Below are 144,179 nucleotides of genomic sequence, written 5' to 3' on the forward strand. Positions count from 1 at the left end.
AATACTAACATGCCAGGAATAACATCAGCAAGCAATGTTTAGAGCAAGCTAACAACATTCTACAGGAACAGATCATAGCAAACAAAGGCATGGCATGAATCTACTCAAAGCATAGAACAAAAGTCCCTTACTTACCATGAGCCAAAAAGGAACAGAAGATATGATAGTACCCATGTAAACATATCAAGTTTCATTAACAGATTCAGACTTAGCAGAAAACTGGGCATGGAATAAACAGAATTATGAAGACATCTTTGCGAGCTCGATTCACTCAAGACAAGGCATTGTATGACAAGATAAGCATAGCATCACCAAGAAGACATGTTCATGAAGCTAACTATGGAAAGAACAAGTTTATAGCATGCTTGGATCAACTACAACAACCATGCCAAAATTGATTAACATGTAAACAATCTGCCACGAACATTTTGTAGCAAAAGTAGAGCAAGATCAAGTCATGCTAGGGCAGTCCATAATTGCAAACAGGGGCATGGATCGATAAAGAATAACCATATGTCCAAATCATCCTTACCGAAGGAACTCAAATAAAGCATGTATCTCACTATAGCAACATGGTTACATGGCATCAAAATAACATCAGACAAAAGACTTGGCCAAAATCCTGAGATCCTGAAAATAGCAATAACACGAAGGCTACTTTGCATGCTTGTGCTAGTGACCACAAAGATCACAAAAATACATGGCAAGCACCCCTGTAATATGGCATGGCATAGATCAAAATACATGTAGAGCTCATGCCCATATGCAGCACACAACAAATGTGGCAAAAATGACAAATGCCCATACTCTGATAAGAATCAGCACCTAACAATTTATAGCACTCTTGCATCAGTGATTTGGGCATCAAGATGGACTCAAACAAGCATGTCACAATGGAACAAAATGAAGAGCAAATCATGATGAACATTTTGATATATGGCACGCACAAAATGGAGCATCACACAAGAAGTTATGGCACGTCGAACAGGGATCCGAAATCTAAAATCTCAGGGGCTTAGGATATTTTTGGGGTCAACCTTAGGGTTTCCAGATCTGGGGAGGCGTGGTTCCCGATGTACCCTGGACACGCGGAAGAAGGCGGCCAGAGTTGACGAGGAGCTCGCCGGAGTGATGGAGAAGGATGGGGGCCGGCCGGAGTTGCTTGGGGAAGCCGGATCTTGTCGCCGGAGTCCGGAGTGGCGCGGAGGCTGTGGTCGGGCATGCTGGCGGCGCGGGGGCGATGCGGCGGTGCGCGCCGGTGGGCGGGGACGCGGCGGCGCGAGCGCGCGGGGAGGCGCACGGTCGCGGAGCGGCGGAGGCGACGGTTCGGGCCTCGCGGGCCCGACACGGGCTCGCGGGCCGGCGGTGGCAGACGGCAGTCTGGCGACAGGTGGCGGGCGCCGATTGGACGAGCGGCGGCTGGATGCGTCCGATGCTGGCAGACGTGTCTGGCATGGAGGGAGAGGTGGAACTTGGGTTTGGACCCGGATTTTGGACGGGGAGGACATATTTATACCTAAACGGAGGTGGGGTCTCCAAATGAGGTGTAGTTTTCGACCACGCGATCGTGATCCGATGGCGGAGGACATGGGAGTGGTTTGGAAGGGTTATTGGGCCGTTTTGGAGGGATGTTGGGCTGCAACACACACAAGGCCTTTACGGTTCCCCGGTTAACTGTTGGAGTATCAAACAGACTCCAAATGGCACGAAACTTGACAGTCGGTCTACTGGTGGTGTACCAAGGCCACTTGGCAAATCTCGGTCCATTCCGAGAGCGTTTAACACCTGCACATGAAAAGAGACAAAAGGGGACACCGGTGCACGTAGGAGTGTCGGATCGCGAAATGGACAACGGGTAGAAAGCTCGGATGCATGAGACCAACACGTATGCAAATGAGATGCACATGATGACATGATATGAAATGTATGACATGAAAAAAATGAAAAATGAAGCAAAACCCAACCACAAAGGGAATCTCATAACTTAAAGCCTGAAATGGCAGGAGTCGGAGTACAAATATGGCAAGTTACATCCAGGGTGTTACAACACTCCCCCACTATGAAAGGATCTCGTCCCGAGATCTAGGACTGAAAGAACTCCGGATATTCAGAACGGAGGTCTTCCTCGCATTCCCATGTGGTTTCTCGGTCGGAATGATGTGACCACTTCACTTTCAGGAATTTGATAGACTTGTTGCGAGTCTTGCGCTCGGTTTCTTCAAGAATAGCAACGGGATGCTCATGATAAGACAGGTCTTCTTGGAGATCAATCTCTTCGAAGTTGATGGTGCGGTCAGGAGTCTTGAAGCACTTGCGAAGCTGTGACACGTGAAACATGTCGTGCACATTTGCAAAGTTGGACAGAAGCTCAAGTTGATTGGCGAGGTCGCCTCTTTTTCCAATGATCTTGAAAGGACCCACGTATCTAGGGGCAAGCTTCCCTTTGATACTGAAGCGACGATTACCTTTCATTGGAGAGACTAGGAGGTAGACATGGTCTCAGTTCTCGAAAGCCAAGTCACGATGCTTGCTATCATAGTAACTCTTCTGGCGCGATTGCGCGGCTTTGAGATTTTCACGGATGACTTGACACATTTCTTCAGCCTCTGTGATCAAGTCATTGGCAAGAAGTTGGCGTTCACCAGTCTCTGACCAATTAAGAGGAGTACGACACTTTCTCCCATAGAGAATCTCAAATGGGGCCTTGCCCCAACTCGCTTGGAAACTGTTGTTGTAGGAGAACTCGGCATATGGAAGACAATCTTCCCACTTCATACCGAAGGAAATGACACAAGCCCTGAGCATATCTTCAAGAATTTGATTGACTCACTCGACTTGGCCACTAGTTTGAGGATGGAAGGCTGTGGTGAAGCGAATGTTGGTGCCCATGGCCTTCTGAAAGGAGTCCCAGAACTTAGAAGTGAAGATGCTTCCACGATCTAAAGATTTCAATTGCGGAATGCCGGGCAAGGAGACAATCCCGGAGGTGTATAGCTCTACCAACTGAGCTACTGTGATAGATTCTTTGATTGGAAGAAAATGAGCCACTTTAGTAAGCTTGTCGATGACAACAAAGATAGCTTCATTTCCACGTTTGGACTTGGGAAATCCAGTTACGGAGTCCATCTCAATATGGTCAAACTTCCATTCTGGAATAGAAAGAGGTTGGAGGAGACCAGCTGGTCGTTGGTGTTCTGCTTTCACCCTTCTGCAGACATGACATTCATTCACGAACTGAGCAATTTCTCGCTTCATTCGAGTCCACCAATACGACTGCTTGAGGTCATGGTTCGTCTTTGTACTACCAGGATGAATGGATAGAAGGGAATTGGGCTCCTCATTCATAATGACTTTAAGTAGATCGCCCTTAGGAACCACAATTCGATCCTCGAAGAAAAGAGTATCTTTGTCATCAAGGCGATAGCACTTGTACTTGGGTTGGCTCTTGGCAATCCCATTCTTCACCTTCTTCACCATGGCATCAAGAAGTTGTGCCTCACGAATTTGATCTTCCAAAGTAGGAGAGACTTGGAGATTGGCAAGAAAGCCTTGAGGAACAACTTGGAGATTTAGTTTGCGGAAAGCTTCACAAAGGTCCGGTTGGAAGGGCTTGAGAATTAAGTTGTTGCAGTAAGCCTTCCTGCTCAACACGTCTGCAATGACATTGGCCTTGCCTGGAGTATATTCGATACTTGGATTATACTCTTGAATCATTTCGACCCAACGAGTCTGCCTGAGGTTGAGGTTGGGCTGAGTGAAGATGTACTTGAGGCTCTTATGATCAGTGGAGATGTCCACTTTCCTTCCCAACAACAGAGATGTCTCCATGTTAACAGAGCATGGACAACTGCCGCCAACTCGAGGTCGTGAGTGGGTTAGTTCTTTTCATTGGGCTTCAACTGGCGAGAGGTATAGGACACAACTTTCTTCACTTGCATTAACACAGCACCGAGACCTTGTAGGAAGGCATCATAGAAAACTTAGAATGGTTTGGATTCATCCGGAGGAGTCAAAACAGGAGCTGTGATTAACTTCTCTTTGAGGGTGTTGAAAGCAATGTCACACTCAGGCGTCCAGACAAACTTGACGTGCTTCTCTAGGAGGTTGGAAAGCGGCTTTGCAATCTTAGAGAAATTATCAACGAATCTTCGACAATAGCTTGCAAGCCCAAGGAAACTGCGGAGCTGCTTGGCATTCTGAGGCGGTTCCCAATTCACAATTGCAGACACCTTCTCAGGATTAACAGCAATGCCCTTGGCGGAGATGATATGGCCAAGGTAGAGAACCTTATCGAGCCAAAACCCACACTTTGAATACTTTGCATAGAATTGATGTTCTCTGAGTTTGTCGAGAACCAATCTCAAATGCTCGGCATGATCCTCCTTGTTCTTGGAAAGACCAAAATATCATCGAGATACACCAAGACGAAATCATTTGTGTAAGGGTTGAAGATGAAGTTCATCATGCGAGAGAACATTGGAGGAGCATTGACAAGGCCGAAAGACATGACAGTATATTCATAAGAACCATAGCTTGTTCTGAATGCTGTCTTGGGGATATCTTGTTCACGAATGCCAATCTGATGATAACCCATATGGAGGTCAAGCTTGGAGAATACTTGAGCACCTTTAAGTTTCTCGAAAAGCTCATTGATGTTAGGAAGTGGGTACTTGTTCTTTATTATTTTCTTGTTCAATGGGCGGTAGTCGACACAAAGTCGGTCCGTGCCATCCTTCTTCTAGACAAAAAGAACATCACAACCCCATGGAGATGAACTCGGTCTGATCAGACCCAGACGCTTTTGTTCATCGAGTTGTTTCTTCAACTCCATCAATTCCTTTGGTCCAAGCTTGTAAGGGCGTTTGCAAAAAGGTGCCGTGCCAGGCTCAAGATCGATGACGAATTCAACTGGCCGGTGAGGAGGCATTCCCGGAAGCTCTTTTGGAAAGACGTCTTGATATTCACAAACGACTGGAATCTGAGAGATGGCATTCAACTCGCCCTTCTCATTTAGAGAAAACAGCCGAATGGTTTCATCCCGAGCGGCATAAATGATCACTTCCACAGAAGAGTGTGTCAATTGAATTTCTCTAGCAGCACAATGAAGCATAGCCTTGTGCTTAGAAAGCCAGTCCATGCCGAGAATTAGATCAATATCCGAGTCACCAAGAACAATTGGAGAGTACAGAAATTTATAGTCTCCAAACTGGACAGAGACATTGGGAGCAATCAAACTAGAAGTCATAAGTTTTCCCGGAGAAGCAACTTGCATGACTTTGGACAAAACCTCTGTGTCAACATTGTGCTCCGATGCAAATTGGAATGACATGAAAGAATGCGACGCACCAGTATCAAAAAGAACTTTTGCAGGAATAGAGTTAACTGGAAGGTTACCCATGATCACTTTTGAACAGTCCTTTGCCTGAGCTGTGTTCATCATGTTGACCTTGACGTGCTTGGGATTATGCTTGACCACTGCATTGCTGGCAGGTCTCACAGGAGGAGCCGGAAGGTGCCTTTGATTGAATCATTTGTTTGCATAGTGCCCATTCTACTGACACTTGTTGCAAGTAACACTACAAAAAAATACACTTCCGTGATGATAGTTGTTTGTCACAGTAGGTCGCGTTTTTTGTCATGCATGTACATCCATGACAAATTTATGACAGAATCAAGATATTCATACATGTGCTGTCGTAGAAGTGTTCCATGACATTACCAAAATTATCATCACGGAACTGTCCACTTCCATGACGATAAATCGCGCGTCACAGAAGTCCTTTCGTCAAGGGTGACCGACACGTGGCATCCACCATAACGGAACGTCGTTAAGCTATCGGGTCGGGTTTTGGATCCGATAACCCGTTAACAGCCCCGACCAATGGGAAATTTCCACGTGTAAAATTCTTATTGGACGGACGAAACACGTGTCAGCTCGTCAGTGGGTCAGATAGGCGCCTATGATACGTCGACACGTCACACGACCCAACATTGGCCCATTCCTGTGAAAAGGCCGGCCCGTTTGACTTGGTCAAAAGGTGACGGGACGGCCCATGGAAATCCTGTTAACGGCATGTTCGCATATAGCCCATTTACAGCCCGCTAACCCAAGGCCCGTTACGCCCTATCCGAATTAGGCCCAGTAGCATCATCTGGGCCATCCAATATGATTCCAGCCCGTTTTCACTTCTGGCCCATGTATGGCCCATGACGTCTTTCGGCCCATATGAGGCTCTATGTAACTCTTGGCCTATTAACGACCCGTGGTGAAACTGGCCCGTAATGAACAGTGTATCACTTTACACCCATTAACGGCCCATGGTGACACTGGCCCGTAATGAACAGTCTATCACTTTATACCCATCAACAGCCCGTTATTCCGTTGGGCCGTTTCCAGCCCATGTTATCTTTCGGCCTTCTCAGAGCCCATTTATTCTTGGGCTCATTTCCCGCATTCGTTTACTTACAGCCCGTTACTGTCATTTTCTGCTTGTGGGCCAAATTCAGCCCGTGGTTACAGTCGGCCTGTTTGTGGTCCGTTAATACGTTGGGCCATTTTCATAGCGTCATCAAATACGACCTATTAACGATGGCCCGTTACGGTCGGCCCATGAACGGACGATTCCAACTCTAGCCCATTTACGGCCATAATGTGCCCTGTTATTGGCCCATGTTTGGCCAATCGATCATACGGCCCGTATAAGGCCCATTGATGATACGGCCCGTAGAAGGCCCATTGTTTCTACGACCCGTAGAAGGCCTACTGTTTCTATGGCCCGTAGAAGGCCCACTGTTTCTACGCCCCATAGGAGGCCCAGTGTCACTACAGTAAATATTAGCCCATGGTTATTGTGGCCTAGTTTTAAAAAATAGGTTATTGCAGCCACTAGTTAACCGCGGAAAAAGAACTGCAATGACTACAAGCAAACAAATAAACAAGACAACAAGGAAATAAATAAGCAAGCAACTAATGCTAGGCTCTCACGGCTATTACACATATTACATCCACTGGGCGTCAAAGTTCGCCACCAGTGCAAATATAGGGAACAAAGCAGCATATCATATACACTGGCCGTCAAAATTGTCCACCAGTGCAAATAAACGCGGCAGCAAAACAAGAGCATAACTGAAACAACTTTAGAAGTGCTCAAGAAACATTATCCTAGGTATCCACCATGCTGGCAATAAGCTTAGCAAGATGATTAGCTTTGTCCTGTTTGGCGCTAAAATCCTCCAACGCTTGTTGTTGCACCAGCAAGTATGCATCTGAATGCTCCAGGGACTTCCGCAGTCCTTCCGCTTCTTGTCGCAGCACAACTGATTGATGTCTTTCAGCTTGTAGTTGAGACTCAAGAAACCGAATTGATTCAGACAGTGAGTTTGAATAGCTTGTGCAAGCGGTAGTGGCCAGTAACTCCAACAATAAACCAAGATAGGATGTGTCACTATCCGGAACCTTATCTTCATTACTTCCTTTACCGTTGCTTAATAAGGCACTCTTCCCGAATATTCTGTCAGCATTCTAAAAGAAGAAACAAGCAGACACATAACAAGTTTAGCATGTACTAGTATATGAAACTCATTTCGGTGAACCACTTCATTAGTAAGGTGGACAGGATTAAACTACCAAGTCTTCTATTTCCAAGTACTAGTACATAATAAAGCATCAAACAAACATATATCTATGTCCTATGGTAGCAATGGAATCTTAAATTAGAACAGTTGTTCTTCAGGTTTAGGCACTTGTTCTACATGAACAGAGTACAGTAAGACGCAAGAATATAATACTTAAAAATAGAAAATAAGCTCATAGACCTTACCACATTCTTGGTTCGGGACCAGTACAGAACAAGGCGTTCCCAGTCATCGTCCAGTAAATGTGTCTCAGGAGAACGTAAGGGAATTTGATGAGTTTCTTTGCCGGTGAAGTATGTTTTCTTCAGGTAATTCTGATACTGCCACCAAGCATTCTTGAAGATAGCAGAGGTATTAGCATAGGTTACCTCATCCTGAGTTTCCAAATCGGTCCTTCTCTATAGAGAAAAATGGGAAAATTTGCTGTATTATAACCATCATGGAGGTAGGATGTATGGGACGAAGGAAAGTAATTGCCATGAATAACATTACTTACACATAACTCCTGTACAAACACCTACAACTGGCATTTTCCTTCATCTTCAGTATAATATTTCTAAGATGGTAAGATACGCACATATGATTTAACAACATCAAATGCGATAGATGCTAAACTACGACTAGCTGGTTGTGCTTCCTCCATAGGAATAAGCGTACTAACTGGTGGAGTTGGGGTTCGCCGTGATAGTACTGGCCCTTTGGGCACTGGAGCTGCCTTACTAACTGCTCATGTTTGGGAGCTCTGTGGTGGAGATGGTGCTGTGTCAACATGAACTGGGTTACTATCGGCTGGGGTTGGGGTTAGATTGGGTGAAGCTGGTTCTCTGTCCATCGTAGTAGGGGTACAAAACTGCGAGAGTTTGGGTTATGTGTGGTAGGGCTGGTTCTTGTGCATGTACAACCGGGGTGCTATCTCCACCAAGAGGAAGCACTGTTTTATTTGAAGACCGTGTTTTTAGTCCGCTAGATACTGGCATCACCCGCTCCAATTCAAATGGCTGATAAACAGGAAACATAGTTGAATGTACATACATTGTATGAGAGATAGATGCAATAGATAGTGTGGAAAAAAGAGGGCATGAAATAGTTGACATGTATATTGTTTAACTAAAACGGATAGCATGACATAATTTCACATAATGTGATGTCTATCTAAACTGGATAGCATAGCATAACATAATTCAAAGATATGATGAATAACTAAACATGATCGCATGACATAATTCACCTACATGTTATCTAAGTATCAGGATCGCATCATTTAATTCACATGTGTGATTTATATGCTAAACAGACGGCATTCGATATGATGTCTGAACTAAGAACATGGTGTTGAATATTGTGTATATGATGTCTAAACTATGCAATGCAAGACACCGTATGCATGATATGAGCAGCATAACCGTGCCAAGTTAGAGCATACACCTCAGTGGGGGAATAGGACTGGTCATCTGTCTCTGAATCCATCTCTGAGGAGCTATCGGGACCCAACAAGAGATCTGCATCGACAGGTAGCACTGTCTTCTCTGAAGGCCTTGTTTTCACTCCAGATTTTTCCATCTCCCACCCGAATGGCTGATTCACAGGAAGAGTAGTTTAATGTACAAACATTGTCGACAAATGGAAATGTAATGAAGAAAAGGATGGGCAAGATATCATTCAAATATATGATGCCTGGTTAAACAGGATGGCATTGCACATTTCACATATATTATGGCTGGCTAAAAGACACGAGACTGCATAATTCCCATATATGATATAGAAACTAAACAGGTGGCATTACAGAACATGTCTAAACTAAGCAGATGACATATATGATGTCAAAAGTAGGCACTGCAAGGCAACATATGCATGATATGACTAACATCATCATGCCAAGGTAGAGCAAGCACCTTGGGGGGTAAATAGGAGTGGTCAGCGGCGTCCGAATCCGCCTCAGAACTGATATCTTCCTCTGGATTACAGTCTGGAGAGGGATGGGGAGGGTTTGCCATTGAACCCACCATGGAGCAATGTCTGCATGACATTGTATTGTCGTGCAAAACTCTTCTCTTTTCTCTACATGTTCAGCATGACTTTGTACAATGTCTGACATGCATACGAAAAAAATATGGTGAGATTATGTAAGCAGAGCATGCAGAAATTTAGAGTGATGGTAACAACCAATGGATCGATGTTTTTCTGTTAAACCAAAATAGCCCTAATGGATTGACATGAATGTATAGTAATAAGTGATGCAACAAGTGTACAACCTCTTTGCCATAGCCGTGTCGACCTCAGCATCATTAGGTTGGTCGCTGAAGCAGTTGAGGCAGAGGTGGCTGTTGGAGGTGTGGAGGAAGACCTGAGGAATCTGTAGACGGCGTCCAGGGCACTTCTCTGTTGTGATGGATCGTTCTGTCGTTGGAGCAGCTCCGGTGAGCCGAAAGACGTCAAGGCTGAAGCGGCACAAGACAGACATCGTAAATCTCAAGTAGGATTCTAATAGCATCTCCACTAGATGATATAAAATGGATGTAAAATTAATATCACCAAAAACCACCTGACTACAACAGATGAGGTAAAAACTGTTGACTCTAAACTTAACTGTCGAAACTAAAATTTACTGTGGAATCTGGATGCTACTATCGAAACTGAACGCAATGGTAGCAGAGAGGCACTTGACATGTAGTTCAGGGAGGGCCTGCAGTTCATCTTCAACCTGCACCCCCCTGAGCCGCCAGCCACCACCGGCCGAACCACCGGCCCCAGCGCCGCCTCGCCGCCCCGGAACAACTCGCCACCGCCGCCCCGGCCAGCCCTCTAGCCCCCCGCCCCCCACCCTGAACCCTAAGATAGATAGTGGGGTACCACTCCGGCGAGCCCCCGTCCCCGCTGCGGGTGGTTCTTCCTTAACTCCGACGAGCCCCCCCCCCCAACCCCTGAAAATCGACTGACCAAAAAGTCGATTCAGTCGACTGAAGTGTGGCTTAATCGGAGCAGAGCAGTAGCACAAGCGAGGGGGAGAGCAGCAGCAGCAGCAGCTGGGCGAGCGAGCGATCGAACGAGAGCCAGAGCAGCAGCAGCAGATCCGGCTGGTATGGACGCCGCCGTCGAAGGGGCCTCGCACTGGGGGAGAGCCACCGTGGAGATGTTGCCTGCGGCGCCGGCTTCAAGATAGCCGCTCCATGGGGGTGCGGGATGGAGCACCGTCAGCGCCGGGAGGTTGAGTTAAGGAGAAGTTGCGATGCGATGAGTGTACAACCTCTTTGGTGGCGCCGAGTAGGCCTCGGCTCCGTCCGAGGAGTCGGTGAGGATGCTGCGGTTCTGGTGGAGTAGATTAAGGCAGCGCTGTGGGGATGGAGTAGCCGCGATAGACCAGGCGATCATCGGGGCAGCTCCTTGGAGGTGGAGGGTGGGGCGGCTGAACCGGCGGGGCGGCGAGATGGAGGACGGATCCTCATTCGGGGAGGTGGACGAGGGACGTCGAGCTGTTGTGGTGGATGACATTGTCGAGGAAGAGGCTCCGGCTAGGAAGCGGTGACATGGCGGACGGAGGAGGGTGGGGTTTCGCGGCTGGATCGGAGAGGTTATGGCGGCCTGGGATTTCGAATGGTGAAAAGGGGGCGATGGGAGGCGGTGAAGCATGACTTAGGAACACGCTTGTCCAAAATGTAGGGTGTGTTACAAAAGTACCCCCCACCAATTTGAACTAGCAGCCCTTTCGGCTCAGGGTTAGAATGGGCATTTCGCGTGTCGGGATTTGGCAGCTGGAGGGAGTTTTCGCGCGCGTTGTAATTTCGGGATAGCAAGGTGCGGGTTGTGAAGGCGCCAGTTTTCGGAGCACGATACCTGAATTTTCGGGATATAACAAGACGTGGGTTGAATTTTAGGGACAAGCCTAACATGTAGTAATATTGTACTTGTACGTACCAAATCAATTCGCACTTCCCTCAACCAAAAAGAAAACGAAAAAATAAAACTATTCACGCCACACAAAGAGAGAGTCTTGCCTGGTTTTACTATACAAATGTTATTCAAAGGTACTCCCTCCTTCCATCTATATAGGGCCTAATGCGTTTTTCAATGCTAACTTTGACCAAATATTAGAGCAATGATATATGACATGCAACTTACACAAAGCACACCGTTAAATTCGTCTATCAAAGGTTCTTTCAATGATATAATTTTCACATTGTGCATGTCATGTACTATTAATCTTGTCAATAGTCAAAGGCGGTCTTAAAAATCTCATTACACCCTATATAGATGGAAGGAGGGAGTATGAATCCATATTATGTCCGATTAAATTTTTTCGCTTGCTGTATAATGCATGTAACCTACTCATACCAACATTTTTGTGCATTCCACATGTCTATACTACCGCTGCAATTCGAACTAAATTTGAATTCGTTTCTCTATTTCAATAAGAATCTACAATCATGATTGTTGCCAACTTCAACCATCATAGTTTCCTTGCTATCCGCCAGATATAAATCAGACGGCCTATAATGCAGGATGGCAGGTGTCGGTGTCAAAACCGGCGGATCTCGGGTAGGGGGTCCCGAACTGTGTGTCTAAGGCGGATGGTAACAGGAGGCAGGGGACACGATGTTTTACCCAGGTTTGGGCCCTCTTGATGGAGGTAAAACCCTACGTCCTGCTTCATTTATTCTTGATGATATGAGTAGTACAAGAGTTGATCTACCACGAGATCGGAGAGGGTAAACCCTAGAAGGTAGCCTATGGTATGATTGTCTGTTGTTCTACGGACTAAAACCCTCCGGTTTATATAGACACCGGAGGGGGCTAGGGTTACACAAGGGTCGGTTACAAAGGAGGAGATATACATATCCATATTGCCTAGCTTGCCTTCCATGCCAAGTAGAGTCCCATCCGGACACGAGACGAAGTCTTCAATCTTGTATCTTCATAGTCCAACAGTCCGACCAAAGGATATAGTCTGGCTGTCCGGAGACCCCCTAATCCAGGACTCCCTCAGTAGCCCCTGAACCAAGCTTCAATGATGAAAAGTCCGGCGCGCAGTATTGTCTTCGGCATTGCAAGGCATGTTCCTCCTCCGAATACATCACGGAAGAATTTGAATACAAGGATAGTGTCTGACCCTGCAAAATAAGTTCCACATAGCACCATAGAGAGAATAATATTTCCACAAATCAAATATGCTGACTTGTTTTGGCAACATGACATCATGCCATGGCTCGGCGATTATTCGAACCGTTTTTCTTTAACTATCCCCGCACATAACGCGAGGCAGTTTCTTCACACGTCTTGTCAAAGCTGAGATCGTGTTCCCCTTATTACGGGATTCTCATCAATACGAACGTGGGTAACCCAACCGTTCCTAGGACTCCTAGATTTTAGGAAAGTCCCAAACGGCCACGGGGAGGACGCTTGATATTTACCCTCTTTATAAAGGGACAAGTCTTTTACTTTTTTCCTCCCGTGCTCAATCGAATCCTTCCCCCGCCTCGAGTTCTAACACCCAAAGCCTAGGTCAGGTGCTTCGGACCTTCAAACATGTCTGGATCCAGCCTTCAGGGCCGGTGGATGCCCTCCTCCGTCACGGAAGAGGATATCAAGAAATTGAGGGAGGCAAGGTACCTGACTGCCGAAGTCTCACATCGGCTGCCCGCCTGAGGGCAGGTCGTCCTTACTCCTGAACCCAACGAAGACGTTGTGTTCATCTCCCACTTCCTCCGAGGACTAGGCCTTGCTCTGGATCCCTTTGTAAGGGGTTTGATGTTCTACTACAGGCTTGATTTCCATGATCTACCCCCGGATTCCTTTCTCCACATATCGGCTTTTATTGTCGTATGTGAGGCCTTCCTCCGCATTACCCCTCACTTCGGCCTGTGGCACAAGACCTTTGATGTGAAGCCGAAGACAGTCGAGGGACAGTACGCAGCGTGCGGAGGCGCATTAATAAGCAAGATTGCAGGAGCTCCGTGGCCAAAAGGTTCCTTTCCAGAGGTGTCCGGATTATGGCAACGGGAGTGGTTCTACATCACCGCTCCTAAAAGTGCCAAGTGGGTAGCTTCCCCTGCCTTTTGCTCGGGCCCTCCACCAAAACTGATGTCATGGATCAGCAGGGGGCTGAGCTGGGGTCCAGCCAAGGATGTGCCCATATTGCAGAGCCGCATCCGGGATCTCTTCCAGGAGATTTTAATTTGGTTATGGTACTGCAAGTCATGCTAGTTCATCGAGTCCAGCCTTGCAAACGCCAGCCCCTTCGCTTGTGGGAATTCAACCCAGAAGGACCACGCGCTATTCAGAATTTCCTCGGCCTGACGCACGAGGAGATGTATAAATCATTCTTCGGACCTTAAATAGAGTGTCCGGATACTACCGAGGACGTGGGCCTGAGCAGCAACCGCACCGCCGACCAGGTAAGTAATCCTCTAGTCGAACACCCCGTCTTTCATTTATCATGATGTCATTCTGAGAAATCGCTCTTCGACCAGGACTAGCTAACAAAGGCGAAGATAATTCGGTGTTCGGCCCCCCTTCCTGAGGGTTTGGACAATCCGGTACTGGAAAAGATGCTCGAGCTAGCACCTTGCCCGGTGCCCTCAAAGGAAGATAAAGGGGGGAATAATGAGGACGAAAGCGGGCCCCCATCGCTACCAATTACAACGGAGGGAATGAGCGCCTCCATGAGGGAGGATAACCAAGGGGAAGATTCTGACCTTCTCTCGCTCTGGGGATGGAAGAGGACTGCCTCTGAGGATCCGGAAGCCAAGGCTTCCAAACGGGAGAAGAAGTCTCCAACAAAGGGTCCTGCCTTGGGGGGTGCTCTTGCCACACAAACTCCGCGCGGGGATCAGCCCTCTAATGAGCCGTAAGTGGTCAAAAAATACTTAATAGTAAAGATATTTTACCTTACTTCCAAGGAAAATAACCGAAGTGTTTGTCTTGAAGTTCGGATCTTAGCCCTTCTCAATTGAGCTCGTCTTCAGGGGACCTTCTTCTGGAGATGATGGAGAGAGAAACACCTCCCCCGGACTCCCCCGCTCAAGAAGCGGGCGACCTTGAAGTGTCGTCGTGGAGGGCCTCTCCGAATCCGGTGAGGCCAGAAGATAATCCTATAGTCACCCAAAGTCCCTAGCATCCGGCTCTCGAAGAGGGCGAACAAGGGAGTCCGACACCGTCTGGTACGTGGTCGGACGCACTGAGGGATCTGTTGAAGCGAGCGACCATCTCGGAAGAACACCGCACGTTAATGAGTACGGTGATGGAAAGGATTTCGTCTGCCGAAAGCGGGTTGCATGACGCCTCTATGTGTCTACTAACGGGCTTTGAGGTACGTGAGATGATATACCTTTGTAATAGTACCGCCCATTTTTAAGTGTGCCCTGTGTAGATAGTAGCCCCCGAGACTCTGGTTGTCACCGAGAACGGCGGCAAGAAGAGGATCGTAGTCCCATGTAATAACCATACTGTTTTAATGTGTAGGTAGTGGGAGCTCCGGTGGCTAGCTGGACTCATGAGTTTGCCGAACTGAAGCGCCAACTGGATGCGGCGGATGCCGACATCGAGCTTGTAAACAAGAGGCTTGACGAGGCACAGGGTAAGTGATATTTTCTGGTGAATGCCACATAGTAAGAGAAGCATGATGCCAGTATCTTTAATATTTTGTGACTGCAGATGGAGCTGCCACCATGGAAACCCTTCGGGCGGAACTTGCCCGAGCCAAAGAACAAGCAAGGAGTAGTAATGCGGCTGCTTTGAAGGCAGACGAAGAGTTGAAAGCCGAGAAGGCCGCGCATTGCGAGAGCAAAGAGAAGATGGCCAAGATGGCCGTAAAGTTAAAAGACACTGCCGACCATTGCCAGTTCCTTGAAGAATAAAACCGAGCGAAGGCAACGGACCTTGAAAAGGCCACGGTGGCGACCAAAGACACCCGCTCTGCCATGATAGCGAAGAAGGAGGAGCTGCGTGAAGCTGGTGATATTGTGGCTGGGAAGCCCTTTTTGCTGCAAAGGAAGTGCGGAGATCCGCGGTATGCCCCTCTGGATCGGCTGTGGAGTTTGGCAGACGCATATCTGGATTTGACGGCGAGTGCTGTCGATGCGGCCTAATACTTTCGAGATCAAATAGATCGTGAAGTGGACAAGCTATTCTGGTCGCAGTTTAACGTTCTAGAGCGTCCGCTTCCACTAACTGATCAACTTGCCGAATGGGCCAAACTCAATAGATTGTCCGGCCTCGCCATGAGGTCCGTCGTAGATCATCTGTGGCCAGAAAAGCCGAAGTCGAACAGCTATTTCACCTTAATGCAGCAGTTCCTTGGTGTGGTGTCACGCATCAATGTGATGAAGAGGTCGGCGTGCATAGAAGGCTTGCGGATGGCCCTTGCCCGTGTCAAAGCATACTGGGCGGAGATGGTTGCTACCACTGTTGCGGCGCATGGTTCGGCCATAGGCCGAGTTGCTGCCGAGCACTATTTTGAAGAAGTTCTTGAGGGTGCTCGTTTGATAGAGGCCTAGTGCTCGAAGAATATTATGTTTGAGTGACTTGTATTCCCATTGTAAAAACAATGTTTTATTAAATTTATCAAGGCTGTGTTTATACTTTTGCCCGAAAGTATTATGATGCCTCCTGTGCGGCCGTTTACGTATACCTGTGTATAACCTGAAAGATTGCAGTCGTCGGCTTCAGCCCCCACGCATATAATGCGGGGGTAGTCGCAGAAGACGCGTATTCACACTTAATCTAACGTCTTGGTCCTAATAAGGAGCTGATAGTGCAGCGAACTAGGCAACCGGACTATAATGCTTTAACACTTTCACTTAGCCATAGGAGTTTGACAGTGGGGCTACTATATAGCCCCTGGGGGCTCCGCACTCACCCGAATTCGGGGTGCGTACATGCCCGGCCGGGAAATGGCCCTTCGTTAAGGCGGAAGAATTCTAAGATTCCGATAGGTCATCGAGTGGTTGACCAGTCTCGCGCTATATCATGGCAGTCAGTTTTCGGCTTTCTCTACTGAGGTGCTCGTCCGGATGAACTAGGGCACAATCGCAGTAGTTCTGCTGGTGCTGCCTTAGCCGATAGAGCGGAGCATAAGGAACCAAAACACAGGAGCCGGGCAAACCCAAAATTTGACCAAAGACATGATTCAGAGCTGATGCATATAAGGCCAAACTCGCGACGCCAAACACTCCCTATGGTATTCGGTATTTATGGTGTAAACCGGGCCTAAACAGCGCCCTTTGTAAGAAGCCCCTAGTGTCCAGGTACGTGCATTGTTCTGGCGTGGCCACATGCCAAGACGTCAGCATCCTTCTCAATGTACTGAGAATCCGAGGGATGTGTATCAACAAGAGATTGTAAAAAAGGTTGACGCAGGGTCTTAATCTAAAAAGAATCCTTGGAATGGGTCCCTGCTGCACATCTACGCCTGTGTCTCCATTGTGCCGTATCCTGGACGGGTGTAGCACGATGGTCATCTGTAAAAGAGAGGAACTTTAGGTGAAAAGTTGTCGTGCAAAAAGGTAGGTTTAAAGAAACCATGTAGAGTTCAAGATAAGTAAAAATTGCCACTTGTCTGCGCGCGTTGAGCCCCTTGTATTTGTAATAGGGGTGTGGTCATCAAACCTGTATGAATTACATAGAGCTGCGCCGGAGTCGTCTAACCATGTCCGTGGTCTTGACGACCTATTGAATGCTTTAGTTGGTGAGGCCGTTTTAGTGTGCGGCTATCAAGGCAGCCGCACTCTCTTCGGCGCGCAGGGATCGCTCAATATTTCCATGTACTGTAATGATGCCATGTGGACCGGGCATCTTAAGCGTGAGGGAAGCATAATGTGGTATTGCATTAAAGTGAGCGAAAGCTTCACGTCCAAGTAGTGCTTGATAGCCACTTTGGAACGGAGCAATGTGGAAGGTTAAATATTCGCTACGGAAGTTGTCGGGGAAGCCGAATACGACTGCTAGTAGCAGGGTGCCCGTGCAATGAGCCCCTGGGCCTGGGGTTACTCCTCTAAAGGTAGTATTGTTGTGGCAAATTTTCGTTGGGTCTATCCCCATTTTGCGGATTGTGTCCTGATATATCAGGTTTAAGCAACTTCCGTCGTCCATCAGGACTCGTGTGAAGTGGTATCCGTCAATTATTGGATCTAATACCAAGGCAGCCCATCCTGTGCTCCGGATACTTGCTGAGTAATCCTGATGGTCGAAGGTGATCGGCTGAGACGGCCAGTGGCAGAACTCCGCGATGGTAGGCCCTTGGGCATGTTTATCTGGGACTGCCGCTTTGCTTCTCCCCTTTATCACGTGTAACACGTTTACTGTTTTGACTTCTGGTGGAAAGATCTTCTGTTCCCCAGTGTTTTGCTTGTGAGGCTCATCCTCGTCTTCGCTTTGTGTATCCTGCCCCTTATGTTCGGCGTTGAGCTTGCCGGACTGCTTGAAGACCCAACATTCTCTGTGGGTATGATTTGCAGGTTTATCGGGGTGCTATGGATCTGACATATTTGGTCCAGAATTTTGTTTAAGATGGACAGTTCATCTCTGGCGCCTTTAAAGGGCGGCTTTTGCTGACCTGGCTGAGAGCTTCTGAATCCGGCATTTACCATCGTGCTCTTCGGGATGTCTTCTTTATTCCGGCGCTTGTTATTTTTTCTGTGTCGTGATTTCCCATTTCCGTCTCTAACTTCGGATGTACTTGGGTCGCTGGTGCTGCATCGGGCTAGCCAGCTGTCCTCGCCCGCACAAAAGCGGGTCATGAGGCTTGTTAATGCTGCCATTGTTCTCGGCTTTTCTTGGCCGAGGTGTCTAGCAAGCCATTCGTCTCGGACGATGTGCTTAAAGGCTGCCAAGGCTTCAGCGTCTGGACAGTCGACTATTTGGTTCTTTTTAGTAAGAAACCTGTTCCAAAGCTTCCGGGCTGACTCTCCGGGCTGTTGAGTTATGTGACTCAAATTGTCCACATCCGGAGGTCGGACATAAGTCCCTTGAAAATTAGCCCGAAAAGCGTCTTCGAGCTCTTCCCAGCTTCCAATGGAGTTTTTGGGGAGGCTTTTAAGCCAGTGCCGAGCTGGCCCTTTGAGCTTGAGGGGTAAGTATTTGATGGCGTGGAGATCATCTCCTCAAGCCATATGGATATGGAGGATATAGTCCTCATTCCAGATCCCAAGGTCTGTTGTTCCGTCGTATGCCTCTATGTTTATGGGTTTAAATCCCTCTGGAAATTCATGGTCCAGCACCTCGTTGGTGAAACATAGGGGGTGTGCAGCACCCCTGTATCTAGGTGCACCGTGGTGTTCGGATGTTTGTTGTGTTGCTTCGTATGCTGGAGCGCGCTTGCGTGGTCCATAAATGGATCTGGTTGCGCCGTCCTTTTGATGCGAGCCCTCGCGTGGATCGCGTATTGGCTCATGTGCGGCGTTGTTTGCCGCTCTATGTTGGCCGTGAGGTTGTCTATACAGCCGAATGGCCATTTTAATTTTTGGTTGTGGGGGATCTAAGGCCTCCTCATCGAATTCAGGTAGCAACTTCCGCTTCGGGTAGCTCTTGGTGTGGCGATTACCGCCGTACTTCGCCGCTGTGTTGAGTACTTTATTCCCTCTGATTCTGAGTGTGTCTTGTGCGGCCTTGAGCCTTTGCTTCTGCTTTTTTAGGCTCCTTGCGGTGGCAACGAGCCTTTGATGGGCATTCGGTTGCTCCGGGTGTCTGTCCGGTGTGATGTCGTCCGGATTGTTATCTCTGACAGAGTCGGGTTGTTCTGTTTGATTCTCCGTATTGACGTGGTCCGTCGTCTGTTCACCCTCTCTAACGCTGGGTCTATATGATTGTTGTTTCTGCCGAGGCGGGATTTGGGGCGGCGCTTACGCCGCCGCTTTGACTGCTTCTCGAGGGGACAATCCTTCGTTGCGTCCTTCCGTTCCTCGTCGTCGTTTTCTTTTGGTGTGTCCACCATATATACGTCATGTGATGAAGTGGGTGACTGGTGCCCTGTGGGCGGTGGTTCCTGTTCGTCTCCTGCATCGTCGTCCATACCGTCGATGTCTTCGGAGTCGAAGTCGAGCATGTCAGTTAAATCATCGACAGTGGCTACTAAGTGGGTGGAGGGTGGGCGGCAAATTTCTTTGTCATCCGCATCCCAATCCTGCCGAACATGGTTCGGCAAGGATCCTCCTGACAAGGAGAGAGACCTTGATGAGTTCAGTATATCGCCAAAGGGCGAGTGCTGAAAAATATCCACGGAGGTAAACTTCATGATCAGTGCCCGATCGGATTCGCTAGGAACGGGCGCAGGCGGTTCGGATTCCGTGGCCGGAGAAGGATCTGGCAGTTTGACAACACGGCTCTCGTGCAGGGTAAGGTCGATGTTCGGCTCGATCACCGCTGAGGATAGGGCGTCTGTGGCGGGGTCCATCCACCCATCCATGGACGGCGCAACTGGCTCCGAATTGAGGGTCGGAGCGGCTGCTGGTGCGATCTCCTGAACACTGTCCGATGGTAGAGCTAAATCGTACTCATCGTGACCGTGTGACGCACAAGGAAGGGGCTTGAATCCGTTGAAGATCAAGTCTCCGCGGATATCGTCGTGTAGTTTAAGCTTCCAAACCTGCCCTGGTGGCCAGGGGCGTAACTTTCGATCTGCTCCAGATGGCCAAGCGAGTTGGCCCGCAGTGCGAAGCCGCCGAACACAAAGATCTATCCGGGGAGAAAAGTCTCACCCTAGACTGCATCGCTATCGATGATCGTAGGAGCCATCAAGCCTAACAGCGACGACACAGAGGAACTCTCAATGAAAGCACCAATGTCGGTGTCAAAACCGGCGGATCTCGGGTAGGGGGTCCTGAACTGTGCATCTAAGGCGGATGGTAACAGGAGGCAGGGGACACGATGTTTTACCAAGGTTCGGGCCTCTTGATGGAGGTAAAACCCTACGTCCTGCTTGATTTATTCTTGATGATATGGGTATTGCAAGAGTTGATCTACCACGAGATCGGAGAGGCTAAACCCTAGAAGCTAGCCTATGATATGATTGTCTGTTGTTCTATAGACTAAAACCCTCCGGTTTATATAGACACCGGAGGGGGCTAGGGTTACACAAGGTCGGTTACAAAGGAGGAGATATACATATCCATATTGCCTAGCTTGCCTTCCATGCCAAGTAGAGTCCCATCCGGACACGAGACGAAGTCTTCAATCTTGTATCTTCATAGTCCAACAGTCCAGCCAAAGGATATAGTCTGGCCGTCCGGAGACCCCCTAATCCAGGACTCCCTCAGCAGGCACACCATCATCAACAACTCCGTTTTTTATAAGAGTAGAGATAAAATATATTAAATGTAGTATACCATGTTCATAACCACACCATGTGTATCACCGTTATATATATATTCACACATCCGTCGGTTTGAAACACTATGATAAATTCTTCAAATATCTGAATTCGCTTTTTATAATGAAGTATATATGATCTCTATTCGTCTTTTACACCCACACAACCCTCTTATCTTTGTAGCTAGCGCTAACTTTCTCTTGTGCATGCACACGCCCGCATCCCTCTCACCCTCCCTCAGCATTCTCTAGCTCCATCGTGCAAATTCGTCTTTTCACATTAGGTCGTTCACCCACGGTGTGTGTAGGCCCCCCAGCTCCTTCTTTACAGCACACATCGATCGATATGCCTCTCTAGCCAGGTGTGCCTAGCACAAACACAAGCTTCCCCTCTTCTCTTGTCACCGTCCATGCCTCACTCCCACCACTCTTTTCATCGTTCTCGTACTCGCACACTCCTCCCCCTCGATATAGTATGCCTCTCGTACCACCTCCTACATGCATCCCTCTCTCTCTCTATCCTTCTCCTCGTGCCTCATTTGCTTCTAACACACACATGCATGTATATCGATTGATCTCCCAACATATACCTAGATCGACTTTAACTACCCCCCATCGATCGATGTACCTCACAAGTTATGTCTCTCCTTTCTCTTACAAAGGGTGATTGATCTTCCTATGTAGTTACGTCTGCTTAACACAGCCACATCGTCCCCCCTCATCATTCGTGCATGCCTCCTGACCCGTCTCTCACACGCACGAGCACAGACAACAAGCAGCCATCTCCTCTCTTATTGATATTGCGGGCGTGCCCTCCGTTTGTCTAGCAAGCCTATCCCCCCATTTGTTAGAAGCAACTGCACTACCACCCCCTCCAGCACTCTAGCTCTGTCTCTCTCCCAACCTTATTCATCTCCTGCACATATGCATGGATGCCGATCGATCTCCCTTAATACATGAGGCAGATCGATCTCCTTAATACATGAGGTAGGCCTCTCTCCTCCTCCACACATATACCAGCCATTGTACCTCTATAGTTAATTGGGCCTCCCTCTTCCCCCACCACAAACTGATAGTCGAGCGCTGCAGGTAGGTATCCATGCCACAGAGACAAACTGCACATGTCCCATCTCACGTTCCAGTAGGCCAGCCACTCTATATCTTTGACGTGGGCACACACAAATTCGATGGCACTCTTTATCGATCACGCGCGCGCACACACACACATAATCCCTCTCTTTGATTCTATGGACACATCAAGCCGATGATACCTACACTCTCTTCTCGTGGATCGCCCCCTCTATATATGTTATATCCAGGACTCTATTTCACACACATTGCATATGTTAAATTTTTTGATTGACCCCCCCACACAAAAAAACTCTCAAGAACCCACACACTATATCTCTCTAGGTTTGTATCTCTCTCACACAACCCCACGTAGGCAGTGTACGTATACAGGAAGAGAATAGGTGCACCGTGCACGTACTCACGCTTCGTGCCCAGCCACACCCGCGCGGGTACACGGTGGAGCTCATTTCTCTGCAGAAGCTGAATTTGTTTTTGAAACATCAAGTGGCCAGAGACTTGAAAACTTATTTGCTCATTAGTGACTTGTCAGGGCGGTGGATTTTAGTTTGTACGATTTTGCTGCATCCACCTAAAGTAACGAAAGTTCTTACGTAAACTTCCTAGTAATGCCCTCTTCGTAGGTGCAGCATTACTCCTAACATTTGTAATATCAGTTTGAAACTTGTAATATTGCCGTGTCCTATTCCTGCGTTTTTAAAATCCTGCGAATCAAACAGGTCCTAAGTTGGTGATGATGTTGTGCCTCCCATCTTTCACCAATAGCCGTCGGATCTAGATCTGACGCATACAAACCAAGCTTCTCCATTTTTGCAAAAAGATGCCCGCACTTGTTCCCTATTTACAAACAACTCCTTGTCTCTCACAATCAGCCTCATCTCCTCCCCACGACATCTAGGAGTAGAAGGCCGTGGAAAAATCTGGCGCGATGGCCGCTGCCGGAGCCGTCCACCCCCAATCTTGGTGTTCCGTGCAATGCACGGGCATCTACGCACGGGAAATTATGTCGAATAGGGCTAGTTGTAAGCAGGCTAGCTCTACATCCATGATGATAGTGACTGCAGACGGTGAGGCTGACTATGGTATGCTGAACACGGCGCCTATACTTAGGTGTCATCTCCGGCGCAGGGTCTTGTCACTTCACTGTGAGGAGCAGCACGTAATAATTTGACCAACGGGTAGTACAGTGCTAGTACTCCTACTACTACATTGGTAGTACTACTACTAGTACTAGTAGCACCACCGTCTGGATTTAGGAGTACTACCGCGTCCATATGGATTTTAGTATTTGACTAGCAATATCTAGTAATGCATGTCACCAAAAATGTACTACTCCCTCTATAAATAAATACATGGCGTTTTATTCCTATTGGCGAGATAACTTAATGTTTTTTTGCTACTCCTAACTAGAGTACTAACAGGATTACATGCAATGAACTAAACACTGCATGTCATGTTTGGTAGTCTCAAGTCATTGAAAGCATGCACGGCCCACATCTCTCATTGGTTGATATGTCACGAAATAAGAAACAAGGAGGGAGTTAATGCGCCGTGCCTAAGTATTTTGGGATTATTTGGTTTTCGTAAGGTGACTTACACAACATTTTTGTTTACATGCATTAACATTTTATTAGTTAAGTCAAAGGTCAAAACTTGGCACAAAATGCAAAGGGGACCAATAAACCAGTAAACATCAAACTTCTCTCGTTTGGCCCCAACTAGAGGTCCGGTGAGATGACTATACTGCACCGGCACGGAGGGGGACGCAGCTTCATTGACTTACGGCAACTGCCTTTGGGTGAATGACACGTGGCCCCAGGGGGTGGCTGGCCCACCTATCATACAGCCAAAGGCAGGTGCAGTAGAGGGCTGAGGAGTAGTACGAAATCCTACGCACCTACGCACACTAACCAAGGGCTGAGTGATCACTCGAATCGCAAGATCAGTTGACTAGAAGCTATGCTAGACCCATGGAGGCGATGAGCGCGAGCATCAGCCGGCTGTGCCAGATGGTCCACGACACCGTCCTGCAGCCCGGCACCGAGGAACATCTCCAGGTAGTATTGCTTGAGGCCGCCAGGGCGAGGGGCCGCTTGGACGACAACTTCGTCTCCTTCTTCGACGAGGTCCTCGTCGGTTTCCTCGACAAGTTCACCGTCGTCAAGAAGCTTGCGGACGACTTTGACGTAAGCCTCCAGCCGACGCGCCCAGGCTCTGCGATGCCTGCCACCCTCAATGGCCACTATGGTAACAACCTTTTCGACGCACTGGTGGCCCTGCAACTGCCCGCCGTCGCGCCGGAGAATGTCCACCTCGAGGTCGCGCTCGCCGCGCAGTGCCTGGCGCAGCAAGACACCATCGACATAATCACCCACGTCTACACACAAATCGTCCACAAGGACTACTACATGCAAGAGGAGGACGATAGGACGCTGGCCTTCTTGGAGCGCAGGGCAACCTTGGACTGCACTGTTCAGAAGCACGTTGAGCTCGCCGCCAACGCCGCTGCTCCTCACACGTCGGTTGGTGACCCGGCGCACTAGGGCGTGAGGATGTCGTTGAACGTTGATGGATCCGTATGTATTTTTATCTTTCCGTCAAATCCATGTAGTAGTATATGATACTACAGTAATTATCTTACCTTTCGCATCAACTTCATAATTTTCATATGTACCCCATGCATGAACGGCGCCAGAACCAAACTTCTCATTACTCTAGGCAAAATCGTTATTTTCTATCTATCGGTCGTGCCATGGAGCAGAACCAAATTTTACAAGTTATGAGTTCAAAAGGAAAAGGCTGCCGTGTTCGCGTCGCACCCCCACACTGTTGGTCTGGCACGCCGCTCAAGCGGGAATGTGTGCGTTGTTGCATTTTCACTTACAAGTGGGACCGCAGTTGAGCAAACCGACTATCGGCAAACTCCCACCCCGCCCACCGCGCGATGGCTGAGAAAACAGGAGGGAGAAGAGATGGCTGTAGCACGCACTCCAAGAAAATTTGTGTCGGATGGGACTCGTGTGGGTGGCGTGTGCCGTACTGTTAGACATGAATGCTAGTTATGGCCCATGCCACCCCATTATATCGAGCTTATATCGAGGTACATAGAACAAATTTCCTGCAGTCCGTGCTCAACCCTCCTCTATCTCTCTTCTCAGCCAGCCAGCGGACGCGCGAAGCCCATCGTCTGTTTGCTCACATGCGGCCCACATGTTAGTGAAAACGCAAGAGGACCCACTGAACCTGCACATCTTTCAGCTCGATGTGCTGGTGATGAAAAACAAATCCAAAAAAGATCTTCGATGGCCGCTTTTGGAGTTACTCAAGAGTAGTAAGATTCTATTTATAGTTTAACCCTAGATGCACATCTCGTGGCTTCAACTACCACTCTATTTTCTTTCATGACACGACCTGGATGCTGGATGTCCCACATGTCGGCAAAAGGAGGAAGAACCTGACCAAATCTTTGGTTCTGCTCTCGGATTAGCGTGCTAACTTAAAAAATTTATTGTGTACTCCCTCCGTTCCAAAATACTTGACTTCCATTTGCCCAAAAATGGATGTATCTATATACTAAGACATGTCTAGATACATATATATTTTGACAAATAGAAGGCATGTATTGTGCAACGGAGGGAGTAGAATGGATGCAAGTTTTTGTATTGGGAAGAAGAGTACATCCATATATTGATAGAGCGCAATTTAGTAGTTGTTCTATCACTTTTAGCTAGCACAGATGCAAGATCGAGCCTCCGCAGATAAACAATGAATGCACCGAGAAGGCACTAATCCAACTTACAGGAGTAGTAAAATGTATTCTTGTGGTTCTTGTTCTCTTTGGTCTTTCTTTTCTAGTCAAAATTATCGTTGGAGTTCGTGCAAAATGGAGGTGCATTTGGGGTCATGCGTTGGAGTTGGCCTTACAAGTGGGACTGCGGTTAAGGAAACCGACTATCGGCAAACTCCAACCTCGCCCGCCGCACGATGGCTGAAGTTAGAGAAACGACGAGGTTGAAGAGATTGCTCTAGCACGGACTCCAAGAAATAATATGGTGTCAGATGGATGTCGTGGTGGTGGCGTGTGCCGTACTCCTGGACATGAATGCTTGTTCTGGCCCATGCCACCCTACTACTCCTACTACTTACTCCTACTAGTATATAGTATACTAGTATCGAGGATTCGAGGTGCTGGTTACGTACAACGGACACATTAACATATGGCTACAGTAAAAACACCCGCCCGACGCGCGAAGCATGTGAAGCTAGTACAAATTTAGAGAAGCGACTCGAAATCCATTCATAAATTTAGTAAGTTCATCACACGCATATCATTTTATTACATACAACAGGTCATCAACCCACATCGACAACGAGGATACATTATAAATACTAAAGTTTTGACCACACAACAAATAACAAGCCATGAAATGAACTTCAACTCAACCATTCCGCGGTGTTGGAAACGCTTGCTTTGAACCACAAGTGATTCTCTGGGACGGGCCATCCGTTGTCGATCTGGAGACCAACGCAGGACTGAACATCCAGGCTGAAGCGGCCTACTATATCAGTACCAGGGTAGGGAACCACCCAAATGTCCGAGGTATAGACACAGTTGCTTCTCATAAATGTGTCAACAGTAGTTGGATCGCCTTTCACCATCATCGGATAGTTTTGTCCAAGGAAGAGCGAGTTTTCTCCAAGACTATCAATTCTGTGCCAGGGAGAAGGAGTTGGCGCTAGTACACTAGTATCCATCCCGAATACCATGCAACGGGTGTTGCAATAGGTCCGGAGAGTGCGACAATGGGAGACACCTGCTTCCTTAGCAGTATCATCATCAGTGGGTTGTATACACACAAGAAGAGGTGATCCATAGGAATTAGTTGCCAGGCGCCACAGAGTATATGGGTGCTACTCGTGATCATCACCATCGGCATCTCCCCCTTGGTTATAAAAATTTTCAAGTATAGGTGGTGGGATGTTCACAGGACCATGGAAACACAAGAAGAAGTTTAATTAGTAAAGGGAAACTTGCTAACCCGCATGCATGTGGATGAAACAATTATAATTACGATGGAAGACAAACATACCGAAACTACTAGGATGCCATGCAAAAACAGTGCCACGAGTGGTGGCAGCAAACACAAGGCCCTCGTATTGAATTGCATCACAGTACTCATCCGTGTACAGAAACTGATTTTTGAGCAATATCCATCGAGTCGAACCACGAAGGATGGCAACAAGCTTGTCGAAGATAGCAACAACTTGATAGTTGTTGTAATTCCAAGAGCGGTTGGGAAATAGACAAATTGCTATCTTCCATAGAAGATAGTCACCATTATCGTATTTGAACATGCATACATTACCGGTGTGCTCAACCACTGGGCAGTGTGCTGAGATTTTTGGAAGTGGAACCCGGTGACGAGTATACACATTCACAAGTTCCCACTCGCAGTTGGACCCAATGTAAACAACCCAATCTCCATTTGCGCCCGCCCAAGCCTTGCCCTTAAGCGATGGCATCTTAACATCATACGTATCATTATCAAGCGGCATCAACTGGCACAGGGCGAGGCCTCCGCCGTGCCGGTGCCAGTCATCAGGGTCACGGCGAAGAAGATAGGGGAGATCAAACCGCTCCTTGACTCTTGGGTTCTTCATAATTATGTTATTAGTTGAGTCGAGAATGGGCTTGAACGAACCTGCCATGCTAGCCGAGGTGATGACGTCGCACTGATCAATGACTTCCTCCACCACGTCATCTTTCAGATCGGGGCAAGAATAACGGGGTCGTTTCCGGCCTATTCCCTCCATGGAGAAGACGATCGAACAATGGCAGAAGAAAGGGTGAAGGGCTGAAGGAAAATGGAGGAGGGAGAGGAAGAGTGTGTGACAGCAGTTCCAAATCGAGAGGGAAAGGCGAAGAGTCGGTGGACAGTTGCCAGTTTGCCACAATTCACGAAGAGGCGCCCCGGCCTACACGTCCGTTCGAAAATACTCCTACTACTCGCCGTCGTCTCACTGATATGTTGGAACGGGACCACATGTCAACGAAACATGGTGTGTAATTTCTCGTGCAAAATGCGATCTGGCCGCGTTGGCCCGAGGTGCCGCATTAGTTATCGACCTTTATTTTTTTAATGGCGTGCCGATCAGTTTTGAAGCACGACTAACTGGTACTGTATGTGGATAGGATGACAGCAGGGACCCGCCAAGGTCATGGCAGTACGCAAGCAAGTGCCTCCTTATTTCAAGCCAATAAAAAAATGGCTCCTCCTAGTGGATTTCTGACATCTGGGTCCCATGCCATTGTCAACTTAGTCAATAAACGAGAGAATTGCACAACGAGCGGCTGACACCAGGGACCCAGCAGCTCGCCCAGATATTTTTGTTTTGGGTTAATTTGATAAATGCCACTCCAAATCTGGTGTATCCGAGAAATGCCACTGCAATTTCCAAACTTTGAAAAATGCCATTTCTAGTGGCATTTTTCGAAGTCTGGTGTGGCGTTTTTCAAAGTTTGCAAACTGCAGTGGCGTTTTTCAAAGTTTGCAAAAATTGCAGTGGCATTTTTCAAAGTTTGGAAATTGCAATGGCATTTTTATGAATCGCCATAATTGGAGTGGCATTTATCTAATTTGTTTTTGAGACGGAAGCAGGGTGTCAACTGGGCTGTGCGGGACACTCTGGCCTGTCTAGACAACCTTTTCTTTTATGTTTACCACAGACCAGCCCAGTAGTTTTTTTCTTTCTGAAAATGGCTAGCCCAGTCCTTTTGTGATTTGTCAAGTAAGTCGCTTTATCAGGCCTATTGGGCTGCAAATCTTTCAAGATGAGGAGAGCTTCATTGGGCTGGCCGAGAAAATGGCCTATCAGTAATGAGAAATGGGATGTATATTTTTAAAACACATCAAACCGGCAATTATTTTCAAATATCTTTTTTCATTTCGAGATTTTAAATTGCATTGATTTTTATGCGTGGACAATTTATTGGATTTTAAAATCAGTCTGAATGTGACTCGAAATTTCGGGATTAAAAACAGTTTAGACCACACCGACATATGCAAAATTTCGTATAACTTTTTAACCGTGGCCACAATATGGGTTGTAATGCTAACATAAAGAATATGGGCTCCAAAAAAACCCGTAAGAATTAGCAAATGGGCTGTAAATTATTTGAAATAATGGCAGATGGGTTGTATGCTGTTTTCCACAGATTTGAGGCTTTCCACAGATGGCTTGTATACTGTTGGATGTCCATCCAACGGCCGTCGTGCTTCTTCAATCTCTGCTCTTCCTGCTCCAGCCACTCCAAGAAGCGCCAGCGGGACTGCCTGCTCCCTCCTCCCCACGGCCGGCTGTGCTGCCGCACAGGCCTCACCGCCCCATCGTACTCCCATCGCTGGCCTAGCCATCCCTCTACTCACGCACACCCGCTATTATTCTCCGGCGACGGCAGACGAACCAGTAAACCCTCGTACAGTCATACTCCCCTCCGTGTGGGAAACAAAAAACAGCTGCCGAGTCTTCCCTGCCTCCGTGTCGTTCCCTTCCTAGGCCTCGCCGTGGTCCATCGCCCTGGTGCTCTCGACATGGCGTGGTCAACGACCGACATGCATCTGAAGTGGACTGTACGTGGAGAGGCTGATAGCTGGGTCCACGGCGGCACACAAGGAAATGCCTCCTTATTACACGCAAAATAATGATTTCCTCCACCTGACATCTGGGACCCACCGAAACGGCCTCTGTATTTCGCGAAAAAAACGTTACCGCCGCTAACAGCTCGGACCCACCAGCTATATCTTCGCACGCCAGGAAGTGCCTCCTTATTACGCACAAAAAATGAATACTCCCCCTGCTAGCTGGGACCCAGTATAGTGGGCCTACTAAGTTGACGGGGATGAAGGGCTTTGTCAACTTAGTCAATATGCATGATTCTAGCTCGACTGACCATACGATGTCCATCCAATGGCCGTAGTGCTTCTTCAACCTCTAGTCTTCTTGCTCCAGCCGCCCCAAAGCAGCTCCGGTCGTGCCGCCTGCTCCTGCCTCCCATGGTCGGCTGTGCTGCTGCGGAGGCCTCACTGCCTCCATACTACTCCCACCACTGGCCAGGCCATCCCTCCACTCCACTCACCCACACCCCCTGTTATTCTGCGGCGACGGCAGCGCAGCCGAACCAGTGAATCCTCGTACTCCTCTCCATGTGGGCATCCACTGCCGCGTCTTCCCCGGCTCCGCGTCGTCCCCTTCCTACGCCTCGCCGTCGTCCACCGCCGTGGTGATGTCGGCGCGGCATGGTCAATGTGGTCAACGACCGAATTCCATCAGAAGAATATTGTACGTGGAGAGACTGACAGCTGGGTCCACGGCAGCCGCAAGGAAGTGCCTCCTTATTACGGGGAAAATAATTATTCCTCCACCTAACAGCAGGGACCCACTGGACGCCCACCAGTATATCGCGAAAAAAATGTTTGCCCCTGACTGCTGGGACCCACCCGACGGGCCATCGGAAGTGCCTCCTTATTACGCACAAAAAAATGAAAACCCCCCTGCTAGCTGGGACCCACCTTGGTGGGAGGATGACTTGTGGGCCTACTAAGTTGACGGGGACAGAGGGCTTTGTCAACTTAGTCAATATGCACGATTCTAGCTCCAGTGACCGTATGATGTCCATCCAACGGTCATAGTGCTTCTTCAACCTCTGGTCTTCTTGCTCCAGCCGCCCAAACCAACGCCGGTCGTGCCTCTTGCTCCTGCCTCCCGTGGCCGGCTGTGATGCGGCGGAGGCCTCACCGCCCCCTACTACTCCCACCGCTGGCCAGACCATCCCTCTACTCACCTGCACCCCCTATTATTTTGCGGCGATGGCAGCCTCACACCGCAGCGAACCAGTGAACCCTCGTACTCCTCTACGCGTGGGCATCCACTGCCGCGTCTTCCCCGGCTCCGCGTCGTCCCCTTCCTAGGCCTCACCGTCGTCCACCGCCCTGGTGCTCTCGACGTGGTGTGGTCAACATGGTCAAGGAACGGCTTCCATCGGACGTGGACTGTACGTGGAGAGGCTGACAGCAGGGTCCACGGCCGCAGCAAGGAAGTGCCTCCTTATTACGTGCAAAATAATTATTCCTCCACCTGACAGCAGGGACCCACCGGACGGGCCACCGTATTTCGCGAAAAAAAAACGTTTGCCCCTGACTGCTGGGACCCACCAGCTACATCTTCGCACCCAAGAAAGTGCCTGACGGTCGGGACCACGCGTTGTCATTCTGGTCACGAACGTGTACATACATATATACTGGTGGATGTAGAGGCGCGTACGTGTCGTAGTAGAGGCGCGCACGTAGCATGTACACGTACGTACATCGGTCAGGGTGCAAGAAAGAAAATACGGCCACGTATGTGTACATACGGGCGGGGTCTCGAACGCCTACTCGCGCATACGTACGGCCAGGGCTCGTGTACATGGCTGGGTCGGAACGGAGAAACAGCATCGTCGTCGTGTTCATGGGGAGGCAACGGAATGCGTCGTGTTCATGGGGAGGCAACGGAATGCGTAGTGTTCATGGGGAGGCAACGGAACACGTGGGAGCCAACCGGCTGGGTCGGAACGGAATGTGAGGTCGTGTTCATCGGGAGGGCTTGGACGGAACAGGCGATGGAAACGAGGCCTGGCATACCGCACAACGGAGGAAACGTACCTCCTACGTTCGGAACGGGGTCCTGTTGATCGGGAGGGGTCTGGCGTACCGCAAAACGGAGGAAACGGACCTGAGACGGTCGAAACAGGGGTCCTGTTGATCAGGAGGGGTGTGGCGTACCGCAAAACGGACGAAACGGACTTGTGTTGGAGCGCTATGGTCGAAACGGAGGTGCTGTTCATCGGGAGGGGTGTGGCGTACCGCAAAATGGGACTCCACGGGATACTGTTCATCTCCACCGTCGACCCCCTCCAGCCTCCACGAGCTACTGTTCATCCACCGTCGACCTCCTCCAGCCTCCACCTGCGACTGTTCATCCACGGGCTCCTGTTCATCCAGCCTCCACCGTGTGCTACTCCACTGGCTACTGTTCAACCAGCCCTCTCCACAGGCTCCTGTTCAACCACCCCTCCACGGGCTACTGTTCATCCTACCCTCCACCGTCTACTATTCATCCTTCCCTCCACGAGGTGGTCCTGTTCATCCATCCCTCCACGGGGTCCTGTTCATCCAGCCCCAACCGGCTCGATCGATCGGGGTCCTGTTCATCCAGAGGCAACACCACGGGGTCCTGTTCATCCACCCCCACCGAGAACTGTTCATCCAACCCCCCCCCGGCAATGCTCACTGTTCATCTAGAGGCAGCATCGATCGGCTTCAGTTAGCAGCAGTAGCGAAGAAATCGCTCGATTGGGTTCAGTTAACAGCCATCGATCGATCGCTCGGGTTCAGTAACGCGTAGCCTGCAGTGCAATCGCTCGGGTTCAGTTAGAGCCCAACGCCTCACTCGGGTTCAGTTAGAGCCAACGCCACGCACACACGCACGTACGTGTACGAGAGAAGCGCGCATCGCTCGGACCCCGACCTCCCACCGTAACCGGGAACTCCCCGAAATTTTCCTCCCCCTCGCTTCTACCACGGTTTTTTCCGTCATGGACGGCCCAAAGTATGTCATGCAGTTGCGTCTCCGGCCCGCCCAGGATGAAAAGCCCATTTTCTGTCATGATTTTTTTCATAGAAGTATGAGCCCACCACATCTATGATGATACCAGGTTTTGTCACAATTATCGTCATAGAACTGTCATATGTATGACAGAAAAAATTTAGTTCGGCCCAAAATGTCATGGATGTGTCTTTTTTTGTAGTGTAACCTCTAAGAGCGGACGGTGATAAGGAGCACTTGACCTTGGAGCATGAGACGGAGCTTTATTCTTGTAGCCTGGGTTGGGTGGGTGGGAAGATCCATTGCCACCTTTACTCTTCTACTGGTAAGGCTGACGGAACGGGGGAGGAGGAGGCAACCAGAACTTCTGTTGCTTAGATGCCACTTGAGTTGAAGAAGAAGATGGAGTTGCATCCCTGACTCTCTTCTTATAAGCATCGCACTTGAGCTGAGCGGCCTCTTGCTTTAGTGCCATGTGGTAGAATTCATCATACATGGTCGGCTCAAAAAGCACGAGAGCTAATTGCAGATCTTCCCTGAGGCCACCTCTGAATTGATAAATCATGCTCTTCTCATCAGGGACATCTTTTTTGGCGAAGCGAGCGAGCCTCTGAAACAGGATGTTGTATTGGTAAAAAGACATGCTGCCTTGCTTGAGATTGCGGAACTCCTCGTGCTTACTCTCAGCAACACTTTGAGGAATGTGGTGAGCTTTGAAGTCTCAGTGGAAATCATCCCAGGTAATCACACGACCTCCTCTGGAATCTTTGTATTGTTGATACCACTCAGCAGCTTGGTCTTTGAGTTGAAACGAAGCAAACTTGACAAATTCCTCAGGCCTGACATTGCTACACCCAAAATGTTTGCAGATATCCACGAGCCAATCGTTGGCGTCTGTGGCCTCGACATAGTTACTGAAGTACTTCGGCTGGTTTGCGAGGAACAGATTGAGGGTAGCAAACTGAGCTTGATTGTTGCCTTGGCCTTGATTTCCTTGGCTGAGCTCTTGCAAGAGCTGCAAAAGCATCTGAGTGTTGGCATTGGTGGCGGCCATGATAGCTTGCCATGCCTCCGCAGGTGGAGGTGGTGGCGGAGGTTCCGTATTCTGACGCGTTGGAGGAGCCATCCTGAAGAGGTTGACATCCGTTAGCATCTTGAAAGACATATATTCAAGCTGAATCAATGGATCGAAATTGCAACATGTAGCCTTAACATTCGAAAAAGAATGAATGAATGAATTCCAAAGTAAATCATCACACTTCCATTAAGTTGAGAAGCCACTTAGATAAAGGTAGATGAATAAAATAACAAGGTACGGATATGAACAAATAATTGGTAAGGATTACCAAATCACAAACCAAATATCTGCGGGAAGAAATACTAGAGCTACATGAATTCCCACCTATGAAACTCCCGAAACTTTCTGGTTATGCAATCAGCTGTTGGGGATACAGGGGAAGCATAATATCTCAACCAAATCTAGCAAATCCTACATCTAGCTGTATCCATCCTTGAACACATAACCAAGAAACCTTCGGAAATCATTTACCTCAACCTTCGAAAAGCATCCGTTATACGAGTTATGGCAATACTCCCGAACTCCCGCCCCAGTACTGGGTGGCGTCTACATTATCTCACCAACAACTGCATAAAAAAGATTTTCGATGTCGACGAACTCAGGTAATCCAGAACAGCAACGATAAAATTGTGACAACAACACCTCGGAGCTCAACTCCCCAGGACACTGCCACAACCCCTAAATGTCAGGAGGCACTAAGAACAATATTCTCGTCACAAAACCATCGAAATTATTCCAAGATACCCGTGTGATCCTAAAAAAAATCATGAAATTTGAGAAGAGAAGAGTCAAAACTCTACGTCAGGAGGCCTCACCAGAGGGACGAAGGGACTGGGGAGTAAAAGAATCCTACTCTCCGATATATATAATCCTATAAGACTCAAAACATTTTTCTAGACTCAACAACGTCAGCGATTCGATCAAGCAGGGGGCTCCTAAGTCGGGGAAGGCTCTGATTGCCAACTTGTAACACCCACGATGCGGCTATAACTCCCACGTGTCGGAGCACGACTTAGAGGCATAACCGCATGGTAAGCATTTCGCAAGAGGGGTAATCTTTACACATCCCATGTACTGGATAAGAAAGAGATAAAGAGTCGTCTTACAATCGCCACTTCACACAATACATAAATATATCATACATCCAGAAGACAATCAAGGACCGACTACGGAACCAACATAAATAAAGACAACCCCAAATGCTAGATCTCCGATCGACCCAACTGGGATCCTCTACTGATCATCCGGAAAAGACACATAGTAATGGCCCGAATCCTCGTCGAACTCCCACTTGAGTTCGGTAGCGTCCCCTGCACTGGCATCATCAGCACCTGCATCTGTTTGGAAGTATCTGTGAGTCACGAGGACTCAGCAATATCACACCCTCTCGATCAAGACTATTTAAGCTTATGGGTAGGAAAGGTTAGTGAGGTGGAGCTGCAGCAAGCACTAGCATCTATGGTGGCTAACTTACACAAAAGAGAGCGAGAAGAGAAGAAAAGCACGGTCGAGAAGCTAATAACGATCAAGAAGTGATCCTGAGGCTACTTACGTTCAAGCATAACACGAGACCGTGTTCTCTTCCCGGACTCCGCCGCAAAGAGACCATCACGGCAACACACGCGGTTGATTCATTTTAGTTAAGTTAAGTTCAAGTTCTCAACAACCGGACATTAACAAATTCCCATCTGCCCATAACCGCGGGCGCGGCTTTCGAAAGTTCAAAACCCTGCAGGGGTGTCCCAACTTAGCCCATCACAAGCTCTCACGGTCAACGAAGGATATTCCTTCTTGCAGGAAGACCCGATCAGTCTCGGAATCCTGGTTACAAGACATTTCGACAATGGTAAAACAAGACCAGCAAAGCCGCCCGATGTGCCGACAAATCCTGATATGAGTCGCACGTATCTCGTTCTCAGGGCACACCGGATGAGACATCCTACGAGTAAAACCAAACCTCAAGTTTCCCCGAGGTGGCCCCGCAGCCTACTCGGTTCGGACCAACACTCAGAGGAGCACTGGACCGGGGGGTTTAAAATAAGATGACCCTTGAGTCTGCAGAACCCAAGGGAAAGGGTATATGGTGGTAGGTAGGAAAATGGTAAAACCAAGGTTGGGCCTTGCTGGAGGAGTTTTATTCAAAATGAACTATCAAGAGGTTCCCATAACACCCAACCGCGTCAGGAACGCAAAATCAAGGAACATAACACCGATATGACGGAAACTAGGGCGGCAAGAGTGGAACAAAACACCAGGCATAAGGCCAAGCCTTCCACCCTTTACCATGTATATAGATGCATTAAAGTAAACAAGATATAATAATGATATCCCAACAATATCCATGTTCCAACATGGAACAAACTTCATCTCCACCTGCAACTAGCAACGCTATAAGAGGGGCTGAGCAAAGCGGTAACATAGCCAAACAACGGTTTGCTAGGAAAGATGGGTTAGAGGCTTGACATGGCAATATGGGAGGCATGATATAGAAAGTGGTAGGTATCGCGGCATAGCAATAGAGCGAACAACTAGCAAGCAAAGATAGAAGTGATTTCGAGGGTATGGTCATCCTGCCTACAAAATTCTTAGAGTTGACGAAAGCTTGATCCTCATAAGCGTACTCAACAGGTTCCTCGATCATGTACTCGTCTCCTGGCTCTACCCAAAACAAGAACACAAGCAAAATGACCAACAATCAATCATGGTGCAATGCGCAAGCAACATGATGCGAAACATGCCATGATATGCGAGATGTGATATGCAATGCATATGCATGCTCCGGAAGGAAAAATAAGAACAAGGCATCAACTTGGCAAAGCAAGTGTGCCTCTGTAAAGATGACATGATTTCGGTCGAAATCAATATAAAGATCACCAGAATCGGATGCACGGTTTGCAAATGGCAAGCAAAACAAGAATGGCACAATTATGCGATTAACAGCATGATGCCATCTAGAATGCAACAAGAAACTAAGCTACTGCACTCCAACATAGCAACAAAGCACATGGCAGTGATCTACTCAAGAGGCTTGACAAAACATGAATCTAACTATGGCAAGAACAAGTTTATAGCATGCTTGGATTAACTACAACAACCATGGCAAAATTGATTAACATGTAAACAATCTGCCAGCAACATTTTGTAGCAAAAGTAGAGCAAGATTAAGTCATGCTAGGGCACTCCATAATTACAAACAGGGGCATGGATGGATAGAGCATAACCATATGTCCAAATCATCCTTACTGAAGCAACTCAAAGAAAGCATGTATCTCACTGTAGCAATATGGGTACATGTCATCAAAATAACAGAAGACAAGACTTAGCCAAAATCCAAAGATCCTGAAAATAGCAACAACACGAAGGCTACTGTCGGCGTTCTGGGAACGGGGGTCCCAGACTTGCCTGCCTGCGGCCTGCGACGTGGCTCAAAGGGGGGCCCAGCGTGGCCCATCTTCACCAACACAAACCCAAGACCCTCGCGAGGGGCCAAGCCTCGCAGGGCGGACGACGCGGAGCTTCCTCAGGCACGGCCTCGTCAGGCTGGCTCACGAGGAGGCGGAGAGATCAAGGCGGGGTACCTCACGAGGTGCCCGTGACGCAAGCCATGACGACCGAGGGTGCCAGGCGGGTGCCAGCCCGCGCAGTGTCCTCCTCTTTGGTGCAAAGGGGGCAAGCGCAGCCGCGGAGTACCGAGGCATGAGGCAAAGGTTGCCATTTTGGTGCAACGAGACCAAGACCAGGAGGACTACAAGACGGAGGTCACTGAGGAGCCCAAGACGGCGTCATCACCAGAGCTTTGCGCAGGCGAAGACTACTTTTGTCAGGGTAGCTAGTACTAGCTGTCCCCCTTCAAATTAGCCCGCCATTGTTGGCTCCCTTCCCGCTCGATATTTGGGAAGAGGACCAGGGCCCCTATAAATAGGATCAGCCACCCACTAGACAGTGGAGAGAGGACGGACGGAGAAGGAGGGAGAGAGAGAGAAAGGTGACTAAGCTCCTCCCAGCATTTCATCGCCCCAGCCAAGAAAATACCCTCGCGAGGCTGTTCTTCCTTGTATTGTTCATCATCATCAGCCCAAGAGGCAATCCACCACACCACACACTGGAGTAGGGTATTACACCACAATGGTGGCCCGAACAAGTATAAAGACTGCGTCTCTTGTGTTGTTCTTGCCATAGTTTAGATCCTAGCAAGGCGGAGGGGTGCAGGTAGGTAGGAGGCGAAATCTCCGTGCACACCCCAGTGTTCGAGCCTCAAGGGTCTGCCGGAACCCGAAATCCGACATTTGGCACGCCAGGTAGGGGTGCGCCGGGATTCATCTTCCACCACCCCGTTCTCCTCCGACCATCACGCCCATGTGTGACGCTCATCGGGCCCGCGCCGAGCGCCAGGCCGCACTCGCTTCCCGCGCCGCCCAGACGGCCCCTGTCGTTGGCGTCCTCGCCGTTCCCCGTCACCTACCGTCAACGCCGCCACCGGCCCGGTAGGGGACGAGCAGCAAGCATCGTCCCGGCATCTGTCCATGCGGCAAGACGGCCGCACCGCAACTCCCTCGCTCACCCAAGCTGGTTCTTCGTCCCGCGCGCTTCGCATGCCCATGGAGCCCCGCAACGTCATCGCGGCCCTCTTGGGAGGCTCGCAGGCGCCACCTACAAGTCACCACGTCAAGCCGTTCATCCGCCGGGTCAGCGCCGCTTCCACGCGGCAGGGGGCTCCCCTGGACCGGGCGGCACCCGAGACCGGCCTGACCTTCAGCTCGGAGGACCACCCCTCCAACTCGGCCTGCTCGGGTGCGCTCCCCATGCTGTGCAACCCCACCATCTGCCAGGTGGCCGTCACCAGGACCCTCATTGATGGCGGCGCGGGCCTCAGCGTGCTCTCGGTCGAGGCCTTCGACCTCCTCTGCATACCCCTGGAACGGCTGCAACCCAGCCGGCCCTTCTCAGGCGTTGGGGGCGAGTCGTCCAGCTCCTTAGGACAGATCCAGCTCCAAGTAACCTTCGGCACCAATGACAACTTCCGCACGGAGCTAGTCGACTTCGACATCGCCCCCATCGGCCTCCCCTACAACGCCATCCTCGGCTACCCAGCGCTGGCCCAGTTCATGGTCGCGACGCACCCGGCGTACAACCTCATGAAGATGCCCGGGAGCAGCGGTGTCCTCACTGTGCACGGGGACACCGGGGACGCGCTGCGGGTGCTCGAGCTCGCCTTCAAGACGGCAGCGTCGGCACAGCCCGCCGACTTGGAGACCCCCGGGCCCAAGGGGGCTGCACCCGCCAAGAAGAAACAGTTGTTTACCCAAGACAATGTAGAAACCAAGCAGATACCCGTCGATGAGGACGGGTCCACCAACGCCACTTTCACCATAGGCGCCCACCTCGAACCCGAGCAGGAGAAGGCCCTGGTCGGGTTCCTGCGCGCAAACAAGAAGGTATTCACTTGGGAGCCTGACCAGTTGGCAGGGATCCCTAGGGGTGTAATCGAGCATCACCTCAACGTGTGCCCCAACGTGCGCCCTGTGAAGTAGAAGGCCAGGCGGCAGTCCATAGAAAAGCAGGCCTTCATCATCCAAGAGACCCACAAATTAGAAGCCGCTGGGGTCATTCGCGAGGTCCGATACCCGGATTGGCTGGCCAACCCTGTCGTTGTACCAAAGAAGGGAGGGAAGGAGCGCATGTGTGTCGACTTCACCAACCTCAACAAAGCATGCCCGCAAGATCCGTTCCCGCTCCCCCGCATCGACCAAATCGTCGATTCCACTGCAGAATGCGACCTGTTATGCTTCTTGGATGCATTCTCTGTGTATCACCAGATCAAGATGGCGGTAGAAGACATCGAGAAGACAGCCTTCCTAACCCCGTGTGGGGTGTACTACTACACATGCATGCCATTCGGGCTGCGTAATGCAGGGGCGACCTTCCAGCGGCTGATGCACATCACCTTGGGCCTGCAGCTCGGGAAGAATGTTGAGGCTTACGTCGATGACATTGTGGTAAAATCTCGGGAGGCCAGGACCTTGATACAAGACTTGGAGGAAACCTTCGCTAGCCTCAACGCAGTGAACCTATGGCGCAACCCAGAGAAGTGTGTGTTCGGAGTCCCCTCGGGCAAGCTCTTGGGTTTCCTCGTGTCCCACCGAGGCATCGAGGCTAACCCGGAGAAGGTCAAGGCGGTGGAAGACATGAACCCGCCAAAGACCCTCAGAGAAATGCAGAGGCTCACGGGGCGCGTGACTGCACTAGGGCGCTTCATCTCCAAGTTGGGGGAACGAGCACTGCCTTTCTTCCAGCTAATGAAGAAAAAGGGGCCCTTCGAGTGGACTGAAGAGGCCGACAAGGAGTTCCAGGATCTCAAGAGATACCTGACTAGCCCACCGGTCATGGTGGCTCCACGCCCTCAAGAGCCCCTGGCGCTTTACCTCGCCGCCACTCCCTACTCCGCCAGCGCAGCCTTGGTGGCAGTCAGAGAGGAGCGCCGAATCAAAACCGCGGTAGCAGCCCGGGACAAGGCAGAACAGGGACAAGGAAGGCCCACAGAAACTGCCACCGCGGCTGAGGAGGATCAACCGCCGCAGGGGGCGCACCGGAGGCGGAAGGGGCCCCTCTCCCTGATGGCCAGTCTCAGGAGGCCTCATTGCCTCAAGAGGCGCCATGGTCTCCGAAGGGAACCACCAGCACTGACGCACTCCACCTCGTTGAGCACCCAGTGTACTTCATCAGCACGGTGTTGCGGGATGCAAGGGCACGGTACCCCATGCCTCAGAAACTCCTCTTCACGCTACTGGTGGCCTCGCGCAAGCTGCAGCACTATTTTCAGGGTCACCCCATCAAGGTCGTCTCATCATACCCCCTGGAGAGAGTGCTCAGGAGCCCTAATTCAGCTGGAAGGGTCGCTGAGTGGAACATAGAACTGCAAGCGTTTTAGCTCGAATCAGCACGACTAGGGTCATCAAGGGAGCAGCGTTGGCGGATTTTGTGGCAGAATGGACGGAGGCGCCAGGCCTCAAGGCCGACGAGGATCGGTCCCTGTCCCCGGGAAGTGAGGCGCCAGAGGGCTGGGTCATGTACTTCGATGGGGCGTTCTCCAGGCATGGCGCTGGGGCTGGGGCGGTGCTTATATCGCCCACTAAGGACAAGCTCTACTATGTCGTGCAGCTCTGCTTCCAGCAAGGTGAAAAGGTCTCCAACAACATAGCGGAGTATGAAGGTTTAATAGCGGGCTTGAAGGCCGCGGCTGCCCTGGGGGTGAAATGCCTCACCATCAAGGGCGACTCGCAGCTCCTTGTCAATTTCTCCAACAAGGTGTACGAGCCGAAGCATGAGCACATGGAAGCCTACCTAGCGGAGGTCCGCAGGATGGAGAAGCAGTTCTGGGGGTTGGAGTTGCAGCATGTGCCCTGTGGCACCAACCAGGAGGCCGACGACATCGCCAAATGGGCGTCCAGGCAGTTACCTCAAGAGCCTATCGTTTTCGAGGAGCGGCTCTTCAAGCCCTCAGCCCTGCCGTCATTATCGAACACAGCTCAGCCCCGGGAGGAGCTCCCCCAGCCACCTGCCTCAGGGGCTCCGGCCTATGGCCCGGCCTCAGGAGCACGCCTGCTCCTGACGATGGAACCTCAGGAGGGATGTTGGATCACGGAGCTCCGGAGTTACCTAACGCAAGGGGCCCTGCCGGAGAAGGAGGAGGAAGCGGAGCGAGTGCCACGCCAGGCCTCGGCATACTGCATCAAGGATGGAGAGCTCTACCGGAAGCGGCCAAACGATGTATCCCTGCGCTGCATCTCCAGGGAGCAAGGGAAGGAACTGCTGGAAGATATACACGGCAGAGACTGTGGACATCATTCATCATCACGGACCCTTGTCGGCAAGGCGTTCCGCAGTGGGTTTTATTGGCCCACCGCGCTCAACGACGCCGTCGAACTAGTGAAAGCTTGTGAGGCCTGCCAGTTCCACGCCAAGCAGATACATCAGCCAGCAGGAGGCTTGCAGACTATCCCCCTTTCATGGCCATTCGCAGTCTGGGGGCTGGACATCTTGGGCCCGTTTCCTCGGGCGCCCGGGGACTACCGCTACCTCTACGTCACCGTGGACAAGTTCACCAAGTGGGCAGAAGTAGAGGCGGTCCGCACCATTACCGCGGGTTCCGCGGTCAAGTTCATCAAGGGCATCGTGAGCCGGTTCGGGGTGCCAAATCGCATCATCACGGACAACGGTTCGCAGTTCACCAGTAACCTCTTCAAAACATACTGTGCTAACCTTGGAACACAGATATGCTACGCTTTGGTGGTGCACCCCCGAAGCAACGGCCAGGCCGAGCGAGCCAACGCGGAGGTCCTGAGGGGCCTCAAGACCAGGACGTTCAAGAAGAAGTTGGAGGCCTGCGGCAGAGGTTGGTACGACGAGCTTCAGTCTGTGTTGTGGTCCATCCGCACCACCGCGACCAAGCCGACTGGAGAGACCCCGTTCTTCATGGTCTACGTAGCTGAAGCGGTCCTCCCTCACGAGGTTAGATGTCGCTCCGCATGGGTCCTGGCGTTAGACGAGGCGCAGCAGGACGCCATGCGGGGGATGGACCTCATGCTGGGGGAGGAACATCGCCGAGAAGCCGCGCTACGAGCGGCGAGGTACCAACAAGCACTGCGGCGATATCACTGCCGCAACATCCGCCCCAGAACTCTCGAGGTAGGAGACCTCGTGCTCAGGCGGGTTCTCTCCAGGGAGGGGCTGCACAAGCTCTCTCCCATGTGGGAGGGCCCGTTCAAAGTTGTTCATGTTTCCAGTCCCGGCTCCGCGCGCTTGGAGACTTAGGAGGGGGTGCCGGTCCAGAACGCATGGAACATCCAGCACCTCCGGAGGTTCTACCCCTAAAAAGGCCCAGAGCCTGTGAAGAAGGCGAATGCCTGTGAAGCTATCGCGTTTTGGAAAAGGCCCGGAGCCTGTGAAGAAGGCGAATGCCTGTGAAGATATCGCGTTTTGGAAAAGGCCCGGAGCCTATGAAGAAGGCGAATCCCTATGAAGCTATCGCATTTTGGAAAACGCCTGGAGCCTCTGAAGAAGGCGAATGCCTGTGAAGCTATCGCGTTTTGGAAAAGGCCCGGAGCCTGTGAAGAAGGCGAATGCCTGTGAAGCTATCGTGTTTTGGAAAACGCCCGGAGCCTGTGAAGAAGGCCAACGCCTGTGAAGCTCGCCGCCCGTGACACTCTCACGTAATAATGAGTTGGGGCTGTACACGCCCCGGAGTCTCAGGAGCGCCAGCCTCAGGCCCTGGGGCTCCCTCCCACGCCCAGTGGCAGCACTTAGCTCTGCGCTGGTGAGAAGACGTCGAAGACTAGATTAGGTGCCAGACGCGGCTTTTCATTCGCTTTCCATAGTTGGCTTGTTCCTTCTCATTCGAAGTTTTATTGAAGTTGTTGCCGTCTTTGGCTTGTGGTTCTTCGACTTTTCGCTCTCCTACCTCGATTTCTCTTGTGCAAGGCCTCGTGAGGGGGGCAGCCGAGCGCCCTCGCGAGTGTTCCTATCCTAGTCATTCAAAGGGTTCGCGACCTGGGCCCATCACAGGAGCACCCCTCCAGTCCGTGCCCCGCGGGCACCGCGACGTAAACAAAGGGCCTGGGTCGGTTTCCCCCCATGGCCGGGGCCGGGAATTATCCACGCGCGGGCGCGCAGCCGGAAGGTACAATAACGAAAGCAAAACGATGATTAACAGCAATAACCCAAACACGCCCCCGCGTTGCTCCACGCTACCGTCTTTGTTATGCAGGAAAAAGGGAAAGAAAGGACAAATCTGGCGCAGCTCGCCTCACACCGGCCCGCAGGGAAGGCCCGAGCTGCCTCCGGAGCTCAGGCGGACTCCCTCTCACGCTTCACCAGGGCGCGACGGCGGGTGGACACGTTACCACCTCCCAAGCAGATATGACGGCATGGGGGCTGACGGCGGCCACCGCTAGAAGAGTCGCCGCCTGAAGAAGAACCGGAGAAGCTTGAGGAACCCTGGGCGCCGCCAGCCACGCGAGCGCTGCCCTCTCTGTCATCGCTGGAGCTGGGTTCCCAGCCGCGGTCGTCACCCTCGGGGCAACACCCTGTGCGGCGACCGTCTTCCCCAAACACGCTCACGTAGAGGGTGGCATCACCGTCGAACTTGAAGTGTATGGTGCATCGACGGCTCAGGCCACGCGCGCGGGCAAACGTCTGCCAACAGCGGGCCAGAGACAGGCTCCCGGCCACGGAGACCTCTAGTGAGACCCATGAGGCCCGGCTACAGCAGCCGTCGGCCTGGAGCCAGAGGCCGCCCGGGGCGCCGGCAGGGAGCTCGCCAAGGAGGAAGCGAGGAAGTGGAAGCCGGGTGCTAGTCGGCTCCGCCGACCACACGACGAACTCTGACAGCACTTCAGCAGCGCGAAAGCGTGGCCTAGGGGGACGCGCAGCCAGAGCGCGCCCCCCGGCCACAGCAATCTGCCCGTCGCCGTGCTGAAGGTCGCCTCCACGGCAGCCGGGAGCCACCGTGGTGGCCACAGGATGTTTGCAAGGGCGCCCTCAGCCGCGCTTGGGCGGGGGAGAGGCGGGCTCAACCTGGCGAGCCTTCCCCTTCTCTGCGGCCGAGAACCTCCTAGACGGGGCCATGAAGAAAATGGAGAAGCAAGGGGGGATGAGCTAGAAGGGCGCGCGCCGGTCCATATTTATAGCTGGCGATGGCCAACCAACGGCCCCCACGATTGCACGTAATTATGACCCGCTTTGCATGCAAGGACTTGTCCAATCCGTGCAGTTGCCGAGGCGCCATGGGGAAGTGGAGACGCCCACGTCCCATCGACCGCCACGCGGCGCCCACGACCGCAGGCTGTTAGGGCCCGCGGCGCTTCGCTCTTGCCCTTCCGCCTCCCTGCACGGCCAAGTCCGGGCGCGCCTTGGGCCCGGGGGCTACTGTCGGCGTTGTGGGAACGGGGGTCCCCAGACTTGCCTGCCTGCGGCGTGGCTCAAAGGGGGGCCCAGCACGGCCCATCTTCACCGACACAAACCCAAGACCCTCGCGAGGGGCCAAGCCTCGCGGGGCGGACAACGCGGAGCTTCCTCAGGCACGGCCTCGTCAGGCTGGCTCACGAGGAGGCGGAGAGATCAAGGCGGGGTACCTCACGAGGTGCCCGTGACGCAAGCCATGACGACCGAGGGCGCCAGGCGGGTGCCAGCCCGCGAAGTGTCCTCCTTTCCTCTTTGGTGCAAAGGGGGCAAGCGCAGCCACGGAGTACCGAGGCATGAGGCAAAGGTTGCCATTTCGGTGCAACGAGACCAAGACCAGGAGGACTACGAGACGGAGGTCACCGAGAAGCCCAAGACGGCGTCATCACCAGAGCTTTGCGCAGGCGAAGACTACTTTTGTCAGGGTAGCTAGTACTAGCTGTCCCCCTTCAAATTAGCCCGCCACTGTTGGCTCCCTTCCCGCTTGATATTTGGGAAGAGGACCAGGGCCCCTATAACTAGGATCAGCCATCCACTAGACAGTGGAGAGAGGACAGACGAAGAAGGAGGGAGAGAGAGAAAGGTGACTGAGCTCCTCCCAGCAGTTCATCGCCCCAGCCAAGAACAGACCCTCGCGAGGCTGTTCTTCCTTGTATTGTTCACCATCATCAGCCCAAGAGGCAATCCACCACACCACACACTGGAGTAGGGTATTACACCACAACGGTGGCCCGAACCAGTATAAACCCTGCCTCTGGCGCAGCCCAACCCGGCGGAGCCCCCGGGCGCCTGGAGGCGGCCCCGATCTGACGGAGGAATGGCTTGGCGTGGCGGTCTGATGGTGTTGCTTGAGAGCCGCCCAGCAGGGCCGCGACTGCGTGGTGCGCCGGCACTGCGTAGTGAGCAGCGAAGAGGTCGCGGAGTTCCTCCAGGGGGCCACCGTGGATCCAGGGAGGCCGAGTAGCCAAGCGCGTGGCTCGCCGGCGAGGGCCATGGGGAACCAGCTGGCCATGTAGACGATGGAGCGACGGAGCAATGAACTGATGGAAGGGAAGCTACGGCACACCCCTACCAGGCGCACCAAATGTCGGATGTGGGATTCCGGCAAACCCTTAAGGTTCGAACACTGGGGTGCGCGTGAAGTCTTTTCCTCCCACCGATCTACGCCCTAGCTCGCTAAGATCTCGTGGACGAACTCGACGAACTCGCAACATAGAAAGACACAAGATTTATACTGGTTCGGGCCACCGTTGTGGTGTAATACACTACTCCAGTGTGGTGATGGTGGATTGCCTCTTGGGCTGATGATGAACCATACAAGGGGAAGAACAGCCTCCTCAGGTTGAGGTGTTCTTGTGCTTGGCAAACTTGTGTGGGTGAGTGCTGGATGAACTGCTCGATGACCCTACTGGGCTGGCTAGCTCTACTTATATAGGCCCTGGTCCTCTCCCCAAATATTGAGCGGGAAGGGAGCCAAGAACGGCGGGTAAATTTGAAGGGGGACAGCTAGTACAAGCCATCCTGACAAAGGTGGTCTCTGCCTGCGAAAGGCTCTGGTGGTGACGTCGTCTTGGGCTCCACAATGACCTCCGTCTTGCCATCCTTCTGGTCTTGGTCATGTTGCACCGATATGGCAACCTTTGCCTGATGCCTCGGTACTCCTCGCCTGCGCTGGCCTCCTTAGCACCAAAGAGGAAACAAGGACGATGCGCACGCTGGCGCCCGCCTGGCACCCGCCCGGTGTCGATCATCATGGCTCACATCACGAGAGCTTCGTGAGGTTTGCCTCGCCTTGATATCTCCGCTCCTCGTGAGCCTTCCCAACTAGGCCACTCCAGAGGAGGTCTCGTGACGTCCGCCTCGCAAGGCTTGGCCCCTCGCAAGGGTCTTGTATGCCTTGTTGATGAAGATGGGTCGTACGGCCTGCTGGCTTAGCCACGCCGCGGGCCGCAGGCAGGCAAGTCTGGGTATCCCCGTTGCCAGAATGCCGACAACCACAATCTCCTTCGTGGATCTCACGCAGAATCTCACAGCCTTCTTCAGGAGAAATGCAACACTGAAACGCCCCTGTGACACTGCAATGGTGTAACTCCCCATTGACAATAGTCATTGACTTGGACCGCCGGATTATCTGCCTGGCCAGAGTTTCATCTTCAGGTAACTCGCCCCGGGTAATATATGTCAAATATGGAACTTTCCAATCAGGGATAACATGAAGAGCCGCCACCAACTGAGCTTCCGGGTCAGGAATAGCCAAATCCTCCTCTGTAGGTACCTTCACCGACGGGTTATGAAGAATGTCAAGAAAAACATTAGGTGGAACCGGTTTATGTTGAGAACCCAACCAGCTTAAGGCATCTGCCACTTCATTCTTTCTCCGGTCGACATGCTCAACTTGATAACCCTTGAAGTGACCAGCAATAACATCCACCTCTCATCGATAAGCCGCCATGATTGGATCCTTGGAATCCCAAGAACCAGAGACCTGTTGAGCCACCAAATCTGAGTCGCCAAAACACCTTACCCGGCTTAAGTTCATCTCCTTAGCCATCCGAAGACCGTGGAGTAAAGCCTCATATTCAGCTGCATTGTTAGTGCAAGGGAACATCAAGCAGAGAACATAACAAAATTTATCGTCTCGAGGGGAAGCTAGCATAACTCCAGCCCCCAAGCCCTCCAATTGCATGGACCCATCAAAGTGAATAGTCCAATACGTGTTATCCGGCTTTTCCTCGGGCATCTGCAGCTTTGTCCAATCATTGATGAAATCCACCAGCGCTTGAGACTTGATGGACGTGCGAGGCATATACTTCAAACCATGAGGTCCGAGTTCAATGGCCCACTTGGCTATCCGACATGTGGCTTCTCTATTTTGAATAATATCCCCCAACGGAGCAGAACTGACCATAATGATGGGATGACCCTGAAAGTATTGCTTAAGCTTCCGACTGGCCATGAAAACTCCATACACAAGCTTCTGCCAATGCGGGTATCTCTACTTGGACTCAATAAGCACCTCGCTGATATAATAAACCGGTCGTTGAACGGGATATTCCTTGCATGCCTCCTTTCGTTCCACCACAATAGCCATGCTGACAGCCTGGGCATTGGCAGCCACATATAACAGCAACAGTTCTTTATCAACAGGGGCAGCAAGAACAGGTGGCGCGGCTAACTGCTTCTTCAAGTCCTCTAACGCCGGATTAGCCGTGTCACTCCAGACAAAGCTATCTATCTTCTTCATCATCTGATACAGAGGGATGGCCTTCTCTCCTAAATGTCTTATGAACTGGCTTAGCACCACAATACGACCCGCTAAACGTTGAACATCATTTATACACGCCGGTTTAGCCAGAGAAGTAATAGCTTTGATTTTCTCCGGATTAGCTACAATGCCCCTATTAGATACCAGAAAGCACAAGAGCTTGCCTGCTGGTACAACAAAGACACACTTGGCCGGGTTAAGCATCATCTTATAAACCCGGAGATTATCAAAGGTCTCCTTCAGATCATCTATCAATGTCTCCTTCTTTCTGGATTTCACCACAATATCATCCACATAAGCATGAACATTGCGCCCAATCTCATTATGAAGACAATTCTACACACATGGTGGTAAGTCGCCTGGGCACTCTTGAGCCCAAAAGGCATAGACACATAGCAGAAGGCTCCAAAGCGAGTTATATAAGATGTCTTCTCCTGGTCCTTAACTGCCATCTTGATCTGGTGATAGCCAGAATAAGCATCCAAAAAAACTCAAATGCTCACAACCCGCCGTAGCATCAATAATCTGATCAATACGAGGGAGAGAAAAAGGATCAGCCGGACATCCCTTGTTTAAATCCGTGTAGTCCACACACATATGCCAAGTGCCATTCTTCTTAAGTACCAGCACCGGGTTAGCCAACCATTCAGGATGAAAAACTTCAACAATAAACCCAGCCTCCAAGAGCCGGGCTACCTCCTCACCAATGGCCTTACGCCTTTCTTCATTGAAGCGATGAAGAAACTGCTTGACCGGTTGAAACTTGGGATCAATATTGAGAGTGTGCTCACCGAGTTCCCTCGGTACACCTGGCATGTCAGAAGGTTTCCATGCAAAGATGTCCCGGTTCTCACGGATGAACTCGATGAGCGCGCTTTCCTATTTCGGATCTAGGTTAGCACTGATGCTAAACTGCTTGGATGAATCGCCAGGAATGAAATCAACTAGATTAGTCTCATTAGCCGATTTAAACTTCACGGCCGGATCATGCTCTGTAGTTGGATTTTTCAAAGAGGTCATATCTGCCGGATCAACATTGTCCTTATAAAACATTAACTCCTCTGTTGCACAAACTCAGCATAGGCTGCATCGCCCTCTTCACACTCCAAAGCTATCTTCCGGCTCCCATGTACTGTAATGGTCCCCTTATGACCCGACATCTTGAGCTGCAGATAAACATAACAGGGTCTGTCCATGAACTTAGCATAAGCCGTCCATCCAAACAGAGCATGATAAGGGCTCTTGATTTTCACCACTTCAAAGGTCAAGGTCTCTGATCTAGAGTCATGATCATCTCCAAAGGCAACTTCGAGAGCTATCTTACCAACCGGGTATGCCGACTTACCAGGCACCACACCATGGAAAATAGTGTTTGACGGTTTAAGATTTTTATCTGTCAATCCCATGCGCCGGAAAGTATCATAATAAAGAATATTAATGTTGCTCCCTCCGTCCATGAGCTGCTTGGCGAATTTATATCCTCCAACCTGAGGTGCAACCACCAAAGCCATATGAACCGGATTATCAACCCGGGGCAGGTGATCTTCCCGACTCCACACGATGGGCTGCTCAGACCAGCGCAAATAACAAGGAATTGTCGGTTCAATGGAGTTCACCACCCTTTTATGAAGCTTCTGATCCCGGTTGCATAAACTCGTGGTGAAGACGTGGTACTACCCACTATTCAACTGTTTCGGGTTACTCTGATACCCAGACTGCTGTTGCTGATTCCCCTGACCTGACTGTTGATGGTAACCTCCCTGATTACCTTGATTGCCTTGGAATCTAGAGCTTGAACTACCACCGCAGTAACCCGGACCCTGAGAACCCGAGACACCACCCGGACCATGGTTGCCTTGAAACATATTTGAATTTTTGAACTCCTTCATAATGAAACAATCCTTCCAGGGGTGATTGGATGGTCTCTGTCGCGTACCATGTCTTGGGTAGGGCTGATTCAACAGCTGCTCAAGATTAATGCCTGATCCTCCGGTCTGTGGGGGTGGTCTGCCCTTACGACCTTGGCCATTATTCTGTGCATTGGTATTTGCCACAAAGTCCAAACTATCAACGGTTTTGCACTTACCATTACCTCCCTGATTCACCGGATTATGCTACTGTGCTTTGGTGTTACTGCTCTTCTTTCCCTTTCCCAGTTTATCATCATCAGACTCAGGTTCCTTGGTACCGTCAGAGTCAGCATACTTAACCAAAGCCGCCATGAGCGTTCCCATATCATTGCAGTGATGTTTGAGCCGTCCCAACTTCTGCTTTAGGGGTATGAACCGGCAATTGTTCTCCAGCATCAACACTGCTGAATCGGCATTGATGCGATCTAACGAGTGCAGGATTGTTGAGACCCGGCGCACCCAATGGGTCGTTGACTCACCTTCCTCCTGGACACAGGAGGCTAAATCCACAATTGACATAGGCTGCTTGCATGTGTCATTGTAATTCTGGATAAACCTGGCTTTTAACTCGGCCCATGATCCAATGGAGTTGGCAGGGAGCCCCTTCAACCAAGTGTGGGTTGTTCCCTCCAACATTAGAGGGAAATATTTAGCACATGCCGCATCGCTAACATCTAGCAACTCCATGGCCATCTCATAGCTCTCGATCCATGCTTGGGAGGAAAATTAGCCATGTAGTTAGGCACTTTACGGGGACCCTTGAAATCCTTGGGCAGATGCTCATTATGTAGAGTCGGCACTAAGCAGGGCACACCCAAATTCCTGAAGGTTACACCTGGATCCACCAAAGTTGTCGGATGAACCGGCAATGGTTGACGGGCCGCATACTGCGCCGCTAACTTGGCCTCTCAACGTGCTCTACCTTGATCCACTACATTTTGAGCATCAGCACCACCGCCCGTCAGGTTATGCTCACGCGGCGGGTTACAGTTCCGTGCACTGCTTGACACAGTCGGTTCATCTATATGCCTGTTGTAACTCCGGCTTGGGCGAGGGTGGAATGAATCCTTTCATGACTGTAAGAATAAGCCTGCTGCTGAACCAACACCATCTGCAACAGCTCTCTAGCTCTCCGGGTTTCAACCGCCACTGCAGACTCGCCTTCAACTGGAAGGGCCGCCAATCGTGATGCTTCTGCGATCATGTTATCCAACGGATTAGAGTAATGACCTGGTGGTGTTGGCACATGTTAAAGTGGGACAATACTCTGACGAGGCGGGTCCATGGCACATGGATGAACCGGTGCTCCTGTCTTGGGCGCTTCAACCCGCTCTACCACTGGCGGGTTACTTGCTCCTGCCCCCAGCGTGTTAAAGAGATTCCTTCCTTCATAAAACGGCGGCAGATGACTCTGATGCCTCCTCCTCATGGCGTCGTTTGAGGCATTCTGATCTAACATGAGCCGATAAGACTCTGACTGAATCCGTTGTGCCTGAGCATCCAATGTAACCTGCTCTGCGGTCATCCTGGCATCCTCAGCTGCTAGGTCCTCCTTAGCTTGAGCTATCTGATCCCGCAATTTCGCGACTTCCGCGTTATGCTGATCTTGATTGGCCGGGTTAACCTCCGTCGTCAATAGTGTTGTCAAGGTGTCTAGTAAACCGGACAAGACTTGAGCTGGCGGGCACGCAGGGCCTCCTGCCCTGGCTGTCGTTGCCACTGCTGACCCAGAAATCAGCGCCACCGCAGTTGAGGAGTGATGTACTGGCTGTGAACCAGCCATGAAGATTGCAACCCGGTTTGGCGGTTTGCGGGGGTCCGGAGTACTATTGCCATCGGAACAGCCCCCAAGCCGGCCATCTTGCAGTTGGTACAATGACTCGGTCTCACCGGTAGATAACTTGCCATCTAAATAGACAACCATCTCACCGTTAGATACCGATTCAGATTCCGCACCATTAATGAATCCCACGAAGGCATGCTTCATGATGGGCTGAACTTGGGCGGGTCTTGCACGCTGAGCCGTCTCGATGATGTCGGTGCAGATGTCCGGCTCAGGGCATGGTTCATCGATCTTGCCAATGAAGACATGAATTCCACCAAAGGGGACTCGGTACCCGTACTCAATTGAGCCGGCCTCGGGGCCCGAGCCTGCGTCATTGATGTAGAGCATGCCGCGACGACTCTTGGTCATTCGGCCCACTGTGTATCCCTTGATCCCTTCAAAGATGCCCTCTAAGAACTCGAAACCACCATGCGCTGGCCCCATGGTGGGCACCAAATGTTGTGGAATTGTCACGACAGATGTCCTGGTGTGATGACTTAGTTGTGGAACCATCGCAACAAGGTTAGCTTAAAGGGGTTAATATGGACAAAGGACACGAGGAATTTATACTGGTTCGGCCCCTTGCGGTGAAGGTAAAGGCCTAATCTAGTTGAGGTGGTATTGCTAGGGTTTCGATGACCAGGGAGCGAATACGCCTGACCTGGCTCTTGATGTGCTATTTCTTGTCCCTAAACCGCCGCCGGGTCGTCCCTTTATATACACAGGTTGACGCCCGATCGGTTCACAGAATCCCTGCCGGCTCATAAACGTGTCCGGCTCGGTCTCTCACTCTTTCCTATCTTATAATACACTATACTTGTGAGTTATCAGGTCTTCATGAGCAATCATGTGGATGCACACCCACTTAGTTTTAGTTTGAGCTTTATACACTTATAGCTCTTAGTGCATCCGTTGCATGGCAATCCCTACTCCTCGCATTGACATCAATTGATGGGCATCTCCATAGCCCATTTATTTGTCGCGTCGATGTGAGACTTTCTCCTTTTTGTCTTCTCCACAGAACCTCCACCATCATATTCTATTCCACCTATAGTGCTATGTCCATGGCTCATGCTCATGTATTGCATGAAAGTTGAAAAGGTTTGAGAACGTCAAAAGTATGAAACAATTTCTTGGCTTGTCATCGGGGTTGTGCATGATTTGAATATTTTGTGTGGTGAACATGGAGCATAGCCAGACCATATGATTTTGTAGGGATAACTTTCTTTGGCCATGTTATTTTGAAAAGACATGATTGCTTTATTAGTATGCTTCAAGTATTATTGTCTTAATGTCAAATGATTGACTATTGCTTTGAATCACTCGTGTCTTAATATTCATGCCATGATTGGATTACACGATCAAGATTATTCTAGGTAGCATTCCACATCAAAAATTATCTTTTTTATCATTTACCTACTCGAGGACAAGCAGGAATTAAGCTTGGGGATGCTGATACGTCTCCGTCATATCTATAATTTTTTATTGTTCCATGCCAATATTATACAACTTGCATATACTTTTGGTAACTTTTAAATTAGGCTGTATTTGACCACCGTTAGCGTCAATCAGTGCAATTTATCTGAAAATTTTCGGCCTAACTACGCCCTTTATCTTATTTCAATCGAATAGGGTTGATCATGCACTTGCTTTTCGGCTGGCGGTTAGAATGGAAACTAGCGAGCTGCGTGGAACTAAACCGTGTCTGATTTCTGGGTTTTTCTATCCTAAAGTGGTAGAAACCAGCGTTTCATTCACTGATTTCTGCGAGGCACTCTGTTGTGAGTATCCGTGGAGCCCTGCCGATGTTGTTGAACTAAGATATTTCGACAATACTGAGCAGATATTTGTCCCATTAACTTGTGATGAGCATCTGGGATTGCTATTTAGTTTGAATGTTGATAGCCATTTTGGTAAAATCCATATAGGTGTGCTTCAAGCACACAAACAACATATCCCGAAGGGGAAGGGTGTTCAGACATCATCTATTTTCTGCTAATAGCGAGCGTCCTCGCACTCCTTGTAGGTCGAGACCAAGTAAACCTAGTGGTTCTGAAAGCCACAGCATGTCGGTTGCCACTAATTCTGCCACTTCTCCTGTCCCTTCTGCACCTGATGTAGAAGTAGATACAGAGCCTGATGAGGAAGTGCCTCGACATGATGATGCGGATGAGATTCTATTCCCTGAACTGGTAGATAGAGTTAGTCAACAGGTAGTGGAAGATGAATATGTAGAGGAGCCTAGCAGCCGTGCTAGATTTGATGACACCGACAATAAAGAGAGGGAGGAGAACATATACTCCATAGTTTTACAAGAATATGATGGTGAGGTCATGCCAACAATTGAGTGGAACAGGGAGAATCCTGAGCTTACTCGAGGAACCGTATTCGAATCGATGGTGGACTGTCATAATGCAGTGACTACATGTTGCATTCTCACTGAAAACTCCTATGAGGTTGATAGGAGTGAGCCAAGAAGACTCACTGTTCATTTCCCTTATGATAGGTGTAGGTGGAGGTTGCGTGCATCCACTATGCTAAAGAGCAAATTGATTCAGGTATTACAACTGAATCTTTTTATTAGATTATTTATCCATTCTATATTCATATCATGTGTAATGTTTCTCAATTGTATTTGACATCATTTTTCATTTTGTTTCAGATAAAAAGCAACCCACACGGGCACACTTGCCCACCTGGAGGGGGAGGGGGAAAGGACAAATCTAAGCTTGGAAAGGTTAGGTGAGTGGCAGATGCAATCTTGGATTGGGTGAGGGAAACACCAACAATTGGTCCAACAGCACTCCATGGGAAGCTATTTGAGAAGTACAAGATTAATATATCTTACATGAAGATTTTTTATGCTAAGGAAAGGGCTCTTGATAAGATTAATTGTCCATGGAATGAGAGTTTTCAGTTGCTTTACACCTTCAAAGCTGAAGTGGAGATGGCTACTCCAGGGAGTGTTGTAGAGATTGACAAGCATACAGTTAAGTACAAAATAAAAGGGAAGGCACTGGAGAAGGAGTGCTTCAGGAGGGCTTTTGTTTGTTTCAAGGCTTGCTGGAAGGGGTTTCTAAATGGTTGTAGTCCCTATTTGGCTGTCGATGCAACTGCTTCGAATGGAAGATGTAGAGGCCAGCTAGTAGCAGCTTTTGAAGTTGATGGACACAACTGGCTATTCCTGGTTGCATTTGGTGTGTTGGAGGTAGAGTCCGAGGAGAGTTGGGTCTGGTTTCTACAGCAGTTGCGCAACATTATAGGTACACCCTCAGGTTTAGTTATACACATAGATGCTTGAAAGGGTTTAGAAACTTTAGTAGAAATTGTATTCCCTGGACTGGAATATAGGGAATGTATGTGACACCTAGCGCAGAATTTTAAAAACAAATTCAGAGGAAAAGTTTATGATGAGAACCTATGGCCAGCATCATAAACATGCAGCTTGAGGAAGCATGAGCACCATTTGAGAGTGTTGTATTCTCATAATCCTTTGGCGAAGGAGTACATGGATGAACATCATGGAAAGTTGTAGTCAAGAAGCAAATTCAATGAAATCTGCATGGGCCATTTAAACTTGACCTACACAAGTACACACCATGAATATAACAAGACGAATGGGCTACCCTCCAACCATTTTTACAAGGCTAACCCCAAAACTTGCTAGTTTTCATTGACTGATACCCTTTCATTGATTGATTTAGCATAAGGGCTCGCATACAGCACCATATCCATCTAGCGATATCTCACGTCAAATAAGATAGAAATAGCAAGCAAAACACAGATAACCAACGATATATCAAATAAGGGTAGCAAGTAACATAGTTCTTAGGGGATAACACGACAGAGATAACAAGTTCACGGTACAAACAATGACATAATTAAGATAGAAATATATAAAAGATAAAAAGCCCTAACACCCTTGGGCATGACAAGCTGACGAGACTAGGCCTTCACCACCATCTTCACTGTGCCTCCTCTTCACCGCTCCTCCCCTCCATGCCGTCCTCGACGATGTAGTAGGGGAGGCTATGCATACCGTCGTGGGTGGGGAAGATGCAGTCGAAGTTTGTGAAGATGTTTTTGGTAGTGAATGCGATGAATTCGCATCCACACCAAAACACCTTGCCAAGGAGGTAGCACGCATCAAATCTGTTGGTGAAGGTGACAGTGAGCCCTATCGGTGGAGTCCTGGAGTTTGGACACACTTCCTCTAGTCGAAACATCACCGGAAGGCGGGTGGGCGAAGCCCGCACCGAGGAACCACTGGGCAAACCCCCTTGCACCCCTCTAGCGTGAGAACGCCCACACGTGGAGCGTCCTCTCCACGACGACGCTGGCTGGATACCGTCTCTTCGGCACGATTGGTGGGAGGTGGAAGGTGGGGCCGTTGTACTGCATCCTCTCCTTGCTTTGAGAGTGCTCTAGGTTTGGTTGAAGAAGAGAAGGGGGCGGCGCAAATGGATGTGCGGAGAATAGGTGGAGGTGTGGTGGTTTAAATAGGGAAAGGGGAAGGGAAGGGGAATGGCACCAGCCGCGCTTACGTTCAAACAAGCTGCGTCGATCGATCGATATGCCACTTTAATTGCCAACAGGTTTTAATTGCATGTTTAATAGATGCGGGTGGATCGAGAAGTGTGAAACAATGATCTACATCGAGGAGACACGCGTGGGAGATGAGACGAACCAGCGGCCGCGGCTCCCGTAAAAAGGGGTAGGCCGGTCAGCGCATCATGGCGGCGGGTAGCGGCGGATGCAGGTACGCTTGCTACGTGCATGCATAGCAGGCTAGCTAGACATGTCGTGCATGCATAATAGTCTTCTGGCGTTGCGGCCCGCGCACGCCCCAATAGTCTAATGACGGCCCAACGGGCGAACAACGGCACCGTCCGACATGACCCCACTCATTAGGTCCAACGGGCGACACAGTTAGCGTGGCCCCACTCGTCTGAGTTAATGATCAAAGCACTAACCCGATGCATCCACCGTTTGTGACCAGTTCTGAGGGTTTTGGGCAAGGGAGTGGGGAAAAGTGAGCAAAAGTTAAGAACGTGGGGATGAATGAGTATGGCTAAGGAACCAGGGGCACAAATGTAAAAAAATCCCTTAAAAACTATGTTAAAACTGCTTTATGTGATCTTGGAGCCAGTGCTAGTGTTATGCCTTTCTCTTTATATCTGTCATGGGAAACCATGGCCACCTATGGGACCAAGAGCCCCTTTTGGTTCGGCGGGGGGATGGGCACATTGCAAAAGAGCGGAGAACCGTAACACAACACGTCAGAGATCACACGGGCAATTTTACCCAAGTTTGGGCCGCCACAAGGCGTAAAACCCTACTCCTGCTTTGGTGGATTGATGGTGGATAATGGTGGAGATTGCGGCGCTCTTGCCCGGCAAGGTTGCTTCGGGGCGAGAGTGGCTACGCGTGTATGACTATGTGAGGGTCTGAATCCTTTCTACGGTTGCCATGGGCCTCCTTTTATAGATCAAGGGGTCACCATAGTGGAAAATCAGTCATTTACATACTGATTAGATAGCAAACAGTGCTATCATACCTAACTCTGCAGGCTGACAGAGCGCATTCAATGCACCACTCAATGTCACATCACAGCATGCCCAGTAGGCCTTCCCGGGCTGTTTTGCCAGCTTCGCGCCATCTTGCTTGACACATTTCTGGACGGGTGTCATTTGGAGGTATTTTCTGTAGGAAGTGTCTGCCATGTGGCAGGAAGCATCCACTTAGTAACTTAGGAGCTTCACACCGCACTGATTGACAACGTGCATCGCTGTGAGGTGGCGTGGTGGAGTGGTTTGACTTCGCAAGCCCCGGTAGGCCTGCCAGGACGATCTCGGAGGCTTTCTTCCAGTGTAGTCCCAACCTTGCCAAGCTCGCCTGCCTGGCAAGGGAGGTTCTTCCCTTGGTGATATTTTGCCCCTCTGGCTAGTCTTAGTCTTCCTGATCTGCACTTTGATCCATCAAACATATGATCTCATGTGCTTGGTCTGATCTTGGATTCTGTAATCTTGTCCTTGGGCATAAGCACAGTCTGGGCAATGGACCCCATGGTTTGTTGCACCGACAGGAGCCCCCGGGCTTGGCCCAAACACGCTGTCGGGCGCCATCGGGGTGGGCCCTAACCAGTGCACAGGCAGGAGCATACGTGTGTGAAAGTGCAACTTTCCCTGGGTGGTTTTGGTAATTCCTAACAACATATAGCTCATTGAGCTAATGATATATCAAGATAAATATTTCAGGAAAGCTCAATGATTGGCATGTCATGGATTAGAAATGTGGACCCCTCAAAATGCTAAGGACAAAAGATTGGCTCAAGCTCTAAAGCTCAAGACTCTACATTTTACTTTTAGTGATCCAAGATCACATTGAGTCCATAGGAAAAGCTAATACTATTAAAACGAGATGAGGTGTTGCTTAATGGGTTGCTTGCCCAAAATGCTTAGTGATATGCTCCAAAAATCCTCAACTACTTTATCATATCCACATATGTCCCAAACCAATAGTCAAACTCGGCCCCACCAAAATTTTCTATCCGGCGCCACCGAGTTCATTTGACATAGCCACTGCCACAAACCCTAGTCACTTCGGTCTTACCGATAGGGATATTGGTCTCACCGAGATGGGATTGCAAACTCTCTGTTTCCCTTTGTAACGTTTCGGTCCAACCGAGATGAGCGATCGGTCCCACCAAGTTCGCGATGCAAACTCTCTGTTTCCCCTTCGTAACGTTTTGGTCTCACTGAGATGAGTGAATCGGTCCCACCAAGTTTGCCTGACCAGCTCTCTGGTTAGCTTATTACCAAAATCGGTCCCACAGATTTTGTAATCGGTCTCACCGAGATTATGTTATGCCCTAACCCTAATAAATCGGTCACACCGAGTTGACATGTCAGGCCCACCAAAAATCCTAACGTTCACATTTTGAACTAAATCGGTCCGACCGAGTTTCATTATTCGGTCCCACCGAGTTTGGTGATTTGTGTGTAACGGTTAGATTTTGTGTGGAGGCTATATATACCCCCCACCAACTCTTCATTAAGGGAGAGAGCCATCAGAATGTGCCTACACTTTCAACATACATTTTCTGAGAGAGAACCACCTACTCATGTGTTGAGACCAAGATATTCCATTCCAAACATATGAATGTTGATCTCTAGCCCTCCCCAAGTTGCTTTCCACTCAAATCATCTTTCCACCAAATCCAAATCTATGAGAGAGAGTTGAGTGTTGGGGAGACTATCATTTGAAGCACAAGAGCAAGGAGTTCATCATCAACACACCGTCCATTACCTTTTGGAGAGTGGTGTCTCCTAGATTGGTTAGGTGTCACTTGGGAGCCTCCGACAAGATTGTGGAGTTGAACCAAGGAGTTTGTACGAGCAAGGAGATCGCCTACTTCATGAAGATCTACCCTAGCGAGGCAAATCCTTCATGGGCGATGGCCATGGTCGGATAGACAAGGTTGCTTCTTCATGGACCCTTCATGGGCGGAGCCCTCCGTGGACTCGCGCAACCGCTAACCTTCATGGGTTGAAGTCTCCATCAACGTGGATGTATGATAGCACCACCTATGGGAACCACGCCAAAAATCTCCGTGTCTACATTGCGTTTGCTCCCTCCAAACTCCTCCCTTTACCTTCATGTGCAATGTTTTACATTCCGCTGCTATACTCTTAGACTTGCATGTGTAGGTTGTTTGCTTGACTAGTGCTAAGTTGCTAAAATCTGCCAAGACTTAAAATTGGGAAAAGGCTAGATTTTTATTTGGTCAAGTAGTCTAATCACCCCCATCTAGACATACTTTCGATCCTACAAGTGGTATCAGAGCTTTGGTCTCCATTTGCCTTGATTTCCATAGCGGTTGTTGATCACAGCCTTGGTTTCACAACCTAGGAGAGTATGGCGTCTAGTGAGGGAAATTACCACCGTAGAGGTCCTTACTTTGATGGTACTAATTTTGCTAGTTGGAAGCATAAGATGAATGTGACGCCCCCAATTTGACCGCACACTAATCATACACGCAAATGTGTATGATCAAGATCAGGGACTCATGGGAAGATATCACAACATAACTCTAGACACAAATTGAAATAATACAAGCTTTATATTACAAGCCAGGGGCCTCGAATGCTCGAATACAAATGCTCTAAGACACAAGAGCCAGCGGAAGCAACAATATCTGAGTACAGACATAAGTTAAACAAGTTTGCCTTAACAAGGCTAGCACAAAAGTAGCAACGATCGAAAAGGCAAGGCCTCCTGCCTGGGACCTCCTAACTACTCCTCGAAGTTGAACTCCACGTCGAATCATCATCGGAATCCTATGGCTCCTGGACTCCATCATATGATCGCAATAACCGGGAAAAGGGGAAAAAGAAGTAGCAAAGCAACTGTGAGTACTCATCCAAAGTACTCGCAATCAAGGATCTACACTACATATGCAATCGTATCAATGAAAAGGGTAGTATTTGTGGACTGAACTACAGAGTGCCAGAATAAGAGGGGGATAGCTAGTCCTATCGAAGACTATGCTTCTGGCAGCCTCCATCTTGAAGAAGTAGAAGAGAGTAGATGGTAAGTTAACCAAGCATCATCGTATAGCATAATCCTACCCGGCGATCCTCTCCTCGTTGCCCTGTTAGAGAGCGATCACCGGGTTATATCTGGCACTTGAAAGGGTGTGTTTTATTAAGTATCCGGTTCTAGTTGTCATAAGGTCAAGGTACAACTCCGGGTCGTCCTTTTACCGAGGGACATGGCTATTCGAATAGATAAACTTCCCTGCAGGGGTGCACCACATTTCCCAACACGCTCGATCTCCTTTGGCCGGACACAATTTTTTGGGTCATGCCCGGCCTCGGAAGATCAACACATCATAGCTCCACCTAGGCACTACAGAGAGGTCATCATGCCGATCTAAATCCTATGGCGCAGGGGTCTGGGCCGATCGCCCATTGCACACCTGCACGTTGTGTGGGCAGCCGGAACCAGGCCCATTCTCCCTAATACAAGAGTAGACATTCCAGCCAAATCCGGCGTGCACCGCTCAGTCGCTGACGTCAAGAAGGCTTCAGCTGATACCACGACGTCGAGTGCCCATAACTGTTCCCGTGTAGTTGGTTAGTGCGTATAGGCCAGTGGCCAGACTCAGATCAAATACCTAGATCTCGTTAAGCGTGTTAATTGAATTAACCACAGATGCCGACCAGGTCCAGGCGCACCTCTCACCTAGGTGGTCTCCACCTACCCTGTCGCTCTGCCACTAGTAACTGTCAGGGGCCGTCGGGAACCTAGGCCCACCACTACCTGGATGGAACAACCTGCCCCTTCCGCCCCCCACGTCGGAATCACTTGTGGGTACTCTACAAGCCGACCCGACTTTAGTCACCACAAGTATCACATATCATGTATATAAGTATATACCCGTGATCACCTCCCAAGTGATCACGGCCCGCTAGTATAGCATGGCAGACGGACAAGAATATAGGGGCACTGATGGGATACTAGCGTCCTATACTAAGCATTTAGGATTGCAGGTAAAGGTAACAACAATAGTAGCAAGGACATGCTATGCATCAGAATAGGATTAACGGAAAGCAGTAACATGCTACACTACTCCAATGCAAGCAGTAGAGAGAAGAACAGGTGATATATGGTGATCAAGGGGGGGGGGGCTTGCCTGGTTGCTCTGGCAAGTAGGGGTCGTCAACAACGTAGTCGTAATGGGTAGCAGCGGCGGCAGTCTCGGTGTCTAACGAGAGAAGAGGGGGAAGAAACAATAAATATAATGCAAACATAAGCATGACGATGTATGACATGATAAAGTGCGATGCTAGGTGTGCCCTAACGCGGTATGAGGCGATACCGGCGAAGGGCCGGGGGAACATCTGGGAAAGTATTCCCGGTGTTTCGTGTTTTCAGACAGATGAACTAGAGGGGGAAAGTTGCGTGTTCGCTATGCTAGTGATGTGTGCCAGACGAACGGGCTACGTATCTGGATTCGTCTCGATGTTCTAAGCAAATTTCATGTACAAAACAATTTCATCCGAGTTATGGTTTATTTTATATTATTTTCCAAAGTTTTAATAATATTCTGAAATTATTATCAATTCGAAATTAAATAGCTAATTGCTAGGTGCACCCAACTCTGCGTACATAATAGTGTACCAGAGGTTGACAGGTGGGCCATGGGGTCCCTGTTGACGAGTCAACGTTTGACTGGTCAACAGGGGGTGGGCCCCCCTGTCATTGACTGTTACACTAACTAACTAGTTAATTTAGTATAACTAGGTTATTGGGCCAATAGATTTTAATTAGTTTTATTAAACCTAATTAATTAAGTTAATTAATTTAATTGATTAATTAATTTATATTTTTATTATTTATTTATTTTCAATTCTTTTTTTATATCTTTTTTAAAAGAACGTTCTGGGTTGGGGCCCTCCTGTTATTGGCCCTAGGGGGCATTAGAGGGTTCGGGCGCTAGTGGGCGCAGGGCGCGACAGAGCGATGCAGCGGAGCCGTGGCCGGAGCGGCGTGAGCCCGGTGCAGGGCGAGGTCAAAGCCGGCGGTGGGGCACCGGCGGGAGAGGGGTCGCGCTAGGCGAGGCGAGCGGGGCAGCAGGCGCGACAGTGGGTTCGCGGGGGCGCTGCTGAAGGAAACACGAGGTGGACGCGGGGAGCGACGAGCCGGCGGTCACAGGGTAGGGGCATGGCGCGGTCGGCGTAGACGACGGAGGCAGGGGGCTGCGGTGGCGCAGGAGGGCGGCACGGTCGAGGGTGGCAGCGACGAGCATGAGCGGAGGCGGTTGCGAGCGTGCGGGCCAGCGAGGCCGCAGCAGCCGGCGCTGTGCGGCGGAGGAGCGGCGGGCCGCTGCGGTGAGCGCACGGTGGCGGGGTCGGCGCAAACAGCAGCAGCAGCAGGCAAAGGAGTGAGCAGGGCATGTGCGGGCGTGACGCGGCGGGAAGCGCGCGGGAGCATGGCGGATGCGGCGGTGAGCGCGGCTGAGTGCACTCGGGGCGCTCGGGTGCGGGACGGAGGTGCGCGGGCGTGCGCATCGGGCGTGGCCGGGAGCAGAGGGGGAGAGGGGAGGCATAACCGGCGCGGCAGCTCACAGCGTAGCTATAGGGGGTGGCAGTGGAGGTCGAGGAGGAGGACGGGGATGCGTCGCCAGCAAGGAGGAGAGGTCGAGGCGGCGGCGTTCGGTGACGACGTCGGCGAGGCAGAGGCCACGGGCGGGCGACGTGCGAGGGAGGAGGGGCGAGGAGGAGGTTCCGTGACGGGGCGGGGCGGCGTCGGGACGGGCGCCGACGTCCGGGGCGCGGGGCGCGGTCGTTGGGGTGGATCCCCGGTCCAGATCGGGGGGAGTGGGTGGAGCGAGAGGGATCGTGGGGGTACGGGTTTAGGATTTCGGGGGTGGGGGCATGCGGGGTTAAGGGGGCAGGGTAGGCTCGCCTGTTGGCCGACTGGGCCGGCCTGTCGGGTCAGTTGGCCCGGGGGGTTCTTTTTCCTTTCTTATTTTATTTCTTTTCTATTTTAGGTTAGTTTCCTTTTAATTTTGATTTAGCAAAATACCAAAATAGCACCTAATTTGATGTTACCAAATATGCCACTGCCACATTAACTAGCTACCTAAACTAAAATAGTTTCGTAATTATTTATTCTTTAAAATTATTTAAAAATAGTTTTCGCTACTGTTTTAATCCTTATAGTTCATTTGAGCACTTTATAAAAGCTTGGTTTCTCCACCATAATTACTGACGATTTATTTGACACAATCCGAACATTTTAGTTTTAATTTTTGAAAACTTTTGTTGTTTGCCTTTAACTCAAATTTGAATTTGAATCATTTTGAACTAACGCGAGATTCACAACAATATCCGCGGTGACGTGGCATCATTAATAGGGAGTTATTGTAGCTTAAATATCCGTGCGTCACAATTCTCCTCCACTAAAATAAATCTCGTCCCGAGATTTAAGAGGCGGAGTAAAGGGGAAAGACTAGGTTATGAGATTCTAACGATTCTTCTCGGTCTTGGTTTCTCTTCTCGAAGAGGTACATCCACTACGTTTGATGTCTTCATTTCTCTGCTTCAGGTCATCATGATGAAGTCGACATCCTTTCTTCGGGAACTCCATCGTACTTATGAAAGAATAAATGGTGGGTATTCCGGGAGGACGGACCTTACAAGGTTGGCTATCTGACATATAACGTCGGGGAAGGTGGGGGAAAGTAACTCTCGAATTGAAACCTTAGAAAATATCGAGAGCAAAGTAAGAAGGTATCATGAGAAGTTTCGAGCAACAGGCAATCATTCGATGCGTGAAATAGAGTGTGAAAGGGGTTCGGGGAAACGAAAAATAATATTGTATCTGATACCAGAATATAACTCTATGAGGGTGGCTCGTGAATTATATATGAAGCCAAGTGTGGGGAATAACCATTAGAAACAGGGTTGTACCAGAGAGTCAGGTTTCAATCATGTGGAACTGTGGGTTATGGGCCCACCGTGTGGGCTAAAAGTAGGAAGGGCGGAGACGTCTTGCGTGATCATGCAAGCAAGGCATGTCAGGGGGTAGCCTGTCGATTATGTCGGCAACAACATCGGTATCAAGGGCGAGGGGCGAAGAGAACCATTTTCCTTCTCGTTGAATGAGGCGGACCAATAGGCAAAGTTCTCGTCCATCGATGGCTACGAGAATGTCATCAACAATAGTAACAGGGTCTTTCTAACAGAATTGTACACCGAGATGTTTACATAAGCAGGAGAATATTACTACTTAAATCTTATAGATCACAAGCAACGTTAAACCAACCAATGAAAAGGAAGATACGATTATCAGATTAAACAGAACAACGGAAAGGAAAATGTATTTAAACACATATTTCAAGGGTATATCCTTCCCAAGGACAAGTGTCGGGGGTTGGGTGCAACATATGCCAAAGGATGGCTTATCATGGTGGGGGCGAGTAGAACGTCGCCGGTGCCTGGAAATGGGATAAGGCGAAGGCATGCACGCCGGCGAATCTTACCTAGCTTCGGGGCTCTCCGGGGAGATAATACCCCTACTGCTGCTCTACGGGGTCTCCACATGATCACTATGGCAAAGTGTTTACACGGTTGCTCCTCGAGCTGTTTCCTGGAGGTAGGAGAAGGCAAGGCTAGCTCTCTCCTTCCTATATGACCTGGTCTAGTGCTAATGGATTCCAACCCTTTGCATGGATGCCCTGGGGGGTTTATATAGGCCTACCCCCCAGGGGTACAATGGTAATCCGGCTGGGGGCGGGCCCAGCCGTCAATCTCTCTGGCCGTCGTCTTATCCGCCGACTCCTGGGGCCCGCCGACTGGCTTGGTACGGAGCCGACAGGCCGCATCCGCCGCGGGCAGGTCTTGCCGGCTGTAGATTATTGTAGTCATGCCTCTAATGATGCGGGCTCGGTCATGAGGTCGTGGCGATAGCTCCGCCGTCTGGCAGGCGATCACTCTGGCCACTCCCTGTCGCGTCTGATTAATGGCGTGTGGGGCCTGTGGGGAGGGGCCGGCCGACTCCCATCCGGGCCGACTGGTGGCGCTCTCGCCGTCTTTCGTACGCCCGCCAACTGGTGGGACCCATCATCCCTGGGTCGTACCGGCAGGCCGTCATGGGCACAGGACTCCGCCCTCTGGGGCTGACGTCGGGGTCGGCATGGAAATAGTACCGCGCCACGCGGAGATCTCTGCGGGTACGGCATACTGTAGCCATGCCTGCCCTTGGAAAAGGGGTGGGAGTGGACCTTACTATGGCCACTCCCCGTCCCATCCCTCTTTATGAGGGCATGGGGGTTTTTGGCGTCGCGGGCCGACTCCCCAAGGCCGGCTTCTCTGGAAGTCGCCAGTCAGGAGTCGGCTTATCCTGAAGTCGTCCCTAGGACTCGGCCGCGAGTGGGCAGTCGGCCGCCTCGCCGTCGACTCTCAGAAGGCGGCTCTTCGTCCTGGGGTCTCGAGGGGCGCAGTCCGCGTCAATGTCTTGAAAGGTTCGGGGCCTGGGTTAGCCTACCAGTGGCCCATTACTCCGACAGTAGTCCCCAAAGCTGGTGAGGATCCGAGGGCGACATGTCAAGGAGTCTCAATAGTTTCTTCTTTCCGACGGTTGGATCTGGGCCTCGCTAGCCGTCTTCTTGTCAAGCCGACTAGTTGGAGTCCGACTTTCTTAAGGCCGACTTGCCCTAAAAAAGTTTGAACATCGCGGCGGAGTCCACGCGGCGTGCCTGGTAAGCCTCCGGGTTGCCGCCCGTGGTGGACCCGTCACGAGGCGCCACGTGGCTAAGCTAGTCTACTCACCCACGCACGCGACGGGACAGGCCTACAGGCGGGGCCCGGCACTACCGTGCCTCGGCATGCAAACGGATCTGTTGTGGCCGTGCGGACGGTTGGGGTTCCCGCGCGGTTATTGCACGTGGTAACTTCGTGTGGTAAATCGTGGGGGTCGTGGGGTCTTGGGCGTAGTTAATCCCACGACCGCCCCCTCGGCTTCTCAGCCCACGAGCCTACAAGTAGGCGGGGGGAGGGGGCGGCGAAGCACGCGCGCCCATTCTCCCTACTCCCTTTCGCTCCTTCTCGCTTCCTCTTCCTCTCGCCACTGCTGCTCCGAACCACGCCGCGCCCGCAACGATGAGCTCTTCCTCCGCCACCGCGCCTCTTGTTGTACGCTTCGGAGTGTGGGACAGCTCCGAGGTTGATGACGACGACGTCGAGATCCTCCGCAAAACACAGCGGCTGCCCAGAAGGGGCTTAGTGCGGGTCCGCCTCGCGCCGGAGGGGGAAATATCGCCGGCGCCGGAGGAGGGCGAGCGGGTCATATTCTGCTCGCACCTTATGTGCGGCCTGGGGCTGCCGGCGAGCGGCTTATTCTGCTCCTTCTTGGAGTTCCACGGGCTCCAGCCGCACCACCTTACTCCGAACACGGTGGTGCTGCTGGCTGCCTTCGCCACCCTGTGCGAAGGCTTCCTCTGCGTTCTCCCCACCATCGAGCTCTGGGGTGAGTTCTTCCAGTCCAAGCTCGGCACACACGTCGCCGGCGTGCCGGCCCAGTGCGGTGCATTTATCGCGATGCAGAGATCAGTGGCCTACAATCCGTTTCCCACCATCGCACTGATTAAGTCGGTGAAGATGTGGCAGCGGTCCTATTTTTATGTGAAGAACGTCGCCCCAGAAGGCGACTGGGTTAACCTGCCGGCTTACGAAGCCGGCGCGCCGGCTGGAAGGCTCCCCAGTTGGTCACACCGAGCCAAGACCCTGTCTCCCACTGGGGCCGCCGCCGTCGCGCGACTCCGAGTGCTGACACAGTCGGAAGGCTTGACCGGTGCCGACTTGCTAGCCGCCTTCATGGCGCGTCGAGTCCTCGTACTCCAAAGCCGACCTCACCTGATCTGCCAGATGAGCGGTCATCGGGACCCGAGTCAGATGTGCTCCATGGACATGCCTCATGCGGAGGTGGCGAACACGGTGAACTACATCGCGAACTGCGGTCTCTCGGTGGACTGGCGGTTCGGCAAGGAGCCGTATTCGCGCACCAACCCCCTGCCTATTGTCAGTCGTCTTCCTTCTTCTTTTGTTTCTTTTGTTGCCGAGTCCGACTTGTCAAGTCTGACCGTTTTTGTTTTGAATCAGAACCCTCTCGTCCCTCCTTCGGCCGGCACCGCGGGGCCGGCTCATCAATTTGTCCCCGATCGGGCGGAGAGCGACGTCGACGATCCTGACTTGGGGGCGGCGGCCATGGAGGCCGACACCGAGAGAGGAGGAGGAGAAGCAGGCGGCTCCAGGCCTTCGGCCACCTTCGCCGACTGGCCTGACAACGAGGCCGAGGGAGAAGTCGCCCCGCGCCACCAGCCAAAGGCTGGCCAGCCAAGCGCGAGTTCCTCCACCGGCTTGGACGCTCAAGGCTGCGCGAAGAAGCGCTGGGCCGGGCCGAGTACGCTTGGTGGCCGAGCGAAGAAGTTCAAGGGAGCGGCCGCCGTGACCAAGAGGGAAGAGGCGGCCGCGAAAGCCACCGCTGGTCTCTGCGTAAGCGCCTCCGTCCCTTATCTTTATTTTCTCTTTGTTGATCTTGTCTGAGCCTTTCATATGCTTCCCTCGCTTCAGGGCTCCCCTCACTCTTGAGAGGGTTGCCGCCACCTCCGTTATGGGGTCGGCGGAGACGTCTGCCACTACTTGGCGGATTGACCCCGCCGCCGACCTTCGGGAGGCGACGGAGCGGAACGCGCAGGAGAAGCGCGAGGAGGAAGAGGCCGCCCGCCGGGAGAAAGCGGAGGCCGAGAAGGCGGAGGCCTCCGCCCTAAAAAAGCTGGAGGCGGCCGAGGCCGCCGCTGCGGCAAAGCGGCAGGCTAAGGAAGTCGCGCCCCGGCGGTCGGCCGTGTTCGTCACCCCCCTGAACTCTGCGCCGCCACGGCCGGAGTTCACGGGGCAGTCAGGGGAAGCTGGCGGCGAGTTCCCGATCATGGAGAGAGGCGGCGGCGACACCTCCATGCCGGACGCGGTCGTGCCGCCACCGCCGCCCCCGCCGCCGTCTAGGAGCGCGCAAGGCAAATAGCCGGTGGACCCGCCCTTGCCGCCGACTGAAGACGAGGCCGTGGCAAGGCTACTCCTTCAAGTCGGCTTGCCAACGCGCCGCCGTCTTGAGAAGGCGACTTCTGCGCCACGCCCCTTGGAGACCGGCACCGCCAGCTCGACGATTCCAGACGCCAAAGCGACGAGCGCCGCTCCCATTGGGTGGGTGCGAAAGGGTGGTACTGGCCCGCCGAACCAGGCGCTTCTGGATGTCCAAAAGAAGCTGCGAGCTGAGAGCGCCATCCAAAACTGCACCAAGGCGCACCTGGCGTCGTGGGCAGCCATCCGGGTATGCTTTCTCCTTTGTCCCTGTTTTCTTGTTCCTCTCTATGGGGGCGCGCCAGCGCACCCACTGGGTGTAGTCCCCGAGTTTCGGGCAGGCTGCTGAGCAGGCGGCCCGGAACTCCAATTGTGGAGTTCCGGGTACTAACTTTTGTCTGAAATACTTGTTGCAGGACTATCACAACCTCCGTGTCACCGTCTTCAACCGCAACATTGAAGAGCTGGGCAAGCGGACCGCCAACTTGTCAGAGAGCCGGAGTGAGTCCTTTTTCTATTTTGCGGGGGCGCGCTGGCGCACCCGCGGGCTGTAGTCCCCGAGATTCGGGCCGACTACTGAGCAGTCGGGCCGGATCTCCCCGGCGACCTTCTATGTTGATGACTTAATGCCTTCTTTCTTCTTTCTCTTCAAAGGCCAACTCCATTCTTCAACAGCAGCTGAGGGAAGCCAACTCTGCGTTGCGCGCCAAGGGGGAGGAGTGCAGCAAGCTCGCCGCAGAGCGCGATCTGCTGGCCGCACAATTGGCAGAGCATAACGAGCTGCTTAAGAAGACGCGGAAGGAGGCGGAAGAGGCAGAGGCCGCCCTCCTGGCTGAGTTCGCGAGCGAGTGCTCCTCCTGGACTGACAAGGAGGCAATGCTGGCCTCCGGCTTCCACGAGATCGAGGACCTCGTCGACGGTAAGCTTCTTTGCTTTCCTTCTTCGAGCTGCCGACTATAGGTCGAGCCGACTCCTGGTTTTTAACTTGTTCTTCATTCTTTCCGTCTTGGCAGACTTCTTCTCCGGCCACTCGCAGGCCGCCATTCAAGCTATCGAGGCTGACCGCGAGGAGCGGAGGGTGGATGGCGCGGAGATCGCCGCTGATGCCCCTCGGACCCTTGACGAGCATATTCTGAGCATTGGGGCTCGTCTGCAGCCGGCCCACCAGATGCTGTGCCGGCTTCAACATGCCGGTGCCCAAGCGATCGCCGCCCTGTGTCCAGACGTGCAGGCTCCGTGCACCCCCCCAGTCGGACTGCCGACTGGCTGGAGGTCACGGCTGGCCGTCTTGAGGCCTGGAAGGGTTCCTCGGCCCGGGCCGGAGTGCGCCGAGCCTTAGAATTCGTCAAGGCATGGTATCCGGGGCTGGACCTAGACCGGCTGGCAACACTCCGGTCAGAGGCCCAGCCGGAGCTGGCAGCTGAGGAAGACGCCCTTGTCAAGCGTGCGGCGGCGATCGCCGAGTACACCGACACCAGCATCTTTGTTCCCGAGCAGGCTGAAGACGGCGGGGAGGTACCGCCGGAGTGGTTTGGGCTGAACCTAGACTATGGCGAGGACTAGGCAGAGGTGATCGGCTCCAGCGTCGAGGAGGAAGACGAGGCGGAGGACGGAAGCGAGACGGAGGCACCGGAAGACAGAGCGGAGGGCCAGCCTCAGCTCGACCGCGCCTCCAGCAACGAGTCGTGCCCGCCCGAGCCGACTGCCGCCGGAGGTGATCAAGCCGAGACCGCCCCGCCGGCCGCCCCAACATCCAACACCGCCGTCTCCTTCGATCCTCCGAACCCGTCTGCCGCCTCCTAGGCTGCCACCTTATCTGTTTTAGTAGTCTTTGAAGAACTTGTTAATTCGCACAATTCCACCCGCGGGGTGTATTTTGAAATTCTGCTCAAAGATTCGGCCAAGGGCCTTTGTTATGTAAATATTCATCTGACTTCTATCTTTTCTTGCTCATTGCTCTTTTGGCTTTTTCCTTTGCCGCCTTCCCTCAGTTGTCGTCTTTGTCAGTCGAACAGCCGCTCTGCGGACTGCTGCTGGATCAAATTCTTGGTCACTTTGGGAAGGCAAGTACTTAGCCATTTTTAGAGTTGTTTAATAAGTCGGATAGAAGGCGGCAGGCCGACTGTTTCAAGAGTCGGTTTGCGAAAAAAGAGGCTGGAAGCCGGCCTTAAGCTATGTTTATGCTTTGAGTGCTTAGCCATTTTTCATGTGGACGCCCATTCTTCCTTACTCCTGCCCACCAGACAGTCTCTCTGCGAGCTGCGGCTTCTGGCAGGAGACGGCTTAGACGCCACACACTACTTGTCCGGCTGCAGGAAGCACTTCATAGCACAGAACGGCAAGTCCCCGGGCCGACTAGTCGAACCCGGTGCAAAGCAGCATAACAAAGAGTAATATACTCGAAGGCATATTTCCTATCATATAGATAAAAGAGGGCAGTCCCCGAGCTCTTCTTGGGGGGCCCGAAGTCTTGGTACTTTTAATACAAAAGGTAGCGTGATACATACTACGTTTAACTGTAAAATTTTCGGAGGAGATTTGCATTCCATGGCTGCTCTGTCTTTTTGCAGGAGTCGTCCCTCTTGCGTGCTCGGGGCTTCTGAGCGTCGATCAGGTAGTAGGAGTCGTTTCCCAGCACTTTGCTGATGATGAAGGGGCCTTCCCAAGGCGCCGACAGCTTGTGATGGCCGGCTGTTCGCTGGATCAGTCGGAGCACAAGGTCGCCCTCTTGGAAAGATCTTGGCCTGACCTTCCTGTTGTAGTATCTGCGCAGGCTCTGCTGGTAGATGCTGGACCGGCTGAGTGCCAGCAACCGGCCCTCTTCTAGCAGATCGACGTCGTCTTGTCGTGCTTCTTTTGCTTCTTCCTCGGTGTACATGGTGACTCGCGGGGAATCGAACTCTATGTCCGTTGGGATGACGGCTTCAGCACCGTAGATGAGGAAGAAAGGCGTGAAGCCGGTTGACTTGTTTGGAGTCGTGCGCAGACTCCAGAGGACGGCTGGCAACTTGTCGAGCCAGCAGCCAGCCGAGCGCTACAAAGGCTCGACCAGTCGGGGCTTGATGCCGGACAGGATGAGGCCGTTTGCTCGCTCCACCTGGTCGTTTGACTGTGGATGGGGACGGACGCTAGGTCCAGTCGGATGCCCTGTGTCGCACAGAAACAGGCCAAGGCGCCTTTGGCAAAATTCGTGCCGTTGTCGGTGATGATGCTGTGTGGTATGCCGTACCGAATTGTGATGTCGGAGATGAAAGTCACGGCAGTCGGACCATTCAGTTTCTTGATTGGCTTCGCTTCTATCCACTTGGTGAACTTGTCCACCGCGACAAGTAAGTGTGTTAAGCCACCTCGTGCCGTCTTGAATGGTTCCACCATGTCTACGCCCCAAACTGCGAAAGGCCAGGCAATGGGGATGGTCTTGAGTGCAGAAGCCGGCTGATGCGGCTTGGAGCGGAACTTCTGGCACCCTTTGCCTTTTTGGACCAATTCCTTGGCCTCTTCTAAGGCCGTTGGCCAAAAGAAACCGTGTCAGAAAGCTTTGGCGACGAGTGCTCTTGAAGCCGCGTGGTGGCCGCACTCGCCTTGATGGATGTCTTTGAGAATTGCTTGGCCTTGCTCTAGCTCTACCCAGCGCTGGTAGACACCAGTGACGCTGCGCCTGACCAGCTCTCTGTTGACTATGGTGTAGGCTGCCGCTCGGCGTTGTACTTGCCGAGCTAAGGTCTCATCAGTCGGCAACTCTTTGCTCACCAGGAATTTGAGGATGGGCTGGGCCCATGAGGGTGTTGCTATTTCTTCGACTGCCAGAACTGCGACTTGGACGAGGGCGGCTGGGCTGGGAGGCGGCGGGCTGGAGACAGCAACCGCTTGCGGAATTAATGAAGTCCCCGGGCCGACTGGCGCAGCCCTTGGGCCGAGTTCTAGAGTCTTCGGGCCGGCCGCCGCAGTCCCCGGGCCGGGTTCTGCAGTCCCTGGGCTGGCTTCGACTGTGGTGGCTTTGGAGCCATCTGCCAAAATCCTCGTACCGTCTGTCGGGGCTCTTTACTCGGATCCGACTTCTACGAGAGGAGCCGGCACAAAGATGGAGTCTGATTCTGGTGAAGGCTTGACAGACGGCTTGAGGAGGCGTTGAAGGGCGACGCCGGATGGTATTGCTTGTCGGGTAGAGCCGATTCGTGCCAGGGCGTCTGCTTGGTCGTTGTCGTTTCTTGGCACATGGAGGAACTCGCACGCCTCGAAATATCCACTGAGTTGCTGCATGAGGAAACGGTAACTCGCCATGTTTGCATCTTTGGCGTCCCAGTCGCCAGATGACTGCTGGACCACTAAGTCCGAGTTGCCATAACACAGGATCCGGTGAATGCCAAGTTCTTTGGCAAGCCGGAGCCCGTGAATGAGCGCCACGTATTCGGCGACATTGTTGGAGGCAGCAAAGTAGATTTGCAGTGCATATTTGAGCTTGTCGCCTTTAGGAGAAGTGAGGACAACGCCGGCTCCCAAGCCAGTGCGCATCTTGGAGCCGTCGAAATGCATCCGCCAATGGGTGGAGTCGGGCGCTGGAGGTAGGTACTGGGTCTCGGCCTAGTCAACGAGGAAGTCGGCCCGTGCTTGTGACTTGATGGCGGTGTGGGGCTGGTAGTGGATGGTGTAGGGAGCTAGCTCTATGGCCCATTTGGCCACTCGGCCAGAAGCATCTCGGCTTCCGATGATCTCGGCAAGTGGGGCCGTGCAGACCATAGTGATTGGATGCTCTTGAAAGTAAGGCTTCAATTTCTTGGCGGCCAAGTGCACGCCATAGCACATCTTGTGGTAGTGGGGGTAGTTCTGCTTGGAGGTCGACAGCACTTCGCTTGGGTAATATACCGGTCTCTGGACAGGTAGTGCCTTACCTTCCTCCTTGCGTTCCACTACAATGACCGTGCTGACTACCCGGCTGGTGGCGGGGATGTACAGGAGCATAGGCTCCTTAGGAGTCGGAGCCGCCAGAACGGGTGGAGTAGTCAACATCTTCTTTAACTCGAGAAAAGCTTCGTCCGCCTTGTGGTTCCACTCGAAAAAAGTGGTCTTCTTCATGAGCTGGTATAAGGGGAGAGCTTTCTCGCCCAGCCGACTGATGAATCGGCTGATGGACGCCAAGCAGCCAGTGAACTTTTGCACATCCAGCAGTCGGCTGGGTACCTCCATCCTCTCAATGGCCTTGATCTTTACAGGGTTGCACTCTATGCCGCGTTCAGAGACCAGGAAACCAAGGAGTTGGCCGGCTGGTACTCCGAAGACACACTTCTCAGGGTTGAGCTTGATGTGGAATAGGCGCAGGTTCTCAAATGTCTCCTTGAGGTCTTCCAGCAGTGTTCCACACTTTTCCGTCTTCACCACCACATCGTCCACGTAGACGTGGGCATTTCTGCCGAGTTGCTTGACGAGGCACTTCTGCATGCAACGCTGAAAGGTGGCGCCGGCATTCCTCAAGCCGAACGTCATGGTGAGGTAGCAGAAGGCTCCAAACGGTGTGATGAAGGCGGTCTTCAGTCTGTCAGCCGGGTTTAGCTTGATCTGGTGATATCCTGAATATGCATCCAAGAAGCTCAACAGCTCGCATCCGGCTGTGGAGTCTATCACCTGATCAATTCTTGGCAAAGCAAACGGGTCCTTGGGGCAAGCCTTGTTGAGGCTTGTGTAGTGAATACACATTCGCCACGGCTTGTTCTTCTTCAGTACCAGGACCGGGTTGGCTAGCCACTCTGGAAAGAATACTTCCATAATGAAGCCGGCTGCTAGGAGTCGGGCTATCTCTTCTCCGACAACTCTTCCCTTTTCTTCTTATAGGCGGCGTAAGGGCTGCCTGGCCGGCTTTGCATCAGATCAGACATGTAACTTGTGCTCGGCGAATTCCGTCGGTACACCTGGCATGCTTTGGGGGACCATGCGAAGATGTCCCGATTCTCACGGAGGAAATCGACGAGCTCGCCTTCCTATTTGCTGTCGAGGTTTGCGCCTACGACAGTGTACCTCTCTGGGTGCTCCGGATCCAAGGGTATCTTTTTTGTCTCTTTGGCCGGCTTGAACGAACCCTCAGCCTCCGACTCCTTGGGGTTAGGTGACACCTCTAGCTACTTGCCAGCCATCGCCACAACCCAGTCAAGGAGCCGCTTCTCGGCCGCGATCACCAGGGACTCGGCCAACCGACTACTCTCAGTCACATAGGCAGACGACTTCCGGTAGTCGCCGGCTACGGTCAGAATCCCCTTGGAACTGGGCATCTTCATTTTGAGGTAGGCATAGTGGGGGACCACCATGAACTTGGCCAGGGCGGGTCGGCCAAGTAATGCATGGTATGGGCTCTCGAGATCCACCACCTCAAACCAAACTGACTCTCGGCAGAAGTGATCTTTGTCTCCAAAGAGGACGTCCATCAGGATCTTGCTCATTGGTGAGTAGGAAAGACCAGGAACAATGCCTTGGAACACAGTCCGGCTGTTCTGAAGCTGTCTTTACTTGATTCCTAACTTCTCCATGGTGTCCTTGTACAGGATGTTGATGTTGCTGCCTCCGTCTATCAGAACTCGCGAGAAACGAGCATCTCGTCTATCTGTGGCAAAGGTGGCATCCAAGACCAATGCATAAGAGCCCGGACTCGGCATCACCTCTGGGTGATCAGCTCTACTCCAGCTGATAGGCTTCTCGGACCAGTGCATGAAATCTGGTGTCTCTGATGCTATTGCATTCACCTCTTGCTGCTGCAGCCGCCTGCAGCATCGATCATCAGCCACGCTGGTAAATATCACGTAGGCTCCGTGCTCTTCGGGGTACTCGCCTTGTACTGTGCCGACTGGCCTGACAGCCGGCTGCTGGGGCGGAGGTGGAGGCTGCTGCCCAGCAGGCGGGGGAGGCAGGAGGCCGTACGTCTCCTTTGGCAATCTTGGTAAGCCAGTGGCACTTCCGGGTGGTGTGATTCGACGGCTTCGCGCCGCTGTGGAATTTGCAAGGACCATCCAGAGTCTGCTCGTATGAGAAAGCTGGCAACCAGTTGGGCTTGCTGCCTTTCTGTCGCTTGGGTGGAGGTTGCCCTTCCGGCTGCTGGTCTTCGACTATCGCCACCTGCCAGCTGCTGGAAGCCAGCTGTGGGGCCTTGCACTTGTGGTCGCTCTGCTGTTGTCGCCGATTGGCGTCTCTAGCCGGAGTTCTAGGAGCCTGAGGGGCCACTTTGCCAGTCGCACTAACTTGAATCTCCGCCTTCATGGAGGAGTCGGCCGTGGCATACTTGTCTGCTATGATCAGCAGCTCGTCGAGGGTTTCTGGCTCGTCGCAGAGGAGCTTGTGCTTGAGGAGGGTGCCTTCTCTGCACCCGGCGGTGAACTACTTGATAACCTGCACCTCGTGCACGCCCTCGCAGGAGTTCCGAAGCTCGGCCCAACGCGTGAGGTAGTCGCGAGTCGACTCGTTGGGGCCTTGCACGCACAAGGAAAGTTGACGAGGCTTGGGAGGACGCTTGTACGTGCTTTTGAAGTTGCGGACGAATGCATCGGTGAAGTCGACCCAGCTGTTGATGCTGTGGGGCTTCAGGCTGTTCAGCCATGTCCGGGCCGTGCCCTGGAGCATGAGCGGAACGTATTTTACGGCGACACGCTTGTTGCCGTTCGCTATGTTGACGGCCGTGGAGTAGTCAACCAGCCAGTCCTCCGGCTTCACGGAGCCGGTGTACTTGGGCGTGTCTCTTGGGAGGATGAACCCTTTGGGAAAGGGCTCGTCTCGAATGCGGGGCCCGAAACAAGGCGGACCCAACTCATCCTCTTCTTCTAGCGCCAGGGATCGGTGAAGTCGGTCGATCCGGTGGCGGGCGTCGTTTTCTCTGACTCCCTCTCGGTGGCCGAGGCGGTCGCCGAGAGTCAGATGGTCAACAGGCGGCAGGGAGACTCGCCTTTCCTTGCGAGGAGGAGGAGGTGGACAGTCGTCCCATCGTTCCACTGCTCTCGGGCAGCCGTCTTGGTCGCGCTCTATGGTAATGCGTGTCCGACTGTGGCTAACAGCCGGATCCTTGTCTTCCCTTCCTCGGGCACCGCCAGTCGGCTTCCGAGACCTCGCGCCTTGGTCTCGGCGTGGACGCGTGTCGTTGTTTTGCTGCCGTGGCGCCTCTGTGTGGCAGCCAGCCTCGTTCTGCGCGGCAGCCGCGTCGAGGAGCCGCTGGACTCGCTCCGTCATCAGGCGGCGCTCTTCGCCCTCAAAGTTGTCCAGCTCGTCCGCCGCCGCCTGGGTGGCTCGAATGTTCTCTGCAGGCGTGGCATACACAGGGCGATTTCCCTCGAACAGGTTGGCGATGGCCACGCCGCGCTGCTGGACCGCGCCTAGGCGGCTGGGCCCAGCTGGGGCTGGCGAGCCACCCACAGCGCGATCCATCTCACGCTGGTAGGCTTCTGACGAGCGTCTCATGCTAGCCAGCTTCTTCGCGCCTTCGACGAGCTGAAGGCGGCGCGCCTCCAACGTCTCCGCATCAGTGTCTTCCGGAATGGGCGCAGTCAGGTCTTGTAGTGCCGCGCCAAGGGGGTCATGCGCTCCTCCGCCGGGAGGCTCGTCATGACCGATGACGAGCACCTCGGTGACGGTGCTTCCGTCCCTCTCCGCGCGAGGGAGCGGCTCATCATAGACCACCACGTTGGTGGGGAACGCGTCGAGCGACGCGGTGTCAGAGTCGATCAGCATCGGGTCGATGGAGCGTATCGACTCCAAGTCCACGGTGGGCTCGCCGGCGACGTGGAGTTGGTCGAGGAGGCCCGCGAGGAGGCCCTCGGGGCCGCCCGTGCCTGCGTCGGATGCAGGCTCGTCGGAGAGGCAAACCTCGCCGACAAGATCGGCGAGGCAGCTGGCTGCACAGGCGATCTCAGCGCCGTGCAACGCGTCAGTGCAAATTCCGTCTGGCGTGCCGGGCTGGCTGCGCTCGCCTGGGAGGAAAAGGGTTCCCGTCCAGAGCAGATCTCCAGACGATGGTGCACCAGGCCCCACTGTGGGCGCCAAATGTCGGGGGTTGGGTGCGACATATGCCAAATGATGGCTTTGAAGGAAATATGCCCTAGAGGCAATAATAAAGTTATTATTTATTTCCTTATATCATGATAAAAGTTTACTATTCATGCTAGAATTGTATTAACCGGAAACATAATACATGTGTGAATACATAGACAAACAGAGTGTCACTAGTATGCCTCTACTTGACTAGCTCGTTAATCAAAGATGGTTATGTTTCCTAACCATGGACAAAGAGTTGTTATTTGATTAACGGGATCACATCATTAGTTGAATGATTTGATTGACATGACCCATTCCATTAGCTTAGCACCCGATCGTTTAGTATGTTGCTATTGCTTTCTTCATGACTTATACACGTTCCTATGACTATGAGATTATGCAACTCCCGTTTGCCAGAGGAACATTTTGTGTGCTACCAAACGTCACAACGTAACTGGGTGATTATAAAGGAGCTCTATAGGTGTCTCCAAAGGTACATGTTGGGTTGGCGTATTTTGAGATTAGGATTTGTCACTCCGATTGTCGGAGAGGTATCTCTGGGCCCTCTCGGTAATGCACATCACTTAAGCCTTGCAAGCATTGAACTAATGAGTTAGTTGCGGGATGATGTATTACGGAACGAGTAAAGAGACTTGCCGGTAACGAGATTGAACTAGGTATGGGATACCGACGATCGAATCTCGGGCAAGTAACATACCGATGACAAAGGGAACAACATATGTTGTTATGCGGTCTGACCGATAAAAGATCTTCGTAGAATATGTAGGAGCCAATATGAGCATCCAGGTTCCACTATTGGTTATTGACCGGAGACGTGTCTCGGTCATGTCTACATTATTCTCGAACCCATAGGGTCCGCACGCTTAAGGTTTCGATGACAGTTATATTATGAGTTTATGCGTTTTGATGTACCGAAGGTTGTTCGGAGTCCCGGATGTGATCACGGACATGACGAGGAGTCTCGAAATGGTCGAGACATAAAGATTGATATATTGGAAGGCTACGTTTGGATATCGGAAGTGTTCCGGGTGAAATCGGGATTTTACCGGAGTACCGGGAGGTTACCGGAACCCCCCGGGAGGTATATGGGCCTTAGTGGAAGAGAGGAGAGGTGGCCAGAGATGGGCCGCGCACCCCCCCCCCTTGGTCCGAATAGGACAAGGAGAGGGGGCCGGCCCCCCTTCCTCCTCTCTCTCCTCTTTCCCCCCCTCCACGAATCCTATTCCAACTAGGAAAGGGGGGAGTCCTACTCCCGGAGGGAGTAGGACTCCTCCTGGCGCGCCCTATGATGGTCGGCCGGCCCCCCTCCCTTGATCCATTATATATAGAGGCAGGGGCACCCCCTAGAGACACAAGTTGATCCACGTGATCATATTCTTAGCCGTGTGCGGTGCCCCCTTCCACCATAGTCCTTGATAATATTGTAGCGGTGCTTAGGCGAAGCCCTGCGACAGTAGTACATCAAGATCGTCACCACGCCGTCGTGCTGACGGAACTCTTCCCCGACACTTTGCTGGATCGGAGTCCGGGGATCGTCATCGAGCTGAACGTGTGCTAGAACTCGGAGGTGCCGTAGTTTCGGTGCTTGATCGGTCGGGCCGTGAAGACGTACGACTACATCAACCAAGTTAACGCTTCCATTGTCGATCTACAAGGGTACGTAGATCACACTCTCCCCTCTCATTGCTATGCATCACCATGATCTTGCGTGTGCGTAGGAAATTTTTTGAAATTACTACGTTCCCCAACAGTGGCATCCGAGCCTAGGTTTTATATGTTGATGTTAAATGCACGAGTAGAACACAAGTAAGTTGTGGGCGATATAAGTCATACTGCTTACCAGCATGTCATACTTTGGTTCGGCGGTATTGTTGGACGAAGCGGCCCGGACCGACATTACGCGTACGCTTACGCGAGACCGGTTCTCCCGACGTGCTTTGCACATAGGTGGCTTGCGGGTGACAGTTTCTCCAACTTTAGTTGAACCGAGTGTGGCTACGCCCGGTCCTTGTGAAGGTTAAAACAGCACTAACTTGACAAACTATCATTGTGGTTTTGATGCATAGGTAAGATTGGTTCATGCTTAAGCCCGTAGCAGCCACGTAAAACATGCAACAACAAAGTAGAGGACGTCTAACTTGTTTTTGCAGGGCATGTTGTGATGTGATATGGTCAAGACATGATGCTAAATTTTATTGTATGAGATGATCATGTTTTGTAAGCGAGTTATCGGCAACTGGTAGGAGCCATATGGTTGTCGCTTTATTGTATGCAATGCAATCGCGCTGTAATGCTTTACTTTATCACTAAGCGGTAGCGATAGTCGTGGAAGCATAAGATTGGCGAGACGACAACGATGCTACGATGGAGATCAAGGTGTCGCGCCGGTGACGATGGTGATCATGACGGTGCTTCGGAGATGGAGATCACAAGCACAAGATGATGATGGCCATATCATATCACTTATATTGATTGCATGTGATGTTTATCTTTTATGCATCTTATCTTGCTTTGATTGACGGTAGCATTATATGATGATCTCTCACTAATTATCAAGAAGTGTTCTCCCTGAGTATGCACCGTTGCGAAAGTTCTTCGTGCTGAGACACCACGTGATGATCGGGTGTGATAGGCTCTACGTTCAAATACAACGGGTGCAAAACAGTTGCACACGCGGAATACTCGGGTTATACTTGACGAGACAAGCATATACAGATATGGCCTCGGAACACGGAGGCCGAAAGGTCGGGCGTGAATCATATAGTAGATATGATCAACATAGTGATGTTCACCAATGAACCTACTCCATCTCACGTGATGATCGGACATGGTTTAGTTGATTTGGATCACGTAATCACTTAGAGGAGTAGAGGGATGTCTATCTAAGTGGGAGTTCTTTAAGTAATATGATTAATTGAACCTAAATTTATCATGAACTTAGTACCTGATAGTATCTTGCTTGTTTATGTATGATTGTAGATAAATGGCCCGTGCTGTTGTTCCGTTGAATTTTAATACGCTCCTTGAGAAAGCAAAGTCGAAAGATGATGGTAGCAATTACACGGACTGGGTCCGTAACTTGAGGATTATCCTCATTGCTGCACAGAAGAATTACGTCCTGGAAGCACCGCTGGGTGCCAGGCCTGCTGCTGGAGCAACACCAGATGTTGTGAACGTCTGGCAGAGCAAAGCTGATGACTACTTGATAGTTCAGTGTGCCATGCTTTACGGCTTAGAACCGGGACTTCAACAACGTTTTGAACGTCATGGAGCATATGAGATGTTCCAGGAGTTGAAGTTAATATTTCAAGCAAATGCCCGGATTGAGAGATATGAAGTCTCCAATAAGTTCTATAGCTGCAAGATGGAGGAGAACAGTTCTGTCAGTGAGCATATACTCAAAATGTCTGGGTATAATAATCACTTGATTCAAATGGGAGTTAATCTTCCAGATGATTGCGTCATTAACAGAATTCTCCAATCACTGCCACCAAGCTACAAGAGCTTCATGATGAACTATAATATGCAAGGGATGAATAAGACTATTCCCGAGCTCTTCGCAATGCTGAAAGCTGCGGAGGTAGAAATCAAAAAGGAGCATCAAGTGTTGATGGTCAACAAGACCACTAGTTTCAAGAAAAGGGGCAAAGGGAAGAAGAAGGGGAACTTCAAGAAGAACAGCAAGCAAGTTGCTGCTCAAGAGAAGAAACCCAAGTCTGGACCTAAGCCTGAAACTGAGTGCTTCTAAGCAAGCAGACTGGTCACTGGAAGCGGAACTGCCCCAAGTATTTGGCGGATAAGAAGGATGGCAAGGTGAACAAAGGTATATGTGATATACATGTTATTGATGTGTACCTTACTAATGCTCGCAGTAGCACCTGGGTATTTGATACTGGTTCTGTTGCTAATATTTGCAACTCGAAACAGGGACTACGGATTAAGCGAAGATTGGCTAAGGATGAGGTGACGATGCGCATGGGAAACGGTTCCAAAGTCGATGTGATCGCAGTCGGCGCGCTACCTCTACATCTACCTTCGGGATTAATATTAGACCTAAATAATTTTTATTTGGTGCCAGCGTTAAGCATGAACATTATATCTGGATCTTGTTTGGTGCGAGACGGTTATTCATTTAAATCAGAGAATAATGGTTGTTCTATTTATATGAGTAATATCTTTTATGGTCAATCACCCTTGAAGAATGGTCTATTCTTATTGAATCTCGATAGTAGTGACACACATATTCATAATGTTGAAGCCAAAAGATGCAGAGTTGATAATGATAGTGCAACTTATTTGTGGCACTGCTGTTTAGGTCATATCGGTGTAAAGCGCATGAAGAAACTCCATACTGATGGACTTTTGGAACAACTTGATTATGAATCACTTGGTACGTGCGAACCGTGCCTCATGGGCAAGATGACTAAAACGCCGTTCTCCGGTACTATGGAGAGAGCAACAGATTTGTTGGAAATCATACATACTGATGTATGTGGTCCGATGAATATTGAGGCTCGTGGCGGATATCGTTATTTTCTCACCTTCATAGATGACTTAAGAAGATATGGATATATCTACTTAATGAAACATAAGTCTAAAACGTTTGAAAAGTTCAAAGAATTTCAGAGTGAAGTTGAAAATCATCGTAACAAGAAAATAAAGTTTCTACGATCTGATCGTGGAGAAGAATATTTGAGTTACGAGTTTGGTGTACATTTGAAACAATGCGGAATAGTTTCGCAACTCACGCCACCTGGAACACCACAGCGTAATGGTGTGTCCGAACGTCGTAATCGTACTTTACTAGATATGGTGCGATCTATGATGTCTCTTACTGATTTACCGCTATCGTTTTGGGGTTATGCTTTGGAGACAGCCGCATTCACGTTAAATAGGGCACCATCAAAATCCGTTGAGACGACGCCTTATGAACTATGGTTTGGCAAGAAACCAAAGTTGTCATTTCTGAAAGTTTGGGGCTCCATGCTTATGTGAAAAAGTTTCAACCTGATAAGCTCGAACCCAAATCAGAGAAATGTGTCTTCATAGGATATCCAAAGGAGACTATTGGATACACCTTCTATCACAGATCCGAAGGCAAGACTTTTGTTGCTAAGTTTGGAAACTTTCTGGAGAAGGATTTTCTCTCGAAAGAAGTGAGTGGGAGGAAATTAGAACTTGACGAGGTAACTGTACCTGCTCCCTTATTAGAAAGTAGTGCATCACAGAAAACTGTTTCTGTGACACCTACACCAATTAGTGAGGAAGCTAATGATAATGATCATGAAACTTCAGAAGAAGATACTACTGAACCTCGTAGATCAACCAGAGTGAGATCCGCGCCAGAGTGGTACGGTAATCCAGTTCTGGAAGTCATGCTACTAGATCATGATGAACCTACAAACTATGAAGAAGCGATGGTAAGCCCAGATTCCGCAAAATGGCTTGAAGCCATGAAATCTGAGATGGGATCCATGTATGAGAACAAAGTGTGGACTTTGGTTGACTTGCCCAATGATCGGCAAGCAATTGAGAATAAATGGATCTTCAAGAAGAAGACTGACACCGACGGTAATATTACTGTCTACAAAGCTCGACTTGTTGCAAAAGGGCTTCGGCAAGTTCAAGGGGTTGACTACGATGAGACCTTCTCACCCGTAGCGATGCTTAAGTCTGTCCGAATCATGTTAGCAATTGCCGCATTTTATGATTATGAAATTTGGCAGATGGATGTCAGAACTGCATTCCTGAATGGATTTCTGGAAGAAGAGTTGTATATGATGCAACCGGAAGGTTTTGTCGATCCAAAGGGAGCTAACAAAGTGTGCAAGCTCCAGCGATCCATTTATGGACTGGTGCAAGCCTCTCGGAGTTGGAATAAACGCTTTGATAGTGTGATCAAAGCATTTGGTTTTATACAGACTTTTGGAGAAGCCTGTATTTACAAGAAAGTGAGTGGGAGCTCTGTACCATTTCTGATATTATATGTGGATGACATATTACTGATTGGAAATGATATAGAATTTCTGGATAGCATAAAGGGATACTTGAATAAGAGTTTTTCAATGAAAGACCTCGGTGAAGCTGCTTACATATTAGGCATAAAGATCTATAGAGATAGATCAAGACGTTTAATTGGACTTTCACAAAGTACATACCTGGACAAGATTTTGAAGAAGTTCAAAATGGATCAAGCAAAGAAAGGGTTCTTGCCTGTGTTACAAGGTGTGAAGTTGAGTCAGACTCAATGCCCGACCACTGCAGAAGATAGAGAGAAAATGAAAGATGTTCCCTATGCTTCAGCCATAGGCTCTATCATGTATGCAATGCTGTGTACCAGACCTGATGTGTGCCTTGCTATAAGTCTAGCAGGGAGGTACCAAAGTAATCCAGGAGTGGATCACTAGACAGCGGTCAAGAACATCCTGAAGTACCTGAAAAGGACTAAGGATATGTTTCTCGTATATGGAGGTGACAAAGAGCTCATCGTAAATGGTTACGTTGATGCAAGCTTTGACACTAATCCGGACGATTCTAAATCGCAAACCGGATACGTGTTTACATTAAACGGTGGAGCTGTCAGTTGGTGCAGTTCTAAACAGAGCGTCATGGCGGGATCTACGTGTGAAGCGGAATACATAGCTGCTTCAGAAGCAGCGAATGAAGGAGTCTGGATGAAGGAGTTCATATCTGATCTAGGTGTCATACCTAGTCCATCGGGTCCAATGAAAATATTTTGTGACAATACTGGTGCAATTGCCTTGGCGAAGGAATCCAGATTTCACAAGAGAACCAAGCACATCAAGAGACGCTTCAATTCCATCCGGGATTTAGTCCAGGTGGGAGACATAGAGATTTGCAAGATACATACGGATCTGAATGTTGCAGACCCGTTGACTAAGCCTCTTCCACGAGCAAAACATGATCAGCACCAAAGCTCCATGGGTGTTAGAATCATTACTGTGTAATCTAGATTATTGACTCTAGTGCAAGTGGGAGACTGAAGGAAATATGCCCTAGAGGCAATAATAAATTTATTATTTATTTCCTTATATCATGATAAAAGTTTATTATTCATGCTAGAATTGTATTAATCGGAAACATAATACATGTGTGAATACATAGACAAACAGAGTGTCACTAGTATGCCTCTACTTGACTAGCTCGTTAATCAAAGATGGTTATGTTTCCTAACCATGGACAAAGAGTTGTTATTTGATTAACGGGATCACATCATTAGTTGAATGATCTGATTGACATGACCCATTCCATTAGCTTAGCACCCGATCGTTTAGTATGTTGATATTGCTTTCTTCATGACTTATACATGTTCCTATGACTATGAGATTATGCAACTCCCGTTTGCCAGAGGAACACTTTGTGTGCTACCAAACGTCACAACGTAACTGGGTGATTATAAAGGCGCTCTACAGGTGTCTCCAAAGGTACATGTTGGGTTGGCGTATTTCGAGATTAGGATTTGTCACTCCGATTGTCGGAGAGGTATCTCTGGGCCCTCTTGGTAATGCACATCACTTAAGCCTTGCAAGCATTGCAACTAATGAGTTAGTTGCGGGATGATGTATTACGGAACGAGTAAAGAGACTTGCCGGTAACGAGATTGAACTAGGTATGGGATATCGACGACCGAATCTCGGGCAAGTAACATACCGATGACAAAGGGAACAACATATGTTGTTATGCAGTCTAACCGATAAAAGATCTTTGTAGAATATGTAGGAGCCAATATGAGCATCCAGGTTCCGCTATTGGTTATTCACCGGAGACGTGTCTCGGTCATGTCTACATTATTCTCGAACCCGTAGGGTCCGCACGCATAAGGTTTCGATGATAGTTATATTATGAGTTTATGCGTTTTGATGTACCGAAGGTTGTTCGAAGTCCCGGATGTGATCACGGACATGACGAGGAGTCTCGAAATGGTCGAGACATAAAGATTGATATATTGGAAGCCTATGTTTGGATATCAGAAGTGTTTCGGGTGAAATCGGGATTTTACCGGATTACCGGGAGGTTACCGGAACCCCCCCGGGAGGTATATGGGCCTTGGTGGGCCTTAGTGGAAGAGAGGAGAGGTGGCCAAAGATGGGCCGCACGCCCCTCCCCCCCTTGGTCCGAATAGGACAAGGAGAGGGGGTCGGCCCCCCCTTCCCCCTCTCTCTCCTCTTTTCCCCCTCCGCGAATCCTATTCCAACTAGAAAAGGGGGGAGTCCTACTCCCGGAGGGAGTAAAACTCCTCCAGGCGCGCCTCTCCTGGTCGGCCGCACTCCCCCCTTGAGCCTTTATATACGGAGGCAGGGGCACCCCCTAGAGACACAAGTTGATCCACGTGATCATATTCTTAGCCGTGTGCAGTGCCCCCTTCCACCATAGTCCTCGATAATATTGTAGCGGTGCTTAGGCAAAGCCCTGCAACAGTAGTACATCAAGATCGTCACCACGCCGTCGTGCTGACGGAACTCTTCCCCGACACTTTGCTGGATCGGAGTCCGGGGATCGTCATCGAGCTGAACGTGTGCTAGAACTCGGAGGTGCCATAGTTTCGGTGCTTGATCGGTCGGGCCGTGAAGACGTACGACTACATCAACCAAGTTAACGCTTCCGTTGTCGATCTACAAGGGTACGTAGATCACACTCTCCCCTCTCGTTGCTATGCATCACCATGATCTTGCGTGTGCGTAGGAATTTTTTTGAAATTACTACGTTCCCCAACAGGCTTATCATGGTGGGGGCGAGTAGAACGTCGCCGGTGCCTGGAAACGGGATAAGGCAAAGGCATGCACGCCGGCGAATCTTACCCAGCTTCGGGGCTCTCCGAGGAGATAATACCCCTACTACTGCTCTGCGGGGTCTCCGCATGATCACTATGGCAAAGTTTTTACACGGTTGCTCCTCGAGCTGTTTCCTGGAGCTAGGAGAAGGCAAGGCTAGCTCTCTCCTTCCTATATGACCTGGTCTAGTGCTAATGGATTCCAACCCTTTGCATGGATGCCCTGGGGGGTTTATATAGGCCTACCCCCTAGGGGTACAATGGTAATCCAGCTGGGCGCGGGCCCAGCCGTCAGTCTCTCTGGCCACCGTCTTATCCGCCGACTCCTGGGGCCCGTCGACTGGCTCAGTACGGAGCCGACAGGCCGCGTCTGCCGCGGGCGGGTCTTGCCGACTGTAGATTACTGTAGCCGTGCCTCTAATGACGCGGCCTCGGTCATGAGGTCATGGCGACAGCTCCGCCGTCTGGCGGGCAATCACTGTGGCCACTCCCTGTCGCGTCTGATTAATGGCGCGTGGGGCCTGTGGGGAGGGGCCGGCCGACTCCTGGGGGCCAACTCCCATCCGGGCCGACTGATGGCACTCTCGCCGTCTTTCGTACGCCCGCCGACTGGTGGGACCCATCATCCCTGGGTTGTACCGGCAGGCCGTCATAGGCACAGGACTCCGCCCTCTGGGGCTGACACCAGGGTCGGCATGGCAATAGTGTCGCGCCGCGCGGAGATGTCTGCGGGTACGGCGTACTGTAGCCACGTCTGCCCCTGGAAAAGGGGTGGGAGTGGACCTTACTATGGCCACTCCCCGTCCCGTCCCTCTTTATGAGGGCATGGGGGTTGTTGGCGTCGCGGGCGGACTCCCCAAGGCCGGCTTCTCTGGAAGTCGCCAGTCAGGAGTCGGCTTATCCTGAAGTCGTCCCTGGGACTCGGCCGCGAGTGGGCAGTCGACCGCCTCGCCGCCGACTCTCAGAAGGCGGCTCTTCGTCCTGGGGTCTTGAGCGGCGCATTCCTCCTCAATGTCTTGAAAGGTTCTGGGCCTGGGTTAGCCTACCCCTGGCCCATTACTACGACAATAAGTAGAGCATGATATCCATGACAAGATATAATGTAGAAAACTCTTTACGTAGGGGAGAGAAATTTCATGACATTACCCATACAACGGTGTTTGGGATAATTGAGCAGGAAACATTTAGCATTGGGCTTCAAATGTTATTGTTGAAAATCGGAGTACCACAGAGATGCTTCGAGATAGCATTGACATGGTCTTCAAGCACGGTCCGACTTTGGATACCCAAAGGATCCATCAGGAACAACCCATAGAATAAGTGTTACAATTTCCTCATGAAAGAATGGATAACCTTGCTAAAAAGGGAAAACTATAACAATGGGTCCTCTGGCCAGGTGTGCTAGGCATGACATCACCTTACCGGGTCATATAAGGACCAATGTTATAACTCTTCAAAAATATATTCCAACCATCATATCTGACCGAGATTCAGATCTGATTGGTGTCAGGATACCTAAGACTCAGGATGCCTGAGAAGAAAAAGGTGCGACACAAATTGATTAGATGGCATTGTAAGATCCTCCGGAAATGAACTATGGAAGCGAGTTCTGAAACAAGAGTTCATCATTAAACCAATGAAATGACGAGGGGTGGCTGATGGACTCAGCGACAATTCCACGAGTTTTACTAAAAGATGGATTTCCACAATTATGTGAACAAGGAGATAAGATTTGTCAGATCAAATGATATAATGAGGTATTCTCGAGGAAAACATACACAATTAAAGATTGGTAGAAGGTGCACCCGAAATACGGTCTTAGGTAGCATAATCAATGTTAGAATGGTGATTTGATAACAAATGGCCCAAGAATGAAATGTCGACCATTAACTTCAAAGCAATAAGGTTGCTAGAAGTTATAAAATTACTAGTCCATTTTTCGGTATTCCAGTTAGGAACAACACGGGGACCAAGACAAGAATGGTGATGGTGATAAGTATCACCTATATCAAGAATTCTCAAGAGGTGGTGAAATCCCCACGACATCCTTGACATAAAAGATGGTAATACTCCAAGGTAGAACATAACACAAGCAGGATAGAAATGAACAAAAGGTAATACACAAAACATGAGCAAGTGTGTGTTGGAGGGAGGGCATTAACGTTGCCGATGATAACACAAATCATCGAGGGGGAGGATGGTACTTGTCATCATGAATTTGGTTGGTATTCTGGAAGGAGTCAAAATGTTGATGATGATCATGACAAATTTTTATGATAACTATGATAAAAATAGGTTACGCATGAGTCCCTCGCACCTACACAAAACAAATAAATCCTCGCAACCAACGCGATAAGGGGTTGTCAATCCCTACACGGTCACTTACGGGAGTGAGATCTGATAGATACGATAAGATAATATTCTTGGTATTTTTATGATAAAGATGCAACTTAAAATAAAAGGCAATGAAAATAACTAAGTATTAGAAGATTAATATGATGAAGATAGACCCGGGGGCCATAGGTTTCACTAGTGGCTTCTCTCGAGAGCACAAGTATTTTACGTTGGGTGAACGAATTACTGTTGAGCAATTGACAGAATTGAGCATAGTTATGAGAATATCTAGGTATAATCATGTATATAGGCATCACGTCCAAGACAAGTAGACCGACTCCTGCCTACATCTACTACTATTACTACACACATCGACCGCTATCCAGCATGCATCTAGAGTATTAAGTTCACAAGAACAGAGTAACGCATTAGGCAAGATGACATGATGTAGAAGGATAAACTCAATCAATATGATATAAACCCCATCTTTTTATCCTCGATGGCAACAATACAATACGTGCCTTGCTGCCCCTACTGTCACTGGGAAAGGACACTACAAGATTGAACCCAAAGCTAAGCACTTCTTCCATTGCAAGAAAGATCAATCTAGTAGGCCAAACCAAGCTGATAATTCGAAGAGACTTGCAAAGATAACCAATCATACATAAAATAATTTAGAGAAGATTCAAATATTGTTCATAGATAAACTTGATCATAAACCCACAATTCATCGTTCTCAACACACACCGCAAAAGAAGATTACATCGAATAGATCTCCACAAGAGAGGGGGAGAACTTTGTATTGAGATCCAAAAAGAGAGAAGAAGCCATCTAGCTAATAACTATGGACACGTAGGTCTGAGGTAAACTACTCACACTTCATCGGAAGGGCTATGGTGTTGATGTAGAAGCCCTCCGTGATCGATGCCCCCTCCGGCGGAGCTCCGGAACAGTCCCCAAGATGGGACCTCGTAGATACAGGAAGTAACGGCGGTGGAATTAGGGTTTTGGCTTCGTATCTGGTAGTTTGGGGGTACGTAGGTATATATAGGAGGAAGAAGTATGTCGGTGGAGCAACAGGGGGGCCACGAGGGTGGAGGGCGCGCCTGGGGGGTAGGCGCGCCCCCTACCTCGTGGCCTCCCTGTTGGTTGCTTGACGTAGGGTCCAAGTCCCCTGGATCATGTTTGGTGAGAAAATCACTTTCCCGAAGTTTTCATTCCGTTTGGACTCCGTTTGATATTCCTTTTCTTCGAAACCCTAAAATAGGCAAAAAAACAGCAATTCTAGGCTGGGCCTCTGGTTAATAGGTTATTCCCAAAAATAATATAAAAGTGGATAATAAAGCCCAATAATGTCCAAAACAGTAGATAATATAGCATGGAGCAATCAAAAATTATAGATACGTTGGAGACGTATCAAGCATCCCCAAGCTTAATTCCTGCTGGTCCTCGAGTAGGTAAATGATAAAAACAGAATTTTTGATGTGGAATGGTACTAGGCATAAATTCGGTGTAATTCTTCTTAATTGTGACATGAATATTCAGATCCGAAAGATTCAAGACAAAAGTTTAATATTGACATAGAAATAATAATACTTCAATGTGAGTCTAACTAAGCAATTATGTCTTCTCAAAATAACATGGCCAAAGAAAGTTATCCCTACAAAATCATATAGTCTGGCTATGCTCCATCTTCACCACACAAAGTATTCAAATCATGCACAACCCCGATGACAAGCCAAGCAATTGTTTCATACTTTCAATGTTCTCAAACTTTTTAAATCTTCACGCAATACATGAGCGTGAGCCATGGACATAGCACTATAGGTGGAATAGAATGCTGGTTGTGGAGAAGACAAAAATGGGAGAAGATAGTGTCACAACAACTAGGCATATCAACGGGCTATGGAGATGCCCATCAATAGATATCAATGTGAGTGAGTAGGGATTGCCATGCAACGGATGCCCTATAGCTATAAGTATATGAAAGCTCAACAAAAAGAAACTAAGTGGGTGTGCATCCAACTCGCTTGACCACGAAGACCTAGGGCATTTTGAGGAAGCCCATCATTGTAATATACAAGCAAAGTTCCATAATGAAAGATTCCCACTAGTATATGAAAGTGACAACATAGGAGACTCTCTATCATGAAGATCATGGTGCTACTTTGAAGCACAAGTGTGGTAAAAGGATAGTAGCATTGTCCCTTCTCTCTTTTTCTCTCATTTTTTATATTTGGGCCTTTTCTCCTTTTTATGGCCTCTTTTCTTTTCTTTTTATTTTTCGTCTGGAGTCTCATCCCGACTTATGGGGGAATCATAGTCTCCATCATCCTTTCCTCACTGGGACAATGCTCTAATAATGATGATCATCACACTTTTATTTACTTACAACTCAAGAATTACAACTCGATACTTAGAACAAATTAAAATATGACTCTATATGAATGCCTCCGGCGGTGTACTGGTATGGCAATCATTCATGAGTGACATGTATGAAAGAATTATGAACGGTGGCTTTGCCCCAAATACAATGTCAACTACATGATCATGCAAAGCAATATGACAATGATGGAGCGTGTCATGATAAACGGAACGGTGGAAAGTTGCATGGCAATATATCTCGGAATGGCTATGGAAATGCCATGATAGGTAGGTATGGTGGCTGTTTTGAGGAAGGTATATGGTGGGTGTATGATACCGGCGAAAGGTGCGCGGTATTAGAGAGGCTAGCAAAGGTGGAAGGGTGAGAGTGCGTATAATCCATGGACTCAACATTAGTCATAAAGAACTCACATTCATATTGAAAATCTACAAGTTATCAAAGCAAAGTATTACGCGCATGATCCTAGGGGGATAGATTGGTAGGAAAAGACCATCACTCGTCCCTGACCGCCACTCATAAGGAAGACAATCAATAAATAAATCATGCTCCGACTTCATCACATAACGGTTCACCATACGTGCATGCTACGGGAATCACAAACTTCAACACAAGCATTTTTCAAATTCACAACTAATCAACTAGCATGACTCTAATATCACCATCTCCATATCTCAAAACAATTATCAAGTTTCAAACTTCTCTTAGTATTCAACACACTCATAAGAAAATTTTACTAATCTTGAATACCTAGCATATTAGGATTATTTAAGAAAATTACCATGCTATTTAAGACTCTCAAAATAATCTAAGTGAAGCATGAGAGATCAATAGTTTCTATAAAACAAATCCACCACCATGCTCTAAAAGATATAAGTGAAGTACTAGAGCAAAAACTATATAACTCAAAAGATATAAGTGAAGCACAAAGAGTATTCTAATAATTTCCGAATCATGTGTGTCTCTCTCAAAAGGTGTGTACAGCAAGGATGATTGTGGTAATCTAACAAATAAAGACTCAAATAATACAAGACGCTCCAAGAAAAACACATATCATGTGGTGAATAAACATATAGCTCCAAGTAAAGTTACCGATAGAAGTAGACGAAAGAGGGGATGCCTTCCGGGCATCCCCAAGCTTTGGCTTTTAGGTGTCCTTAGATTATCTTGGGGGTGCCATGGGCATCCCCAAGCTTAGGCTCTTGCCACTCCTTGTTCCATAATCCATCAAATCTTTACCCAAAACTTGAAAACTTCACAACACAAAACTTAAAGAAGAAAATCTTGTGAGCTCCGTTAGTGAAAGAAAACAAGAGACCACTTCAAGGTACTGTAATGAACTCATTCTTTATTTATATTGGTGTTAAACCTACTGTATTCCAACTTCTCTATGGTTTATAAACTATTTTACTAGCTATAGATTCATCAAAATAAGCAAGCAACCATGCCATTCACTTACCTTGGGCTACCCTTAGGCACCACTCGACCTTCGGTTTTGGATCTGACACCGTTTGTTTGCAAGGCAGAAAGAAGGGTCACTGCGGCTATGTCACTCATGTCCTATGCAGGTAGATTAGCACTCCTAAACTCCCTCATCACGTTGCTGGCTATCTACCCCATGGGCACCTTAAGACTCCCACCGAAAATCATTGCACAATTGGACAAAATCAGGAGATACTGCCTCTGGCATAAGAAAACGGACAATGGAGACAAATTTAAATCGCTGGCTGCTTGGTCCATGGTTTGCTCCCCAAAACAGAGTGGTAGACTCGGGGTCCTGGACCTTCATATTCAAAATGACGCTTTGCTGCTCAAACTCCTACACAAGTTCTACAATCAGCAAGACACGCCTTGGGTTAGCCTCATCTGGAATACATATTATACAGATTCTGTACCCCATGCAATAGAACCTTGCGGACCCTTTTGGTGGTGAGACCTCATCCAATTAAAGCCAATTTATAGGGGAATAACCCAAGTCAATGTGCACAATGGCAGCTCCACCCTGTTCTGGAAAGGTGACTGGAACCATTCCATTTATGAGGAAAAATACCCAAGAGCATTTTCTTACTGCAAGAACGGTGACATTCCGATTCAAGCCTTCCTCAACACATCTGATCTGGCAGCAACCTTTCATCTCCCGCTTTCAGTACAAGCCCACGATGAGCTGAGGCAGATTCAAAGGGAAGTAGCTACTGTGGAACTCACAAACGAGAATGATACATGGACCTGCTGTTGGGGTGCACACAGTTTTAAAACAACATCGTATTACAGCTACTACTTCAGAGAGATAAAGGCGCATGTGGCTTTCAACTGGCTATGGAAAACTAAATGCACGGCAAAAATAAAGGTTTTTGGGTGGCTCCTCCTATCTGACCGTCTCAAGGAACATGCTCAAGCAGAGACATTATAACATAGGGACCAATTTGGATTGTTTGCTATGTGGCCAACACATTGAAGAAATAGTGGAGCACCTCTTCTTCCACTGCACTTTTAGCCAGGCCTACTGGAGGATACTAAACATCACATGGAGCAAGCATCAACATCACCTCCAGCTGCTGGAAAAATTGAAAGAAAGACACCATCACAAAATGATCATGGAGATATTCCTCCTGGCAGCCTGGAGCTTATGGAAAGAACGCAATAACAATCACTTTAGAAACATGCGGCCGTGCATTGGCTCATGGAAAAGGAGGTTCATTAATGACTTTCGAGATCTCCTACACAGACTACCTGACCACAAAAAACATCTGGTGCACGACACTTTGGCTACTATACATCGAACCTATACATAGAGAGATCTATAGAGGAATCCTTGCTAAGGATATTGCCTCCGTCTTGTAACTTAGCCATGTAGTTGTTTCTCTCCCTCCTCCCCCCCCCCCCCTCTCCACCCTGTGCATATGTAACAAACTTTCATATTTGGTAATATATAAGCAGTATGAGTCTTTCCTACTGTCCTAACCTTCAAAAAAAAACAGAATCTGTCAAAAACAGAATAGTCTGTAGTAATCTGTAGCTAGCGCAAGATCTGAAATCTCAAAAATTCTAAAATAAATTTATGGACGTGAGGAATTTATCTATTAATCATCTTCAAAAAGAATTAACTAAATATCACTTTGCAAATAAAAATGGCGGCAGTTCTCGTGAGCGCTAAAGTTTCTATTTTTTTACAGCAAGATTAACAAGACTTTCCCCAAGTCTTCCCAATGGTTCTACATGGCACAAACACTAATTAAGCACAAAAAACACAACCAAAACAGAGGCTAGATAAACTATTTATTGAATAACAGCAAGGAAAAATATTGGGTTGTTTCCCAACAAGCGCTTTTCTTTAAAGCCTTATAGCTAGGCATTGATAATTTTAATGATGCTCACATGAAAGACAAGAATTGAAGCACAAAAGGAGCATCATAAAGCATGTGACAAACACATCTAAGTCTAACATACTTCCTATGCATAGGCATATTATAGGAAAACAAATTATCAAGGCAAGCAAAAACTAGCATATGCAAGGAAGAGGAAAGAAACAATAGCAATCTCAACATAACGAGAGGTAGTTTAGTAACATGAAAATTTCTACCACCATATTTTCCTCTCTCATAATAATTACATGTAGGATCATAAGAAAATTCAACAAAATAGCAATCACATAAAATATTTTCAACACAATCCACATGCATGCAAAGTTGACACTCTTCCAAAATAGTGGGATTAACATTAACTAAAGTCATGACCTCTTCAAACCCACTTTTAGCAAAGATTTCATAAGATTGAACAATTTCCAAATATGTGGGATCTAAAGTTGAAACTCTTCCAAACCCACTATCAATAATATTTCAAACACTATTATCAATCTCATATTCATCATGGGGCTTAAATAAATTTTCAAGGTCATAAGAAGAATCACCCCAATCATGATCATTGCAACAAGTAGAGGACATAGCAAAACTAGCATCCCCAAGATTAGGGTTTGCATATTATTAGCACAATTGACATTAATAGAATTTATACTATCATCATTGCAATCATGCTTTTTATTCAAAGATCTATCGTGAATCACTTCATAAAGTACTTCATCGCAATTTTCAGATTCACAAATTTCAAACAAACTTCATAAAGATAATCTAGTGCACAAAACTCACTAGCAATTGGTTCATGATAATTGGATCTCTTAAAAAGATTAGCAAGCGGATGAGGATCCATATATCTTAGGTTCTCTATTTAGTAATAAATAAACAACTATTCCAACCATGCGAGCAAACAAGAAACGGGCAAAAAGAGGCAAATAGAGAAAGAGAGGGAGGATAGAGAGAGGGCGAATAAAACTGCAAGGGTGAAGTGGGGGAGAGGAAAACGAGAGGCAAATGGCAAATAATGTAATGCGGGAGATAAGGGTTTGTGATGGGTACTTGGTATGTTGACTTTTGCGTAGACCTCCCCAGCAACGGCGCCAGAAATCCTTCTTGCTACCTCTTGAGCACTTGCGTTGGTTTTCCCTTGAAGAGGAAAGGTTGGTGCAACAAAGTAACATAAGTATTTCCCTCGGTTTTTGAGAACCAAGGTATCAATCCAGTAGGAGGCTACGCGCGAGTCCCTCGCACCTACACAAAACAAATAAATCCTCGCAACCAATGCGATAAGGGGATGTAAATCCCTACATGGTCACTTACGAGAGTGAGATCTGATAGATATGATAAGATAATATTTTTTGTATTTTTATGATAAAGATGCAAAGTAAAATAAAAGGCAATGAAAATAACTTAGTATTGGAAGATTAATATGATGAAGATAGACCCGGGGGCCATAGGTTTCACTAGTGGCTTCTCTCGAGAGCATAAGTATTTTATGGTGGGTGAACGAATTACTGTTGAGCAATTGACAGAATTGAGCATAGTTATGAGAATATCTAGGTATGACCATGTATATAGGCATCACGTCCAAGACAAGTAGACCGACTCCTACCTCCATCTACTACTATTACTCCACACATCGACCGCTATCCAGCATGCATCTAGAGTATTAAGTTCATAAGAACAGAGTAATGCCTTAAGCAAGATGACATGATGTAGAGGGATAAATTCATGCAATATGATAAAAAGCCATCTTTTTATCCTCAATGGCAACAATACAATACGTGCCTTGCTGCCCCTACTGTCATTGGGAAAGGACACTACAAGATTGAATCCAAAGCTAAGCACTTCTCCCATTGCAAGAAAGATCAATCTAGTAGGCAAAATCAAACTGATAATTCGAGGAGACTTGCAAAGATAACCAATAATGCATAAAATAATTCTGAGAAGATTCAAATATTGTTCATAGATAAACTTGATCATAAACCCACAATTCGTCGGTCTCAACAAACACACCGCAAAAGAAGATTACATCGAATAGATCTCCACAAGAGAGGGGGAGAACATTGTATTGAGATTCAAAAAGAGAGAAGAAGCCATCTAGCTAATAGCTATGGACCCATAGGTCTGAGGTAAACTACTCACACTTCATCGGAAGGGCTATGGTGTTGATGTAGAAGCCCTCCTTGATCGATGCCCCCTCCAGCGGAGCTCCGGAACAGGCCCCATGATGGGATCTCGTGGATACAGGAAGTTACGGCGGTGGAATTAGGGTTTTGGCTTCGTATCTGGTAGTTTGGGGGTACGTAGGTATATATAGGAGGAAGAAGTACGTCGGTGGAGCAACAGGGGGCCCGCAAGGGTGGAGGGCGCGCCTGGGGGGGTAGGCGCGCCCCCCTACCTCGTGGCCTCCCTGTTGGTTGCTTGACATAGGGTCCAAGTCTCCTGGATCATGTTCGGTGAGGAAATCACGTTCCCGAAGGTTTCATTCCGTTTGGACTCCGTTTGATATTCCTTTTCTTCGAAACCCTAAAATAGGCAAAAAAAACAGCAATTCTGGGATGGGCCTCTGGCTAATAGGTTAGTCCCAAAAATAATATAAAAGTGGATAATAAAGCCCAATAATGTCCAAAACAGTAGATAATATAGCATGGAGCAATCAAAAATTATAGATACGTTGGAGACGTATCAATGATCCACGAAGAAGCAATCGAACAATGACTGCATCAAGCAAAAGGAGTGTTGTAGCGAAAGATTATTGGAACCACGGATACTTCTCCAACTCGAAATCATGCTTATTGTTCAAGGCAAAATGGTATGGCAAGGAAGATCGACGTAAGCATAGCTCATCATCGAAAGTTGTGCTCCGGGATTAAGGACGTGGTAGCACATTTAAAGTTTAGCATGATAATGATATTGCCGAGCAGGCTAGGACTTACGTGATCGAGTTCAAATTCGTAAGTAATGAAGGTTATCAAGAGTTGTTTGATCGCGGTGTGAACTCGATTCAGTCATCGGTGTTCTCGAGTGAATAATAACTTAGAACCCGAGGGAGATCTGAAATCAATGAGAAGCAATACTAGATGAAGACTCATAGGAAGAAACACAGTTGTTTGATATTCTTGAGGTAACAGAGGGTAATACTCAAGTAAGGTCAATATAGAGGTTGCAAAGATGTATTGATCTACAGAAGACAAGTACTATAACTTGTTTGAGAAATGGAATTTAAAGGAGAACATGGTCGGAACCACGATCGCAAAAAGGCCGGATCCCAGATATAAGAACTTATACCAAGGGAATAATTAATTTAAGAGAAGCTTTAATGATAAGTGCTACCTCTTGAGCACTGTGTTGGTTTTTCCTTGAATAGGAAAGGGTGATGTAGCAAAGTAGTGTACATATTTCCCTCAGTTTTTGAGAACCAAGGTATCAATCCAGTAGGAGACTAGATGCAAGTCCCTCGTACCTACACAAACAAATAAGAACCTCGCAACCAACGCGATAAAGGGGTTGTCAATCCCTTCACAGTCACTTACGAGAGTGAGATCTGATAGAGATAGTAATAATAAGATAAATATTTTTGGTATTTTTATGATATAGATTGAAAGTAAAGATTGCGAAATAAAATAGATTGGAAACTTATATGATAAAAGATAGACCTGGGGGGCATAGGTTTCACTAGTGGATTCTCTCAAGATAGCATAAGTATTATGGTGGGTGAACGAATTATTGTCGAGCAATTGATAGAAAATTGCATAATTATGAGAATATCTAGGCATGATCATGTATATAGGCATCACGTCCGCGACAAGTAGACCGAAATGATTCTGCATCTACTACTATTACTCCACACATCGACCGCTATCCAGCATGCATCTAGAGTATTAAGTTCATAAGAACAGAGTAACGCATTAGGCAAGATGACATGATGTAGAAGGATAAACTCAAGCAATATGATATAAACCCCATCTTTTTATCCTCGATGGAAACAATACAATACGTGCCTTGCTGCCCCTACTGTCACTGGGAAAGGACACAGCAAGATTGAACCCAAAGCTAAGCACTTCTCCCATTACAAGAAAGATCAATCTAGTAGGCCAAACCAAACTGATAATTCGAAGAGACTTGTAAAGATAAACCAATCATACATAAAAGATTTCAGAGAAGAATCAAATATTAACTTCATCATAAACCCACAATTCATCGGATCTCGACAAACACACCGCAAAAAGAGTTACATCGAATAGATCTCCAAGAAGATCGAGGAGAACATTGTATTGAGATCTAAAGAGAGAGAAGAAGCCATCTAGCTAACAACTATGGACCTGAAGGTCTGAAGTAAACTACTCACACATCATCGGAGAGGCTATGGTGTTGATGTAGAAGCCCTCCATGATCGATTCCCACTCCGGCAGAGCTCCGGAAAAGGCCCCAAGATGGGATCTCTTGGGTGCAGAAGGTTGCGGCGATGGAAATAGGGTTTCGTGGTACTCCTGGATGTTTTCGGGGTGCAGAAGGTTGCTCCACGAGGAGAAAGAAGTAGGTCAGTGGAGCCACGAGGGTGGAGGGCGCGCCCAGGGGGGGTAGGCGCGCCCCCTTCCTCGTGGCCTCCTCGTTGGTTTCTTGACGTCCACTCCAAGTCCTCTGGACCACGTTTGTTCCAAAAATAACTCCCCGAAGGTTTCATTCCGTTTGATATTCCTTTTCTATGAAACACTGAAATAGGCAAAAAAACAGCAATTTGCACTAGGCCTTGGGTTAGTGGGTTAGTCCCAAAAATAATATAAAAGTGTATAAATAAGCCCATAAACATCCAAAACAGATAATATAATATCATGGAACAATCAAAAATTATAGATACGTTGGAGACGTATCAAGCATCCCCAAGCTTAATTCATGCTCGTCCTCGAGTAGGTAAATGATAACAAAAGAATTTTTGATGTGGAATGCTACCTAGCATAATTCTCAACGTAATTTTATTTATTGTGGCATGAATGTTCAGATCCGAAAGATTCAAGACAAAAGTTTAATATTGACATAAAAATAATAATACTTCAAGCATACTAACAAAGTAATCATGCCTTCTCAAAATAACATGGCCAAAGAAAGTTATCCCTACAAAATCATATAGTCTTGCTATGCTCTATCTTCACCACACAAAATATTTAAATCATGCACAACCCCGATGACAAGCCAAGAAATTGTTTCATATTTTTTATTTTCTCAAACTTTTTCAATCTTCACGCAATACATGAGCGTGAGCCATGGACATAGCACTATAGGTGGAATAGAATCGTGGTTGTGGAGAGGACAAAAAGGAGAAGATAGTCTCACATCAACTAGGCGTATCAACGGGCTATGGAGATGCCCATCAATAGATATCAATGTGAGTGAGTAGGGATTGCCATGCAACGGATGCACTAGAGCTATAAGTGTATGAAAGCTCACAAAGAAGAGGTAATAGCACCCCGGGTACCCTAACTTGCACAGAATGTGACAATTTAGTCCCAAACTTGCAAAACTTGACTCCACCATACCCCAACTTGCACCTCATGTGATGATTTAGTCCTAGGCCAATCACAGCTCGATAGTTGGCAGCCAGGTGGCTGGACCGGTCAACGCATGCACTTTTGCACAAAACCCCCTGCTCTCATGAGAACATCATTAAACAGCACCTAGCTGATCTTAGCATGGTCCAGGGTGGTGCAGGGTGCAGGGCCAGATGCTGCATGCACATATTCTGCATCCTCCATGCCCTACTAATCGCGCGACACACGCACCGGCACCGGCACCGGCTAGCCGTTTTGTGCCATGTAAACTGCCGCGGTTACTCGGTGAGTTGTTTGTGTGGTTTGGTTTGGGGTGTCCCGGCCAGTATGTCCGGGAAATGCTTAGCTAGCTTTGGAGTTTGCACATTTGGGTGTTGCTTTGGGTTAGTTAATACGGATTGTCTCGTACTAGCCTGGCAAGGAGGTCGGTCAACCATAGTTTTCTGCGCATTTTGCATTTTCTAATCAAACAATGCCGCCGTACATGGGGACGATGACAACAATACACTAACAGTAAGCCAAGAAACCGTTGCTGAGGTGGGTCACACCGGCTAGCTCGGTATGTAGTATACTTGCTTGATAGTGCCTCTCGTGCTGATTACATTTGCTTTGGCAAAGCGGGGATACAAATGAAAGGTGGCTTTCATATATCCTTGGTTGGTGCCCAAGATTTGATGGCTAGCCTTTAAAAGAATGGGACGCACAGCCTTTTGCCGAACGAGGGATCAAAATCATTAGGCCAGGCATTCACCTATTGCATTGATGTGTGGTTCATGCCACTGCCAGGACTGATATTTGTATGTAATGACTAGAAGATTTTGCACAATCGCCGTAGTACTAGTACCGATCTTGACGCTTTAAGATTGCCCTCGCTCTCATGAGAACATCATTAAACAGCACAAACACGGACGCAACCTCTATTTCTTTGCGCACAGGGAGAGAGCTGCAACTCGAAGCGGGACATGCACCACAGAAAATAAGAATCCTGTGAAACGGACAATCCATGAAACAGTGTTGCTAGGTCCATGAAAGTTACGGTTCATGCTAGTCACTGCTCCGACATATGATCCGATCGTGCCGGTAGCAAACGCTAGACAGTACTGTAGTTTAGTTATTTTCCTGAAAATGGGCCGCTAGCTGGTGTATCTTAAATTGACAGGATGGGTCACTAGCTTGCACATACAAGTTCTCTCTTTTTCTCCCTCTTTTCTGTCACAGTCCAAAACAACACTACTATCTGAGTTGTTTGGGTTGGTTTCGTTCATATAGTAGGAGTACATCCACCGATTTCCATATGCATGCATGTGCATCGCTAGGGTTGCTTGCTTCCTAGTAGCATAGATGCATGATTGAGTAAAGAAAGAAGACCATGATACGTACCCCACTAATAATTTCTTGCTAATTCCATGCTAGTTAACACCTGCAAGTAACGTACGAACCAGCTAATGTAAACCGTACGTGCCACACGTAAGTTTGCAAAAAAAGATGCATGCATGCATGCACGGGCCGTAACCGTGCGCACGAGTTGCACGACGTCGTATGCTTTCTGGATCGATCTCTCCATCTCCGGCAGCTAGCCGGCACCGTGGTTCATGGCAATATTCATTCATGGTGTATTAAATCGTCGCTACCGGTGGCAATATTCATTCATGGCAAGCTCGATAGCGATCGCCTGACTTTTCCCGAAGAAGCCAGGGGGGCGCATGCTGCACATGTAGACGTAGCTAGCCTGCTACGACAGATTTAATTCAGGTAGAGGTGAGTGCGGGTTTATTAAAGGAAACGGCAGGGGGGTTGTGCAAAAGTGTGTGCGCTGACCGGTCCAGCCACCTGGCTGCCAATTGTCGAGCTGTGATTGGCCTAGGACTAAATCATCACATGAGGTGCAACTTAGGGTATGGTGGAGTCAAGTTTTGCAAGTTTGGGACTAAATTATCACATTCTGTGCAAGTTAGGGTACCTGGAGTGCCATTACCTCCAAAAAGAAACTAAGTGGGTGTGCATCCAACTTGCTCGCTCACAAAGACCTAGGGCATTTTGAGGAAGCCCATCATTGGAATATACAAGCCAAGTTCCTTAATGTAAAATTCCCACTAATATATGAAAGTGACAACATATGAGACTCTCTATCATGAAGATCATGGTGCTACTTTGAAGCACAAGTGTGGAAAAGGATAGTAATATTGTCCCTTCTCTCTTTTTCTCTCATTTTATTTTTTTATTTGGGCCTTCTCTTTTTTATGGCCTTTTTTTCGTCCGGAGTCTCATCCCGACTTGTGGGGGAATTATAGTCTCCATCATCCTTTCCTCACTTGGGACAATGCTCTAATAATGGTGATCATCACACTTTATTTACTTACAACTCAAGAATTACAACTCAATTCTTAGAACAAAATATGACTCTATGTGAATGCCTCTGGTGGTGTACCGGGATGTGCAATGACTCATAAGTGACATGTATCAAAGAATTATGAATGGTGGCTTTGCCACAAATACGATGTCAACTACATGATCATGCAAAGCAATATGACAATGATGAAACGTGTCATAATAAACGGAACGGTGGAAAGTTGCATGGCAATATATCTCGGAATGGCTATGGAAATGCCATAATAGGTAGGTATGGTGGCTGTTTTGAGGAAGGTATATGGCGGGTTTATGATACCAGCGAAAGTTGTGCGGTACTAGAGAGGCTAGCAATAGTGGAAGGGTGAGAGTGCAATAATCCATGGACTCAACATTAGTCATAAAGAACTCACATACTTATTGCAAAATTTTATTAGTTATCGAAACAAAGTACTATGCGCATGCTCCTAGGGGGATAGATTGGTAGGAAAAGACCATCGCTCGTCCCCGACCGCCACTCATAAGGAAGACAATCAATAAAAAATCATGCTCCGACTTCAGCACATAACGGTTCACCATACGTGCATGCTACGGGAATCACAAACTTTAGAACAAGTATTTCTTAAATTCACAACTACTCAACTAGCATGACTCTAATATCACCATCTTCATATCTCAAAACAATCGTCAAATATCAAACTTCTCATAGTATTCAATGCACTTTTTATGGTAGTTTTTATTATACCCATCTTGGATGCCTATCATATTAGGACTAATTTTATAACCAAAGCAAATTACCATGCTGTTCTAAAGGACTCTCAAAATAATATAAGTGAAGCATGAGAGATCAATAATTTCTATAAAATAAAACCACCACCGTGCTCTAAAAGATATAAGTGAAGCACTAGAGCAAAATTATTTAGCTCAAAAGATATAAGTGAAGCACATAGAGTATTCTAATAAATTCCAATTCATGTGTGTCTCTCCCAAAAGGTGTGTACAGAAAGGATGATTGTGGTAAACTAAAAATCAAAGACTCAAATCATACAAGACGCTCCAAGCAAAACACATATCATGTGGTGAATAAAAATATAGCCTCAAGTAAAGTTACCGATGGAAGAAAACGAAAGAGGGGATGCCTTCCGGGGAATCCCCAAGCTTAGGCTTTTGGTTGTCCTTGAATTTTACCTTGGGGTGCCTTGGACATCCCCAAGCTTAGGCTCTTGCCACTCCTTATTCCATAATCCATCAAATCTTTACCCAAAACATGAAAACTTCACAACACAAAACTTAAACAGAAAATCTTATGGGCTCCGTTAGTATGAGAAAACAAACCACCACTTGAGGTACTGTAATGAACTCATTCTTTATTTATATTGGTGTTAAACCTACTGTACTCCAACTTCTCTATGGTTCATAACCTCCGATACTAGCCATAGATGAATCAAAATAAGCAAACAACACACGAAAAACAGAATCTGTCAAAAATAGAACAGTCAGTAGTAATCTGTAGGTTTCGAATACTTATTTAACCTCAAAATTCTAAAATAAACTTCTGGACGGGAGAAAATTATCTATTAATCATCTGCAAAAAGAATCAACCTAATCGCACTCTTAAGTAAAAAATGGCAGCAAATCTCGTGAGCGTTAAAGTTTCTGTTTTTTACAGCAAGATCGCAAAGACTCTAAAGGACACGATGCGGTACGGTGCGGGCGACATGCGGTGGCGTGCGACCTACGTGGCGGATCTCCTCGCCGCTCGCTCCATCACATTCGACGTCGGCGAGATCGTACTCCGACACGAGGCGCTCCGTCTGGTTCTTCTCGATGGGGAGGGGCGCGCGGTGGACACGCGCTCCCTGCGTGAGGGTGAGTACATTGACATCGGACACATTGTGGCATTCCCGTGTTTTTTGCCAGGATCTGGGATAGACTTCCAGTGTCGTCGGCGGCGCCAGAGGCGACGATCGATCCCGGTGGACCGTCACGTCCGAATGAGGGGAGGCGCGGCGCAGCGGTACACAGTCGCGTTCCACCGAAGAGATCGGGCGACCTGGGGCTGCTGGGTGCGGGACCTAGGACCTGGGGCTGCTAGGTGCACAAGGTTCAAAAAATATTTTAAAGGATGGGGGTCCCATGTTTTTGGTCATGAGAGGAAAAGGAAGAAAGAGGTTCGTATAGAGCTTGAGGAGATCGAAAAGTTAGAGGAAGATGGGATTATTGATGCAGAAAATTGTTGCCGTAGAGCTTCGCTCTTGGCTGAGCTCAATGTCATTCTAACTAATGATGAGTCATTTAGACTCCAGCAATCTAGAGAGATATGGCTTTTGAAAGGTGACCAAAACACTGTGTACTATCATCACATTGCGAATGGTAGAAAACGTAAGAATACTATCCAGTCCTTCACTGATGGGGATAATGTGATCGAGGGCACACAAAATTTACTTGATTATGCAACCTCATACTCTAAGGAGTTGTTTGGGGCCGCCCAGGCAATCTTTGCCACCTTTCTCCTGATACCTGGGGGGGAGCATGAGAAGCTGAACGATCAAGATAATGAATGCTTGATCCGTCCCTTCTCTGAGGAAGAGGTCAGGACAGCTTTGTTTGGTATGGAGAGCAATAGAGCTCCTGGGCCTGATAACATACTAGCAGAGTTCTATAAAGCTTGCTGGGATTTTGTTAAGGTAGATATCATGCGCATCTTTGAGGCCTTCCATAATGGAACTTTGGATGTTACCCGGCTGAATTATGGTGTAATTACACTGATTCCTAAAATGACAGGGGCTAAGGAAATCCAACAATTCCGCCCCATCTGCCTTCTTCGCTGCCCCTATAAACTAATTACAAAGGTGTTGGATAACCAGGTAGCTATCTATGCGGATAAGCTGATCAGCCGCCACCAAAATGCCTTCATTAAAAACAGAAACATCATGGATGGGATTCTGTCTTTGCATGAGGTGCTACATCATACTCACAACAAAAGAAAGATTGGAGTGGTTTTAAAGCTTGATTTTGAAAAAGCTTATGACAAAATCAACTGGGATTTCCTTCTGGAATGTGATAGGATGAGGGGTTTTAACGATAAATGGTGCGGATGGATTAAAAATATTCTGAATAATGGCACGGTGAGCATTAAGTTGAATAATGAGACTGGGCCTTACTTTGTGAGCCGCAAAGGGGTTCGCCAGGGCGATCCCCACTCACCCTTCATGTTTAATCTAGCGGTTGAGTGTCTCTCGAAGATGATTTTCAATGCTCAAAAAGAGAAATTGATTACTGGCTTAGCCCCTGACCTTATTGAGGGGGGTGTTGCCGTATTGCAATACGCAGATGACACAGTGTTATGTTTTGAACATGACACCTCTGCTGCAATAAACCTCAAACTACTCCTTTATATGTTTGAACTTATGCCAGGTCTGAAAATTAACTATCTCAAAAGTGAAATCATGTGTGTGGGGGGTGACAACAGTATCCTTTCTTACTATGCGGATCTTTTTAATTGCCAAATTGGTCACTTTCCTATGCGCTACTTAGGAGTGCCAGTTAGTTTCTCCTCTCTTAGATGCCTTGAGTGGATCTTTGTTGATGAGAAATTTGGCAAATGTTGTGAAGCCTGGATAGGCAATGCTGCTTCATCAGGTGGCTGGCTTACGCTGCTAAATTCCTCCTTGTCTAGTATAGTCTTTTACTATATGGATATGTTCCTTCTCCCTAAAACCTTCATTGAAAAACTGGACAAGAGGAGACATCGTTTTTTCTGGCAAAGTTGGGAGGGACGAAAAAGATATCACTTGGTCCGTTGGAGCAGAGTGTGCCGCTCCAAAGACAAGGGCGGTTTGGGTGTGAAGGACTTACGTAAACAAAATATCAGCCTCCTAGGTGGTGGTGGAAACTGGATACTCAAAATGGGCTTTGGCAAGATATCGTTAAGGCCAAATACTTGAAAAGGTATACGGTTGCTACGATGAAAAGCAAGTTCAATGATTCTCCCATCTGGAAAGGTATTATGAAAGTAAAAGATTACTACATACGGGGGAGAACAGTCCAGATTAACTCGGGGGATGTAGCTCAAGTTTGGGAGGACTCTTTGAATGGAATGCCTCCTATGCGTGTTCAGTATCCACAGCTGTTTAGCATCTGTAATCTGCCTAAGATTACGGTTGACAAGCTGGGAGGAGTGGAGGCCGGTGATATGTTTCGCAGGAGGCTAAACCCCCCTCTCAAAAACATGTGGAATGAGATGCGCACGACTGTGTTGAATGCTATCTCTTCAACTGAACCAGACCAGGTTGGTTGGGCTCCTGGGCCTAAACACCGCTTCACTACTAAATCCATGTAGAAGTTGCTTGAAAGCAACCTTGCAGGGTGTGACTACCGGTGGATTTGGAAAGACAAAATTCCCCTTAAGATCAAAATCTTTATGTGGCAGTTGTTTCAGGATGCGGTCCTGATGAGAGATGTTATGAAATGTCGAAAATGGCCTGGTAATGCTAAGTGTTTGTTTTGTGCTGCCCATGAGACAACGCAACATCTTTTCTTCCTTTGCCCAGTTGCCAAGGTGATCTGGCGATCGGTGGGAGCAATCCTAGGCACTGACTTATGTCCCAATAACATTTGGCAATATTACACTTGGTGTTATATCTATCTTCCTGATGGTGCTAAATTCTATACCTTCGGCCTCGTTGCCATCTGCTAGGCAGTATGGAACTATCGAAATAGAGCAACCTTCGAGTTTAAGCTTCCTAAAACTCCTTTTGAGATTGTGTTTTCCGCTTGTGTCTTCATCACCTACTGGGCAGGTCTCTTGAAGGGGGCAGACCGTGAGGCGATGGAGCATGGGTCACAGATGTTGAGGAGCAGCACAAGGAACATGATGATGATCTGCGCCGCTGCGACAGAAGATTCAGCGACAACTTGATGGAGCGCGTCCTCAACCTCCATCTACTCTCCCCTGGTCCAGGAGGAAAGGGCTGCTTTTGTGTTCACTCCTGCGCGAGGATGTGGCCTGATGGGTCGTGTATTTTGCATAATATGTTGCCGGTGTGCGTTGGTTGTTGAGAACTGTAGGTGCCATTGGGTTTTTGCCCCATAACAGGTGTCTCGTAGGCGAGTTCCAGTGGTGGGTTTCCTGGCGATGCGTTGAACACACTTTCCCCTTTCCCGTCTCCTTTTCTAGTGTTCTAAGACTGTTGTATTTCCGTTATTCGGTTAATGGAAAGGGGTAATGCCCGGTTCAAAGATTGCAAAGACTTTCCCCCAAGTCTTCCCAAAGGTTCTACTTGGCACAAACACTAATTAAAAGCATAAAACCACATCTAAACAGAGGCTAGATGAATTATTTATTACTAAATAGAATCAAAAATCAAGGAACAAAAATAAAATTGGGTTGCCTCCCAACAAGCGCTATCGTTCAACGCCCCTAGCTAGGCATAAAATTGAGGATAGATCTAGGCATTATCATCTTTGGTATGCAATCCATAAGTGGCTCTCATAATATATTCATAAGGTAATTTTATTTTCTTTCTAGGAAAGTGTTCCATGCCTTTCCTTAACGGAAATTGAAATCTAACATTTCCTTCTTTCATATCAATAATTGCACCAATCGTTCTAAGGAAAGTTCTACCAAGAATAATATGACATGTAGGATTGCAATCAATATCAATAACAATGAAATCTATGGGCACATAATTCCTATTTGCAACAATAAGAACATCATTAATTCTTCCCATAGGTTTCTTAATAGTGGAATCCGCAAGGTGCAAGTTTAAAGAACAATCATCAAATTCATGGAAACCTAACACATCACACAAAGTTTTTGGAATCGTTGAAACACTAGCACCCAAATCACATAAAGCATATCATTCATGATCTTTAATTTTAATTTTAATGGTAGGATCTTATTCATCATGAAGATTTCTAGGGATAGAAACTTTCAATTCAAGCTTTTCTTCATAAGATTGCATTAAAGCATCAACGATATGTTCAGTAAAAGCTTTATTTTGACTATAAGCATGCAGAGAATTTAGCACGGATTGCAACAAGGAAATACAATCTATTAAATAAAAATTATAATAATTAAATTCCTTGGAATCCAAAATAGTGGGTTCATTGCTATGTAAAGTTTTGACCTCATCAATCCCACTTTTACCAATTTTTGCATCAAGATCTAAAAACTCCGAATCATCGAGACACCTTTTAATTAAAGTTGACTCATATCCAGTACCATCATTATCAAGATTCATATTGAAAAACAAAGATTTAATAGGAGACACATCAATCACTTTTAGATCTTCATCCTTATTATCATCAAAACTAGAAGAACATGCTTTCACAAAGCAATCTTTTTTAGCACGCATCCTAGCGGTTCTTTCTTTGCACTCATCAATGGAAATTATCATAGCTTTGAGAGACTCATTGATATCATGCTTAGGTGGAATAGATCTAAGTTTCAAAGAATCAACATCAAGAGAAATTCTATCAACGTTCCTAGCCAACTCATCAATCTTAAGCAATTATTCTTCAATCAAAGCATTGAAATTCTTTTGCGGAGTAATAAATACTTTAATATTAGATTCAAAATCAGAGGGCATATTATTATAATTTCCATAAGAATTGTTGTAGGAATTACCATAATTATTAGAGGGATTACTAGGATAAGGCCTAGGATTAAAATTTCCTCTATACGCGTTGTTACCAAAATTGTTCCTACCAACAAAATTCACATCCATAGATTCATTATTATTCTCAATCAAAGTAGACAAGGGCATATCATTAGGATGAGAAGAAATACTTTTACTAGCAAATAATTTCATGATTTCATCCATCTTTCCACTCAAAACATTAATTTCTTCTAGCGCATGCACCTTTTTATTAGTAGATCTTTCAGTGTGCCATTGAGAATAATGAACCATAATATTATCTAGGAGTTTAGTAGCTTCTCCTAAAGTGATTTCCATAAAAGTGCCTCCCGCGGCCGAATCTAAAAGATTTCCAGAAGCAAAATTCAATCCAGCATAAAAATTTTGTATAATCATCCACAAATTCAAACCATGAGTAGGGCAATTACGTATCATTAATTTCATCCTCTCACAAGCTTGTGCAACATGTTCATGATCAAGTTGCTTAAAATTCATAATATCGTTTCTAAGGGAGATGGTCTTAGCGGGAGGAAAATACTTAGAGATAAAAGCATCTTTGCACTTATTCCATGAGTCAATACTATTTTTAGGCAAAGAGGAAAACCAAGCTTTAGCACGATCTCTAAGCGAAAAAGGAAATAGCTTCAATTTAACAATATCATTATCCACATATTTCTTCTTTTGCATATCACACAAATCAACTAAGCTATTTAGATGGGTAGCGGCATCTTCACTAGGAAGGCCGGAAAACGGATCTTTCATGACAAGATTCAGCAAAGCAGTATTAATTTCACAAGATTCAGCATCGGTAAGAGGAGCAATCGGAGTGCTAATAAAAACATTGTTGTTGGTATTGGTAAAGTCACACAATTTAGTGTTATCTTGAGCCATCGTGACAAACAATCCAACACACGAGCACACAAGAAGCAAGCGAAAGGAGACGAACGGAAAAGAGAAGGGGAACAGAGAAAGTGGGCGAATAAAATGGCAAGGGTGAAGTGGGCGAGAGGAAAATGAGAGGCAAATGGCAAATAATGTAATGCGAGGGATAAGAGTTTGTGTGTCACATCCCTAGAATGTTGGTTGTAATCAGTTACATGAGTGAGCATCTTGCATCATGTCTATTTTCTGAAAGTTGAATAGAGGTTAGTTGAAACCCTCAGAAACAAGTTCAGAAATAATCAACATTAAAATGTCATCAAAGAAGCCCAAGAAAATGTTCCTGTTAAACCTTGAAAAATATTGGTAAGAACAAAATTCAAACCAATATTTTTGTAGGCTTAAAAATATTTATTTTGGGCCTTTGAGTTAAATCATAATGTATTTGAATTGGTTGTATTTCTGTTATAAAATAAATACATGTCCAATAATTTTGGAAATTATTGTGGGGCTCTGGAATAATACCACTAGTCCATATACAATAATTTACAGAAGTAAATAAATTGGTTTAGTATTCCTACTAAATCAAAAACAGACAGGAGATAAAACAAACATAGAAAGAAAGGAAAAGGATAGTACGTGAGCCACTTACCTAGCCTGCCCTGTGCAGCCCACCACTGCTGCAGGGCCAGCCCACCAGGGGCAGCACTGTCTTATTCCTCCTGCCAGGAGGAGAAGCAGCTGCGTGCCCGGCACACAGCCGAGCCGCGCCAGCCCCTGCTTGCCACCTCACGGCGTCTCGGCACTTCCAACCGTGCCACGGGGATGCCCTCGTTTCCCTCTGTCTCTCTCCTCTCTCACATCCCCCTCTGACCCTCTCTCGCACACCCGAGCACCACTATCACTACCGCTCGCCGCTGTCGCGCCCTGAGCCACCCCCCTCGTCTCCCTGACGTATCCACCGGCTCCGCTGCGTCGCCCTGAAGCTCTCCACCAATGAACACGACGCCGGAAGCCTCGTATTGTCGTCCCTGATATTGTCTTCAAGATCTAGCTGCCAGAGATCGCCGTCGCCGTTTCGTCGCCTCCAGGCCTCCCCGAGCGCGCTGACCATCCCGTCGTCTCCGCTGTGAGCTCACGGACCGAACCCTCCTCTCCTCCACCTCGATTGCTTGCCGTAGCCATCTTTTTCATCGGAGACCGAACCGTGCCGCCACCCGAGCTTCTCGCCGTCATGCCCACAGCCACCGCAACGCCCAACCGAGCACACCCACGTGCTCACCGTGCCACGCAGGTGCCGCATGAGCCAAGCACGCCACCCTGCTACCTCTTGAGCACTGCGTTGGATTTCCCCGAAGAGGAAGGGATGATGCAGCAAAGTAGCGTAAGTATTTCCCTCGGTTTTTGAGAACCAAGGTATCAATCCAGTAGGAGGCTACACTCGAGTCCCTCGTACCTACACAAAAACAATAGCTCAACGCAACCAACGCGCTTAGGGGTTGTCAATCCCTTCACGGTCACTTATGAAAGTGAGATCTAATAGAGATGATAAATAATATTTTTTTGGTATTTTTTGTATAAAGATCGAAAGTACATAAAGTAAAAGCAATGTAAAAGCAAAGCAATAATAAAGTGATGGAGATTGATATGATGAGAAAGAGACCCGGGGGCCATAGGTTTCACTAGTGGCTTCTCTCAAGAGCATAAGTATTCTACGGTGGGTGAACAAATTAATGTTGAGCAATTGATAGAATTGAGCATAGTTATGAGAATATCTAGGTATGATCATGTATATAGGCATCACGTCCCTAACAAGTAGACCGAAACGATTCTGCATCTACTACTATTACTCCACTCATCGACCGCTATCTACCATGCATCTAGATTATTAAGTTAAAAACAGAGTAACGCCTTAAGCAAGATGACATGATGTAGAGGGATAGTTTCATGCAATATGATAAAAACCCCATCTTGTTATCCTCGCTGGCAACGATACAATACGAGCCTTGCTGCCCCATCTGTCACTGGGAAAGGACACCGCAAGATCGAACCCAAAGCTAAGCACTTCTCCCATGGCAAGAACAACCAATCTAGTAGGCCAAACTAAACTGATAATTCGAAGAGACTTGCAAAGATAACCAATCATACATAAAAGAATTCAGCAAAGATTCAAATATTATTCATAGATGGACTTGATCATAAACCCACAATTCATCGGTCTCAACAAACACACCACAAAAAGAAGATTACATCGAATAGATCTCCACGAGAGAGGGGGAGAACATTGTATTGAGATCCAAAAGGAGAGAACAAGCCATCTAGCTACTAGCTATGGACCCATAGGTCTGAAGTAAACTACTCACACTTCATCGGAGGGGCTTGGATGATGATGTAGAAGCCCTCCGTGATTGATGCCCCCTCCGGCGGAGCTCGGAAACAGGCCCCAAGATGGGATCTCGTGGATACAGGAAGTTACGGCGGTGGAATTAGGGTTCTGTCTCCGTCCCCGATCGTTTGGGGGTACGTGGATATATATAGGAGGAAGAAGTGCGTCGGTGGAGCTTCGAGGGGCCCACGAGGCAGGGGGCGCGCCCTAGGGGGGCGCCCCTACCCTCGTGACCAACTCATGGCATTCTTGACGGAGGGTCCAAGTCTCCTGGATCTTATCTGATGAGAAAATCACGTTTCCGAAGGTTTTATTCCGTTTGGACTTCGTTTGATATTCCTTTTCTTCGAAACCCTAAAACAGGAAAAAAACAGCAATTCTGGTCTGGGCCTCCGGTTAATAGGTTAGTCCCAAAAATAATATAAAAGTGGAAAATAAAGCCCAATAATGTCTAAAATAGTAGATAATATAGCATGGAGCAATCAAAAATTATAGATACGTTGGAGACGTATCAAGCATCCCCAAGCTTAATTCATGCTCGTCCTTGAGTAGGTAAATGATAAAAACAGAATTTTTGATGCGGAGTGCTACTTGGCATAATTTCAATGTAAATCTTCTTAATTGTGGTATGAATATTCAGATTTGAAAGATTCAAGACAAAAGTTCATATTGATATAAAAATAATAATACTTCAAGCATACTAACAAAGCAATTATGTCTTCTCAAAATATCATGGCCAAAGAAAGCTATCCCCACAAAATCATATAGTCTGGCTATGCTCCATCTTCACCACACAAAGTATTTAAATCATGCACAACCCCGACGACAAGCCAAGCAATTGTTTCAAACTTTTGACATTTTCAAAACTTTTTCGATCTTCACGCAATACATGAGCGTGAGCCATGGATATAGTACTATAGGTGGAATAGAATGGTGGTTGTGGAGAAGACAAAAAGGGAGAAGAGAGTCTCACATCAACTAGGCGTATCAACGGGCTATGGAGATGCCCATCAATAGATATCAATGTGAGTGAGTAGGGAGTGCCATGCAACGGATGCACTAGAGCTATAAGTATATGAAATCTCAAAAGAAACTAAGTGGGTGTGCATCCAACTCGCTTGCTCACGAAGACCTAGGGCATTTTGAGGAAGCCTATCATTGGAATATACAAGCCAAGTTCTATAATGAAAAATTCCCACTAGTATATGAAAGTGACATAATGAGAGACTCTCTATCATGAAGATCATGGTGCTACTTTGAAGCACAAGTGTGGTAAAAGGATAGTAACATTGCCCCTTCTCTCTTTTTCTCTCATTTTTTTATTTGTGCCTTTTCTCTTTTTTATGGCCTCTCTTTTTGGGCTTCTTTGGCCTCTTTTATTTATTTTTCATCCGGAGTCTCATCCCGACTTGTGGGGGAATCATAGTCTCCATAATCCTTTCCTCACTTGGGAAAATGCTCTAAAAATGATGATCATCACACTTTTTATTTTTCTTACAACTCAACAATTACAACTCGATACTTAGAACAAAATATGACTCTATATGAATGGTGGCTTTGCCACAAATACGATGTCAACTACATGATCATGCTAGCAATATGACAATGATGGAGAGTTTCATAATGAATGGAACAATGGAAAGTTGCATGGCAATATATCTCGGAATGGCTATGGAAATGCCATGATAGGTAGGTATGGTGGCTGTTTTGAGGAAGGTATTTGGTGGGTGTATGATACCGGCGAAAAGTGTGCGGTATTAGAGAGGCTAGCAATGGTGGAAGGAAGGAAACTGCATATAATCCATGGACTCAACATTAGTCATAAAGAACTCATATACTTATTGCAAAAATCTAGAAGTTATCAAAGCAAAGTATTACGCGCATGCTCCTAGGGGGATAGATTGGTAGGAAAATACCATCGCTCGTCCCCGGACCCGGCACTTGGGGGCTACATATATGGAGTATTCAGTCTTTACTAGTGACTAAGATGAACAACATGGATTTCTTCAAAGTGGAAGTATTTATATTGAAGCAAGTCTTAAGTCATCACTTTGTTTCTGCTCAAGACTTGGGGGCTACAGGTAATATGGATATAAGGGAGAAAAATCTTCAAATTCTCAGTTTTGAGTAAACCAGATTGACCCGGCGTCACCAATAACTATGACCCGGCGTCGGCAACAATTATGATCCGGTGCTATCAATATTTACAAACCGGATATTTTGGCAATAATAAACCAGCAAGTTCTACAAGCCGGCTGAAAGTCAGATGAGTTTTTTCAAGACCAATATTTTTTAAGCCGGCGCTTTGGAAGCCGATTCAAGTGGATTATTTATTACAATATTTCTCTATAAGATACCAATGTCTGCAAATTGGCTCTGAAGCTGGCCTATTGACCCGGATTTCTCAAAAGAAGTATCTGGATTTTTGCATTTGCAAGGTTTGGACATATATGTTCAAAGAGATTTCTATAAGATCTTTGAGTATGCATCCAGGAGGAAATGACAAGGACTTAAAGATAATCAGGTGCCGGTTCAAGAAAATATTTAACCCAGGGCACAACCTATCAAGTTTGTTCCTGTGTTTATTTTACAGGATTAGTTTAACATGGATAAATCCAAATTAAACTGGGGACTAATATCGGGGATATACCCCGCGGTATGACCTGGCCGGAATCATGACCCGGCCGGGCTTGGCGACTCACCAGAGACCTGGCTGGAGCTTGGCGACTCACTGGCGATCCGCTTGGACATGGCGGTTTACATGTAACCCGCTTGGACGTTGTGACTCACTGGAGACCCGGCCGGCGGATCAGACGGACGACAAGGCCCAAGGCCCAGCAGGCCAGCTTATATTCTGGTGGGCCGGCTTAAGAGGAAAGGGATGACGAATATTTCATTTACAAGGAAGCAAGACCCGGACTTGTATTCAACTTGTGAGAAAGGATAGACTAGTCCTAGTCCTACTAGGATTCCACATGTAACCCGCCCCTTCAACATATATAAGGAGGGGCAGGGCTCCCCAAAGGGGGACAGAAAATAATCTCTAGGGCTAGACACAAAGGGGGAGCCGGCTTATGTGGCGACTCTCTCATGAGCATAATGAGATCTAGCCACAAACAGCATGTAGGGTTATTACCGGATGATGTTTCCCGGGGCCCGAAGCTGTCTAAATCCTTGTCTTATGTTGCGTCTCTCGATTCCGCTCAACCCCTCTCAAGCTACCACATAGATGCGTTGGCCTCGCGACTAAGTCCTGACACTAAGGACATCTGTCGTGACAATTCCACGACAAGAGGAGTATGACCCGTGAAAACTTTCGGGTTCACACAGATTAAGGAAGGCATAGGTTCAACCCATCCGGGCTTCTTAGAACATATACCACAAACTTCAGGAGCGGATAACTCAAGCTCGGGTGCAGAGCATGGTTGACAAAAGCAGGGGATACAATTTTACCAAAGGCATTATGTATCCGATGAAAGGCTCACAAGTTTGATGAATATGAAGGACGGTGTCGGACAAAATCCAACAAAGGATCTGGTGGTCCATAAGGGATCTGATGTGAGTATTGGTACACAACCAGAGGAAGAAAGAATGCAAGGAGATCATATTATAGAAACAACTGACTAACTAAATCTCAAATGCAAAGGAATTATGAATTCCAAGACAAGGGATCCGAATCAATGCTCTGATTAGGGATGGACAAGTTGAATAGTCTTAGGGGTACAATCGATGCCAATTTGGTTGATCGAGATCCAGCTCATGTTTAAAATGGCATCTGAGCCGGAAGGATGAATTCTAGGATCTGGTTGAGGATGGCGAGCATTCGCACTTATTGGATCAATGGACTCAAAATTATAGTGGCAAAGGATGCCAATAATGTTACTATACTTATGGGATTAACCATAATGCAAGCAAGCAAGAATTTCAAGAGCAATAAGCTGCTGAGGATTTTCGGAAGATCAAATAGTATTTCGAAGACTTTGGTGAAACACATGAACAACTGGGGAGAAACAAATCCTCGGTGTGTGTGAGGATTAATTTATAGGTGTATTCAGGTGACAAGGAACTGCAAGGCAGTAGGCACAAGGATTCTCGGAACAACAACGAGTATTTCAGGGTATCTTGTAATAACAAGAGCAACTAGGGACTAAGGTAAGAATGGCAAGGGCATGTAGTTATCTATAGGGTTTGAGTTTGACGGTGGAAGGGAATTGGAAATGCAATAAGCACAAGCTCTCGGGATAACATCGGAGAGTATCTTCTGAATCTTCTGGTGCAGCAGGCGATCATCTGTAATAAGGGGCTCTCAGGAAGGAAGTAATTACGAGAACCAAGAGTTAGAGTTAGCAAAATCTTTTAACCCGATTAGAAGAGAGATCAGAGTCCCAGAGTATAGACAAGGAATAAAAAGATCCTAATACCACCCAAATGGCGACATGGGCCCGTAAGCCACACAGCCATGTTAGTAAAAGTTTTGTAATGACTAGACTCAACTTCGGCCAAGGAGTGTGGAAGGGGGATTCCTACAGGTAGTCGGCTCTGATACCAACTTGTGATGCCCCCGATTTGACCGTACACTAATCATACACGCAAATGTGTACGATCAAGATCAGGGACTCACGGAAAGATATCAAGATCAGGTTCAACCCATCGGGGCTTCTTAGAACATATACCACAAACTTCAGGAGCGAATAACTCAAGCTCGGGAGCAGAGCGTAGTTGACAAAAGCAGGGGATACAATTTTACCAAAGGCATTATGTATCCGATGAAAGGCTCACAAGTTTAATGAATATGAAGGACGTTTTCAGACAAAATTCAACAAAGGATCTGATGGTCCATAAGGGATATGCATGATGTGAGTATCGGTACACAACCATAGGAAGAAAGAATGCAAGGAGATCATATTATAGAAACAACTGACTAACTCAAAGCTCAGATGCAAAGGAATTATGAATTCCAAGACAAGGGATCAGAAGCAATGATCTGATTAGGGGTGGACAAGTTGAATAGTCTTAGGGGTACAATCAAGGGCAATTTGGTTGGTCAAGATCCAGCTCATGTTTAAAATGGCGTCTGAGCCGGAAGGATGAATTCTAGGATCTGGTTGAGGATGGCGAGCATTCGCACTTATTGAATCAATGGGCTCAAAATTATAGTGGCAAAGGATGCCAATAAGATTACTATACTTATGGGATTAACCATAATGCAAGCAAGCAAGAATTTCAAGAGCAATAAGCTGCTGAGGATTTTCGGAAGATCAAATAGTATTTCAAAGACTTCGGTGAAACACATGAACAACTGGGGAGAAACAAATCCTCGGTGTGTGTGTGTGTGAGGATTAATTTATAGGTGTATTCAGGTGACAAGGAACTGCAAGGCAGTAGGCACAAGGATTCTCGGAACAACGAGTATTTCGGGGTATCTTGTAATAACAAGAGCAACTGGGGACTGAGGTAAGAATGGCAAGTGCATGTAATTATCTATTGGGTTTGAGTTTGACGGTGGAAGGAAATTGCAAACGCAATAAGCACAAGCTCTCGGGATAACATCGGAGAGTATCTTCTGAATCTTCTGGTGCAGCAGGCGATCATCTGTAATAAGGGGCTCTCCGAAAGGAAGTAATTACGAGAACCAAGAGTTAGAGTTAGCAAAATCCTTTAACCCAATTAGAAGAGAGATCAGAGTCCCAGAGTATAGACGAGGAATAAAAAGATCCTAATACCGCCCAAATGGCGACGTGGTCCCGTAAGCCACACAACCATGTTAGTAAAAGCTTTGTAATGACTAGACTCAACTTCGGCCAAGGAGTGTGGAAGGGGGATTCCTACAGGCAGTCGGCTCTGATACTAACTTGTGACGCCCCCGATTTGACCGTACACTAATCATACACGCAAATGTGTACGATCAAGATCAGGGACTCACGGAAAGATATCACAACACAACTCTAGACACAAATTGAACTAATACAAGCTTTATATTACAAGCCAGGGGCCTCGAAGGCTCGAATACAAATGCTCGAAGACACAAGAGCCAGCGGAAGCAACAATATTTGAGTACGGACATAAGTTAAACAAGTTTGCCTTAAGAAGGCTAGCACCAAAGTAGCAACGATCGAAAAGGCAAGGGCTCCTGCTTGGGACCTCCTAACTACTCCCCGAAGTCGAACTCCACGTTGAATCATCATTGGGATCCTCTGGCTCCTAGACTCCATCATATGATCGCAATAACCGGGAAAAGGGGAAAAAGAAGTAACAAAGCAACCATGAGTACTCATCCAAAGTACTCGCAAGCAAGGATCTACACTACATATGCAATCATATCAATGAAAAGTGTGGACTGAACTACAGAATGCCAGAATAAGAGGGGAATAGCTAGTCCTATCGAAGACTATGCTTCTGGCAGCCTCCATCTTGAAGCAGTAGAAGAGACTAGATGGTAAGTCAACCAAGCATCATCGTATAGCATAATCCTACCCGGTGATCCTCTCCTCGTCGCCCTATTAGAGAGAGATCGCCGGGTTGTATCTGGCACTTGAAAGGGTCTGTTTTATTAAGTATCCGGTTCTAGTTGTCATAAGGTCAAGGTACAACTCCAGGTCATCCTTTTACCGAGGGACACGGCTCTTTGAATAGATAAACTTCCCTGCAGGGGTGCACCACATTTCCCAACACGCTCGATCCCCTTTGGCCGGACACACTTTCCTAGGTCATGCCTGGCCTCGGAAGATCTACACATTGTAGCTCCACCTAGGCACAACAAACAGGTCATCACGCCGGTCTAAATCCTATGGCGCAGGGGTCTGGGCCCATCGCCCATTGCACACCTGCACGTTGTGTGGGCGGCCAGAAGCAGACCTAGCCTCCCTAATACAAGAGCAGGCGTTCCAGCCCAATCCGACATGCGCCGCTCAGTCGCTGACGTCAAGAAGGCTTCGGCTGATACCACGACGTCGAGTGCCCATAATTGTTCCTGCGTAGTTGGTTAGTGCATATAGGCAGTGGCCAGACTCAAATCAAATACCCAGATCTTGTTAAGTGTGTTAATTGAATTAACCGCGAACGCCGACCAGGGCCAGGCCCACTGAGGGAGTCCTGGACTAAGGGGTCCTCGGGCGTCCGGCCTATTAGCCATGGGCCGGACTGATGTGTTGTGAATATACGAAGACCATAGACTACACCCGTGTCCGGATGGGACTTTCCTTGGCATGGAAAGCAAGCTTGGCGGCCAACTATGTAGATTCCTTTCTCTATAACCGAACTTGTGTAACCCTAGATCGCTCCCGTGTCTATATAAACTAGAGGGCTAGGTCCGTAGATAGGTCGAATCCTCATAATCATAGCCAGACTAGACTTTTAGGGTTTAGTCATTACGATCTTGTGGTAGATCAACTCTTGTAATACTCATATGCATCTAGATCAATCAAGCAGGACGTAGGGTATTACCTTCATAGAGAGGGCCCGAACCTGGGTAAACATCGTGTCCCCTTTCTCCTGTTACCATCGACCTTAGATGCACAGTTCGGGACCCCCTACCCGAGATCCGCCGATTTTGACACTGACATTGGTGCTTTCATTGAGAGTTCCACTATGACGTCAATGACAGGATCGATGTCTCACCTTGTTCTCAAGGATAATATCACCACCGGAGGAACGCTGGCTCCAGGCCAAACCCTTTGGCTGGGCGGCTTTACCATGACCGCCCGTTCAGTCGTTAAGCCGACGATGACCTCTCGGGTCATCGAAAACCCCCTTCGTATCTACTCCGAACACTCCAAGCAGATGGATCCAGCAGAGCCCTCGTCCTTAAACGAGCTCCTAGATCACATCGCCACCCTGGGGGTTGCTACAGACTACGATCGAATTGGGCTTAAACATGATCAGAGAGAAATCAAATCTCCATCGATCACCCACCAGATAGCACTAGTCGAGGAGCAAGTAGACAACTCTTCCTCCATACTAAGGACGGACTATGTCCGGATCTCCGGTCTCGAAGAGCTGGACACCTACCTGCGAGGAGATGCATCCTGCCCTCCGAACATAGAATCGGACGACGGGCCTAAGAAATCAGTGGATATCCCGGAGCCCGATCTGTTAAGTTCCGAAGACCTTCAGACTCCGGATCCAAAACTGGGTCAGGGTTCAAATTTAAATCCACCCACCCACCCGAATACAAGCGCTCTCATGAGCATACAACAGCTGTCTCAGAAATGGTCCACCACTTCTGGGCCAGATTCCTTCTTGTCAAAAACAAGATTAAAGATTGACGTGACGAGGAAGCGATCTCAGTGTTCCGCAACAATTGCAGGGACGAAGGAATCCTCAACGCCATCAACCGTTGTCGCATCCTACACTTTGCTGACTTGGCAACAATCGTACAGAAGTACAGCGCAATGGAAAGCGCCTGGAAAACACAAGCGGCCCGTTGGGAATCATCGGTCCCCACTCAACCCCTCATTCAGGCAAAAAGGGTGCACCCTTGCAACACGCCCGATTCAATAGTAAAGAAATATAAGTCCAGTACAGGGTGCGGAACCATTCTGGAAGGATGGCTCGATAGGCCATGCAAAATACACGCAATACCGGATAACATACCAACACATAGCCTTAGAGCATGTTGGATACTCCGGCAAGTGTCCAAGAGCGGCGAGGATATCCTCACCAAGAATAACCCAGAACAACACCCCCTAGAGGACAATGACCCCGAAGTAGTGATGGTCTTCGACACATTCGCCTCAAACAATAGGCGCAAAAGAGCACTACGAGGACTCGCCAAAGTCTGTCAAATAGCAGCAATAAACCCTTGGAACGACACAGCTATAACTTTTAATGCCGGTGACGAACCAAAATACAGGACAGTCCGAGCACCAGCCGCCTTGGTCCTTAGTCCAATCGTGGACGGCTTTCGGCTCACCAAGGTCCTCATGGATGGCGGTAGCGGACTAAACCCCATCTACGAAGATACACTCCACAAAATGGAAATAGATAGGAGCCGCATTGAGCAAAGCAGAACGACCTTCCGAGGAATTATTCCCAGTCAGGAGGCGCGGTGTGCGGGAAAAATAACACTCGACGTGGTATTCGGTACGCTGGAGAATTATCGGTGCGAAGAAATAACCTTCCAAGTGGCCCCTTTCAACAGCGGATATCACGCCCTTTTGGGGCGGGAGGCATTTACATGCTTCCAAGCTGTACCTCATTACAGGTACATGAAGCTTAAGATGCCTGGGCCCAAAGGCATAACCACTCTCGCCAGTGATCCGGGCATAGCACTCCGCGCCGAAAATAAAACCGCATCCCTGGCCCTTGAGGCATTATCTGAAGCCCTCCCGGCCGAAGAATTAACCGCACTGTGCTCCACGGTCGACAGGGACGATGTGATCTTAGACAAACGCCCCAAGTCCACCTCCTTCAAGCCAGCGGAAGAAATAGTCAAATTCCAGGTCCATCCAATGGACCCCAAAAAGACAGCATCTATTGGGGCACAACTAGACCCAACGGTCGACGCTGCGCTAAGGGATTTTCTTCGCAAAAACTTGGATATATTCGCCTGGCACCCTTCTGACATGCCAGGTATCCCGCGCAAACTGGCCGAGCACAACCTCAACATATTAAAGGGATACAAACCGGTCAAACAAACACTGCGGCGCTTTTCCGAACCCAAACGTCAAGCCATGGGAGAGGAGCTAGCCAAGCTAATTGAGACCGGATTCATTAGAGAAATAAAACATCCGGACTGGCTGGCAAACCTGGTGATGGTACCAAAGAAGAATAAATCCTGGCACATGTGCGTCGATTTTAAAGACCTCAATAAGGCTTGCCCTAAGGATCCCTTCCCCCTCCCCGCATTGATCAAATCATTGATGCTACCGCAGGACACGACTCACTGTGTTTCCTCGACGCATATTTCAGATACCATCAAATCAAAATGAAGGAGTCTGACCAAGCTTCAACAGCATTCATCACCTCATATGGGCCATTCTACTTCAACACCATGTCCTTCGGGCTCAAGAATGCCGGTGCCACCTACGAACGCATGATCCAAACATGCCTGGAGAAACAAATCGGAAGGACAGTTTAAGCCTATGTGGACGACGTCGTAATCAAGACAAGGCACATCGAAACACTAATAGATGACCTACGCCTCACATTTGACAACCTCCGCGCATATGACATTAAGCTCAATCCGGAAAAATGTGTTTTTGCCGTCCCCGCAGGAAAGCTGATGGGCTTCATTGTCTCCAATAGAGGAATTGAAGCAAATCCAGCCAAAATCTGAGCTCTGTCAGAGTTGGCTACGCCAACAGACCTTAAACAAGTCCAAAAACTCGCGGGTTGCGTGGCAGCTCTAAGCCGCTTTATCTCCAGATTGGGAGAAAAGGCACTGCCACTCTATCACCTTCTACGGCGAACCGATCACTTTGAGTGGACGTACGCGGCAACAGCCGGACTGGAAGAAATAAAAACACTCCTAGCGAGAAACCCAATCCTGGTCGTGCCAAACATCGGCGAACCCATGCTGCTATACATATCGGCAACACATCAAGTGGTGAGCGTCGTGCTCGTCATTGAACGAGAACAGGACGGACATAAATTCCCGCTTCAAAAGCCAGTATACTACATATCCACTGTCCTTACACCATGCAAATCCTGGTACCCCCATTATGAAAAGATATCACATGCGGTCTTCATGGCATCCCGAAAGCTATGACACTACTTCCAGGAGTGTTCGATCACGGTGGCTTCCGAAGTACCACTCAATGACATAATAAACAACCGCGATGCCACGTGCTAGATTGCCAAATGGGCCATTGAGATCCTTCCATTTGATATTACATACAAACCACATCGAGTTATTAAATCCCAAGTACTGGCTGACTTCGTTGCCGAATGGACAGAGGCCGAACTCCCTAATGAGTACGGCACATATTCCAATGAGGTTATGTACTTCGATGGCTCCAAAATGTTGGCAGGGCTGGGAGCGGGCATCGTTTTGATGTCCCCCATGGGAGATGTCGTTTAGTACGTACTCCAAATATTATACACAGACTCCAATAATGTAGCCGAATACGAGGCCTTATTGCATGGTCTCGGGATGGCTGTCTCCATGGGCATACATCGCCTGGAAGTGCACGGGGACTCAAACCTTGCAATATCTCAAATAAATGGAGACTTTGATGCCAAAGATCTGAAGATGGTGGCTTATCGTAATGTCTTCCTAAAATGTCGGCTCGGTTCGAGGGACTCGAGTTTCATCACGTGGCCCGAGAAAGTAATCAAGCGGCGGACGTTCTTGCTCGTATCAGCGCCAAGCGTGACCCAGTCCCACCTAACATCTTTCTGGAAAGGCTTTTCAAGCCATCCGTGGTGTGGCAGGGGGAAAGCGGCAACACTAGTCCGGATCCGAACACAACCCTAGATTTTGAACACACCGATATCATCGGAGGCTCAGCCACCCAAATAACATTGTTGGCCCATCCCATTATGGCAGTCATTGCCCCATGGACCGAACCCTTCTTGGCCTACCTTAATAGGAAGGAACTTCCTGAGGATCAGAATGAGGCCTGCCGCATTGTCCGGCATTTGAAGGCCTACAAGGTTCACGACGGAGAACTCTATAAGAAAGGTGCTACCGGAGTCCTTCAAAGATGCATCTCCGAGGAGGAGGGGCGGCAGCTCCTGGCTGAGATTCATGCTGGTCTCGGCGGGCACCACGCCACAGCTTGGGCCCTTGTTAGAAAGGCCTTCCATACAGGGTTTTATTGGCCGATGGCCCGAGCAGATGCATAGGACCTTGTCCAACATTGCGTCGGATGCCAACTCTTCGCCAATCAAAGCCAGATGCCCCCCATTGCCCTACAAACAATCCCCATTACTTGGCCTTTTACAGTCTAGGGACTAGACATGGTTGGACCCCTTAAAGGAGGAACCCATAAGAAAAAATATCTGCTCATCATGGTGGATAAATTCACTAAGTGGATAGAGGCCAAACCAGTTAAAATGGCCGAGTCCGGGCCGGTGATAGAGTTTATATCCGGCGTCGTACACCGTTATGGTGTCCCACACAGCATCATCACTGATAACGGCTCTAATTTCACAGCCGACGAAGTGAAAACCCGGTGCGCTAATCTGGGAATCAAGTTTGATTACGCCTCTATCTATCATCCGCAGACAAACGGCCAAGTCGAACGGGACAATGCACTACAAAAAACTACACTTCCGTGATGATACGTGTTTGTCACAGTAGGTCGTGTTTTTTGTCATGCATGTACATCCATGACGATATTATGATAGAATCAAGATAGTCATACATGTGCTGTCGTAGAAGTGTTCCATGACATTACCAAAATTATCATCAAGCAAGTGTCCACTTCCATGACGATAAATCACGCGTCACAGAAGTGCTTTCGTCAAGGGTGACTGACATGTGGCATCCACCGTAACGGAACGCTGTTAAGCTATCGGGTCGGATTTTGGATCTGATAACCCGTTAACAACCCTGACAAATGGGAAATTTCCATGTGTAAAATTCTGATTGGCCGAAGGGAACACCTGTCAGCTCGTCAGTAGGCCAGATGAAGCCCGTCCATTGGAGGAGACATGCCTATGATACGTCGACACGTGGCTGGGCCCAACAGAGGCCCATATAGGTTAAAACGGCCGGCCCAGTCAAAGTCCCATAGAACTTAATCAGGTACTAGTGGGCCAGCCCAATAATGGCCTGCTTAATAAAGGCCCATTTACGGCCCGAAGCCAGATCTGGCCCATTAATTGTTCGCCCAATATTTGGGCCCATTTGCGGCCCGAAGCCAGATCTGACCCGTTAATTGTTCATCGAATATTTGGGCTCAACTACAGCCCAGTGACTTTCGGCCTGTTAGAGGCCTGATGTAGACATGGGCCCATTTCAGCCTAGTGTGACTTTCGGCCTGGGAATGGCCCGTGCTGCCCATGGGCCATATATGGTTCGACGGGACATCGGGCCCACTAACGGCCCGTGCTAAAGGTGGAAACAGTTAAGCCCAACGTGACTTTGGGCCTGTTAAAGGCCTGTCGCGTAATTCGGCCCGTTGATGCTTGTGCTAAGCTTTCGGCCTCTTAAAGGCCCATGATATCAGTGGGCCAACTAAGGCCCGAGATATGTTTCGGCCTGGTAACGGCCCGTGAGCTAACTGGGCCCAAAACGGCCCGATCTACAATTCGGCCTGCTGAAGGCCCGTCGATGACTAGTGAAAATTGAGGCCCAACATGAATTTTGGCCTGCTAAAGGCCCGTGGTTTCATCTCGGCTGTAACAGGCCAGTACAATATTCAGCCTGTTAATGGCCCAACGCTACCTGGGCCAAACTAAGCGTTGGGTCGACAAAAGGCCCAACTAAAATATAGGCCGGTGTAAGTTTGGGCCTGGCTCAATGTGTGAAGACCCCAATCATTTGGGCCCAAGAAAGACGCAGGCCGGCCCAATTGTGGCCCGCTAAAAGCCTGGCCCGTTAGAGTCGAATGTTTCGGTCCGGTCGACTACATCTGTTTTTTTTCAGATAGCGAATGATGGCAGTAACTAGTAGGAATTAAGAACAAACCTACTCTATACAATAAAGAAATTACGGCATAGTAACTAAGAATAAACCTACAGTATACAATAAAGGATTTAAGGTATATTACATCCACTGGGCATCAAAGTACGCCACCAGTGATCATAAAGCGCAACGAAGAAGCAGGTTACGAAATCTGGGCACCATTGCAGGGTAACAAAATAATACTGAACCGAGACCACTTCCAAGACAGTTCAAGAAAGGTTAGCCTTGCGGGGGAACTGCTGCACAAGCTGCTGAGCAAGGCTGTGAGACCGGCCTAGCATGTCGGTCATAGCTTCCAGGTGTAGCTATTTAGCGATGAGGTTCTCATTGGTGTTCTCCGCAATCTTTCTTAGAGATAGGACTTCAAGTCGAAGTTGAGTTGCAGAATGCCTTTCTGCTAGAACTTGGGACTAAAGAAGTCGAACTGATTCAGACAACGAATTCTGTGAGCTTGTCTGACTGTTAGTCTCAAGTAACTTGAACACTGCATCAAGACAAGACTTTGGGGTTGTCTCGCTATCTTCAAGATGTTTTGCCTTCTTTGCTACAATATATGTTGGGTTTGTCTCACAGCCTTCAGCAGACTTGTGCATGCCATCAGGCATATCACCCTGAAACAAAGCAGAGAGATGACAGGTTTTGCACATGTATAAACAAAGATGATAATTGTTCTGTCAATTCTATCCAATTTCAAATTAGAAAATAAAGAGTAAGTTCAAAATATCAATAGCATAATTTGGCATTGTTCATAATGCGGGGAACTTCACCACACTACTGGATTACCATGTCAACATAACAAGCATAGATGAAGGGCAAAGAAAATCATTGTATCTATTTTGGATAATGTGCATGGCATGTTGTTCATATCATCAGCCACATCAGTACGATAAAACGGGAGATGACAAGGTGCAAACGTGGGCTGCTTCACCACACACTGGATTATAGATCCTCAAAACAAGCATACACATAGGGAGTATTAAGTAATGTGCATGGTATGAATAAGGAATTTGGTTTTACAAGTAAAACTTAGAACTTACGGTTCTTACTAACATGCATTTTGGTAGAAACAGCAAACTAAACAGCAGTAAACAATAGGGAGTATGAGAAAATTAAACAACAGTTGAGGATAAAGGCTTTAGAAGGACTGACTTACATTAACAGTTAACACCGGCTTTATAATGCCCTTCTCCATGTCAAGGGAAGGATAACTCAAGAATTTCAGCACAGAATCTTCTTCATAAGCATTGCATGTACTCTACATTTCGTAGAGAGTAATTATAGATATGATAATACTAGAAGGGATAGAGGATAATGAAGATAATATGCAAATTGATGCTACATAATCAACTACCAATCCCTACAAGTACAAGCGTTACAGGACAAAATGTACTGACAAGAGCAATGGGCTACACTTCTGCACTTGCATTTGTCTGTGTATTCTACTTGTTGGTAAGATTAAATATAGATCTGATCCTTTTAGTAAGGGATTTCTGTATTCGTGCCCTAGTTGGGTCACGCTCGACTGATTTGCCCCTCTTTTTTCAACAATTGCGGTTTTACCCAGCTCACTTCACTCGCCTTGTGTTTTTGCCATTTCGGGGCGGTTCCGGCCAGTGAGCAGTCGCCACGTGGCGAACCATGATTGGTCGGAACCGCCCCGGAAGGGCAAAAACACAAGGCGAGTGAAGTGAGTTGGGCAAAACCACAATTGTTGAAAAAATAGGGGCAAATCAGTCGAGCGTGACCCATCTAGGGGCACGAATACAATTGTTCCTTTTAGTAAATGGTGGGCGAGGGAGATAAGATGCAAAATCCTACAAAATGAACCAATCCCTCTTCCCATAATACAAGAGTGTTTTGAACACTGGTGTACTATACAAACGTTCTTATATTATGGGACGGAGGGAGTAGATGTTAATGTAAGTATAGTGATAGACCATGTTCAGTCCTTACAAGAGGACTGCAGAGCTAAACCTCTTCAAAAGCATTGGGTTGATTCTAAATTTATGTAAGAGTCCATACAGATCTTATAATGTCCACCAAATGGACGATTACGAGGCTAACATGTGCAGTGATGCTACATAATCAAACAGCTATGAAAGTAAGTATGGTCATATAGGGCAAGAGGTACTCACAAGAGCAATGCAGTGTGAAGTATAGTTGCAAGATTTTGTGGTCCCTTGAGAATGAATGTTCTTCTGCTAACAGTTTTCGTACAAGTGAGACATTAAGGCAAATGCAGAAATGTAGTTCAAATTGTGATGTGATATCATAGACAGTACCTTAAGATGCAGCCGAGACCAATGTGTAACAAGATTATTCCATTCACCGTCGGATAAATGTAGCACCGGAGACTTTACAGAAATTTCGTTCAGAGGCTTGCCATCGAAGTGCGCTTGCCTCAGGTAGGAACGATACTTCATCAACGAGTGCTTGAAAAGTGCAACCAACCCTTGCTCGTCATCACAATCCAGTTTGCTCCTCGCCTATTTAAAAGAATGAAATCTTGTGTCTTCTGTCAGCAGAAACATATGCAGTAATGACCATGAATAACATTAGTACATTACTTACGCGTAAGTTGTGGAGGAAGACTGGAAATTGTTCTGTATCTGCGGTATAATCTTTCCATGAAGGAAAGATGTGCACAAAGTTCCTGACAACAACATAAGCTTCATCTTCTAAACTGGGAAGAAATGGAACAGGGGTCCTATTTGCTACAATTGGGGCTCTCTCTGGTTCGAAAAGGGATTTGGCAACTGGATTTGGTGTACTCTTTGCTGGAATGGGGGTTTTGCGTTGTACAGCTGGTGCTATGTCAACTGGCATGATCATACTGTTTGCTGCAGTTGGGGTTTTCTGAGTTGGGGCATCAGAAATGACCAGTGTAGTAGGGCTAGAGTCTACTAGAGTTGGGGTATTTTGTGGGTCAGGTGATATTGCAACTACACCTAATGGGCTATTTGATTTATCAGGTGCCACTACCTTTTCCAAATACTTTGCTTGTGCTCCTCCACAATCAACAATCGCCCTCTTCCTTTTGAACTTCTAATACACAAGAACAGCATTTGAATGGATAAATATGGTATGATGACAGATGGAATATGTACTGAAAATGGATAGGCAGGGCGTATTCACATACACGATGTGTAAACTAAGCTAATGGCGGCTCAACAAATTAGAAGCAATGCAAAGCATCAGTTGCAAGATATGTGCGAGCAATGTAACCTTGGAAAGTTAGAGTAAGTACCTTGATGGGTGAATAAGATAGGGCATCTTCCTCTGACTCCTCCACTAGGGAGCTACATTGACTTAGGTCTCCCTCTAGCTCAGAATCACTGTTAGGATCATATTCTGAGCATGAATCTGTAGGTGGAGAGCATTTGCATTGCATCCAGACTTGATTTCAGTCCCTTAATGCCAAGTTTGACAGCCATGGCATTGTTCTACTTTATTCTTTTCATGCGCGCAAGCTCATAATCATTATGATGCTGTTCAGAATCTGAGATTCATGAAAACATAAAAAGTAGTCAGATTATCTATGGAATGCATTGCGGATTCAACTCGGAGAGTGTCTCCCTATAAACCCCTGCATATGCAAAGTTCACCTCCCCAACCGTGCTGACCAGACCACACACAGAAATACAAACCCCTTATGTCTCTATAACAGGCAGGCACACATTTCAAAACTGAAGTACGAACATTAGAATCATATGAAATTCGTATTTGAACAAATAAACTAAGCAATTATGAGTGGCGTAATGTTTAGCTTCAAGGGTGGAGTGTTGGTAATGCGACACAAAGCAAGTAGGCAGATTGTATTCCATGTAAAAGATCAAAACCTATGTAAAAGTTGGAAATGACACTTTGTTTCTATACAATGCAGTGTTCGTTACCCACACATGATGGAAGAGATCACATAGAGAAATACTATTCACTCATGTCTACAGTTCCAGTATTTAGAAACAGGGTGGTCCACCCTAAAAGAATATTGACAACAAATATGACAAGGAAAGCATAGATGTAGTGAATCAATCATTTACTTGTGAGCTTACTAGGACAAGTATGCAGAATTGTAACTGCAGTAAGAGACCGTCCAAAATCTGAATGAAGAAGTTTGTCTAGCACTTATTGTTTGCAACTAATCAATGTGAATAATTGGATATTATATTGAATGAGTAAGAAAGACAAGTAAAATTGTCAACAAACCTGGCTTGCAGTAGTAATCTAGGTCAATGTCACTACGACCAACAATCCAAAATGACTAGTTTCTGTTCCGAGGGCCGGAATTTTGAAAACCCTGTGAACTTTAGAGGTACTAAAGATTACCGAAATACATCTGAACCATTAAGTGTAGGTAGCACTGAGCACACAACAAACCCTAATGACAGTCCTGCCTAATGAGTAATGAATCAATTAGAAAATGGGTGATGAGGAGTGGCTGCTAAGTGTTGAGGACGTATCTCAAGATAAATCGGGTTGGCTTGGTGGGTGCTGCACGCCTGAGCCCTGAACATACTGGGAAGGTAGGCATGGCGGCGCGCCCGGGCAGCGGTGACACTGTTGGGCGAGTGGCTCCTGGCCTCCTGTTAGTCCAGCGTATCCTCCTAGAGTCATGCCGTCCGAGGACGGCAAGTCGCCGGCGAGGCAGGCGGCTGGGGGCGAGTAGAGATCGAAAGTGCGCAGCAGAACAGAGGGGAATCGGGGCCTGGGACGACCCAAAATCCCAGGGTGGGCCAGCCCACCGTGGGCACCCTATAGAGATACACACCCGAGCGGCGAACATGCATTTTCAAAACTAATTTAGGAACATTTAGCTGACCAATTAAACAACTCTATTTTAATAATATCATATTCGTATTTGAACAACTAAGCTTGTTTAGCTTGATGGGTGGAGTAGTGTTATTATGACACGAAGCACGTATTCTGATCGTATAGTGATCATAAAAGGGGGAAAGTCTAAGCATATTATTTAGCAAAAGAGGGTTTCCCCTCCGATTTCTATTAAAGAAACCAGCACGGAACCAACATGATCAATTAAACCCTAAGCATGATCAATTAAATCATATTATGGTTGTGCCACGGCAGATTTGAAGCTGCAAATCGGAGAAATGATATTTAGCATCCATTGTTTGCTTCAAACTAAGAACTAAATTCTAAGAGCTAAAAAGAAAGTAGAGTAACCAAGTTAAGATCTAATTTCTGGTTGAGATCAAAAAGTTGAGGAGATATGAAGTACCACCTCTCTTGCGGCACCGTGTAGGCATCGGGGGTGTGATGGTTGTCGGTGGCGTTGAAGCAGATCTGCGACGGTAGACGGGTGCATCGGGGGATAAGTCTCGTTGAGGTGGAAGAGAAGGTCGTGTGAGCGGCTCCGGCAAAGAGGACGACGGCACCGATGAAGCGAGAGGACGCGATGCAAGGCTATTGGTCCGTCGCCGTGGATGAGAAACGTCCATCTCTAGCAGTGGACGACGCGGTCTTGGTAGGCTCTCCGGCATGGTGGAGGATGGTGGCGATGGATATGGTGGAGGACGGCGGCAATGGATGGGGTGGCGGACGGAGGCAGGTGTGGGGATGGGGTGTTCTACCGCGGACGGTGTATGAATGGGAAAATGGAGGGAGAGGTACGGGGAACCATGTTTTTAAAATTAGCCCCCGTTTAAAATTTGGACGTCGCGTCGGTTGGGGATAGGACGGTAATCTCGCATCTCGCCAATATTTGCCCAGAGCGATTTTGGGCGAGGAGAGGGTGGTTGGCGCCCATGGTTGGCGCCCATGGTGTATGAACGGGGCTGACAGGTAGGGTGGTTGTGTCACGTCTGAGTGAAGTTACAAACCTGCCCCTATTGAAAATATTTGCCTACATCAATTTCGGCCGAGTCGAGTTTGTTTTGCCGCCCACCGTGTATGAATGGGGAATGGAGGGAGAAACAGAGGTCTTTCGGACGAGCTTGAATCAAATGAGTTTTGCCGCCCATGTTTGACGCCCACCATGTCGGAATGGGCTCAGAGGCGGTCGTGTCACGTCTAATTGAAGTTACTAACCTACCCCTATTTAGAGCAGTGGAAATCGGGCCGATGGATTGTCTGTGTAATGGGTAGACAGTAATTTCCATCTCCCAAACACTTGGCTTCGGGCAGCCGACGTGGGAGTGGACATTGCTGCTTCTTTCAAATTTTGGGACAATAAGCATCCACGTTTACCCTGGCAACTAAATTCGAATCCATTTTGTATTCTTATATGAATATTTATAAATCATTCTATGTGTTTTTATATATCTTCAAAAGGACGACAAAGATGTATTCCACTGTCATATATGAATATGGTTTACAAATGCCGATACTCAAATTCAGAAACTAGAATCCAGTTTAAGGTGAATTCGAATATTTGGAACACTTCATGTCCAACTCAAATGTCACACGCAGCATAATGTGTACTCCCATTTAGATATGTACACAAGTGATGTATCAAGATTCAAATACCGAGTTAATCAACCAAGAATGTACAGAACTAACAGACATATAAACACTTATAGAGTATATGGATCAATAATATCAACTAACATACATAAGCCAGGCCGCTGTACTTTTTTTTGGCTACAACAGCATCCTTTTTTTAGCCAGCATCTTGGCCCTTTCCGATGCATGCCACTTATGGTCCATCTATACTACTACTATTGCTGAATGCACATTCAGCCCGATTGGCATATTTGTAGGTCTGGCACAGCAATCCAAATGAAATGTCTCTGAGTCTTATCAATTAATACAGACTTGTGCTCAAATAAAATTACAAACCAAAAAATCAATTATTACATGATCTCTAAAACAAATGGTTTGATTGATTACATGAATAGATAACACAAAGGTTATTCAACTATGTAAAGAACATTTCACCTATGATTTACCAAGTAGGAATTTAATTTCCTTTTTTCCTTTAGGACCATAACAATCTGGTCAGTCTCAGCTTGCTTCGTTTTGAAATCCACCAAATATTTAATGGTTGTTTTGAGTACTGCTTTTGATTGTGTTGTTTGCTTCCTCAACATGTCAACTTCATCTCTAAGTGCAGAAGCAGAATCTCTTTCTACCACTAGTTTAGCCTCTAGAGCATCAATAGTTGGCAATTCATAATGCACGATTGGGCCGGTGCCACTATTGTGGGATGATGCAACGTCCATGGGGACCTTGCTCTTTGATCTTGGGCTAACCTGTTTTGCCATTAAAGTTCCGATTGGATTCAGAAAAGTTGAAGTTAGCAAAACATCTTAACTGGGAGCTATAACAGCAAACCAGTTAAACAAACAAGGAATTAAAGAGTTCCAATTGGATGCTGAAAAGTAGTTATTAACATCATTGTAACCTGTTGTTGCAGCAGCAAAGCAGTTAAACAAACAAGTAGATATTTAAGTTAAGGCAAACATGTAATTCTTAACAGTAAGTATCAAACACATAGATAGGCGCAGTCTACAATATGATTAATAGGCTGTGCCGTTATGTAATCAGTAACAAACTAAATTAAGCCAAGCAACGTAATTGAACAATTTTGCAATAAGTGGCTAACTAAAATTCCGAGAAGCAGGTAACTGGACTTACGCTAGTTCTTTGTACAGGCACACTGCAACTTCTTTTTCGCTTACAAGGTTGTACGAAGGAGTCCATGGCATCAATTGCTTGGATACGGAGTCCCAATACTTCTTTCTTCCCACACTGCATGGGTAAGTCGAATGGTTAATCTGGTAAGATGGTGCGTCCTTGATATGTTATATGAGGACGTGTAGTCAGACTAGTTGTAGCCAAACACATCACACTGGCTTTTACTGTATATTTCATGTGATTACTTTTGGCATATCGAGATCTAAGCAATCTACAATAGGATGAAAAGACTGGCATCCTTCACATTATTGGCGAACTCAGTTCATAGAAACAAGCAATTCAACCATTCTATGGGTAAATCAAAAGCGCCACTGGAATATCTTTCACTATCCAATCATACAAAAAGGGGCGACGCCACCATAGGGGCTGGTATGGGCGGCCGCCTCAGGTGGCTGGAAAGTGTGCACCTTGTTTGAGTCGTCCAGGTTGGCCCATGCTAGTTTTGTTCGTCCCAACGCACGAGCAGGCAATGTAAAAAATGAAGAAAAATGTTTGAATTTGGATGGGCTAATAAAATAAGTGTAAGGCATGCCCTATAGCAGGCTCGCGGCCCAAACGAGCGCCTCCCATATCGATCGACAGCAGGAAATATCCCAATTCATTCGCTCCAGCCTCCCGTCTGGTTCGCTCCTAACCTAGCCGCCGCTGGACAGACTGACACAGCACTTCCTCGCGCCCTCGTTGGAGGGCGGTCACCGGGCTTCAAGTGAACGGAAGACAAGAAGATGAAGATCCAACCCTGGGTGTAGCCTGCGTGGGAGGCAGCGGCGGCAGCATGGGCATGGCATCAAGCTTGCGCAAACGGACAGTCGCAGCTTGCAAGAGTAGCATGCGCAATGAGCAGGTACATCACATCCCTGATTATATCTAATTCAACTCTTTAATTTCTGGCCAATAGTTAAACCTGACGGTGTTGTAAAACTGCTTGTATGTAGGGAATCTATGAGAAAATGAAACCAATTTCTACTTATTTTATAACTCCCCCAATCAATACTCAACTGACTGAATCTGATGTATCTAATCAAGTTTCCGGTGCAAACATACAAGCTCATGCTGTTCTTGAGCCTGAAGTGACTAATGAACAGACTGCTAATGAAGGATTTGATGCAAACATTTTACATGCTCCTGGTGATGAACATATAGTGTCTAATGAGGGATCTAATGCAAGCATTTTGCAAGCTAATTGAAGGATTTAGTGTCTAATGATGATCTACTATGTTGAGAGAGACAGAGATTTGCAGGCATTGATGACAAGCAAATTATAGTGCATTTTCATAGCTTGAGGAAATGTCGAGGCCATCTACCAGAAAGTCCCCGTATCATGAAAACATAGCATAAATACTTTTCTAATCTGTTGTTTGAAACTATTGGCATACTTGTGTAGGATAGATATATTGATATGCAGTTTGCGCACTGGTTATACGTGCAATTACACTTTGATATTTTCAGCTAGAGAACGAATAATTCAAGAAGGTACAGACCATGTTTGTAGTCCTTATACACCATGTTGCATTTTGTGTTTTTTGTGCTTGCATCATTTAGTGTTTATAATCTGAACTACTTTGGATCATTAGCTGGTTTTCAAAGTGCATGTAGCTTCACATTTCTCAAGTTATGTTGATTTCCAGAGTGCAAGTGCCTTCGTATTTTTTAAGTTAAATTTTCGCCCCTAGTAACTTCAATTCGTGGATCAGCCACTGCACACAAATCATACACGAATGCCAGTATGAATTAAATGAAATGCAGGGACTGACGCTAGCTCGTTGTACAGGCTCACTGCAGCTCTGCTTGCGCTTGGGATGTTCCATGTACAAGTCCATGTTACCACTTGCTTGGATGTGCAGGCCTTGTGCTCCTTGCATCCACCTCTGCATTTTTGACACGGCGAATGGTTGATCAAATAAGAGGAATCGACCTTGATGTTGATCAAATAAGAGGAATCATACTTACAAGGTTATACGGGTGTGCAGGATGTGTACCAGATCCTGTAGCGCCGTCATGCTTGGCTAAAAAATGGATTTGCTTGTTTCAGATGATATCTCCAGAAGAAATAAGAGTTAAAGTCAGAGTTGCATAGGCGTATAACCTAAGAGAGCAGTGAAAGGATATCCAAACATCATCGGAACAGTGCACAAGGGAGTGATGTGTGGATACCTAGTTCGGGCCGGCGTTTGGGCATTCTCGGTGTCAAAACCGGCGTATCTCGGGTAGGGGGTCCCGAACTATGCGTCTAAGGCGGATGGTAACAGGAGGCAGGGGACACGATGTTTTACCCAGGTTCGGGCCCTCTTGATGGAGGTAAAACCCTACGTCCTGCTTGATTAATATTGATGATATGGGTAGTACAAGAGTAGATCTACCACGAGATCAGAGAGGCTAAACCCTAGAAGCTAGCCTATGGTATGATTGTATGTTGTCCTACGGACTAAAACCCTCCGGTTTATATAGACACCGGGGAGGGTTAGGGTTACACGAGGTCGGTTACAAAGGAGGAGATACACATATCCGTATTGCCTAGCTTGCCTTCCACGCCAAGTAGAGTCCCATCCGGACACGAGACGAAGTCTTCAATCTTGTATCTTCATAGTCTAACAGTCCGGCCAATGGATATAGTCTGGCTGTCCGGAGACCCCCTAATCCAGGACTCCCTCAGTAGCCCTTGAACCAGGTTTTCAATGACGATGAGTCCGGCGCGCAGTATTGTCTTTGGCATTGCAAGGCGGGTTCCTCCTCCGAATACACCACAGAAGAATTTGAATACAAGGATAGTGTCCGAACCTGCAAAATAAGTTCCACATACCACCATAGAGAGAATAATATTTCCACAAATTCAATTTGCTGACTTGTTTTGGCAACACGACATTATGCCATGGCCCGGCGATTATTCGAACCGTTTCCTTAACTAGCCCCGCACATAACGCAAGGCAGTTTTTTGACACGTCTCGTCAAAGCAAAGATCGTGTCCCCTTATCACAGGATTCTCATCAATACGGGCGTGGGTAACCCAACCGCATCTAGGACTCCTAGATTATAGCCAAGTCCCAAACGGCCACGGAGAGGACGCTTGATGTTCACCCTCTTTATAAAGGGCCAAGGCTTTTACTTTTTTCCCTCCCGTGCTCAATCGAATCCTTCCCCCGCCTCGAGTTCTAACACCCAAAGCCCAGGTCAGGTGCTCCAGACCTTCAATCATGTCCGGATCCAGCCTTCAAGGCTGATGGATGCCCTCCTCCGTTACGGAAGAAGATATCAAGAAGTTGAGGGAGGCCAGATACCTGACCGCCGAGGTTTCGCATCGGCTGCCTGCCCGAGGGCAGGTCGTCCCTACTCCTGAACCCAACGAAGACGTCGTGTTCATCTCCCACTTCCTCCGAGGTCTAGGCCTCACTCTAGATCCCTTCGTAAGGGGTTTCATGTTCTATTACGGGCTAGACTTCCACGATCTAGCCCCGGACTCCTTTCTCCACATCTCGGCATTTATTGTCGTGTGTGAGGCCTTCCTCCGCATTACCCCTCACTTCGGCATGTGGCTCAAGACGTTTGATGTGAAGCCGAAGACAATCGAGGGACAGCACGCAGCGTGCGGAGGAGCATTAATAAGAAAGATTGCAGGAGCTCCGCGGCCAAAAGGTTCCTTTCCAGAGGTGTCCGGATTATGGCAACGGGGGTGGTTTTACATCACAGCTCCCAGAAGTGCCAAGTGGGTGGCTGCCCCCGCTTTCTGCTCTGGCCCCCACCACAACTGATGTCATGGATTAGCAGAGGGCTGAGCTGGGGTCCAGCCAAGGACGTGCCAATACTGCAAAGCCGCATTCAAGATCTCTTCGAGGGAGATATTAATTTGGTTATGGTAATGCAAGTGCTGGTTCGTCGAGTCCAGCCTTGCAAACGTCGGCCCCTTCGCTTGTGGGAGTTCAACCCAGAAGGACCGCGTGCTATTCAAAGTTTCCTCGGCCTGACGCATGAGGAGATGTACAAGTCATTCTTCGAACCTCAAATAGAGTGTCCGGATACTACCGAGGACGTGGGCCTAAGTAGCAACCACGCTACCGACCAAGTAAGTAATCCTCTAGCTGAACACATCGTCTTTTATTTACCATGACGTCATTTCTGAGAAATCGCCCTTTGACCAAGACTGGCTAACAAAGGCGAAGATGATTCGGTGTTCGTCCCCCCTCCCTGAGGGTTTGGAAAATCCGGTACTGGGAAAGATGCTCGAGCTCGCACCTTGCCCGGATCCCTCGAAGGAAGATAAAGGGGGGAATAATGCGGGCGAAAGAGGGCCCCCATCGCTGCCAGTTCCAACCGAGGGAATGAGCGCCTCCATAAGGGAGGATAACCAAGGAGAAGACTTTGACCTTCTCTCACTACGGGGGAGGAAGAGGACTGCCTCTGAGGATCCGAAACCGAGGCATCCAAACGGGAGAAGAAGTCTCCAACAGAGGGTCCTGTCTCGGGGGGTGCTCTTGCCGCACAAAGTCCGCGCGGGGATCAGCCCTCTAACGAGCCGTAAGTGATCAAAAATACTTTAATAGTGAAGATATACTACCTTTCCTCTAAGGAAAATAACCGGAGCATATATCTCGCAGTTTGGATCTTAGCCCTTCTCGGCTGAGCTCGTCTTCGGGGGATCTTCTTCCGGAGATGATGGAGAGTGAAACGCCTCCCTCGGACTCCCCCGCTCAAGAAGCGGGCGACCTCGAAGTGTCGTCACGGAGGGCCTCTCCAGATCCGGTGAGGCCAGAAGATAATCCTATAGTCACCCGAAGTCCCCAGCGTCCGGCTCTCGAAGAGAACAAACAAAAGAGTTCAGGACCGTCTGGTATGCGGTCGGACGTTCTGAGGGAGCTGTTGGAGCAAGCAGCCATCTCAGAAGAACACCGTACATTGATGGGTACGGTGATGGAAAGAATTTCGTCCGCCAAAAGCGGATTACATGAAGCCTTTATGAGTCTACTGACGGGCTTTGAGGTACGTGAAATGATATACTTTTTGATAGTACCGCACATGTTAGGTGTGCCCTATGTAGATAGTATCCCCTGAGACTCTGGTTGTCGTCGAGAATGGCGGCGAACAGAGGATCATAGTCCCAGGTAATAACCAGATTGCCTTTATGTGCAGGTGGTGGAAGCTCCGGTGGCTAGCCGGACTAATGAGTTTGCCTAACTAAAGCGGCAACTGTATGCGGCAGACGCCGACATCGAGCTTGTTAACAAGCGGCTTGACAAGTCACAGGGTAAGTAATGTTTTCTGGTGAATGTCACATAATAAGAGCAGCATGATGCCAGTATCTTTAATATGTTGTGACTACAGACGGAGCTGCCACCGTGCAGACCCTTCGGGCGGAACTTGCCCGAGCCAAGGAACAAGCAAGAGTTAGTAATGTGGCTGCTTTGTAGGCGGCCGAAGAGTTAACAGCCGAGAAGGCCGCGCATTGCGAAAGCAAAGAGAAGATGGCCAAGATGGCCGTAAAATTAAAAGACACTGCCGACCATTGCCAGTTCCTTGAAGAAGAGAACCGAGTGAAGGCAGCGGACCTTGAAAAGGCCACGATGGCGACCAAAGACACCCGCTCTGCTATGAGGGCGAAGAAGGAGGAGCTGCGTGAAGTCGGGGATATTGCGGCTGGGAAGCCCTTTCTACTACAGAGGAAGTTCGGAGATCCGCGGTATGCCCCTCTAGATCGGCTGTGGAGTTCAGCAGACGCATATATGGACTTGGCAGCGAGCGCTGTCGATGCGGTCGAATACTTCCGAGATCAGACAGATCGTGAAGTGGACAAGCTGTTCTGGTCGCAATTTAACATTCCAGAGCGTCTGCTTCCCTTGACTGATCAGCTAGCCGAATGGGCTAAACTTAATAGATTGTCCGGACTTGCCATGAGGTCCGTCGTAGATCATCTGTGGCCGGAGAAGCCGAAGCCGAATAGCTATTTCAGCTTAGTGCAGCAGTTCCTTGGTGCAGTGTCGCGCATCAATGCGATGAAGAGGTCGGCGTGCATAGAAGGCTCGTGGATGGCCTTTGCCCGTGTCAAAGCATACTGGGAGGAGATGGATGCTACCACTATTGCGGCGCAGGGTTCGGCCATAGGCCGAGTGGCTGCCGAGCACTATTTTGAAGAAGTTCTTGAGGGTTCTCGTTTGATAGAGGCCCAGTGCTCGAAGAATCATTGTGTTTGAGTGACATGTATTCCCATTGTAAACACAGTGTTTTTATGAAATGTATTAACGCTGTATTTATACTTTTGCCTCAAAGTAATATGATGCCTCCTGTGCGGCCGTTTATGTATATATGTATATAACCTGAAAGATTGCAGTCGTCGGCTTCAACCCCCACGCATATAATGCAGAGGTGCTCGCAGAAGACGTGTGTTCACACTTAACCCAACGTCTTGGTCCTATTAAGGAGGTGATAGCACAGCAAACGAGGGAACCGGACTATGATGCTTTAACACTTTCACTTAGTCATAGGAGTTTGACAGTGGGGCTAATATATAGCCCCTTGCTACGTCTTGAGCTTGCATTGGATTTCCCCGAAGAGGAAAGGATGATGCAGCAGAGTAGCATAAGTATTTCTCTCAGTTTTTGAGAACCAAGGTATCAATCCAGGAGGAGGCCACGCTCAAGTCCCTCGTACCTGCACAAAATGATAGCTACTCGCAACCAACGCGATTAGGGGTTCTCAATCCCTTCACGGTCACTTACGAGAGTGAAATCTGATAGATATAATATTTTTGGTATTTTTGATATAAAGATGCAAAGTGAAAAGTAAAGGCAAAGTAAAAAAGCAAAGCAAGATTAAAGTGATGGAGATTGATATGATGAGAATAGACCCGGGGGCCATAGGTTTCACTAGTGGCTTCTCTCAAGAGCATAAGTATTCTACTGTGGGTGAACAAATTACTGTTGAGCAATTGACAGAATTGAGCATAGTTATGAGAATATCTAGGCATGATCATGTATATAGGCATCACGTCCGTGACAAGTAGACCGAAACGATTCTGCATCTACTACTATTACTCCACTCATCGACCGCTATCCAGCATGCATCTAGAGCATTAAGTTAAAAATAGAGTAACGCTTTAAGCAAGATGACATGATGTAGAGAGATAAATTCATGCAATATGAAATAAACCCCAACTTGTTATCCTCGATGGCAATGATGCAATACGTGCCTTGCTGCCCCTTCTGTCACTGGGAAAGGACACCGCAAGATCGAACCCAAAGCTAAGCACTTCTCCCATGGCAAGAACTACCAATCTAGTTGGCCAAACCAAACGGATAATTCGAAGAGACTTGCAAAGATAACCAATCATACATAAAAGAATTCAGAGAAGATTCAAATATTATTCATAGATAGACTTGATCATAAACCCACAATTCATCGGTCTCAACAAACACACCGCAAAAAGAAGATTACATCGAATAGATCTCCACAAGAGAGGGGGAGAACTTTGTATTGAGATTCAAAGAGAGAGAAGAAGCCATCTAGCTACTAACTATGGACCCGAAGGTCTGAGGTAAACTACTCACACTTCATCAGAGAGGCTATGATGATGTAGAAGCCCTCCGTGATGATGGCCCTCTTCCGGTGGAGCTCCGGAACAGGCCCCAAGATGGGATCTCGTGGATACAGAAAGTTGCGGAGGTGGAATTAGGTTTTTGGCTCCGATCTGATCGTTTGGGGGTACGTAGGTATATATAGGAGGAAGGAGTATGTCGGTGGAGCTCCGAGGGGCCCACGAGGCAGGGGGCGCGCCCTAGGGGGGCGCGCCCCCCACCCTCGTGACCGCCTCTTTTGTTCCTTGGAGCAGGGTGCAAGTCTCCTGGATCACGTTCGGTGAGAAAATCACATTCCCGAAGGTTTTATTCCGTTTGGACTCTGTTTGATATTCTGTTTCTTCGAAACACTGAAATATGCAAAAAACAGCAATTCTGGGCTAGGCCTTCGGTTAATAGGTTAGTCCCAAAAGTAATATAAAAGTGCAAAATAAAGCCCAATATAGTCCAAAACAGTAGATAATATAGCATGGAGCAATCAAAAATTATAGATACGTTGGAGACGTATCAGGCATCCCCAAGCTTAATTCCTTCTCGTCCTCGAGTAGGTAAATGATAAAAAGAGAATTTTTGATGCGGAGTGCTACTTGGCATAATTTCAATGCAAATCTTCTTAATTGTGATATGAATATTCAGATTAGAAAGATTCAAAACAAACGTTCATATTGACATAAAAATAATAATACTTCAAGCATACTAACAAAGCAATTATGTCTTCTCAAAATAACATGGCCAAAGAAAGTTATCCCTACAAAATCATATAGTCTGGCTATGCTCTATCTTCACCACGCAAAATATTTAAATCATGCACAACCCCGATGACAAGCCAAGTGATTGTTTCATACTCTAACTTTTTCAAAACTTTTTCAATCTTCACGCAATACATGAGCATGAGCCATGGACATAGCACTATAGGTGCAATAGAATGGTGGTTGTGGAGAAGACAAAAAGGGAGAAGATAGTCTCACATCAACTAGGCGTATCAACGGGCTATGGAGATGCCCATCAATAGATATCAATGTGAGTGAGTAGGGATTGCCATGCAACGGATGCACTAGAGCTATAAGTATATGAAAGCTCAAAAAGAAACTAAGTGGGTGTGCATCCAACTTGCTTGCTCATGAAGACCTAGGGCAATTTGAGGAAGCCCATCATTGGAATATACAAGCCAAGTTCTATAATGAAAGATTCCCACTAGTATATGAAAGTGATAACATGAGAGACTCTCTACTATGAAGATCATGGTGCTACTTTGAAGCACAAGTGTGGTAAAAGGATAGTAACATTGTCCCTTCTCTCTTTTTCTCTCATTTTTTATTTTTTTTATTTGGGCCTTTTCTCTTCTTCTTTTTTATGGCCTCTTTTTTTATTTGGGCTTCTTTGGCCTCTTTTATTTATTTTTCATCCGAAGTCTCATCCCGACTTGTGGGGGAATCATAGCCTCCATCATTCTTTCCTCACTGGGACAATGCTCTAATAATAATGATCATCACACTTCTATTTTTCTTACAACTCAACAATTACAACATATGACTCTATATGAATGCCTCCGGCGGTGTACCGGGATATGCAATGAATCAAGAGTGACATGTATGAAAGAATTATGAACGGTGGCTTTGCCACAAATACGATGTGAACTACATGATCATGCTAGCAATATGACAATGATGGAGTGTGTCATAATAAACGGAACGGTGGAAACTTGCATGGCAATATATCTCGGAATGGCTATGGAAATGCCATAATAGGTAGGTATGGTGGCTGTTTTGAGGAAGGTATATGGTGGGTGTATGATACCGGCGAAAGGTGCGCGGTATTAGAGAGGCTAGCAAAGGTGGAAGGGTGAGAGTGCGTATAATCCATGGACTCAACATTAGTCATAAAGAAATCATATACTTATTGCAAAAATCTAGAAGTTATCAAAGCAAAGTATTACGCGCATGCTCCTAGGGGGGGATAGATTGGTAGGAAAAGACCATCGCTCGTCCCCGACCGCCACTCATAAGGAATACAATCAATAAATAAATCATGCTCCGACTTCATCACATAAAGGTTCACCATACGTGCATGCTACGGGAATCACAAGCTTAAACACAAGTATTCTTTAAATTCACAACTACTCAACTAGCATGACTTAATATTATCACCTACATATCTCAAAACAATTATCATGCTTCAATCTTTTCTTAGTATTCAACACACTCAAAAGAAAGTTTCACAAATCTTGAATACCAAGCATATTATTATTAAGCAAATTACCATGCTACTAAGAGACTCTCAAAATAATTTAAGTGAAGCATGAGAGATCAATAGTTTCTTTAAAACAAATCCACCACCATACTCTAAAAGATCTAAGTGAAGCATATAGAGCAAAATTACATAGCTCAAAAGATATAAGTGAAGCACATAGAGCAAACCTACTTAGCTCAAAAGATATAAGTGAAGCACATAGAGCAAAACTACTTAGCTCAAAAGATATAAGTGAAGCACGTAGAGCAAAACTACTTAGCTCAAAAGATGTAAGTGAAGCACATAGAGCAAAACTACTTAGCTCAAAAGATATAAGTGAAGCACATAGAGCAAAACTACTTAGCTCAAAAGATATAAGTGAAGCACATAGAGCATTCTATCAAATTTTAATTCATGTATGGCTCTCTCAAAAGGTGTGTACAGCAAGGATGATTGTGGCATACTAAAAAACAAAGACACAAATAATACAAGATGCTCCAAGAAAAACACATATCATGTTGGTGAATAAAAATATAGCTCCAAGTAAAGTTACCGATAGAAGTAGACGAAAGAGGGGATGCCTTCTAGGGCATCCCCAAGCTTTGGTTTTTAGGTGTCCTTAGACTATTTTTGGGGTGCCATGGGAATCCCCAAGCTTAGGTTCTTGCCACTCCTTGTTCCATAATCCATCAAATCCTTACCCAAAACTTGAAAACTTCACAACACAAAACTTAAGGCAGAAAACTCGTGAGCTCCGTTAGCGAAAGAAAACAAAAGACCACTTCAAGGTACTGTAATGAACTCATTATTTATTTATATTGGTGTTAAACCTACTGTATTCCAACTTCTCTATGGATTATAAACTATTTTACTAGCCATAGATTCATCAAAATAAGCAAACAACACGCGAAAAACAGAATCTGTCAAAAACAGAACAGTCTGTAGTAATCTGTAACTAGCGCAAGATCTGGAACCCCAAAAATTCTAAACTAAATTTCTGGACGTGAGGAATTTATCTATTAATAATCTTCAAAAAGAATTAACTAAATAGCACTCTCCAAATAAAAATTACAGCAGTTCTCGTGAGCGCTAAAGTTTCTGTTTTTTTACAGCAAGTTCAACAAGACTTTCCCCAAGTCTTCCC

Source organism: Triticum urartu, chromosome 6A, assembly GCF_056163025.1.
Source record: "Triticum urartu cultivar PI428250 chromosome 6A, HENAU_Tu73, whole genome shotgun sequence".
Lineage (NCBI taxonomy): Eukaryota > Viridiplantae > Streptophyta > Magnoliopsida > Poales > Poaceae > Triticum > Triticum urartu.